The sequence below is a fragment of the Corvus cornix genome, chromosome 3 (genome assembly GCF_000738735.6).
Source record: "Corvus cornix cornix isolate S_Up_H32 chromosome 3, ASM73873v5, whole genome shotgun sequence".
In the NCBI taxonomy this organism is placed as follows: domain Eukaryota; kingdom Metazoa; phylum Chordata; class Aves; order Passeriformes; family Corvidae; genus Corvus; species Corvus cornix.
Genome location: NC_047056.1, coordinates 85,311,844 through 85,446,201, shown reverse-complemented (window position 1 = coordinate 85,446,201; position 134,358 = coordinate 85,311,844). Strand labels below are relative to the sequence as shown.

General features: G+C 39.5%; 2 protein-coding genes and 1 long non-coding RNA gene across 5 annotated transcripts; 2 read left to right on the top strand and 1 right to left on the bottom strand.

Annotated features, from left to right (window-relative positions):
• Window positions 1-13,807: 13,807 nt before the first annotated feature.
• SMAP1 (small ArfGAP 1) lies at window positions 13,808-105,789 on the top strand. Of its 3 annotated transcripts, none has more exons than XM_039567983.1 (11): window positions 13,808-14,036; window positions 40,359-40,492; window positions 41,190-41,275; window positions 44,292-44,367; window positions 56,611-56,685; window positions 61,456-61,536; window positions 83,349-83,427; window positions 92,749-92,876; window positions 101,355-101,523; window positions 102,160-102,491; window positions 104,802-105,205. In XM_039567983.1, the coding sequence occupies exons 1-11, from the start codon at window positions 13,919-13,921 to the stop codon at window positions 104,934-104,936; spliced, it is 1,413 nt and encodes a 470-aa protein (XP_039423917.1). In that variant the 5' UTR covers window positions 13,808-13,918; the 3' UTR covers window positions 104,937-105,205. The 3 variants fall into 3 exon arrangements, with proteins under 3 accessions (XP_039423917.1, XP_039423916.1, XP_039423918.1); XM_039567982.1 differs by having other exon boundaries at window positions 13,809-14,036; window positions 83,343-83,427; window positions 104,802-105,789; XM_039567984.1 differs by lacking the exon at window positions 56,611-56,685 and having other exon boundaries at window positions 13,809-14,036; window positions 83,343-83,427.
• On the bottom strand, window positions 105,786-124,862 carry B3GAT2 (beta-1,3-glucuronyltransferase 2). The gene is made up of 4 exons (XM_039567985.1): window positions 124,228-124,862; window positions 113,003-113,147; window positions 106,420-106,568; window positions 105,786-106,340 (listed from the first exon to the last, which is right to left on the bottom strand). The coding sequence occupies exons 1-4, from the start codon at window positions 124,765-124,767 to the stop codon at window positions 106,254-106,256; spliced, it is 921 nt and encodes a 306-aa protein (XP_039423919.1). The 5' UTR covers window positions 124,768-124,862; the 3' UTR covers window positions 105,786-106,253.
• On the top strand, window positions 117,128-133,503 carry LOC109144661. Its single transcript, XR_002045545.3, has 3 exons — window positions 117,128-117,323; window positions 131,710-131,925; window positions 133,083-133,503. It is a non-coding gene; the product is annotated as an uncharacterized LOC109144661 (long non-coding RNA).
• Window positions 133,504-134,358: the final 855 nt, after the last annotated feature.

Here is a 134,358-nt window from a genome sequence, read left to right as displayed (position 1 = left end):
CACAGGCTTGCTTAACAGCATCTCAGCTTTGTCCTCACAGGGCAGATGGGCTCTGCCTGCTGTTAAGCCCCTGCTGTCCTCTCAGACACCGTACAGACAGCAGTCTGGACTCCCGGCACGTCCTGCTGAGTACTAGTCATGGGGTTCTCTTCTCTGGTCAATAGATGTGTGTTTTTCCTATCCATGGAAGGAAACTGCCTCCCACGCAGAGCTGAAAATGAAAGTTGTAACTGTTTCTAGAACATTAATATCTACATACATTTGCATATCCTTATTCACATATCTATATATGTACACACACCCCCCTAACACCAGAATCATTTGCCGATTTCATCCCTGTGTGGGAGGTTGGCACTTTATGAAACCATTTCACAATGCATCAAAGCTTCATAGATAACAATTATAATAAAGTGTTTTATGTAGTAAAAGTACAGCTAATAGTGTTTCTTCTGGAGTTTATAAATATTCTATAGAATTTTGAAAACTGAAAAATTACAGGCAGATCAAGACTGGTTTAAAAGGCAAATACTAATGTCTCTTCTCCACGACTGAGAAGCTGTTTAGCAAATGCCTATTTTTGTGACTAATAAAGAGGAATCCTGGTGGAATACACCAAATTGGAAAAGAACTGATAGTGTCTGCTAGAACTATGCCCAAAATCCAGCTAGGCCAGCAGCCTTCATCTGACAAAGGTATCACCAAGTGCTTTGGTAGAAGTCCTCTCGTAGAAGACATTGTGGAACATCAGTGGGACAATTTTTTGTTTCAATCTTCTGTTATCTCTTACCATGGTCTGATAGTTTAGCTTTTAAGTCTATGTAGTTTTTCAATACAATTCTCTTTCAGACCCTGTGTTCTCAAGCAGTTCTACGTCTTCTACACAAAATAAATTGTCTACAGACAGGACTAGACAAAAGGTATAAATTAACTTTGGAAATCATTTAAGGACCATTTGATCAGCTGCTCCTTTGAAACTGTTTCTAATGGTTGTTTTAATGCTGTAATTAGTCAAGAGGACCTGTAGTGTTTCCTAAGTGGGAAAAGAGAGTCAATAAAAAGATAAAAATCATTTAAGTAATTTAGAGGGTAAATTTAATATAGTAGAGACCTAAACAACTGCACATTTCTAGTGATTTTAATGTATGTGAGACTGAATCCAGTGTGAATAAAAATACATTTTTTTTTCATTGCAAATATTCAATTGAAGCCACAAGAAGGCAGGTTGGGTATTTCTCATTTGTAATAACAAAATCATTATGCTCTTAGAGTAGTGGGAGAAGAAAATTTGAAATGCTGCCAGATGCAGTTATATTTCTCAGTGGAGAAATCTGAGTATATCAGTCTTTTGCTTAGTTCTGTTTTCAAAATTTACACTCATGAGTGAATCCTTACTTTTGCCTATTGAATTTTTTTACTTTTATTTTCACCTGAAATTGTAATATGAAAAGTATCTAATTCCTATAATCTGTATCCTGCCTTCTAATTGCATGTGCCAAAACTAAAGGATGGAGGACAGTGTCATTCTTGGTTTCTCCTCAGGTATGCACAATTTGCTGTATCCCTGGCATTAAAAAACAATTTCTGGCCAACTGTAACCCATATTTCTTACTCTTCTCATCCAGTTGAGGCTTGTGCAGCTTCTGTACCTCATGGCGTTTGCTCTTCTACTTGTATTGCTGTTTTGCAATGGTCACAGAACTGGCACAGAATGCTTCCTTTGCATCATCAGTAAACAATGGGAAGAATTTGGAAAATATATGGAGCCTAAAGCTTGGTAATCAACGTTCTCTCAGTTTGTGGTCAACAGTGCTCAGAGGCTGTGTCATATGAACTAAACCACATCAGTCCTGGCTGAAGTGTCTTTAAGAACTAGAAAAACAAGACTTAAATGAGTTTGTGTATGTGAATGAATTTACTATAGTTGGCTGATGGTGGGGAATGCCAGCTACTGCACAGAGTAAGGAATTAGAGTCTGCAGAGGACAATAGTAATTAAAAAATTCTTTGGAAATATTCTTGTGCACATACCCCTTACTCCTTGAGTAAGAATCAACTCAAATATGATATATTCGCATATGTTACCTCTCCAAAGTGTACAGGTATTAATACTTTTGGATGCTAATCTGAGATATTTTTCAAGGCAGAGAACTTTGGACACTGTATGTAGCCTGAGAAAGCACTGGAGAAAATACAAAGAGCTGACATCCCATTCTGCTCTCCAGGCTGCTGACATTCTTTGTGTGCATTCTTTTTTACATCAACATGTCCCTCAAAGATGAAATAGGTATCAGGAGAATTTTAGAGATATTGTTCACTTAAACCCTCACAGCAAGAAGAAAGGATTATTTTCGTTGCACAACAGAAGACAATGCAAGCTGAAATACTTGAAGAGAATCAATGATGAACACAAGCATCCCGGCACACCTAACATCAACAACAATTTGCACAACTAGAGACATCTAAACAAAATTTGAGATAACACTGTTCAACCAGGTGAAGGTCAGTCTGTGTGTGAAAGGAGTCTGCTTCTCAGACTCCCTACCAGTCAACATCTGCAGGCTATTTCACACAGCATAGGAGCTTATGTCAGAAAAAGGTATGTAACTGTCTTCCACTAAAGGCCACAGAGGATGAGAGAAACATGGGAGGAGACCAAGAAGCTGCATCTCTTGGTTAGACTGAGGTGGAAGCAAACACATGCTGTCCTTGGGCAAGTGACCTCTTGAAAAAAACCAGCTAACCCCCAGATTTTAACACACTAAGCCATGTGTGTCACATTCGGACTGCCTGTAGCATGTGCACACTTTGTCAGTTCTTACATGCCTTGCTCAGAGCAAGTACATCTGTGTGTGACCAGAATAAAACTCAGAAGGAGCAATGTTGTCAGTGCTTGTGCATCACTTTAGGCTCTTTTGGTCACTTTAAAGTGGTTCTTTTCTGTAATACTCCATAGCTTTTCTCAGTTTTTACCCTTCCAGGAGATTTTTTTGTCAGGGTTTCATTAATATTTGAAGGAGGAGAAATCCTATTTCTTTTCACTTCAATTTACTATCAAATTATTTTCTTTTATAATAATATTTTTTCACAGTGTCTATGCTGCAAGTACAATTTAAACAAATTGCATCTGTGGATGTTGTTTATCTTTGAAAATTTGAAGGAAGAGAGTAGGACTCCTCACAGCAATCATTCACTAATAGCAAAGCTTCAAGTGTTGCCAACCATGTAAATTTCATCTGATATATTTTTAAATGTTTTCATTCATCCACATTTGTATTAACAAAAGTTAAAAAGCTTTAAAAATATTTAAGCTCTATTTTTAGTTTACTAGAAAGGAGCTTTTCCATAGCAGAAAACATTACTCTTTTGTTTCAACCACATATAAAAAATGGCAGCTTTAGGACTAAACCAGAAGGCCTTACCTCCACCTATATAAGCCCCATAGCTAATGTAAAACATGTAAAGCACCCAGTGAATGCATTTTCAAGCCCCACTGGTACCCACCCACTGGGCACCTCTCAGCTGGAGACCAGCTCTGCAGGCTCTTCAGTCTTCACCCTGATTTTCTCAGGTGCAAGAACTTCTAAGGAGTCTTCAGCTTAAGAGATATGAAATCTAAGACACATGGGGTATTCAACCTCAGCCAGAAACAGAGTCAGAAGTGGGAAAACCTGCTTACTTTCCAATTCTGCTCCCCTGATGTATATTCTTGGGAGCTTCAATTCCAGGATGAGTCATGCCAGAAACTCTCTTGTAGCTAAGGCATCTTAAGGCTGTAAAGGGTCAACACAGTGAGGCAGCTGCTCTCAAGTGCAGGAAGCAAGCGTTTCCTTGAACCTCAAAATCCATGCCATCTTCTGAAAATAAATGCAAAGCAGATAGATATTTCAGAAAGAACAAATGAACACCAGGCAAACACCTTCACCTTAACCCAAGCTCCAGGGATGCAGGACTTGATGATAAAATGTTATTTAGCAGTACTTCACCTCTATAAATCTGGTATCACATTAAAAGTAGACCAGTACATTATGTCCATTGTATTCATGGGGAAACTAAGCCCTTGGAGGTGGAATGACTTCGTCAAAACCAGATCTGGGTCTACCTGTATTTGATTAGACCCATTTCATCCAGAAAATATGCTAGCTCTGAATACAGCCACCACACACATCACAGGAAAGTATAAGAAAACCCACTTATATGTGTTGACAAATCTGCCAGGTTACATTATTGTGAGGTGCAGAAGGGAGGCTGATGCAATTGGTGCGTTAAATCTTCAGTCAAAAAAAAAGCCATAGGAAATTATTTTTTCTTTCATATGATACAAGTAGCTTATGGAAATGCGTGCTAGGAAAAAAAAAAGATGAAAAAGCTCAGAATTGTAGTTTTAATTTACACTGTCAATGTCACGCAACTCACCCTGAAATTAGAGAGCCACCTAAAGAGCTTAGTTAATCTGTCACGTCTCCAAAGGCTGCAACTCAAAGGACAGAAGTCTTGTCTTTAACAATTGAAATGCAAAGTGAGAAAGTCACCAAGAATATAAGGAACTTGTATAATACTGACATGGATAAATTTCGGTACTGGAGTGGCACCCAGGGAAATTTGCTGCATGGTTATCTGAGGCTCAGGCAGTGAAATTCAGCTAAAACCACAGGAAGCTGTGAATTGCTTGCAGTGTTTTGACTGTCAGGACTTCAGAATCATCAGGGACACAGAAAAAACCATACTTACTGCTTATCTTGAGTGATTTCATGGAAAACAGCCTCAATCTAGAAAAGAAATTAAATGTTTATTAAAATCCAAGTGTAATCAAACTAAAAATCACCTACCATGGAAATAGCGGAGGAAGACACCAGTCCAACAATACCTTTCCATCAGATGTGATTTAAACAAAATTTTGGGTTGCATTTTTCCATTGGTTAAAAGTCATACTATCATCATCAGTCTCCTCTGAGTGAGTTGAAGAGGTTCAGCCGTCTATTTCAGCATTCCATACTTCTACGGAGTAGTGTGTCAAAAGGATGACATTTTACATGGCTGTGTGATTATCAGAATTTAAGAACTTTTGTAGTTTGGAAAGATCTAAGGTTTGTTAGAACTATAAATTTAAATTAATTGTCATCACTTATAATATGCTACCATTTTATTTTAACCTTGTTAATTCACTTATTAAGAGCCCTCTGCTAAGGCTAACCACTTTTTACGACCTAGTAAAGAGAATACCAAAAGTCTTATCTGGCATTAAAGAGCTGTCATGGATATAAATGCTCTATGCATGGATATTAAAGACAATTCCTATCAGACTATGATAGTAAGAATATGTAGAGATAATGGCTGACCTTGGGTGTGACATTTCAACTGAAGATTCACAGATGATCTCAGTCATCAGAGTTGTAAGGACAACATTGCTTATTACAAATTGTGCTTTAGAGAGCAAGTAATTATGTTCTGCCTAGCACTAGACTGTTATTAAGTGTGCAGTGTTACAACAACATTTAAACAGAGCTCTGAGTCTAAATTACTGTGACACAGAAAGTATTCATGTATTATGTGGGATACCTTATTTCAATACTCTGCATGTTCCAGGTCATTCCTGCAACTGATCTGATTAATAAAGACCCTTTGTGCATAACATCCAAGAAATGAGCAGGGTGTAGCAACGTACTAAAGCTATTGGTATGAAGCAGCAGTTGCTACCACAGGGTGCAGCTTTTTCTTGCCTTTCCTGCAAGAGGAAAGGAGCACCCCACTCTGTAGCACAGGCTCGGTTCTGCCCTTGCTGAGGAAAAGAAATAGTCAGCTCTGCTGCTCCATGCACTTACACCTGCCTTCACAGAGTCAGGTACTGATATTTTAAAAAAAAAAAAAAACAACAAAAAAAGCAGTGCTTGCTTGTTAAATGATCCTCTTTAGTAGGCTTAACATCACATGTAAGATACATTATTTATTTTTTTTAGTCTTGAATATCTCTGCTGTCTATTTTATTCATTATTTTATAGTACTCTGTTACAGGCTCCATATTTTTAGGAGATAAATCCCACCCCCAAAGATTTGCAGTGCATGCTGGAACTGTGCATGGGAGTAAAGCCTGAAAATAGACCTTCTTTCTGCGCTTCAAGGGCCCTAGAACAACCTGGCAGACAAGTGACATTAAAGAACACAAAATGAAGATTCAGAAGCAAGAAATGAGTTGTGGAAAGTAGATCTTGATCTTGCATTAAAACAAGTGTACATTTTGTAGATAATTTTTAGAAATGAGGCATAGGACTTGTCTTGGAGTCTCTAGCAGTCTTTTTTATTACTACAAAATGTCTTCAAACCTGCCCTGTGATTCTTACAAGATCAATCTTTTCCCTTTTCTCTCTGTGACTTCTGCACCCATTATCTTGCTAGACTTTTTGTTCAATAACCTTTTCCTTTGACTTCCTAAATAAAAAGATCATTTCATATTCAGTATATTAAACGCATGGCTTTCAATGTATGTCTCAGAACAGTACACTTCAAGAAAAAGAAATGTTTTCCAGATAAAACATCAGAATGAAATAAACACAGAAACAATGTGCCTTTGGGGAGTAAGAAAACACTCCAGGACTGATTATATTTGCCAGAACACTGAACATGGACTCATCAGATTGATTAAGTCTGTCATAACAACGAATCACGAAGCTATAAAAGACAAAATTCAATATTCTTTCTAAAGATAGAAGCCTATTTTTAAACTATCAAAATAATACTGCATTTAGAAAATCCCTGTTGCTTTCCTGTACAAGTATTTTGAGCAGCACTTCGGTATCAAAGATGCTGTAGTAATAAAAGCACAGGCATTGCAATGGTAATTTTTCTTTTTTACATGACCAGTGTAAGTGTGGGCCTGTGTCAGTAAAGACAAATGTGGCAGGTAAGAGGTAACCGGTGCCACATGGCAGGAAAAGGAAAAGGGAAAAAGGAAAAGAAGGGAAAAGGAAAGGGAAGGGAAGGCAAGGCAAGGCTAGGCTAGGCTAGGCTCAGGGGCAAAAGACCAGCATAGATTCTGTGTGGAGAGAAAAACTCCTCTTGAAAAGCAATGCAATTATGAGGGGCTTGCCACAAATATCTCCTATTTTGTGAAAACTTGATCTGATCTGGAAAGAATTCCAGAGTCAGCCTAAAGCCAGGAGTAAAAAGTTGAAGCAAACTAATCAGCTGGGGGGAGTCCCAGTCAGATGCCAGTCCAGAAATTTCCTGTTCTCCTGCACGTCCTGTGCAGGGCCATGCAACTCTTTGAGAGCTGCAAATTCTTGGAGTCAGAGCTCATATTCTCCTGACATCACACTTCCTGTGCAGTATAACTGCAAGTTTTGTACAAAAACCAAGGAAAACATCACATCAGCCATCACTGACTACGTGCTTCAAGAGGCAGAAACACAGGATGTTTTTTTATGCCAGATGTAGCCACTGCCCTGGGAACACATACAAATATGTTTTTCCTCAAGCAAAAGATCACAGAGGTACTGAAAGAAGAGCTTTTTTTTTTCTTTTGTACAGCAAATCACTTTTCTCATTTCTTGAGTATCCAGTAGCTGAGGAAAAACGTTTTCCTGCAGATATAAGCTCAGCTTGTGAGTGCTATGGACATTCTTTTCTTGATAAAAGACTCACTGCTCACTAAAAATATCCAGCTTTTGAAGTAGAAATTATTCTCCTTCAGCATCTCTGGACTGTAGAGACACTGGGAAGGCAGTATGATTTGCTATAACCCTACCCCCTCAGTCTCCCTCAGTGTGAGATTATCTCAAAGGAGAAAAAGTAAAACAGAAGTATTTAAAACGTTTGTCCTCAACTTTTCCACTTTTCTGAGGATGACTGTAAGACAAAAATAGGTAGAATTTGCAGGACCACTGCAGACTTCCAAACAAGTAAGATACAGTACACAATTATTAATTACTCCTTATCATAAAGGACATTGACAAGAGAAACACTGATTTATTCACACCAGTATTTAAAGAGTACTGCAAAAAAAGAGAAGGAAAAACAAAATGTTCTAGAGGAAAAAATACATCTCAAATGCTATGTATATCTAGATTCTATTTTGTCTGGAACAGTCTGAAGCTTGCAATTCATCAGTTAGTCCTTAACCCACACTCGCTGCAAGTTCATGACTTCATTGGAGGGAAAAAGGACTACATGAATCACAGTTCCTATTGTTGAAGAACTAAAATTAAGATTTGTGAAGATCAAAAACTGTCCTAGCTTTAGTGTCTCTCTAGCCATTTACCCATCAACAAAACATTTTTAAGCTTCAAAGACAATCTTTTGCACAGTAGGACATGAAACAGTAATAACAATGGAGCTCAGCTCCCCCTCTTTGTATTTTCTTTCCATATTTTTCGCTAGTATTTCAAATTTATGATTTTTCAACTGATTTTACATCTGATTATTGCTCTTCTTCTTGGCTAGATATCAATGACTGCTGATACCTAAGGCTGGTATTCGTATCCTCAAAGCCCAGCTGAGCCAAATGCGTGACTCACAAAGTTCCATCTAACAGTCTCTGTGTTCAGAAAACCCAGTCTTAAAAGAAGATTAATTGAAATGAGAAGACTCAGACCGAGACATACAAACAGCCTTAAATAACTGAAAATACACCATGAGCTTGGAAAGTGCAAAGCATTTAATTTTTAAGATCTCTTCTGTGCTTCCACTGGAACCATATGGAGCTTACATTTCCTTATATTCTACACCTACACTATCCTACATTATAATTCACATGAGATTATAGTGGTCTAATACATGCATGAGTTCAAAACATAATAGAGGATATTCGCTCTACAGTATGGTATTTTTCCTGAGCTTACACAATTATGACTGACAGCAAAGGTCATTGAAATGTATTTAGTCATCCTTCTATTTAATTTGCAGTTTCCCCCTAAGGCACTAATTTGTATTTACAATTAAAATGCAGATTTACTAATAACTCTCAAGAAAGCAAGACTGTTGGTGAAGTATCAGAATTTCTGTCTCAATTTTCAGAATTGCAGTCACATCACAGTCTTTCTATTTCAGTGTATTTCAAATGCTCAGCAGCTATAGAAATCAGACTGCCTTATGTGGAATGTTATAATGTCAGTAATTCATCTAATAACCAGGTGCTTGTCTCTGAATAAAAGGAAGAACCAAGAAACTGGAGGAAAGATTTACTGTCTCTAATATCTCATCTCTCTAGTCAAGTTGCTGTACAGAAACTAGCATTCATTGAAAATGCAGCCTCACCTATAAATCTTGGTCCTTTAATACTTTTTAACCATCTTAGGAGTGACACTATCACTGTTTGGTTCATTGGCCAGGTAGTAAGTGCTCAGACTGTAAGAACACATGACTCATGCCACTCCTGGGGCAAGCCCACAACGCTTATCAACCAGAGTTCCCATTGCAGTGCCCCTACAAGGCTGTCAAACACATAATACTCATTTTGGGGCTGATGAGATATGATCTTGTTACTCCTGTGTACGCAGTATATTCAATGATAGTTTCGAAAGTCGTGTCCCCAACAACTTTTGCATTGTATAAGGATTCTTTTCATTGCATCAGTATATTCTGTCCTTATAGCTTAGGTTTTGTAAAGCATAAATTAATGTATTATGTTCAAATATACATGTAGTTTGTATATTAACATTAAAAAGGTTTATCACAGCAGATTTAAAATTGGGCTTTGAAAACGAAATTTTCTGAATTTCCACAGCTGGGGTTTGTTATGTTTTGTTAGGATTTTTTTGTAAAAAAATACTGAATCTTTTAGCACTGTTGAATTTGTTTTCAGGGCTGTATTTTTCTTCTTAAATAAAGAATAAAAATATGTGGAAACTCTTGGTATAGTTATAGACTCTCTGATACAGATATTATTTCATGTAATCTGATGTTATTATGCCTTCCTCCTTTTTTTTTTTTTTTTTTTAGAAAATGCCAGAGCTAGAGCTGAGCAGGAATTGTCCTACGCAAAGTACATTGCTGAAAAATTCTAATTAATTAAAAACAATGCTGAGAATCCATTTCTCAGATGTCTATCTTCTCCCCTCTCTACCCTTTGTTCTCAATTAGGAGGCACAAATGATCAAGAAAGGGGTTCCCTTCCTTCTAACACAGGCCCTTCCAGATGGTAATTCAGCTCACCCCAGTCAGACACCTGTCTGAGAACATGGCAAACCACCTTCAGGAATGTCTGTTTCTCTCCACTGGCTATCAAGGGTAGACAGGGTGACAGGCTCATAGCTCAAGATTTTCTTAATTTTGGATAGAAGTTGCATCTGAAGTGTTTGCTGAAACACAGTGGTTACAGTCAACTTTTCAGGTTCCACCATTCTCTGTTCTCTGCTAGCCAAGGATCACAGGTACCACATTATCTGACGCTGTGGGCTGCCCAGACTCTGCAGCCTGACAAGCCAACTTGGAAGAGCCCAGTTTCAGAAACATTATTGAAATGTTCATTTCCCAGGAAGTTTTATATATATATATATTTGCATGTATATGGATATATATTACTTTTTTTTAAGAGCATGAAAATATCTGAAGCACCATGTTTTCTTATGAATCAGAAATTCTCAACAACGCTAGATGGAACCTCTCTTATTTCTGGACTTTGATATTTGAAGATGAGGCATTAGAGAAACACAGCTATTTTAACACCTGCTTTCAATCCAGTTAATAACTGCACCTGATACATTCTTCCCCATTAAGTCAAATTTATGTTAATACTGTCCTGATTATCAAATACTATTTAAAGCTGGTTTATGGGATGATTTCTGAATAAGGTAGGTGTCTAGATTCAGTGAATTTCAGCTATCAGATTATGAACTTCCAAACTCTCTATAGGTATCCCTGCAAAACAGTGGAATAGCCTGCAGAATGACAAGTAGTGACAATTAGGGAGAGATTTTTCTCATGCTGGGTAAATCTGTGCTTTTACAGAACACAACACAATCTTTAGTATTGAAAACCACAGAACCCCAGTGTTAAAGTTACTTTATGGAAAATTCAGTTAGCCTCGTGAAATTCACTCAGTTCTGAAGATACAGGTCTTGAAACACAAGGCATGTACTTAAACAATTCCAAAACTGGATTGCATAGGCTGTGCTCTACCAGGCTTAATGAAAGGTGAAGCAAAGGGCACTGAGCTGACAGGCTCAGCATGACAACTGTGTATCTTCTTTTGAAGGAGCAACATCTCTGGCCTCTCCTCACTACATGTCACGGCATGGTGTGGGCAGACCTGAACTCGTTCTATAAATCATACTGTATCCTGAAAGACATCTTTTCTTCCTTTTTCCCCCCCTCTGAAAAATGCTTCTGGCAATAACTTGACATCTACAGCATTCTGCTACTCTTTAGGATCTCGAAAAAGCAGCAAAGGCACAGAAGGGATACAGTTTTGTCCTCCTTCAATTCATTTGAGCTCTGAGGGAAACACCTAATGATGTATTTACAGCATGCTGTTTTCAAAGCACTATCTATTAAAATATTAATAACCTATTCTCTCATCCCATGGTGAAGCAGGTGATTTCATATTTCTACTACATTACAGAAGCAGAAGTACTTAGAAGGATAATTTTCAGAGCTGAACACGAGAAGCACATCTTCATGCTCAACAGTTAGAAGATGATATCCCACATCAATTAAGATATAACATCTAGTTTTAGGGCACTAAGGGCAAAAGCACATACTAAACAAGACAGTCTGCACTTGTGTAGGCTTTTTCAAGCACAGGAACTGGATCAATAGCCACTTTTCATGGGAAGCATCACTGTATTTGTTTTAGAATCAGAGAAACTGATGCGCATTAAATTAAACCAATTGCTTAAAGCTATTCAATATCTTGTGGCAATATGGCAGAGAGTTTCAGACTACATGTAACCTACAGGTCAAATCTGTCACATAGAAAAGCAGCTACTCTTTTCTTTTTCTTTCAAAATGGCAATGCTGCTGCTTACCTAGCATGTGAGAGGCAAGTTCATGTCCTTTTCTCTCTCTACCCAGGGCTCTTGCCTTTCTGAAAAGCATCCTGTTTCTCAGAATCCTGGGATAACAGCAAGGAGTAGAAGCTCCCTTTCTAGCTGAAGCTGGTTTTCTCTAAAAAAAAAATACCAGAAACAAATCAAACAGTAATTAAAACCATTTTGGGCTAGAAAACAGTTATGTGCTTGTAGATGAAGTATTCAGCTAGAAGAAGTCAGTCCTGTTTAATGTCATGTTTAAGCAGCCAGGACTATTGTGCTTCCATAACCGAGTCTCTAGGCAAGGGCTAATGGCAAATATCAGGATACAGTAACAGTCGTGTTACAAACCTTCTGCTGCAGCAAGTCTTTGTCTTTTGGCATTGTAAGGCAGCTGGAGCTCAGTTTTGCTGTGCCATTCTGTATTTCTGGTTTTAACCCTTAATGCCTGCTCCAAGTAGGATGCTAAGTCCTCTAGTAGAATTATGTATTTATACCATATCCTCATTTTGCAACCTCATACCCAGTAACTCATTGGCCAGGAAACTCTCCCAGTGTACTGGCAGACCTTAACTCTGTATTTCTCGAAGGGAGATCTAAACATATTTTCCAATGTTAGGTGCTAGTTTAACTACTAATTAACTTGATGTGTAGTATTTTCTTTTTTTTTTTTTTTTTTCTCTTGGAACTCTTCCACACTTAGGGGATATTTAATTCATCATTGTCTCTGAGAAAAAGAAAGATACAGAGAATGATTCAGAATTTAGTGGCTGAGAGGGAAAAGACCTGAATTTCCATCTGCCTCACATAAGTATTTTATAGGCTATATATAGGCTTCAGCTCTTTCCAGAAGGGTTGGATTAGAGGCAAAAAAAATACAGCAAGCTAGAACTGATCTGACAAAAAGGATGTTACTGGTGAACAGACTGTGTAACAGAGCAGTCAGCAGCGGCAAAGGGACCTGATACAAAATGGAGGAAGGGGACAATAGAGACATGGTATTTTGGAGGGGCAAAGTGTAGAGGTGCAGTCTTGGTCCCAGAAATCAGCCTGGGCTATGCTTTTCTGCAGGTACTTTGGATCCAACTCTGACTTCCCCAGAGCATCTCACCACCTACGCAAGAGTAAAAAATCAAAAAAGCACCGGTTTCCTCACTGTAAGATCTCTGCTGCCCATACAGCTTTATTTCAGACAGAAACACATACTCTCGGAGAAAGTTCAGGGGCAAATTTCAACTATGGCAGTGTCCATTCAATCAAAAGGCTGTAAGAGCTTTTTTTTTTCTTCCCCAGCACTGGTCTGGAGGAAGAGACAGCTGCCCCAAGGACACGGGTGTCCAATCCCACGGACGCTAGCAGATCCCTTGGCTGTGTGTTTTGGGTGGGTTGCTAAACACAGGGACACGGGTGTCCAATCCCACGGCCGCCGGAGACCCTCGGCCGTGTGTTTTGGGGTATTTGCCGCCGGCCGGAGCGGCGCGGGCTCCAGGACACCCCCGGGGCGGGGCGGGGCGGGGCGGGGCGCGCACAGGTGCGGCGGCTCGCGCCGGGCCCCGCCCTTCCCCCGGGCCCCACCTGCTGGGCGGGGTCACGCGCCGGCGGAGGGATACACCACCTGCTCTCCAGGTGACCCCTTGTCCCCGGACGCCGCTCCGCGCCCTCCTAAAGCCAGGACGGCGTTTTTTGCTCTTTGGAAAGCGCCTCCAAGGGGCGGCATGGCGGCCGGCACTAGGGACCCGGCGGACTATTTGTCACCCCAGAATAAGGGGCTGCCGTGGCCGGGGGTGGGCGTGTGCGCGCGCGCCATCCCGGTAGGGGGCGGAGAGGGAGGGAGGCGGATGTGTCCGCGTCCGCAAGTAGATCCGGTTGAGGAAGTCGGCGCTCGCGGCCGCCGGTTCCCGTGGCCGCGCCAGGGCAGGAGCGCTCCCGGCCCCGCTCCAGCCGCGCTCCAGCCCCGCCATGGCCACCCGCTCCTGCCGGGAGAAGGCGCAGAAGCAGAACGAGCAGCACCAGGCCATCCTGGCCAAGCTGCTGCGGGAGGAGGACAACAAGTACTGCGCGGACTGCGAGGCCAAGGGTACGCGGGGCGGGGGGCGCGGGGCCCGGCCCGGGCGGGGCGCTGCCCCAGCGGGTCCCGGCTCGGGGCGGCTGCGGGGGCCGCGCCACGTCCGCAGGGGCGACGGGACCGGCGGGCGGCTCCGCCCGACAGCGGGCCCGGGGGCGGCAGCGGGTCGGGGTCGGGCGCCGGGGCAGCGGCGGGGCGGGCAGGCAGACAGCCTGACCCTTCCATGTGAGCCGCTTTCCGCTCGCTCGTCCATGGGCGGGCTGCAGCCGCCTTGTCCTCCAGCGAGGAACCCCCAGCCGGGGCTTTATGCAATGACTGGCCCAGCCCTTTCCTGAAGTTTCACGGCCGCGTCCGCTTCCTGCGCTGCCAGGTATCGATCCAGAGCGGGCTGTGGCCTTTGGGAAGGGACTGGCCGATGCCGGGGTAGGTGCCAGATGAGTTGAATGTCGAGTGTTCAAAACAATTAACCCTGCCGTGCTGACTCAGTCAGGATTCCAAGCTCTGTGAATCTGGATGTCTGAGTCTGGTTGAATATGTCACAGATGTGGCTTTGGCGGTGAATGGAATTTTAAAGATTATATCACTGTCAAATCTTACAGTGCTTTAGTCTAATTTTTCTTCCTGCACAAAAGTATATATATATTTGCATTTGTATTTACCTTAGATTCTGTGGCTTTCAAATGGAGAAATGTAGCACATCCCTCTTTCATCTAAAGTAAATTTATTAAGATCTTACTCTAAATAAGGTGACTGCACAGTAAGTTATTAAGTGTAATGCTTCCTGAATAACAATTGGGAGTTGACACTATATGATTAATGCCAGAGCTGCCTTGCTCAGTCCTTCTCCACATCAAGTGGAGGTGAAGTATGAGTGAGCTTCATTTGAGCAACCAGAAATGGCGCTGTCTTTGTAAATTCTCTTCCCATCTGTGTGTGCTTTTTTTTCACTGTGTACGCAAGTCATGCAGTGCACAATCAGAAAAAAAGACTGTATTTTCCTAATATAAACTCCTAGAAGTATATAATATGGATTACACCAAATATAATGGACCTTTATGTTTTGTAAGTAACTCTGCCTAACCGTTTTCTAACACAGCTCCTCTTGCCCCCTGATGGCTGGTTACCCTGTGAAAGGCTCTTCGTAACCAGTGACTTTCTGGAAAAAGCATGTTTGTATTCTTTATTATTGGCACTTTGTATTTCTGTGCTGAATGCTGCTTGGAGTTGCTTGCTGATGGAATTCCATATGTATGTTGTTCTGTAGCATCAGCCTTAGGGCTGTGTTACTCAAGATTAGAGTCCAGAATTCCCCGATTACTGCTTGTCCTGTCTTCTGAGTTTTCTCTTTCTAACTCTCACTTAGAATGTGTGTAAGTTTCTGTAGCCCTCAGTGCTCACTATCTTTTGCCCTTTCAGTTCAGTAGTGGTGACACTTTCAGTTTCCTTTTCTTATATTTGTATTAATGGGTATTTTTATTCACTGTTCTTTTCTTTGGTGCTTTCTTTCATAAGATCAAGCTTTGGTGTGTCTTGAATTTGGATTTTTTTCTGTTCAGGTTCTGGAGGACCTACCAATCTCTTGACCAGGCTGCCTTCTGCTAGTACATATTAATTCAGTTTTCAAATTTCTAGTAGACTCTTTTACTTAGGTGCCTGCTCAAATCTGATGGCACTTCTGAAAGCTTCTTGCTTTTCGCTTTTGCTCAATTTCTCCTTTGCTGTCTCTCTGTATGCCAGAAGCATGGCTTGTTTCACCCTGTCCCAGGAAAGCTGGCATGAAAATACTGGGTGATGCAATGTGAGGCACTTGTGGTTTGGCAGTTTCTTTTTTATTTATTCTATTTCTCCCTTCAAGTTTAATTTGCATTTGCTTCATCCTGTTCTGGCAATTTTTATTTTAAATCATGTATCATGCTAGCTTTGTAGTGCTATCTGACTTTGCCTGTACTGTGTGTGTTTGGGTTTTTTTAATAGTTTGAAGGAAGAGTGTGGAATGATAAACTTTCTCTAGTTGCAGCTCTTCTAAAGGCGCTTGATTGAGACGTGGCCATATAGACACAGTTTGTGCCAATTTCTTACTTGAAGTTTAGGAAGTTTCCTTCTAGGAAGGAGAGTTGTGTGAACAATGTTGAGATGCCTCCACTATACCCTGAAGTCTGGATTTCTGTATACTTCCAGAAGACAGCTCAGGAAAAAGGAAACATTATCAGTTGTTTAGTTGAAAATGAAGCTTGTCATGAGCATTCAATGTCACTGTTGAACTCTTGCTTATTATATTAGTCTTTGTTGAAACTTATTTACCAAAAGAGGTGAGAAGGCTGCAGCCAGCTGTTTTTTCCTAATATGTTTCATGCTTAATCCCTGGTGTTTGAGTGCTCATGACTTGCTGCAGTGTGGCAAAGCTGTAGTTTTGCTAGTCCTGGAATGCAGAGCTGTCTGAGGCAGCAGCTTAACGTGGCTCTGTTAGCTAACAGAGCCTGCCAGCTGTCTGGCTTTCCCCAGCCTGTGACAGTCTCCTTCACCTCTTGCAACCAGTAACAGCATCCATTTGATATCTGGTCATGTTTGTTACTAGTCTGGATTTCCCTATGGTCAGTTCCACTGGAGAGCCTCTTCATCCTGGATTCTGCAGGAATTGTGTCAGTCTTAGTTCAGTGTGGTTTTAGTTTTCTTAATGCAATTTATTCATTTTTCTTTGAAATATTGCCCCCTTTCATTTCTCTTACTTTCCTGTCGTGTGCGAGTTTTGCTCCTTTGTCTGTCCTTCTCCTTTCTGTTGCTCAGTGGGACCCTCCAAGTTCTGGTTTTTGTTTCTTTTTCCATTCGCCTAGTTGTGGGGTAACATCTTCATGATTAACTCTGGTTGTTTTAACTGAGTTGCAGTTGTCTTGGATCTTATTCTGGCAGTACTTAAAAATATTGTTTTCAGTGTGGTCTGTCAGATAGCTGTCAGTTCAGCATGGGCATTTAACTGAAACTAAGAGGCTGACATCACTAATTCCTTTCTCTCATGCTAGATATTGTAGTATCTTTTAAACTTGGAGTACTATATTTACCCTAGGCTTCTTTTCAGATAGTCATATCCACAAGTTGTGGAAATCTTGCAGATTATACTTGTATATCTGTTTTAACTGCTATTCTATAAGGCTCTGGAAATTCTTAAGTAGCTAGATATAATTTAAAATCTTACAAATATCCTTTTGACCCTAAAAAATGTAATGTGGTCCTATTAGCATATTTACCACTCATTACTTTCTTTGCATCTACTGTAATGCTACTGTTGAACTCTTCCTTCATATCAATAAGGCTTTTCTGCTGGCTTTTACTTCTTGCATCAAAAAGGTGATACAGGATCTCACTACCATCCTATCACTCCTAAGTTACTGAGTTAGCTTTCCTTGCCCAGGTACAGGGCCACCATATGCATTGCCTGCAAAGAAGTTTGAAGCGTGCTCCTTTCCAGTACTTACTGCATGCTTGCTCTGTGTAAGAATTAAAAAAGATATTTCTTGGTCATCCTCAAAATAATCTTTCTATCATTAGCACTGGTCTTGTATCAAGAACAAATCCATTCTTTGATTCGTGGTCTGCTTCTTCAAGTGTGAGGTATGCAGATACATTGGATGCCTTTGTAAGGTGAAGAATATATCTGAGGACACATCTGCCAGAGTAGCATTAAGTAAAAATTAGGATTGCTGACCCTGGCAACAGTTTCTGGAAGTGGTTTTTATTCTGTATTTGCCTTTTGCCTGTTAAAATAGCTGCTATGAATCTGACTGTTGCTGCTAAAATGTGTTGGAAACTACCTGTTGTAGGGCCATACAGTAGTTGCCATATGTCACCTCCAAATTGTAAATCTTGCAGCTATCAGAAAGACTAGATGATACTTCTGTGGGGAAGAAGTGTGAAAATCAAAAGTTCTGGAACTGTCTTTGAAATCACTGAAACTTTTGGAAGAGTGAGGAGGTTGGGATGACATTTGACAAGGCAGTTCTTGTCTCTGCACTGTCTGTTCTTTACATCCCTATCTGAACAGCTGTCTGCATAAGGCAGTAGATGTCTTCCCAGTGTTATATTGCTGGGAAGAAGTTACACTACTGTTTAAGATATTTGTAGGAAATAGTAGGGTATGTTGACAGTAGCTGAAATCACCCTGAAGTTTTGAGAGAGAGGCAACTGAAATTGCTTTGTGATCTTTTTGTTTGTATAACTAAGTAAAGCTGGCAGGAATTGGAAGGATATAGGAGAAGCTGTATCAGGTATGTAGACGATGCTGAAAGCTATTGTAAAGCATTTGAATTTTTCTTTCTTTTCACTGTAGAGGGAGGGTAATGCATTTTATAAGTTGTTTCAATACTGATATTTGAATCCCTTAAGCAATAACACCTCTTAGAAATATGTCAAATTAAGCCAAAATAAAAAACCCCAAACTGTGAACATCGGTCAGGGACCCTTTGACTATAGGGGCCATAATTTGCTATTTCTGTTTAGTTAATACCTACTTATAACATGCTAGAAGTCTCCTAGACTTATGTTCTTACTGCTTTGCAGCAAGGCTGGTGTTGTTAGGGTGCTGATATTAAATACTGAATCAAGTACTTAGAAGTTGAAGTGTTTGATGAAGCACAAAAGGAGATTGGTTTCAAACACCATTAGGAACAGTAATCAGAGTCTTATGCTCCCCATTTACAGAGAGAGTCACGCTGGACCATGACTGATTGCCTTCAGTTTACAGGCTTGCTTGCTTAGATGGACAGTCCTTTGATTCTGCTGAATATCTTGTCCTCTTTTAAGAAGAAATGTGAATGTTCTCTGACATACCTTTTCTGTCTGTTATGCTTGTATTTGGATGCTGTCTTTAGTATGAAAGGATTGACTACTGAAGTCTGTAAATTCATCTCCCTATCAAGAAGGCAATTACCTGAGCTGTCAACTGCTTTAGAATTTTTTTAAACTGTAATCAAGTTAAAATAACATAATTGGAAACTTGCAGACCTTAGTATAGACAATTGTAGGTGTTTCAGGCCTTCAGAAAAGGTGAATACATTTCTGTATCAGAGGAAGTGTTATGATTTTTTTTGTTGGTTTTTTTTTAATGTTTACTTACTTCATCCCTGATAGTGCTTGAACCCTTTTTAAATGATCTGTTACCAAAATCCTAGTACAAAGAAGCACATTGACGCTGTTGCTTGTTCAGCCAGATTAAAATTGGTTTACTGTGGTTCTAATATTAATGAAAATACTTTTCAGTATTTATAGTTTTACTGTACAGTCATTGAATATCTGTACGTGACTGAAGACTTGGCCTTCTGTCTGAAGAGTGGCAGGTTCAGGCTCTTGGGAGTGTGGAGAGAGACTGGACAGGAAAGATTGTGGTGCCAATATTTTTGTAGCTAGAACTTAACTTTAATTTCCCTAACAACGAACCAATCCCAACCACAGTGCCTCTTAGCAGTGGGGGAGAAAAAAATCTAGTTCAAGTAGGTAGGCAAACTAGCTAGCAAAAGAAATCTGGAATATTCCAGGTATGTTTATGGCTGTTCAGACTCTTCTGTGTAGACAGCAAGTCTTGCATATGATCTCTTCTATGGCTAGGAGACCAACTTAGATATTTGTTTGTGACCATCACTTTTGTGAAGTTGCTTTTGCTTCTTGATGTCTGATCTTTTAACTGTCTTAATCTTGCATTTATACTTTAATAGGTAGTGTGCTTCTTCCTCAAGCAGATGGGTAACTCTCAGAGCTCACTGCCCGCAGCCTGTGCAAGGCATCAGGTTTTTCCTCATTGTCAGTGTAAGAAAGCTTTGTGACAGCTCGACAGCTCACACTAGGGCAAAGCACTGGCTGCTGTACCTCCTCAGGTGAATATCTTTCCTGTCTTCCTCCTAAGGTGGAGAAACCCCTGAGAGGACAGCAGGGGGAATAGAACACAGTTGGATTATGCTGGAGGTCAGTTTCATGTGTCATCTCCAGTGCAACTTCTAGCCCTGTATTGAAGTTCAAACACGAAGTACTAGCTTAGTAGTAGCTGGTTGTGCTGTATGGATGTTCTGTACCAGTTGTTGCAAATATCAGATGTTACTACAGGTCTCTTGGATCAAGAAATTGCTAGTACTTATTTATGTGTTTCTGTTGCAGGGTTCATATTGCTTCTGTGAGATCAGTTTGGTAAAGATCATGTGAATGTAACAGACTGGAATATGAATTGGCAGATACAACTGGAGGCCTCTGGCTGTCCAGTGAGGCTTTGCAGTATCCTTAAGGAATAGTGAAGGCAAAGCACTTTGATTCAGGGTTGTTCTTACTTAAGCTTAGCAAATGGAATGATATATCTTGAACTCTAATAATGGTAAGGAACTGTATCACTAGACATCCTAGTGATAATCTGGTACTTAGCTGGTAGTTTTCTGGCCTTTCTGTCAAAGATAGTGCCTCAAAGACCCTTAGGGACGAGAAACTCACTTCAGTCTCTCTTGGGGCTTGTACAATCAGGATTTTTTTTCCTGTTTCCCTGCTACTAAATAAAATTACCTCAGTGCTCTGTTTTTGTTCTATGTGCTCTTACCTGTTGCTGACATTGGTTGGGTGAGACTGAAACTTAGGAATTAGTTGCTGTTGCAACTAGCCCTGAGAACAATAATTGTCTCCCGCAAGAAAAGAGCCCTTAAGACACCTCACTTGCTGGGAGAAAAGTATGGCAGCCTTATCTTAGGACTTGTGAATGGGGTGTTGCAGTGTTTTGTGACAATAGTGGCCCCTGTAAGGAAGGGGGTTGTTTCCATCTCCTGACTCTTACAGTGCAGAAAAATATTTTCAAATAAGTCACAGGAAAAATGTTTAGCTTGTAATAGAACAGGGTTATTTGCAAAGTTGAAGGCTTTTTACCCAAGTGGGTGCAATCTCCATTCTTTAGGACTTGACTGAACTTGACTGGATGAGACCCAAAGTGGCAGGATGTAACTTTGAATTTAGCATTGCTTTGACAAGAGGCTGGACTAGGTGACCTCCAGACGTTCCTTTCAACCTAATTATTTCTGTGACTACTGATAAAAATATTTGTGGGACTTGTATTTTTTTTAAATTTTTTTATTATGTTGCAAATCTTAGATTCTCTGAGGTGTATTATACCGATTCAGAAATGCTTATGTGCTCAGTTTGCTGCCCTATGTTCAGAATTTATTGGCAGTCTAAGCTGTTTCTGTTGTGTGGACCATAAGGGTGGGACAGTTCCTGAAAAGTGAGTATTGCTATTGCTTGCCTTTTTAAAGTGCAAAACACCCCAGTTCTTTTGGTCAGGGGTACAGGTGTGTGTCTTCGAGTGGTCCTGAAGCTGTGGTTCTGCCACTCCTTAGTGACATGAAAAAGCTGCTGCTGCAGGATGCTGTTTATACCAAGTGGTCTTTGCTTTGTTCCTGAATTTCCTTTTGTGGACCAGAATGATGTTGTCTTTCCTCTTTGGTCTGAATGCTATAAAGAAAGAGCAACTGTGCTGCAGTTAAGAGATCCTTGTACATGATACAGAGGAAACAATTAGATATATCAGTGATAAGCAGACTTTTAGGCAAGTATCCTTTCCTGGAAAGGTGACTCCCTCTTTAGTGCGTGCATGCTAGAGGATTTAAGAGAGTCAATTATAAGACATTACTCAGGGAGTAGTCAGCAGTTGATTTAGCTCAGGTGTCACATTGTCTTAGACTGGCTCAGCAAGGTTCATTAGAGCATGATTCAGCTTTACTTTAGGAACTCTGCTGCTTCACAGTGTTCTCTTGTGGCCACAACTAAATTCTCCAAGACATAATGACTGCCTTGTGAATGGTTAAAGTTGTTTGGTATCTTTATTTTCATGTTGAGGTTCTGAAGAGTTAGGCTGATGAACCCATGACTAGTTAAATCTGTCTTCAGTGTACTGTCAGCGTTGTTTTCAGATATTATGGCAGAGTAAAATGAGTTAGTACTGAGCTATGATTTTTATTGGCATTGTTGAGTGGGATAGCTCACAGCTGGAGGACTGCAATGGATAAGAAAAGGTGCTTAGGAAGGGCAGGCTGGGATTGTGGTAAAGGGGAGTTGCTATTTTTTGTGAGACCAGTGGGGCTGCCTGCGGCTTTACCTGGAGATGAGTGAGCCAGTTGGGAGCTTATGGGTCAGGAGTAGTAATGAGGCTTTCCTCAGACAACTCAAGCCTAATGTTCGCAGGATTTGATGCTTATAGGGGACTTGGACCACCCTTATATTCTGGGGGGACAGCACTGCAGGGAATAAGTAATCAAGGAAGCTTCTGTCATGCATTGATGCCCATATCTCAGTACAAGTGGTTGAGGACCTGTTTCTTACAAACAAGGAATGATGGGTTGAGGATGTAAAGGTTAGTCTTGGCTGCAGTGGTCATGAGGTAGAAGAGTTCAGGATTGGAGACAGCAAAGCAAAGAGTAGAATTATAACCATGATCTTCAGGAGGGAAGATTTTGTTCTCTTCAAGGATCTTTTTTGGAAGAATCATTTGAAAGATGGTTCTGAGCAGAGAGAGCCAGGAAAGCTGGTTGACTACTTCTTTAAGCTCTAGTGTGGCATATGCGGTGAATAGGAGATGGTACAAAGGCACATTGAATGAATGTTCTAAAAAGCTCAGACATAAAAAGGAAGCATATAAGAGGTGGAAGCAGAAACATGTGGCCTAGGGAGAGTCTGGAGACATTGTTCAAGCATGCAAAGATGTGTCTAGGTCAGAAAGCCAACGTCCATATGGAGTCTTATCTGTCAAGTATATGTAAATAGCAACAGGGGAGGCATTTACAGATAATTGGCAGAAAAAAAGAATAGAGAAAATGTGGACCTGCTGCTGAATGGGGAGGGGAACTCATAAGGGATGTGGAAACAACTGAGACATTCAATGCCTTCTTCACTTTGTTCTTTACTAGTAAGACTTGCTTTCAGCGATTCTAGGCAAGAAAAGCATACTCTCAGTTAGTAGAGGAGGATCAGGTTTGAGATTGCTTATAGAAACTGGATGTACACAAGTCTGTGGGCTCTAATAGGATGCAGCCAGAAGGGAGACAGGGCTGGCCAAGGTGATTTTGTGGTGACTCTCATTGACCAAGGTAATGGTCAGTGGGGAGGTGGGTCTTGGGGGCTGAACTCAAGCAAATGTCTTTACTGTCTCTGAAAAGAGCAAGAAGGAACATCTAGGGAACCACAAGCCAGTCAGCTTTGCCTCTGTCCCTGGAAAAGTGACAGAGCAAATAATCCTGAAAACACATGAATAAAAACGATGGGCAGTAGTTGGTATGCATTAACTAAGGGGCTGTAATGTGTGACCAACCCGATAACCTTCCACGCTGAACTGAGCAAGGCGACTGGCTTGGTGGATGAGAACAATGAGTGTTTTCTTACCTTGACCTTTCATGAGGCTTTTGAAACTGTCTTGTAACTTTGATAAGCTGATGAAATGCATTCTGGATAAAGACACTGAGGTGGATTGAAAATAGCTTAGAGGCTAAAATGCCAGGCTCATGGTGGTGATCAACATGTTAAAGTTGAGCGGGAGCCCAGTCCATTTTGGTGTAGCTGAGGGGTTGTTATTGAGGCCAGCACTGTTTAACATCTTCTAATGACCTGTGTGACAGGATGCACCCCTCCCTTGGCAAGCTTGATGGGATGCAAAACTGGGAGGAGTGGTTGATAAACCAGATGGATGTGCTGCTACTCGGGAGCAGGCAAGTGAACAAGTGGAAGAAAGGAGCCACCAGGAACAAAGTTCAACAAAGGGAAATGCAAAGCTCTGTCCCTAGGGAGGGGGTGTTGGCAGTGCAGAAGAGGTGCTGTGGATCAAAAGTTGGTCATGAATCAGTAACGCACCCTTGCCACAAAGAAGGCAAACAACATCTTGGACTGAATGTCCAGAGGAGAGTGGTCAGTGTCTGGAGGGAGGAGATCCTTTCCTCAGTACTGGTGAGACTGCATCTGTAGTCCTGTGTCTGTTCTGAGCTCCACAGTACAAAGAAACAGGGACAGACTGGAGCAAGTCTAGTCAAGTGGCAGGGAGGGGAAGGTTAGTGTGCCTTACGATTGAGTAGAGGCTGAGAGCACTGAGATTGTTTAACCTGGAGGAGAGAAGGCTGCTGGGGAGTTCTTACCTCGTGACAGAGAGTAAATATGATGGAGGCAGACTTGTCTGTGATATCCAGTGATAGGACCAAAAGGCAATGAACGCAAATTAAAACACGGGAAATTCCACTGAAAGATAAGATTTTTTTTTTTTTTTTTTAACTCCAGGAAAGGCTATTTAGGATCAGGTTACCTGGAGAGGCTGTGGAGCATGCATTGTGGAAGCACCAAAAATCTGACTGGGAACAGCCAGCCCTAAGCAACCTGATGTGTTTTCTGTGCTCTGAGCACCAGGGTTTGGACGAGCTGATCTTCAGGGTCCCTTCCAGTCTCTCCTACTTCAGATCCACTTCAGTTATTTTATCACTTACAAGCTGATATGGTGTCCCACTGCAGATACCATGCAATTTTTTTCTCCCCAGTGTGCAAGTGTCAGCCTATGTAGATTCAAAGTAGATTCTTTGTTTAAAGTTGAAGTCCTTTATGAGAAAGCAATTAAACAGTAGTAAATACAGACTGTAGTAGAGCTTTGAATTTTCAAGAAACATAGAAATTTTGCTGTGGTTTGTGCATCCAGAGACAAAAAGGAGCAAATCTAGCCATTTGAAGCAACTGGGAGTTGAGAGGCTGTGGTAGAAGGGTTACTCATATCTTATGTTTGACTGAAATGTTGTTTAAGTCTAGCTGGGAGAATACCTTCACAACTTTAACTGCTCTGTAGAGCTGGTAGACAGTTGCTTAGAGCTAGTGTCCCTTGTGTCAGAAATTTCCCTGGATCTTACAGCTACTGGTTTGAGCTCCATATTATGACTAACAACTATTTCCTCTGGAAGACTGGGAAAAAAGAAACTACTACAGATTCCTGTTTGTCTTACATTCTGGCCTCTTATCTGATTAATGTTTGCTGAGAGCTTGAGCAATATTAGTTCTCTTAACATTTTTCTCTTAAATGTCTTTATAAAAATCCATTCAAACAAAACTGCTTTATTTTCTTTGTGATAACTTGGCAGATTTAAAATTGGAATGGATACCTATTTATATTAATATTTGTTTACAGTAGACTCTGATTATGTGATATATTGCTAACTCCTGCTTATCTTCCACTGTCTTGTCTTGATCACGTGTCGCTTTCCATTAGGTGGTAAACTTGTATGTCTGAGTATGTACTCTCAAGGAGCTCCTGCCCAGTGCTATGAAACAACCCAGTCAAGAGAACCCGAGTTCCTGTCTTGTTTCTGCCTTGGAGGCTTATCCAAAATACTGATGAGATTTGTCTCCCTCTGACCAGAGGAGCCAGATGCTTTTCTGTTCTGAGGTGATGATCTGAAGAGGAGGAAGAAACTTGGAGGAACAGAGAACATCCTTGTGCTGCAAGTCTGTGGTAGATGTGGATATAGAGAGTGCTGATGTTGTAGCTTATGGAGTTTGTGGCAAGTTTTTGGGGGGGAAGTTGATCTATGTGGTTTTTGTATTCTACCTATCTCAGTAGCCCTAAACTGCGAGTTGCCCCTTTCCTCTCTCCAGGAAAGGTGTTTGTTTCTGGTAGACAGTGGAGGAAGAAGAGGTAGAGACTGTAGCTCAGCACCTGTCAGAGTGGAGCTGTGGACAGCCATGTGTGATAGTTGGAGGCGATGTTGCCAAGCAACTGACTTTGCAGGTGTGGTTTGGTAAAGGAACAGTTCTTTCTCTAAAAGCTGTGCCTGGCTATGATTTTGTGTTTAAAAAATAAGAAAAAAACAAAACAAAACAACCCCAAAGATGAGTAACTTTCTCTCTTGCATGGATGAGAAAAGGAATGCAATATTCCACATCCAGCTATTGATTGCTATACAAGAATCTAATGCATTTTTACTGAAGTCTTTGAATGAAAATGAATAAAGCTTGATAGTACAGGACTTTATTGGTAGGGTTAAAGGCAGTAGTAGTCATATAAGAAATTCTGCAAAACAAGATGGAAGTGATTCATCATGTAACCTGGTATTTTTGAATGCAGCTGAACTTGCGGGTGGATTCAAATCACAGCAGAGAGTGACAATCAGGAAAGAATGATCATTTTAAATAAGCTCCTGGCAATGTGTGCTGAAGTCATTTGGATTTAAATTTGTCATTCATAACAATTTATAGAAGCAACTAGTGTATTGATAAGTAATGATGCCTTTATAATAAAGGGACTGATTATCCCATTAAGGTATGCATATGGGGTGTTTTTTCTGTTGCCTGTTATCTGTAGAATGACAAAAATAACCCTTTAAACATGACAAATGCCACACTTTATGTGCACCCTTTAGATCTTCAGAGGAAGTGTGCTTGACCACTTAAGCAGGGGTTCAACCAAAGAGACATGTCAGGAGGACAGAGTGCAGGCCTTTTGGTCTTTGTTCTCATTGCCAAGTGATACCTGGATTATCCTCAGCATTAAATGCATTGAACTGCTGTACCAGGTTTGTCTGAGAGGGCCCTAACTTTCCATGGCAGCTCTCATGCTGCTGTGCTTTGCAGCTCTGGAAGGTTGTTGATAATACACCACTGTTTCAGCTGATGCTGAGCAGTGCAAGTGCAGCCTCAAGGCTGTCTCTCCAACCTCCTGCCAAAGGCCACTGGACTGGAGGTGGGCGAAAGTTTGGGAGGGGATGTAGCCAGGACAGCTGACCCAAACAGACCTAAGGGATAGCCTATGACAAGTGGCACAGTAAAAGCTAAGAGAAGGGGAGGGGGAGGTTTTGTTGTTAAGGTGTTTGTCTTCCAGAGCAACCTCTGTGTACTGAGACCTTGCTTCCCAGGAAGTGAGTATCACCTGCTGATAGCAGAATAAATATTTTTCTTCTTACTTCTGCACATGGCCTTTGTTTTTCTTTATTAAACTGCCTTTATCTTGACCCATGAATTTTTTATCTTATTTTCCCCTCTTTGGTGGGTGCATGATGACCACACAAGGTTTATCCACCGCAACTGCTGAGGGTTTCTTGTGTGTTCTAAGTACAAAGTAACTGTCATTCTCATTAATAAAGATTGTGAAGCCTTGGTTCAATTTTCTGGGCCTTCTGCAGCATATAGCAAGCAACTTGTGAAAGAAGTGATGCTGAATACCCCTTGACACTTGTCTTGTTCACTGTGATTTCCATGGAGCTTGGGTGTTCATGGAGTCCCTGCTTAAAAAAGTTTACTCCAAAAATATGTTTATGGAACGAAAGGATTCTGTCAGGTGGTCTTAAACGAGACTTTAAAAAATACAACAGATCCAAGACCTCATGCTTGAGAGTCCTGCAAAGCTTTGAGAGCATATTTTGAGAATTGGTAACTTCTCAAGCAATCTTAATCCTACTTAGAACTCATACTCACAATTCTGTATTCTAGACTAAATGCAGCTGAGTGCTTTGGTATTGTATTCCATTTCTCTTCTGGCATCTGAAGGAAATGATATTTCAAGGAAAAATATTGTACAGCCACAACTTACTTTCTACATAGAGTACAGAAGATCACTTTGGAAAAATAACTTGCCCAGAGAAACCTCCCAACTTTCTCTCAATTTGTTTGAAACACAAATCTAGTTAAATGAACTGTGAAGAACACTACTTGAAAGTAAATTTGTTCTTTTCTTTCTCAGTCACATTTAGCTGATATAATGATGTCTGAGTATTGATGACTGTCATGCTGGAATGTTCAACTGTAGTTTGAATTTTATTTAATCTAGTATCATCTTGCAGGAGACCAACATAGTTTTAGGAAGCAAGAAGCCTTTAGAAAAATGCAAAGCACATTTAAGCCTTGAATGTGTGGCAAGATGCATTTGAATTGAAAATAAATAAGTTACTTTGTGGTTTAAAAAAGACAAAATTTTCAAATACTGGACTGAATTTTTCTTCAAAGAGATGGTGAAATATACCTTAGAGCTGTTCAAAACAACTGAACAAAGCCCTAAGCAGCATGGTCTAATTAGATCTGATTGAAACAGCAAGTTAGTTTAAGTGATGTCAGGAAGTCCATTTATGCCTATATTATTTTATAGGTTCTGAGGAAATGCAGAAGTTCTTTAACACCTGCTCTTTAAAAGATCCGTCTTACAGAGCATAGATACTTTCTGTTGTGTGTATTGGCTCAAACTCAGCTACTTGATCTGATCTGCATAACCTGAAGAGGAAATGAGACAGTGTGTAGAGGAGGAATGTAGGTGAATATCTCCGCAGTGAATGTGGATGTGCTGCCGGTGGGATGGCAGAGAGAATCAGAAGAGTAAGAGTGAAAAAACTCATGGGTTGAGATGAAGACAAGTAAAGCAAAAGCTGTGCCCACAAGCAAAGCAAAATAAGGAATTAATTCACTTCTTAGCATCAGCAGGTGGGTGTTCAGCCTTCTCCGGGAAAGCAGGGTTCCATCGCATGTAACAGTTATGTAGTTACTCACTCCAAATGTCTCTCCTTTCTCCTTCTTACTCCAACTTTTATTGCTGAGCACAGTGTTGTATGGGATGTCCCTTTGGTCAGATGGGGTCAGATGTCTCAGCTGTGTTCCTTTCTGGCCTCTTGCCCACCCTCAGCCTGCTCACTGGCAAGGTAGTCTGAAGAGCAGAAAAGGCCTTAATGTTGCACAAGCACTGCTCAGCAATAAAAACATTTGTGTGTTATTCACACTGTTTTGGTCACAGATTCAGAACACACCACCATAGGGCCTTCTATGAAAAAAATAAACTCCATCCCCACACAAACCAATATAGCAGAGAGGATTGGTACAAAAAAACCAATCTGGCTGGTCATTATAGATGATTTCAGTGTATTTCTACTGTCTAGAGCCTGAAATTTGGCATTTTACGTTGCCCACTCATGGCTTGAAAAGGTGCACTTTTTGCTCCGTATAAACTGGCTGGCCGGCCAGACCTGGAGAGTGGTGAATGGAGTCACATCCAGCTGGTCACTAGTGGGTTTCCCAAGGGCTCAGTATTTGGTCCCGTCCTGTTTAATATCTTTATCAATGATCTGGATGAGGGGATTGAGTGCACCCTCAGTCAGTTTACAGATGATACAAAGTTGGCTGGGACTGTTGATTTGCTGGAAGGGGGCAGGAAGGCTCCCCACAGGTTCTGTCGATGGGCTGAAGTCAGTTGTATGAGGTTGAACAAGGCCGAGTGCCAGGTCCTGCACTGCACAGGAAAGAGTGCCTGGAAAGCTACCCGATGGAAAAGGACTTGGGGGTGCTGGTTGACAGCAGCTGAACGTGAGCCAGCATGTGCCCAGGTGGCCAAGAAGGCCAATGGCACCTGGCCTGTATCAGCAATAGTGTGGCCAGCAGGACCAGGGCAGTGATTGTCTGTCTGTGCTTGGCACTGGTGGGGCTGCACCTTGAGTTCTGTGTCCAATTCTGGGCCCCTCACTGCAAGAAGGAGTTGGACTGAGTCCAGAGAAGGGCAATGGAGCTGGGGAAGGGTCTGGAACACAAGTCCTGTGAGGAGGAGCTGAGGAAACTGGGGGTGTTTAGCTTGGAGAGGAGGAGGCTCAGGGGAGCCCTAATCACTCTCTGCAACTCCCTGGAAGGAGGTAGCCAGGTGCAGGTTGGCCTTTTCTCCCAGGCAGCCAGTGACAGGACAGGAGGAAATGGCCTCAAATTGTGCCAAGGAAGGTACACATTAGTTATTGGGGAAAATTTCTTCACTGAAAAGCTGGTCAGGCATTGGAACAGGCTGCCCAGTTCCAGTACCTGAAGTGGTGAATCGTCATCTCTGGAAGTATTAAGCAAGAGGTAGGTGTGGTACTTGGCCATGTTTGGTTAATGGTGGAACTTTCAGATTTAAGATGTCTTTTCCAACCTTAATGACTCTGATTCTATGACTTGGATAAAGAAGCTTGGATCTCTGGTTTCTCTGCATCTTGGAGAGGTTATGGGGGTGCATTTACCTTCTTTGTAATGTATGAGAAAGCACATCTCTGCAGTCACTGAGGACTGCACAGAGGTTGTACAGTTTGTGGAGTGTTTATTTAAGGATCTCTTCAGTTATGTTTGAGGAAAAATTGTAAAGGGAAGCTGATTAATGCAATTGCTAGATAATGTCTCTGGTAGGAAAGGGTTCATTCTTGTTTATGGCAAACAGGCTACGTTATAAGCCTGTCTTGCATACAAATGTTATCTCTGAGGTTTTTGTCATAGTTAAAGGAAGAACTTCAATAACTGACTGAAGGAGTTTTTTGCAGCAGGTGCTTATATAATCTTTATCCCTTGACTGGGTATGCAGAAGGGTTGCTGCATCCTGACAGAGTAGCACAGATTTATACCTTTCTTTTTCTTGTCAGTGATGGTTTTACTTACTGCTTAGCTATCAGCTTATGAAAACATTTTGTAAGAGCTTGCTGTTTCCCATTTTCCTTTTATTTCTGCATATAAAAGGAGTATAAATTGTAAACTTAATACAGTAAGTGTTTTAGCATTTCCTTGCTGGCAAGGGAAAAATTGCTGTCAAGACCTGCTCCAGAAGCTTCCTAGTAATACTGTAATATGCTACATAACTTTGTCTTTTTTAGAAAGTACCAAATGCTGCTAACAGGAAATTACAGCTTCCACACCTTATTCTTGCAGCCTGAACTCTGACACAAGCAGTCTTTCTCTTCATGAGTGAACAGGCAGGATAAAATTGGAGCACTACCCCTTAGCCAAATTGAAATTTTATTTCTGAAGCCATTAGGTTATTGAATGTGCCAGGATTGGCACCTTTGTCATCTGTGATACTTGGGGCACTGACTTTACTTTCCAAAGGGTGCTGTAGCAGGGTAGTATCCCACAGGGCTGGTAGGAGTGCTGTGGCTGTGTCCTTTGTACTCTGCGTGTGTACATCCACATACAGTCACAGACACGCGCTCAGCCTATGCAGGCGTGGTTGCCAGCCAGGGGTTGGGAGCTGCTCTCTTGACAGTTCAGAAGTTGCTTATGATCCTGCTTACCTGGGTGGTGTGAGGATGGGTGAAATCTGAGGTGTGAAGTACTTTCAAGTTAGGAATGCAAACTTTGGGAGATGGTTTTAAAGGAGGCTTCAATGCAAAACACTGAGTTAAACCGATATTTTCATTAAAAAAAAGTGTTTTAATGAGGTGGGTGTTCTTTTAAAATCCTGTCATCTCATTTCTAAGATAAATAGGAGGTCTTTGTGATGTTTTGGGGAAAAAATCCCAAAAAACCATCCTAATCTCCTTTTTCTCTTAATTTACATGAGGAGTGCTCAACTATGTATTTATGTATATAACTTTATGGTGAACTCTAAATATTGTATTTTATTTCACAACTTAGCTTTTATGTTCTATAATCACCTAATATTTGATAAAATGACTTTATTTTGGTAAAGCAAGCTTATCTTCTCACAATCTTATTCAGTCAAAAAGATTTTTAGTAGCTGACTATTTGTAAATAAGGCAAAAAAAATTAATTCTTTCACTTTGTCACCTTGCAAGACTGCTTGTGCCAAATGGCTGTTAGACAAGAAAAAGACCTGTTCATCTCAAGAATAAACTGACATTACCTGTGTATCTCCAATAGCTAATGTAACCAGCCTGTCCTCTGATTTACAAACTGCACTTTCATATTCCACACTTAATTTTCTGTATAGAGCTTTCGCTGTTTGAAATTACTTGGATGCATTCCAGAATTAAAGTAGTTATGAAGCCAGCCACTTGATTTTGTGGCTTAAACACAGAAATGAAGGAACATTCATGTCACTGTACTTCTTTTCTAGTTGAGGCTTCATGCAATCCTTGGAATTTCTTTGAAATGCTTTTAGCAATTTTTGATGCTACAGAAGCAATTGAGTAAGTGAGCTGAAGGAATAATTGAAACAATTTGATACATGTTTCTCTCTGACTTACAGAGGTGGGACAGGGTTGTGCAGGGGAAATTTCATTCATGATACTTCTACAGAGCCTGTTTGGAGTTAGGAATAGGTCTGCACTTAATGGATTTTTTGATGGCTTTCATGAAAAACGGTTATCCAAACCAAAAGACAAACTTGGAGGAATCCTGTCCATGAAACTCTCTACCACCTACCAGATAGTGGCTAAAAATAGCTAAGCAATGCTTCTAAGGCTTGTCTTCCCACTATTCCTGCAGTAGGCCTTGAACCATATGACTCTCAGGTACTATTAAGCTGGGCTCTGGAACAGTGTACTTGTCTGCCTTCAGTGCAACTTAATGCTGTTGAGTTTGATTTATTTAAAAATATGAAAACAGCCTGTTACAAGCAGTTCTTGTTTGAACTCCTGTCCCACTTTCCTGAATGTGGTAAATTTTAAGTTCTCAAGTTCTGGTCTTGACTCTCTGAACACAAGCTTGCTAAGCCAGCTGTAAGAGTTTGCTGACAACTACCATGTAAGCCTTTGTTGCCTTTGTTTGGATAAAATAGTATTTTGCTGCATACTTTGACACCTTAAAAGCACATAAAGACTGAGCTTGCATGGTTTTCCCAGTGATGGGTATGGAGGTAAAGCAAGGAAGCCTTTTCTACTGTAAAGGAAGAGAAATTATGCTTGTGGTGGGGACTAGATGTGACATGAGAACATGCTTCAGGCTATTTGTTCTGTTTAATCAGAAACTAATTCAGTGGATTGAGTGACAAGTAAATAATCCTTTATCAGTAGTCTCAAAAGACTTAAGGTTCAAGGGCCTTGAAGAACATTTAATAGAAAAAAGATTCTTGTACTGTGGTTCTTGCATGATTTCCTTTGCTTCAAGATCTTTATGCGAGATCTTTCATTCTTTCAAAGATTTGCTTAATTCACGAAGTCTGTTTCAGTGGACATTAACATTGCAATTGAGCTTTTTTGTGTTGGGGGTGGGTGAGTGGTGTTTCCTTGTAGGATTTGTTTCACTCCCGCCACCCCATCCACCCCAGGAGTCTGTGAAGCAAAAATGAGGATGGTAGATCTACCTTTTGTGGGAAAAACTAAGCAGCCTCCAATGAAACTAGTAAGTGAGGGTCTTTGAACCAGCAGGATTAGACTGAAAATGCATGATAGTAAATTTTTTTTTGGAGTATTTCGGTATTATTTTGACTTAATTGCTGTCTCTAGTGTGTTACGTCTTGAGGAGAGAAACTTGGAGGAATCTCTGTAAGTTCTGCCTTGTTCTTTTGTTCTTCCCTGAGTAGCCCCTGGAGAAGGCACTGTTTTGTGTTAACTCAGATCTTCTTATATTAAATTGAATTACATAAAATACAGCTGCTGCTTACTTGTTTTCTTTCGTTTCTCTCTATCTGCTATGTAAGGGTGCTTGTCTCCTGTTCACAATCTTTATTTTTATCTCAGCCTGGAGAAGTTACAGATGTTTTTGAAAGATATTCTTTCCTAACTTGGTTGAAGTCTTGCACAGCAGAACACTTGAGCAGTATGAATTTGGTGTGGATAGTAATGGAAAGGGAGAGAGCACTGCATGGGTATGCTTGGATTGATGCAATGAGGCTTTCTTTGACCAAAAGTGATAGCTTTTGTGAACTGGCTATCAACCACTCAGGATGGGTCAGGTGTGTAGATTTTCTTGCAGTTAATTCTCTGTTCCACAAGATGGAGCCAGTTCTTTGGCAAATCAAGTCTGTCAAACAGCAGGAGAATTTGGGGAAACAAATGAGAATTAAAGTAACTTCACTGCGCTTTATAGGTAAAGGACAGGCAGGATGCTGTTGAGAGAAAAAAAGCATTGTAGTCTGTCAGAAGTCTTTAAAGATGTTGGCCCAAGATAAGTTTGCTACAGACTATATTAGAGGTGCAAAGTTATGTGTAAGGTTATGTGTAATACTTGGCTTCCTTCCTTGTAGAATTTCTAACTGGTAACTGCAAGAATGTAAAGTGAAAACTAACTTTGTGTTTATGTGCCTCTATCATACAAACCTTATTTAAAGCTAGTCTTGACAAGCTTTTTTCATTTAAAACTTTGTCTCAAAACTTATTAGTTTCTTGGCAAACTGGGTTTATGCATGTATTGTAAAGGATTCAGAATTGTTCGCTGAGATGTAAAACGGTTGTCCTTCTCTTTGACAGCACATGTAAAATTGAAAGGCTGCATGCTTGCTCCTTTTACCCCAATTCAGACCTCTGTTTGCTCTCTGTACATTAAGATGTTTCGTGAGAGGGGTCAGCACCTGTAGTGAGCAAAAGGAGTGTTTCGTTGTTAACTGCAGTTACAGTAAGCTGAACAGATGGTGGTGGACTGATGGAGGGAAGGAAACTCAATTGTTGTAATAAGGGAACCAACAATCATCTTTCAAGTTCATAGTCAAATTTGCAGTGATCTTATACTTGCTCTTTTGTGGATGTCACCCAGTTATGTCATATTCGAAGACTTTCATTTTCTTTTGCCTCTTTTTAGTTTGTTCTGGTCTCCACTCCACTGCCTTTTTTTTTTTTTTTTTTTGGTAACGTGTTTGTGTGACAGGTTCTCCTACTCCTGCCCAGTCTTGTCTGTTATTTCTTGCTAATTCCTTACTGCAGGTGGAAGCTGAGTAGAGGATGGAGCATTGACTGAGATGTTTAAAACAGCTGAAATATTTTTTTAACTAATCAAATGGAGAGCTAAAGCAATGTTTCACACTGTATTGACTGCTTGGGTTCATATACAGCTAGTATATGAGGGTTTCACATTTTTTGTAATGCTGATAAAAGTACTTTTTCCGTCAGCATTTTAAATGAACCATATTGTTTAAACCTTGTTTTGTATCTCATGCAGTGCTGTGTGTGTGCTGATGCAAAATAAAACTTGAGCAGTTGGAGTAAAACTTAAATCTTGGACATACAAACACTAATGTACTTTGTGTTTTGTTTCCTTTGAAAATGCATGATACCAGCTTCAGCATTACAATTCCCATCATTATTCTTGCCCAAAGATGCATGTCAGCTTTACACACAAAAAGATGGTTGTATCATATAGAAGTACATTAGAAGGGTTTATCAGCAATGTGTGAATTTTTATTATGGCTTCTTCAGTCAGCTTCTTTCTAAAACAGTGGAGTAGAACACATGGTCCTTACTGAATGAGTTAATGGGGACAGAGAAGAAAGTGTTATTTGGGAGTATGTGCACAAACATTAAGCATGTGCAAGGTATGAGTTCAGTTTAAATCATATGAAGGAGAAATCTGTAATCAAAAATTGTATCCTGAAAAAAGGAAAGTGTGAGGGAAAAGTGGGAAAGATTTTGAAATATGTTGAGAGAAAAGCTTTCACCTCACCAGAGAATATGTAAAAATGATGCCTTTTACGCAAAATTCACACTTTGATGTGCATTTTAGAATGAAAGAATGGCATGTGAAATTGAACAACTTTTTCAGCAATTTAAAAATTGGCTTGAAATCAACTTATCTGAAGACTTTTATCTAAAATTATGTAAATTGCTTTCAAGCTCTTTATTGCTTAGGTTTTAAACAGCTGAAGTTGAGTTTTGAAATGTTCACAGTTTTTTAGTAGCTGTAGATATTTCTGTGAATAGGGAGAATGGTGGTTCTATATAGTAACTGTAGTGGCATGGAAGTCTACTGTAACTGGAAATAAACTCTCTAGTTTTTTTCTTTAATTCGTGAGTTATCTAAAAACTCTGAAAACTTAAAGATACAACAGGCTATGTTGTTCCTTGGTGGCTACATATTTCTTTCCTTTTTTGGAGCCCAGATGGTCTCTAATAAAGGACTCCTTAAATACCATAAATATGTCACAGTTAGTGCTGTTTCTATGCACCTGATTGGATTCTAATATATATTTGGGATGTCCCTGAGTGTTCCCTCCTGGCTTGTTGCCTACTCCCTGCCTGCTGGGTGGGGATAGAAGAGAAATCCTTGACTCTGTGCAAGCCCTGTCCAGCTGTAGCCAAAGTATTTCTGTTACCAGCACTGTTTTGGTCACAAATCTAAAGCACATCTCCATAGGGGCTGCAATGCAGCAAGTTAATTCCATCCCAGCCAGGCCCAGTATACTGGGAAATATTGCTTGGTGTTGTCCATTTAACATGTAATAGCCAAGACTGAAAATTAATTATATGAAGCTATATGATGGCCCAAAGAACTACCTTTCTGTTTAGCTCTTACAAGAAACTTGCACTTGTGCTGTGTTGAAATTTCAAGTCAAAATTAATCACTTCTTTTTATGAAGGCAACTGAATTACAGTTATCAGTAAGACTAAATACACACAACAAACCTTGTGGGCCTAAAAAAATAACCTAGTTATTTTAAGGATTCCTTAAATTGTGTATGACCTAATGCATTCAAAATCTTGTCATGATTTCTCTGGCAGATAGCACACACCTTCACAGCCACCTGCTAAGAACTGAAATGGGAATTTAAGTCTAATCAGTAGACTGTGTATAGAAATATGGAAAAAAAAGTTTAGAGTGAAGAAAAAAAAAGTTCGATTCTCATCTTGGAAGCAGCAATCTGTCTTACTGTTGCTGAAGTTTTTTCCTTTGTTCAGCCAGGCACTGTTCCAGGGACTTCATGGTATTCTAGTATATAGTCTAGTATGAATATTGGTCATTTTCAGTCCTATGGCTTTTTTCCTAAAATTAACTTTAGTAAAGGATGGAAGAGACTGAAAATACTTTTAAGCAGTTATCTATATCTTAAATGACTGAAGAAGTAACTTCACGTGTATTTTTATATTGGAGTGTTGCAGCAAGCTGCTGAACTGCACATTGGCGCTTCTAGTAAAAATTCAAATGGCTTCCAGGAGAACAAAATTACAGTTCTATTAAAACTTATGTCAAATGTGTCAAGTATTTTGTGTTCTTATTGACTGACTGAAGTTGCAGTGTATAGTGCAGTTCTTGGTAGGTAAGATAGCATTACTACTGACATGTAAAGGTGTTTTAAATAGTGTAAAATAACAGCCATCAAGATTCTTGATGTCCAGTCTTCATTTCTGAAGCCAAATATCCATATTCTTAATTGGCTAGCAAAATACATACAGCAGTTAAACCAGGTTACTCTTGTAAATTTTTCTAAAGAAAGTCAAATGTGTCTTTAAGGACCCAACAAAAAGAAACCTGTGAATATTTCTATTAGTGCAAAATTTTTCCTGTGTGCAGAAATAAGGATCCCGACTTCATACAGAATTGACAAAACTGTACATTGTTTATTGAATCTCTCCAAATTACTGTTTAGCAGTTTTCACGCAAGGTTTGCAGCCTAGGCTTTAGTTGACTGTTTGGTTAAGTCAAGCATAGTTGGTTTGATGCCCACACAGAAAATATTTTCTGACTTCTCTTGCCTAGTGCTTAACTGTGGTTATGATTGATTTGTATTAATGAAAACATTTTTCATTTGAAGTGTTTAATATTGCATATTGTCATTACTCGGAATTAAATTCAGAGGTTACACATGAACATTTTTGTCTGGCCTCAGGTTTGCCTGTTATTCCACTGTTTAATTTGTTACTTTATTGCTTAAATATATTTGATTTCCCTAATTTATTTCATAAATAAGTACAAATTAATGAAATATGAGCTTTTGGGAAAATACAAATGCTCTTTTCCAGGAGAAAACCAGCTACAACAAGTTGTCTTTCTTTTTGTTAACAAAGTTTCAAGTGTAATATTTTAACTACAAAGTTAATAATCTCTCTCTTAATTTATTTAGACTTCAGTCGTGTCAAGTCCTCCTTCCAGACTTGTCTCATTAATGTAGAATTTGCCTGTCTGGGATCTCATAGCTGAGGCAGTACCTGAAGTACAGGAACCCCATGTGATGTGTAGTTTTACAAACTCATTTGTGGTAAAAATTCATAGCAGTTGTGTAAACACCCTATAGGGATTCAAAACTTGGACAGCATATAGATAGTATAGTTAAACACCTTCCTTCCCTGTAGTAACCCGATGAAAACAGGCTCCAGGTTTTAGAAAGCACATGGGTTATACTTTGGGGGAAAAACTGGAGAAGCTGTTGGGTACACAAGACTTTATCTTACATGTTTCTAAACTGTCATGACTAGATTAATCTACTGCATAAACTGAGGTACTTGATCTACAATGGAGTGGCTAAGAAGGTTTTTTATTAAGTTTCTTCTGGTGTACTATTTTAGCTGAAACTTGATTAATAGGTTGAGGCAAATGACCTGCAAAACTCTATCCTGGAGCACTAAAACTAAAAGTAGTATAAATTTTAAGTGAGGCCTTCCTGTAATACAAATGTACCAAGTGTAAGAGTGAGTATTTTGTGTCTGTAGTGTTTTATAGGGGGAAATAAAAAGGCAGATCAATAGGTAGCTAGTTGTTGAAGTATTTAAGGCACATTACAAACAGTCTGACCGTTCTTATCTGACAAGTAGTAGTTGTAACGTAGAATTGCCATGTGGGAAAAGGTGTGTTAGTTTTTGTGAGTAACTCCTAGATCTCTTGACCCTTGAAATCTAACTTTATGATAGTAGCAGTTGTTTTGAAAACTGCCAGTCATTTTAATGATTGTGGTCTTAAAGGTCAAGCAGTGGACATCAAGTGCTCTGACTTTTTGAGATATTGAGTAAGATAAATTAAAAGCAAGGTTAAATAAAGATAAACTAAACCCCAAAATATTCCCAGCATTTCCACTCGTAAGAATAATGCTTCTTTGCAACAAATGTGGGATCCGTGAATGTGTCTTGGGATTTTCAAATACCAGTTCTAAAGAATGGAGTCTAACTGAAAGGATTTCTCCTGCTTCCTTCTTGTGGCTATTGCTTGAACAGTGCTTGAACACAATCAGAGCTTTTCTTTTTTCTCTTCTGTTCCCAAGAGTTGAGCGGGTGAGTGGTGGCAGGTGAGAAACTGGGAGGAGCACAGCTGAGACATCTGCTGATGCTAATTGTCCATTCCATGCCATGTGGTAAAGTGCTCGAGCAAGAAATGCTTAAGGAAAGGAAGAGGATGAAAGAGCAGTCTTGGTTATGGCGGTGTCCAAAACAAGTGGTGTGGGTGCTGAAGTGCAGCTTTCTAGGAAGTGGCTGGACAGCTGCCTGGCCATAGGAAGTAATGAAGAAATCCTTTCTTTTCTTTTTTTCCTCCCTTTGTATCCAATTTTTGCTTCACTTAATAAAACTGTTATCTCAGTCTGCAAGTCTTCTCCCTTTCCTACTCTTTTCTCCCTGTCTGGTAGGAGAGGAGAGTGAGTGAGCAGCTCTGTGGGTTTTTGCCTGGGGTCAAACCAACACAGTCCTAAGCTAAAGATCAGGAGAAGGAGGCATCTTTTGTTGATCCCAGGAAGGTGTTCATACAATATATTGATATTGAAATGCAAACAACTACGGTTGCAGGAGTGGTCTAGGTGCACGTCTGTCATACAAAAGCAGAAAACAACTGCTCGAAATGTTTTCCAACTCTTCAATATGCCTTCTTGCTTTTCATGGTAGTTATTTAATCTTTGAACTCCTTAGAGTTCAGAACTAGGTGGACTTCAAAGTAGTGCCTTTAACAGTGGTGATGTACAGGGCTGGAATAAAATGATACGTGTTTAATTAGAGAATGAATAGTAGCTTCAAGTGAAAATGCCTAATTGTCACCGTGATAATTCAGGCCAGCATACTTTAACTGTCTTAACATGCCAGCACAGTTGAGAAACAATGGTAAAGTTAAAAAATCAGCCCGATTCTGTTAGAAAATCCATTTGGCTGTGAATGGCAACTCATACTGTAGTTTAGAAATCAAGGATACTGAACATAATGAGTTCTCCACCATCTTAGATGGATATTTTTATCAGTTGGTTTTGCAAATCTCTGTATAGTCATTTCCTAAGAGCTTGCATGCTACTGTTGTAAAGTCTGTGCTGTATGAGGTATTAAAAGATTTGTTGCATTAATACAAAATTGCCCTGCAATTAATTTCAAGTTAAGTACAAATGCATGTCTTAAGAAGCTTTTAAAAGGAGAAAAAGGAGCAACTTCTACTGATTTCTGTTGATGCTTCATCTGAGGCATAGCCATAAGGATTTTTCAAGATGCAAGCAAAATTCTTGTTGCTAGTAAGCCAGCTTTCTAAGATTTGTTTGTTGTGTTGTTTTGGAGGTGGGGAGGTGGACCCAACATAAGACTTTCTAGATAAATCTGGCTAGTTAATGTTTTGTGACATTATTTAGAAGTCTGTGAGTAAAATTGTTAACAGTGGAGATTGTTAAAAGTGACACATATTCTAGAGAAGCAGAGGTGAGCCTTTATTCAAGCCTGTTCATTCATGTTGTCGTATAAAATTATGCCAGAGAAAATCTTCACAGTATATGGAATTTTGAAAATAATTGGTTTATTTCCCCATTCCTTTTAGGACCAAGATGGGCTTCTTGGAACACTGGTGTTTTTATCTGCATCAGATGTGCTGGAATACATCGAAATCTTGGGGTTCATATATCAAGGGTCAAGTCTGTCAACTTGGATCAATGGACACCAGAGCAAATACAGGTAAATTATCTTCAAATATGTTTCCAGTTTGGAAGGGATGTCAGGAGTACTTCTGAAAGGATTTGCATTTATCATGATGCCCAGTTTAAATGTTTTACAATCCTGTTAGCTTTTGCATGTATCATACGTCTACTGTAGTGAGCCTAAATTCATAAAATTCACATCAGAAATTGGTTTAGCTCTCATTTCTCTATCATTTTAGAGGTATTCTATCTTGCCCCAGGGACTCTGAAAGCTACTTCTTGGTTGTATTTGTAGAAAAAGTGTAAGCCTTTTTAGTAAGGGACAGGACAGTAGCACTTGCATCTGTGTGATGCCTGGTTGTGTTCTTTCGGTGTTATCAAGCACTGACTCTGCCAGGTATGCTCCAGTCTGAAGCCTCTTCCTGCCTTTAGACAAATTTTCTTACTCTTTGTCTTCATGGTCTGAAGAGCCATCCTGAGAGATCAAAGCTTGTCTTTCCCTGGATGGGTTAGTTTACACTGCAAACAGCACCAGTGTTGGTCACTTTTGTCCATCAAGTCTGGGCAGGCAGCCCCCCTGTGCCATGGTCATATGTCCCAAGACGTATGGCAACAGGGAGGTCTCCAAGTTAAAACTTGTAATGTCACTTAAGCACTCCATTTGCATTCTGACTGTTTCTGAGTTTACAGTATCGACAGACATGAACTAATGGTTTTCTACCACTTTTCCTTAGTGCATGCAGGAAATGGGAAATACTAAAGCAAGACTCCTCTATGAAGCTAATCTGCCAGAGAACTTCCGAAGACCTCAAACAGATCAGTATCCTTTTTGTTTTGGCTTTCACATTGAAATGACTTTTAATGCAATGGAGATGTTATGACTGTTTCAAGGCACTGCTACATTTGTCAGCTCATATTATTTATTTCATTGATATTGTTGTATAAGAAATGACAGTGGAAGTTGAGAACAGTTCAGAAAAGGTTTAAATTACTTCAGTCATAGCAAATCTACTTCTTAATGAGATTTGGCAAGCACCATTTATTTTTGCTTTCAGAGGAGGTGACTTCATAAGTTCCCTGTATGTAGGAAGTTAGAGTGATACTGGAGAGCTCTTGAATATTCTGTCTTTATCTTGAGTAACTGCCAGCTGAAGTTAGAAGTATTTGATTAGGAAATAATGAGCTGAATGGTAAAGTAAAATAAGCCATTGCATCTTACTGCAGTGAAGCATGGATTTCTTTCTCTAGGTGACTAGCATGGAAATACATAAATAAACCCAGCCTCTCTGATGGCCACCAGTTGTGTTTGTGTGTGATTATCACTATGTACCTGGACAGGAAGGGTTGGAAGGAAAACTGTCTACTGGCAATAAATAACTTTTCTCAAGAAATACCTTTACTGAATCACTAGGATAATATATAACAGCATTAATTTAGAGTTGGGTTTTTTTCTTGATTTAGTGAACTTACTCCGTAAGTAGGATTTGCTTCACCTGATCTTATTGGGACTCTTTAATTATAATGAGATCCTAAACACCTACTCTTAAGTAAGCTGTGTCTTTCCCCAGCTGCAGGAGCTGATAAACAGACTTAGACGTAACTTGATCTGAATTTGCTATTTACAAAGGTGATTTTGGTTCTTCTGTTTATTAGATACTACACTCGATATGTAATGCCAGAAGATTTTGTTTCTGGAAGGGTTAGACTCCTCATTATAAAATGCACTTGAGCAGAACTGATACGTTTTTTTCATATTCTAGTAGCTTTTGAATTAAACATACATCCTCATAAGAAAAAAGTAACTGGAACCAGATAGCACTGTAGTATTCCAGCTGTAATATTCTAGAACTTTATTTTAGCCATATGACCGAAATATTTTGACTAAAACTTAAAATAGCTCTTGAAGATGTGTATTTTGTTTTTACTGCAGCTAACTTAAATTCACTGGTGCTACTGCAGGAGAAGCAATAATGCTTTAAGCTTTTCTTGTCTAATTTTTAGACTTTCAAAATAATTCTTTTGTTCACACTGTATGCCTTGAGTTAATTACATACCCATTTGAATAGTTGTTAGCTTCTAACTGGTGGACTTAGTCAACTGAATATATTTAATTGCCTGTGTTTTCTTTATTAAAGCTGCACTACCATGAGAGGTGATACCAACATTTTCTGATTTATTTCTCAATTTTCCCATAACTTTGGCAGCTACTTACCTACTTGGCATTCATGACAAGCTGTTGTGTTATGGATGTTTTTTGCCTTTTTTCTTTGCCCATTATGTCACTATAAAATCAGCTTAGTATGTTATCAGTGTTCTGGTTGTGAGTATTCTTACATTCTGAATATTCTTTTGGATGAACTATGAAAATATTTTTCATGTGATCAATTTTGTATATGTTCATCTGTATTAGTGTTTAACTTCCTGTAGCACTATTAATATATTATTAATTATACTTGTAGTTTTAAGGTAGTAAAGTGGAGAAATGTGTAGGTGGGATCTGCCCAAAATCTCCTGCTAAAGATCCCTCGTCGTTTCTGCTCCTTAATCATAAGAGTGACCTTTCTAAGAGCTTTATTCAATCTCTTGGCAGAGATGCTGTAGTGTAGAAGCTGACTTTAAGGACTACTGTGATTTTTTTTTTTGTATGGCAGGTCTAGTTTCCTGTTGAAAAATGTTTTTTCCAACAACAGAGTGAATAATTTTTTTGCAGTATTAGTATTAAGGTAGTTGTACCTTCAAAGTGCTCAGGATGCCCTTTACAATTTATATATATTTGGAAAGAAGTAGAAAGCAGTGTTTTGATTTTTGTAATTTTTATGAAACTGTCTTCAGGTGATGCATACAATTTGAAACTCTGATTTTTGATAATATAATTTGACGCACAGAATGAAGGGACTGAGTGCTCTGAGTTCTGTGTTAATCTTAGGACATAGTATGTGGAGCTAAGGTATCTTTCCATCAGTTGAGGAAAAATTACTTTGGAAGTTTGAGGCAATGAGTCTGAGCTTCCACAGTTGCAGTATCAGTTTTTGAATGGATAATCACATTGCCGGACAAAGTAGCTAAAATCTTTTCTTCACATCCTAGAGAGTGAGCTTTACTAAAATTAAAGTATTCACACTGCTTTGGATGAGCTGCTTTATGAAGCTGAGAGAATAATTGAGGAAAACTGCTAGCTTTCCTTTTTGCATTTGGGCTACTGAGTTGTCAGTTCTGGTTTTCTACATCATTATGCTTGCTGCTATTTCCATCTTTGCTTCAGTATCTTTTTGTCACTAGTTGTTTTAGCTTTTTTCCCCTTCCACAAGGATGTTTGTTTTAACAGGAGACTCATGAAGGACTTAGTGATCTTGGAGAAGTGTTTATGATCAGCATTTGATAAATGGTGGAATTCGTGCAAATCAGAGAACAGATACATACATTTCACCTTTTTTCTGAACAGAAAGTTTTTTTTTTTCCCCAAGTTAAGACAGTAAGCTATAATTATTTACCATATATGAGTACCATTGTTCAAGTATTTTCAGTACCACAGCCATGTAGCTTATAAATGCCAGGTGAAAACGTCCTAACTGTGGAACACTGAGTTACTTATACTCTATCTTTCTCATATTGTTTTCGTAAGAGATTAAACCGATTAATTTCGTGTAGTACAAAGAACCTTATTTTGGGCACTGCAGCAGCAGTTGTTCTGTGTAGAGTGGTTTGTTCTGCTGTTTTAAAAATACAAAAAGAGATGAATCAGGTGCAGTTTTTTAATTTGAATAACCAATGAGCTTTTTTAGGTTGATGTTACTATTTATCTGAATGCATATTTTCCTTAAACTAGCTACTTCCAGAGCTGTGGAATTTTTCATCAGGGATAAGTATGAAAAGAAGAAGTATTATGATAAAAATGCAGTTAATGCCTTCAATGTAAGTAAACACTTAAACCAAGAATTCTGTCACTTTTTTTTTTTTTTTGAAAATGTAATATGTAAGAGAAATGTAGCAAACATTATGTATGTTAAAATGTCTTTTACAGTTGAAAACTTTTTGACTCAGAGCTAAGCACTTCCTTCCCTATGTCTTGAAGACTATTCCTAGGTTCTATAAGTTCTACCTACATTGTCTATTACGTTTATATTAGCAAAGCATTATGATCCAACAGGTAGCTTGTTTATGACTCTTTGTATTGTGTTTTTCACTCATGGATAGTTCTTTAACAGTGTAGTTTGAGTCTTTTTTATTTATCTTTTTACATGTTACAGGGATAAGATAGGATTGCTGTTTCTGGTGACATGGTCTTCTCTCATTCTCTGTAAGCCTTGATGAGAAATCCTAGGGTGTTTCGAGGCCTTCTTCTGCTGAATTCCAGACTGTTCTTTGCAGTGAGGTGCACTGTAGTAGCAAACACAGGCAGTACAATGAGCCTGCTGTTAAATCCTGTAGCTGTGTGTGCACTGCAGTAAGTTGGCGAGTGCTTCTCTTGGCAAAGGAATTTTGAGAATTCAAACCTTTACTGAAGTTCAGAGTCTTGTTAGGTTTTGTTTGTTTTCTGATACACCTGCTTCTGGAACATATCATCTAGTTTATACATTTTTCTTTATATAGTTGTATTTATGCTTAAACATACACAGCTCTGTACCTACCTTATTTAAGTATGGCCCAACCGTAGCTTACTACTCTGCCTTAATAGGCCATGAACTTTGACAGGTTGGTGTGAAGCATGAGAGTTTTTGCTGTGTTTCCCATTTGAGAAGATGGATCTTTGAATGATGGTTTCATTTTAGAAGGGTAAAATAAAGCAAACCTGGAAAGTACAGAAGGGTGTTTCATTAAGTACTGTTGAAATGGGGGGAAATTGCTTCGCTTAAGATGTAAAATACGATTGTGGTTTGAATTACGAATTGGTTACCCTTCCTTACTTTTATTCCAAAATAGAAAGTAGCAAGAAGAGTTTAAAATTACATTTCTTTAAAAAGTTCTAAAGACACTCAAGATTTATCTAAACAGAGAACCTTGGTGTCTAATGTAGCAGTTCACTCATGCTGTAATATGTTTGAAGGAGTAATCGGATTCTGTTTTAGCATATTGCAGAGTAATACGGATCACTTACCTGCTATAGCAGCAAGGTTAGAGTCCAGATCAGCTGAAGAGATGCACATCACTGCTGAGTACTTTCTTCCTACTTGGGCTTTTCTTTCATTGACTAGTGTGTGTAGCATAATCTTTCTGGGAACAAAATTCTATCATACATTATTTTAGCGATAGATGAATCATACACTTTCGCAGTCACCCGTGTTTCTTCAAGACCACAAGGCATCAGACTTGAGGTAGCCACAGTTATAGCAGATCCTAGAAGTACATGATAGTAAATGAGCTGGACGTGTGTAGCACCTACAGTCATTGGTGCTTGTGCTGGGTTATCGTCCCGGGCTCCGGCCCTGGCCCAGGTCACATGCACCTGTAGTGCTGTGACTGGTGTTCGTTCACTGATTGTCTTTCTACTGGGCCTGGGCCTGACAAGGAAAAAGAAGAAAAGGTGAAGCTGAGCTTCCACTCTGCTTGTCTGGTACTCTGCTTTTATGCCTCTGGGTACTGTTGTCAGGGAAGAGGGGAGGTTACCCTATGCTTCTGGCACATGGGGGTCTGTGAGAAGTTTGAGGAGAACGGAGTGAGAAAGGGGTGTGTGTTTCCATGCCCTTGTGCAGGGGGTGGTGACGGTTTTTAAAGGTTTTGTTTTGCATTCCTAATGACATCTGAGACACCCTCTCTCTAACCTCCTAGAAAGTGGACAAAATTCCCTGGGAACTGAGGGGCAGCTGTGGAGAAAGGGGAACTTTCCTGCTTGTAGCCTTCAGCCTCCACCAAATGTTTTGGTAGCAGTCAAGGCACTCACTAGTACAATACTTCGATGAATAATAGTGAATGAAATCAGTTCTTGTGAACTGTTCCCATGGGGTGTCAGTGCTATACCATGGGAAGCTCTTCTGGAAAATTTCTTAACCATACTTGCTTTTACAAGAGCACCTTGTATCCTATTTTTAGTCAAAATTAACATTGTTGGGGGAACAAATGAGCTTTTTAGCACATCTTTTCTTATCACCTTTGAAATGGAAATGCCTTCTGCTTGGATTAAGGCTAATTTAAGTTAGAGAACCACACATATATTGTCTTTTGGTGAAATGAATCCCTTCTAGGTATAAGCAGGTGATACAGAAGTGCAGAAACAGGGTTGCAATGCCTAAGGGTCAATTTCCTTAATGTGGTAATTTCACTGAGGTGGCATGTAAAACTTCAAGGGGCTTTTCCAGATTTCATCCACTGTTGCAAGTCGCTTGTAGTAAAAGCTTCCTGTAGCATAAAAGTTTTAAAACATGCTGTACAATATTTCTCTTAGTGTAATTTTGGCAGGTTCATAAGCTTTTCAAGTTTGTCTAGCAAGACATCTCTGTGAATGTATTCTGTGTGTTGAAGCCAGGAGTATATGTCAAGGTTCAGTTTTTGACTGTCAGGATTCATTTGTTACAATGAGTTACAAATGTCTTTTGTTACAAATTTTTTATTTTATTATTCTTAATTATAGAAGATCTTTTGTTTTCTGACAAGACTGTTGTATTACTAAGTTTCGTTTTTAGAGTTGCACACTATAATAACAAAATTAGCTAGTGCAGAGGCTGGTAGTGCCATCAAACATGCTGACTAAAAATATGCAAATAGAATTTTTTTTTTTTTCATGGTTCACTGAAAAGTGATGCAGGATAAAGCTGTGGGCAAAAAAAGCATTTGTGGTTTTATTGGCTAGTTACATTTTAAATAGAATAATGTATTTAAGTAAAAATCAAATATACATTAGTATAATCTAATGCTGACAGAAAGCAACTTGATTTTTAAAAGTATTTAAAATCTATTAAGAAGCATATTATCTCAGAGTTTTCTGATTTGTCACTTTTGGAAAAATGTGAGATGCAAGTTCTGTGCCACTGTTCAGGACTAAATGTGTGGTACAATTTACTCAGCTGTTTTAAGTGGGTTATCAGTAAATAGTTACTCTCATTTTCTTGATTAGACCCAGTGCAGGCTTGTGGCTTATTTACAGAAAGACCTGAGAGGCTGATACCCTGGAAGAATGTATATGTGTTTGTCCTGTGAATAACACATGTGAAGTGGTATTGTTTATTAGAAAGAACTGGTTTTGCTCTTTGAATAATCAACTTAGGAGCAGCAGCAGCTGTTAGCAAATAAATGTATTTTAAGTATCTTCAGCATAGTACTGTTGTCCTGCAATTAATTTTCTGCCAAACCCCTTTCTTGATTTTTAGGCATACATAAACTATGAATGATGTAAAGTATAGCATAGAATCTAATAAATCAAACTTCACATAGCAGTGAAACAATTAGGGCATCTTTATAAATAGTGCATCTAAGAAATAGCAACAAGAACAGCTTCCTGTGCAATATGCTGTGCTGTTTGACATCATTTATCCTTGAAAGCTTGTAAAGTGCAAGTGGGAGCTTGCATTGCTTCTATGGTTAACTACAGACAGTTGCTGTAGGTCAAGCAGCAAGACGTGGTTTTGGATGTTAAAACTGTCCTTTGGGTAGTACGGACATGAAACTGGGAATATCATTCCACTTCAAAATTGTACTTGATCATCACTTTGACTCCTAGGCAAATTCTTTTATATTCATCATAGAGTTTTTTTGTACACAACGCTAGAACTAAAGGGTAAAGCATGCAGAACAGTTTCTTCTATAACCATCTTAGTCCTGAAGACTGTTAAACCTTTTGTTTGCTGTGGACTCTCATTAAACTCTTTATGCTCCTTTAGTTTATTGTTTCCTGGAACGCTCTTAAAAAAGCACAGCTTATAATTATACAAACACCTTTTCCCAAGAATCTGAACTTGTATGCTTAAATAAATGACTTGATGGACGTTTTCAGAATGGTTGAAGAAAATCTAAGTGAGGCAAATATGAGCCATGGAGAAATGCTCTGGAGTGTGGGCTTTCATGAAAGGAATGTCTGAACAGAGTATCATTTTGACTGACAATCTCTGTATTGAGTCCCAAATACTTACCAGAGCTATGCAACTGGTTATGTGGGGGAACAGTTGTTAATGAGACTCATGATCTTAGATGCATGGCCAAGAGAAATGGCAAATCCTGCTTGTTTTAGGTTTTGTGGAGTTAGTAAGAATCTTCCAAAATTACTGGCCTAGAGGACTTCAGCTTTGAAGTAGATGATTGCAGTTTATCAATAAATAAAGAGGAAATGTGTACTTTTAGAACCAAGGTTCCAGAAAATCTGTCTAGAATATGCTGTTCTAGAATTTGAAGTCAGAACTGCTGGGGTGACTCCTTGAGACCCAGGACTGCACTCAAGAAGTTGTTTCTGGTTCACAACCCTAATAGTTGTATTTGACCATATCTACGTGGTGCTAAGTTAAGTGTACTAAAGTTGCACAGGAAATCAAGTTTGAAGCAGTCATACTTTCCAAATCTTTTTTTTAAAAAACTTAGCACCTCCTCTTTCATGTAAAATAAAACCTGTAAAAAGACAATCTTTCTTCAACTATTGTTTATTTTTTTATCTAATACAATGACCCTTATGCCATACAAGTAATGAGGAAAAGTGATGAGGTTACTGTGTTGAGTGAGGATGAAGGTTAGCTATGTAGGTATCATCATAAACAATCTCTGCAGCTTTTAATAAAAATAAGTATATAGGAGAATTGCCTTGTTCAGGGTGGATGGTGATTCAGCTGAAGTAAATTTCAAATGCTTTTCAGTCTCAAAAACTATGAAATGGTACAATTTATTCTACTACATGAAGTGGGAATATATTATCACATCCTGACAATGTTTAGAGAATAGGAGACAAAGTTTCTGTATTTAAGAAAGGGTGTGAATTAGGTATGTAGCAGACGTTTCAAGTAACTCTTAAGCTCACTGAAGAAAAAGAATAATGGGTCTACGTTTTTCATGTTTTCCTAAGACATTGTGTATAATTTAAGAAGTATGAACTTAGGCAGCTAGCTAAAATGTGATGTGCCTTTAGAGATTGTGATGGCACAATTTTCAGAAAGTTACCTTAAAGGAGATTAAATCTATAATATATTTACTGCACTAAAGTATGTTAGGTAGGCATCTTAAGATGTACAAATTGAGGTATGACAGGGCACATGAACATTTCAGTTTATAGTAGCCAGCATTCAGAAGCATTCCACCATTGTTGTGGAGAGAGGTTACCAGTTACCCCTCCCAAAAGTGCAATAAGCCTACTGGGGTTTTTTGCGGTCTGTGAAAAACTTTGGAATCAAGTGATAGGAAGTGTTTTTAAAATATGCTAGTCAAGATAGGCATCAATAGGAAGCACAATGGAAGCTAGTCAAGGCAGGCAGCAATAGGAATTATTTTCAAGATAGTTTTGTTAGAATGAGTTATTAGAATGAATTATAGATTTGCAGAATAGCTAGGGTTGGAAGCGACCCTTGGACATCATGCAGTTCTCCCTGCTCCAAGTAGGGCCATCTAGAACAGGTTGTTGAGTCTCATGTACAATTGAGTTTTGAGTATCTCCATGGCTGGAGACTCCATGACCTCTCTGAGCAACCTGTTCCAGTATTCAACTACCTCCACATTAAAAAAAGAAATAAATTTATTCTCATGTTTCGGTGGAGTTTCCTGTGTTTCAATTTGTGTTCAGTACCTCTTGGTCCTGTTTCTGAATGTCACAGGCAACAGTCTATCTGCCTTAGTCTTTGTTCCGGCTCATTCCCTACACCTGGTTTTCATTCCTCCAGACTAAGCAGTCTGAACTCACTAAGCCTTTCCTTGTCTGAAAGGTGTTCCAGTCCTTTAATCATCTTAGTGTGTCTTTGCTGGACTTGTTTCAGTGTGCCCTTGTCTCTCTTGTACTTGTGACCCCAGATTTGACCATGATGCAAGCTCATGTCCAGCTTGTCCACCAGAACCTCCAGGTCCTTTTCTGCAAATCTGCTTGATACCGAGCCCATATTGGTGCACAGAGTTATTCCTCCCCGGGTGCAAGACTTGGCCCTTTCCTTTGAACGTCAGGTGGTTCCTGATGGCCCATCCTGTCAGTGGTGCTCTGAATGGCAGTACCATGCATGAGCCGCTCCTCCTCGGTTTGTACCCTTTGCAAACCTGTACTCTGTCCCACTGCATGGGTCATTACTGAAGAAGTTAAATAGTGTTTGCCCCAGTGTCAGTACCTGGGTGTACCACTAGTGACTGTCCTTCAGCAACAGTTTGCCGAGTCATGGAATAATGAAGGAGTTGGAGAGGCTGGACTGGATTTTCAGTAAGCCAGCTGCATTCCCAGCAGCTCCCACATGCAGGGTCTTATTTTCCCCACTTCCATAAGTACTTTGAGGAGTACTTCACACAGCTGGACCATATAACTACAAGTTGCTATGTCCAAGTAAACAAAACTTTGCCAAAGATGCAATCTCTTGCCAGTTTAAAGTGGATCATGAAAATGTAAATGATCTTGCATGCAGCAGAACAAGCCACTTAGGGGAAAAGAAGGTAGTGTTCTGAAGTGCTGGGAAATTCTCTCTAAAGACAATTTTCCCTGGAGCAAATGCAGAAAATATTAGGCTGGACAGGAGAAATGGAGGGCAATTCAGTAAGATTAAAAGCATCTGTTTCGTTTATCCAGTGTCAACATTTAACTAAGCCATGGTGACTCTGTAATATCTCACATAGGTGGTTATTAAAAGGAGACAATAAATAATCTAAAAATAGCGGGCAACAATAGGTCGTTAGAGTTGAAAAAAAAAGATTTTGTTCTCAAGTCTATGAAATGTATCTATTTCTCAGAACAGTGTATAATTGCATCTCTGATGTAAATGTTACAAATGTCTATAGCTCTGCACATGTTCAGAACTACATCTTGTTGCTATGACCCAGCAACATCTATCTGGCTTGTGCATAAGCTTCGCCTATTTCTGTAATTAGGATGGTAACTCTGAAGAGATGGAGGAGTGCTGAGTGTGTTCGCAGTACTGATAGAAGAGCACTACTGTCTGCTTTCATAGCCACCTACTGCTCTGTTTTGTGAAACATGGGACTCTGAACCTTTCTTACGGTGTCCAGTGTTACAGCATTGAGTAGGGGAGTGTTGTGGTTTCACCCTAGTCAGCAGCCAAGGGCTACACAGCTGCTTGCTTGCTCTGCCACCAGCAGGATTGGGAAGAGAATTGAGCAGGGTAAAAGCCAGAAAATTTATGGGTTGAGATGAAGACAGTTTAATAGGGAAAACAAAAGCCATGCACACAAGCAAAGAAAAGTAAGGAATTAATTCACTGCTTCCCACAGGCAGGCAGGTGTTCAGCCATCTCCAAGGCCCCATCATGTGTAATGGTGATTTGGGAAGACAAATGGCATCACTCCAAATGTCCCCCTTCCTCCCCCCACTTTATACATGGAGCATGATGTCACATGGTCTGGAATATCCCTTTGGTCAGTTGGGGTTACCTGTCCAGGCTGTGTCTTCTCCCAACCTCCCATGTAGCCCCAACTTCCTTGCCAGCGTGGCTGTACGAAGAGCAGAAAAGCCCTGCTCAGCAATAATAAAAGCATCTCTATAATTAATCAACCCTGCATTCAGCAAATCCAAAACACAGCCCTGTACTAGCCACTGTGAAGAAAATTAATTCTACTCCAACCAAAACCACCATCACAGGGAGACATTTTAGTAATTTAAAAAATGCCTTGTGAGTTAGCCTAAAGAACTCCCAAATATTCATAGGTAGGTGTTATTAATAGTACATTAGTATTCTTATACTCTTTTCAGTATTTCAAGAATAGGCCTCTTTAAAAAATGTCAAGCAATTGATAGTGTGTTTATATCCATCTACTAGCAGTCTGTAATTGCTACTGCTTTAGGATAAATTACTGATTTTAGTGTTGTCAACATTCGAAATATATAGTAATAAAATCAAACGTCTGCTGAAATAAGAAAAACATATGTAGCAGCTGAACTTAAAACCTATCAAATGAAAGCAGAATAGTCCTCTTCATTTAGGTTATTTCCCTGCATATTGTATGTGTGTAAACTGGCCACTCGAGGGCACTTTTGTATTTGGTTCAGCTGAGAACTTCCTGAGTGGTTTGATAATGCGCTCATTTTTTAATGTCTTGAATCTTCTGCATGATGCACCCTGCATTTCATATTTAAATGGAAGCTTAGTGTAGGTTTATAAAGCTTCAACTTGAATCCTTTTTAATAAAAGGCTGAATAATGACATGCATCAACTCAGGATTTTGGAAAAACTGCAAATAAAAGCAGGTGAAAACTTTATTTAGTACCTACACCTTAATGACCGATAGTGTTTGTTGACTGTTATGTACCATCAGAAACATGTTAGTACAAACTAAACTAAAGTAAAATCATTCTGAGATTTTGTGTGTTATGTTTTTTGATAACTTCATTTAGTTCTTGTTTAAAGCTTACTTTTTTTACTTGGAATAGTAGTGCGGTCAACAGACTACATCAAGACATTGGGCCAACTACTGTTTGTATTGTTGCTTTTACACAAACTGTTAACTTAGCATGTATTGGGGTAGATCATACGAAAGTGTTTAGGGAGGAAAATGGGGACAGGTAGCACATTTACATGTAAAAGGGGCAGGGAACTGGACTAATACTGTAAGTCTGCAGATTCTTTCTTTTCTGATCTTACATTTTTTTGTGCACCAAAGGGTTTCTCACAGAGCACAGGTGAAACTGAAGTCTTACAATACTATTGCATGTGTATGTAATTTCTTGCTCAGCACTAAAGGTACCAGATGCTTTAAAGACAGTATTGAATTTCATTATGCAAAATGATTCTTTTTGCTGTATCATTTTCTAAAAAGGAGTCACAAAATACAAACAATGGAAAGAGATTCAAGAATTGCTAAAAATTAAATGACAGCAAGTCTTCTAGTCTGAAACACGATCAAAATTTTGTGGAAAAATGAGAAATGTGAAAACTTAAGAAACAGGTCCTTGCCGCCATTCTTTGTTTTAGGCAATTCTGAATTAATTTCTTATTTAGAAGATGTAACTACTCCTAAGTTAAAAATTAAAATTATGTATTCATATGTTAGTTATCATTCTGCAATACATTCGTAATGCATACAATCACGCAACTTAATTCGTTTTCTAGCAGTATGTATGATTGGTTACAGAGGTTGTGTTGGTACTTCAAGGTGCCAATTATCAAAGATGTCTTTAGTTAGCAGCATTCCAGAGCATAGTGCAAATGTGTTATCAGAGTAGATCAGCGTGTGCTTTTTCACTTGGATTCTGGAATAGGGTTGGAAATGGCTTTTTGAATTTTGATGGAGAAATTTAGGTGGCTGTCAACCAGCATTGCCAGATCCTTTTCCCTGAGCAATTTTCCAGTCACTTTTCCCCAAGAGACCCAAGTGCAAGACCTGGAACTTCACCATGTTGAACCTTGTACCGTTGGCATCGGGCCATTTATGCAGCCTGTCCACATACCTCTGTGGAGCCTTCCTGTCCTCCAGCAGATCAACACTGCTGCCCAGCTTGGTTACATCTGTAAACTGAATGAGGGTGCACTCCATCCCCTCATCCAGTTCCTGGATAAAGAAAGACATTAAACAGGACTAGACCCAACACTGAGCCCTGCGGAACCCCACTAGTGACTGGCCACTCTTTGGTTGTGTGACTCCATTCACCAGTGCCCTCTGGGCCTGGCAACCCAGCCAGTCTGTAGCCATCAAACAGTGCACCTGGCTAAGCCAAGAGCAGCAAGTTCCTCCAGGAGAATGCTCTGGAAAATGACATCAAAGTCTTCACAAAATTTTAGCTAGACAACACTTACATGTTTGGCTTTGTCTAGCCACTCAGTTTGATTCGATTTTTTCATTCAGCTTTCCATATCTGGTGCAGCCTGGTAGATAACAAATTCAGCATGATGCAGTGGTGATAAAGCTGTTCAGCAGCTCAACCTTGTACTGTTGCTTTCATTACATAAACTTAATCTGTTCTTTATACATTGTAATGTGTTTTCTCTTAAAGATTAGATTCAGTCATACATCTTTTGTTCTCTTGCTTAGTTGAATATTTGCATATGTGAAGTGTTGCTTTCAAGTGCTCTTTTTTGCCTGAAGTGGTTGTAGTGCTGCTGGTTGTCTTTAAACCTTATGCTTGGGCATTTCTCAGCTTGTACATCCTGTTCCATATCCCAGGCTAGACAGCAACTGCTTTTCACTCTGTCTCCTGCTTATAGCTTGCATAACACCTCTTCATTGGTTCTGTGATTCCATTACTTGATTGGCAAAACTATAATAGTTGCTTTCAGGCCTTCACAGGATAGGATTGCCTTCTCCTAGGTTAGATAATAATTTTAATTTATGAAGAGGATTTGAGATTGAGAACTATTATGAGAGGATGGAAATTGACAAACACCTGTAATGCTGATTTTCCCCCTAGCCCCCCAAATAAAATTCTGCTTACCTAGTTCTGTGTGGTAAGTAGCTGTTACCTGCTGTTCACCTGTGAGAACTATCAAGCTTAAATTCTCCCAAAATCTGAAGTATACAAAAGAATGAAAAAAACTCCAAGCCCAAACCAAAAATCCCACTGTATCTTTAGCAAATTAAAAGTATACCTAAAATGATTCATTATGAGAATTTTACACATTTTATCTAATTGAAAATGCAGTAAGGAGCATGATGTTATAGTTCATAGTTCAATATATTGTGTAGTTACCTAATCATTTTTCCAACATTATTTGGTTACAGTGTGGTGCAGCTGGAGTAAACAGGGTCCCAATGTTCCTATAGCAACGAAATGCTACTGTTTGAGAAACTGCATCATTGCAGCAGGTGTATCCATAATTCTGATAATAACTCAAGGATTTTAAAACTGTAAATTTAGAAATGAGAATTCTGTTTCATATTTCTGGAGGTAAAATTTAGTTTTTAAATTTTTCCTACAGCTCTCCACCACCTTCCAGCAAAAGTGTAGTTTCTGACTTTGTAAAAATACTAAATATATGAATTCTATGAATATTCCAGCTGTATAAGTTAAGAGACTGGTAGGATTTTCTGTGAGAAATATAGGGTATTTAGACACAAGATATGATTGGGTTTTTTATTAGCTTTCAGTTTCCATTTAGGGCAAGCTACTTTTTTTTAAATTAAGTAAAACATGTCATTTAAATTGCTTATTTTGGTCCAACATAATGACCTACTCTGTTATAGCTTCATTTATTTCTGAATTTTCCTTCTAGATAATAGAAGTGATACAAAACAGTGTAGAAGTGTCGGCTTTATAGCTCTGAAGATCTTCTACATATTTTGAAAATGTGTTTCAGTTGCATTTTTATAATAAGGGGAATAGAAAGATAATGTTTCCATTAAAGTGATCAGCTATGCATAAAAAAATTGGATAGGAAGATGTATGAAAATGCCTTTGGAGAAATCCTGGTTTTTTGAGCAAACTGTATCTGTTGCATATATAATGCACACCTTTTGGATAATTCTGGAAGTCTAGTGCTGTTAATAGCAATTTTACATATCAGTTTGTAGAAAAGAAGTGTCACTTGTCTGGGAGATCCTTCAACCTGCTGCTAAGATGTGGCTTTATATTAACCCTAAGCTCTTTATGTACTTGGAGTGCTCTTAGAGAAGAGTTAATGAGAACTTTAATTAATGTATAACTTTCAGAGTTATTTTGCATTCCTGTTAATAAAAATATTCTGTTACACTGAACAAGAACAAAGGCACTCTCTTCTCTCCCCCTCCTCTGGGACAGTCTGCCTTCATGCTTCAGGACATTAATATTTCAGTAGTTACACTGGATAAAAATTGAACAATGGTTGAAACCTAATTATTTTTCTTAGGCCTTTGATATGATCTTTCCAGGTTCATTTTCTTATATTCTGTTCTAGTGAATCTCATTATAAGTCACACTCTCCTACCTGAAACATTTCCTTTAAATATTGTACTCAGAAAAAATCCCCAAACTTTTTCTCCTCTTTATGTTTCTTCTATGTTGTGTAACCACTACCACCAAGATTATTGAAAAAGAAAGGAATGAAAATCATGTCTCTTAGTGGCCTCTGCTGCCTCCCTTCCCAGCTGTTCTTGCTTATTTTCTTTCTCATTTCTTTCCTCTGTTTTGTACAGATATCATCTGATGCTGCTCAGCCTTTGGCATCTTCTCCTTCTCTGCAAGCTGCTGCTGAGAAGAGCAAAGCAGAGGTATATTGGTTTGGGGTGTAACTCTTATCAGGTTACTGCTTTGCACAAATGTTTCCATCTCTATAGAGTAATTTCACTGAGGTAACCTGAGAGTTTGAATTGCTGTTAATACTTCACACACTTGAAATACGTCTCTCCTTTTTTCTTGGACTAGCTAAATGAAAAAAGCCAATACAGCAGGGCAATGTACGTGTGTGGTTGTTACCTCTTGATGTTTATATGTCAAAATTCTGGTTCTCCTAGGGTTTAGTGTCAACAAAACTGTGGAAAACCCACTTAATCCCTAGCTAATGGGCATGAGTGATACTGTTCTGTCTCAACAGGAATAATTTTTGATATCTTTTTTTGAATTACTTGCTTGTTCCGGATTCTAAATTATCAGTATTGTTCCAGGCATTTAGTTCATCCTCCTTGGAGATAAATATAGAATTAATTTGACTCATACTGGTTTTAATATTTCTTCTAGCTGGGATATGTGTGTGTGCTAACATTACATTTACTGTTTAGATGGGTCTTTGAAAAACGTAACACACAAGCAAGTAGTAGATGAGGCATAATTTATATCAACTTTCAGTAAATGTCACCATTTGCAACAATAATGCATTTTTTAGAATGTGAATGCCCAGTGTTAGGCTCTTTTGGATACTTCGCTCTGAATTGAGACTATGCAGTATATGAAATAATTTATGGTCTGAACATAAATCAAGCTTTTCCCTTCTAAATGCAGAAAATTTGGACAGAAGTTATAAATTATTTTAGTTCAACTATATTTAAACATTAATTAAAATTTAAATGACAGTGTTGTAGACGAAGACCACAAGCCTTGTTGAATTTGACATGTTTTAAGTTGTACCAGGAGTAGCAGCAGCCACTAACAATGAAACTTGCCTTTACTTTCTTATCCACCTCTATTGGTGTATTCACATTTGAAAGTTTTTCTCTGTAACTAGTATGCCATGTAAGAAATGAAACTTGGAAAAAAATTAATAATCTTTCCTTAGAATTTAAGACTAATATAAAGTCAAATTTTATTATCTTCGTAGTGGTTTTTGACTGCTTTTGCAAGTAATGAAACACTTGAGCTGAAGTTCTGGCATGAATGCAACATTTGAGAAATGTTTTTATTTAGTCTGAATTCATTTTTATCTAATGGAGCTGAGGCAGAAAGCTTGAATATTGAAATTAGGAAGTGTGAAGGTGAAGGGCTTTTCAAGTCCACAATGAAATTTAAATGAATGAAAATAAAGTTGCTGGGAATCAAGACTGTTTTGTAGATTCTATGAGGTGTAGAGGCAGGAACACTGGAGAACAGTTTATTTTAGGTCTTCATATATTCACTATTAAGCTTTCAGAGATTTGTTGAGGGCAACAAGAAGCATTTATATTTGGTCACCTTTACGGAGTCTTTGCCATATGAAACTTTCTGCAAACCCTCCTTGTTCTTGAAGTCTTGAGAAATAAATGTTTCAGATACTTTTTACTCCAGAAGTGAGTTAAACATATTGTTTAAAAAATGTTGAAGTCAAACTGGAAATCAGGACATACTGAAAAAATGCAAAAACTACCTCTGCTTTCACTTAAACATATTCAAGGAAATTTAAGATACTGTGATTGAAAAGTAAGAGTACTTACATGACGCTTCCAACAACCTTTCCCAGGAGGAGAAGAATCAAATCATAGAATTGTAGAATCATAGAATGGTTTGAGTTGGAAAGGACCTTAACGATCATGTAGTTCTAACCCCCTACTATGGACATGGACACCTTTCACTATGTGAAAAACGAGGTTCACTCTCCTGTTAGAATTTAAAGAGTTTAATATAAAGACAATAAGAGACACATAAAATAAAGCAAAGGGATAACAGCTGGGTGCCTTGGCGCTCTGCCAAGAGCACACCTGATGCTCGAGGTGAATCCTTTTTATACCATTTTTACTGTCTGTTCTCTATTCATATTAAAACTTTTCCAGGAACTGTTCTGCATGGCCACTCCTTGGGTCCGCCTTTTTAGAGCATGCGTAGTCTTCTGCCTTGCGGTTTTATTTCTTTTGGTTCTTGGGGTTGGGCCCGCTAGGTAAGAGTCGATGGTAGAGTGGATCTCTTAATTCTCCAGACAGTCAGGGCTGATTGCAGCTTTGGGCCTCTTTGCCCCCCGGGCAGAGCGGTGATAGCGGCTCCGGACTCTCCTGGCCGCCCGTTCTCCAGGCGGAGCAGCCTTTGGGCCCTTTTGTTCTCTGGACAAAGTGTTGATTAGCAGCTTCTCGGGCCTCATCCTCTGCTCGCTTGGAGGTTATCTTACTTCCTCACACTTGCTAACATTCTTGCTAAAACGAGAGAAAACTACATCCACACAGCAAAAAGCATTTCTAACATTATATAATATCTACGTTAATACTTCGCGAGAAGCCAATACTATAATATATGTTTATAACAACTAGATCAGGTTGCTCAAACGCCCATCCAACTTGGCCTTGAACACTTCCAGGGATGGGGAATCCACAGCTTCCCTGGGCAACCTGTTCCAGTGCCTCACCACCCTCACAGTTAAGAATTTCTTCCTACTATCTAATCTAAGCCTGCCCGCTTTCAGTTTAAAGCCATTCCCCCTTCTCCTGTCGCTATCCTGACAGAGTCCTTACCTGTTGTGCGTGATGCCCCCTTTAGGTACTGGAAGACTTCTATAAAGTGGCCCTGGAGTCTTTGTTCTTCTCTAGACTCAGACAACCCCAAGTCTCTCATCCTGTCTTCAGAGAGAGGTGCTCCAGCCCCCTGTCATTTTTGTGGCCCTTCTCTGGCTGCAGCCGGTCCATGTCCTTCTGATGCTGGGGGCCCCAACCGCAGAGGGAAGGGTCTGTGAGAGCTGAGTAGAGAATAATTTCCCTTGACCTGCTGGTAACGCTTCTTTTGATGCAGTTGTCTAAGTTTCCATGGGAGAAGAGATTATGTTTATTTAAATTATTCAGCTTGAGAAGGTTGGAGTGGGACGTGGGAACAGAGAATGAAAGAAAAGTTTTTGCTCTGACAGTATAATTTGTGTGTATGTTAGAATGCAGGTTGGTACTAGGGTCAGTGAAACAGTAATGGAAGAAAGGCATGGCTATGCATTGGTAGTCCTAGTTCAGTAAGGCTGCAAGTCTCAGGTTATAATGTGACCTCAAAATAAAATACTGCTCTATACTTGTCCCAGTCATACAAACATTTCTTGAACACCTTGTGCTACCACAGGTGAGATACAGTATTGGCAGGGCCTCTAGTTTAGACTACTGTGTTCACTTCTGTGTTCCTAATGTTCAGTAAAATATAAATTGGTCTCTGTTTCTTTTTGTCAAAACAGATGTTCCAAATTCCTCTATTGGGGTTTCATGACTGTGGTCATTGCTTTCTGTTGCTTGTAAGCAGGTGCTTGGTGTGATAGTCTCGATTTTTCCAGGAACTGAGTGTTCAGGTTAATGCCTGATGAAATAATTCACATGGTTTAGTCAGGACTTGAGTAGCCCCAATACATCTGGTAAATATGGTGAAGGGCTTGAAAATGGATTATTGGAAGTTTTGAAAAATGTGTTACTTCGATCCCCCTGTGCCCAGTCACCTCCAAAAAACCCCCAAACAAACAAAAAAAATACCCACCAGCAAAAAAACCCCTTCACCTGAGTGTTAGAACTATATTAAGTAAATGCCATGTTATAAAAATGTTAAAATTATATATACTGGATGTTGAAAAAAGAAAAGAAAAAACCACAAACATTCCTTACTGACACAAGCTGTAACCTAGAAACTGTTTTATTTTTAATACTGGAGCTTCACGGACAGTTATCTAACCTCTGAACCCTTCTCGTAATATTGGGAAACTTGTAAACAGTAGTGTTTTCTGAAACAAGGCCATTTTGAAGCTTTGAACAAAGGGGTACAAGTCTAATGGCTGAAAGAACATTTAGGAGCTACTGTCTCATTCTCTTTATTACAGATGGTAAACCCTTATTTCATCCATTTAGCGTTCAGGTACACTCACTAGTACTACACTGTAGTTGTACAAGGTAAATGCAGGCAGACTAACCCTTTGTCAAAGCAATTGCTAGCCTAGAAAGTCTGTATCTTCTTCACATTATTCCTTAAGGAATATTTTATGCTTTGCTTGAGTCAGACAGATCAGTAATTTTGGCACATTCATTCATTAAAAACTGAAGTGAGGAAATTTCTGTAGTGTCATTATGATACATTCAAAGTAAAGGGATCTTTATATTTTCACTTTCTGGAACAACATAATGTCTCAATGCTCAGCTGGCCTGTCATATGGCCAAAGGCAACTTTTTTACATTCAGGAGTATTTTTTAAGACTACTAGATTAGCTTTTAAAAATCAGTACCTTTCTGCAGAAAGCTGCATGCAGTTTACCTTAGTGTAGTTCTTTGGTCAAAGCAGCTGACATCTGCCCTCCAAGACAGAAGCTATCAGAGTTAACAGAGATACTTGAAGATGTTTTTTTTCTCTTCTGCTCTGCTTAGCTTAAGAGAAGCAATGCTGATTTATTTTCCTTCTGCTTATTAAGCAGATGAGCAGGTGAAAAAGTGAATTTCTTGAATTGAATCTAAAAGTCACAATATTTTTAGTATTAGTATTTGAGCAAAATGAGTCACTTCTGGAAGCAGAGCAGATAGAAGCATCAACTGATTTAAAAGGGAGTAGCTCAAAATCTCTGTTTATATTCTATATGACTGTAGACATTCAATATGTTTGTAAATTGGGTACTAGCAAAATGCTTTTTCTTTTTGCAGAAGGAAAAAGAAAAAAAGAAAGACGAGAAAAAGAGAGAGAGAGAATCAGAAAAACCGTCAAAACAGTTAACAGCTGAAAAGGTAAGAAGAGTTTCTTTTTTTCCAGTTATTTAAAAATGGCACATAGTATTAGATACGTTCAGAGATTGGGGAAAAAATTAATGTGTGTGTGTGTATCTATATACACACACAGAAGTATGAATGTGTATGTGTATATGAGTTGTAATCTGGTCAATCCACGTGAATCCTACTTGTGCTGTTGCTTGCATACAAAAGTTGGTTGGCCATACAATGAGGAAGGAATGTGTTTAGGGGAAGAGGGAAGTGGGTTAAGCTTAGTTAAAGTTTAGGCTCAGACCAAAAACCTAATTAAGGATTTTAAGTTTGCAGAAATGTCTTGAGTTGGGACCCGCAAGGATCCAAAGGGACCCGCAAGGATCATCAAGCCTAGCTCTAAGTGAATGGCCTGTACGGGGATTGAACCATGCTCTGACCAGCTGAGCTAACCTCAGGGTCATGGACCATTGCTATTCTTGCCCAGAAAATTGTCAGTGTTATTGAGTCTTGTATTATCATCTAATACTGTCTTTCATAAATGAATCCATTTTAAACATAAATGTATAATCTATAGAGTTTAATTAGTAACTCTAAGTAACTTGAAAATTTGCAACTAAGATCATGTCACAAAACATGACAAGCAAACCACGTAAGGTGCTTTTTTATACAGTTATGTTAAAGCATAATGGGCAGCCTTAGCAATGTGGGTACAATTAAAATTTCATGTGCACTTCTGTAGAGAGTTAATATTAAACAAAAATGAAATGGGTAATTCTAGTATTAAATATAATAATTTCTTTTAATACAGATGTCATCTCTCAGATCTTGTGAATCCATTAGTATGTTCAGGTCTGCAGTGTAGTCTGCAGAATGCATTGGAGTCTCCATCTGTCAGTTTATTCCCCAATAGTGCTGTGTTACAATTACGAAAAATGTTGTGTGTTCACAGACTGTGATTGTAGATTTATTTCTAATTCAGTTTTCAAATAGATGTTTTTTCATTTTACATAATAAAACAAGATACAAATATATATATATATATATATATGCACATTTGGAGGGGGAAAGAAGCCCCTCCTCGATGCAAATATAATTTTTCTTAAATTAGAAAGCAAGTTCGGAATGAGTTAGTGCAGAAGCAAATTTTATTATGACAATTTGTGAAGCTTGACTGAGCTATTGTTACTGATACTGCACGAGGTTAAAGTAAATTTATGGATGACAATAAAAACATTTGAATTGTTGATTACTGAAGCTTTACAGGGGTGTCCAGCCAAGTTAAATGTTTTATTTTGGTACTTATAATAACATACTTTAGTTATAAAGGTTAAAAACATTGCTGTGGTTTGGAAACCTTAACTTTCTAGAGCCCAAAGATCTACTTTTGGTCTGGGAGAGAGAGGATTTCCCTTTGTAAGGATGCATGAGCCTCGTTATGTGGCTGGGAATACTTGGTTAAGTGAGGGGAAGTGCCACCAGAGCATAGTTACAGCTGGGGGATAATCCTACTATTTGAAATAAAAAACAGTTCTAATGCCACTGATTAGATTTACATTTGAAAAGTCATTAGATTACCAGTTAATGATTAGGCAAATAAAAAGAAGTATTTCGATTTTAAATGCTTGTACTACAAAATGTGGAATTTGGTAAATATATCTGTATTAGATAATAGTGCTATTGAAACAGCTGCAAAGTGTTTGAAGTACTGCAGCATATTTTATTTCGTTATTAATATGTCAGCATTGACTGCTCAAATGGAACTCATCTGTGTGTCATCTTTTTAATTTAAGACATTCTTCAAGCTTGGGCTTTTAAAGGATCATTCATTCAAAATAAGCTGGTTTTAGACTGTAAACTTTACATATTTTAAAATTGTAGCTGTGTTCTTCAATCCAAACGAACGAAGCCTGTATCAAATATTTGTTTCTGTGGGAAAGTGTTGGTGACATAGAAAACCAAATGGTTTTATTTTCATATATGGTATAATACATTGCTGCTTTTGTGATGTGGTTCTGCTTTAGGGAGCTGATAAACTTTAGTGTTTCATTAATAATGATACCCTTCACATCCAGGTGGAGACTGTCTATAGGATCTTTTAAATATTGCATCCTGAATCAACAGGGGAGTGCAGGCATCTTGTCTGTAGTATCTATCCTGTTTTCAGCAACCACACCAAGCAGTAGATCGTTATTTTTCCCAGTTCCTGGAGGAGGAAGCAATATGAGAAGTCTGCACACTTCATATGTAAAGTCACTGGTTGCCTTTACTACAGACGTGGGTTATCTCCAGTCTAGTTATTCCAGGCTTGGAAAGTTAATGAATTAAAAATATGTGAACAAGGAGTTGGCAGTTCTGCCACAATTTTGAGACTTCTTTTAGGTTAAGGTAATTCAAGCAGTGTTTTAGCCATCCTATGGAAGAATCAATAAAGATGGAAAAGAATAGAGGTCTTAAACTTGTAAAAAGATGAATCTAGAGAAAACTTCAGATCTATTCTCAAGTGTCGTGTACTCCTACAAGTCTTCAGTTCCTAGTGACTTCAATTTTATCTTTTGTTGAGATTAACTTTCTTAGCTCTTAAAACAAGAGTAAGCATCCTAAAAGTTTAAAATGTTCACATTCAATTCTTATATTATCTCTGCTTCATAGAGCTGACTAATTTGCTCCTACATCCATTTGAGAGCCTTTCTCTTGTACTAACTAGATGTTGTCACTAACTGATTCTTAGTCTTTAGCAAGCTAAATGTCTAGCATGATTTCTGTTGCTTTTTCAAATATTACTGAAAGCTTGTAGCATTGATTTAGTAAACTTATTATCCCAATATTTCATTAATGTATCAGGTTATTATGGCATAAAAGATACTTTGTTGATTATCATGCTTTGATAAACAAAGAACATCATATTTTAACTTATTGAATAGTAGTGAGTTTTCTTACTGAAATTGCTTTTCAGTAAGGAATCATCATGTGCTTGAAGTGGGTTTCAGGGGAAATATTTTTTTGTGAGCATTCACACTGGAGAGTTCAGATGTCCTGTAGAATTTCCTAAAGATCAGAGAGATCTACTGCAGAATAGTGAGTAGCAAGGATACTTGTTTTACTCTAATTTTCTGGGCTGTTCACTTTCTCTTATGAAATTACTGGGTAATTTGTAATATAACAAGATCTTACAGTGTGAGCAGATAGACTGATTGAGTCTAGTCCAGTGATTAGCATTTTATTGGAAGCAGCCAACAATGAGATATTTCACATCAGATCTTCAGAACTCTTAATAAAATAAGTGACATTGCCAAGCTACTTGCAACTGTAATGTCTTTTTCAGTCTAATAGAAGAAAGTTAAGAAACTTGCATAAGTTACCCAGGGTCTTTCCTCCCTCTCTCCCTATGCTATTTCCACAATTGCAGATCTCAAGTTTCCTTAGTGCTTCTACCTAAAACAACCTTATCCTTACAGTACTTTGGAGAAACAGGGAAAATACTGCAAGAAAACTGCTGTAACAATTATTATGTAGTTTTTCGTGGTATGCAAACTGGGGCCAGGTTATGTGAAGCTGGCATGTTCACTCAAAGCCCAGCTTGTTTGCAAGCAACAGAAGTGCAAATTTTAGCAATACAAAAAATGTGTTGAATTGCAGGAATAAATAATCGAAGTGAGCTAATTGTGTGCTTCTTAATGTTTTCTATGGGCCAAGAGCAGGATAATAGCATAAGGCAGACTGTCATGTAATGAAAGCAAATTTTACATGTTCTGTACAGAAAATTAAGATTAAGAGATTTTTAAATTAACTAAAAAAGTAAATCTCATGTTGTAAGAGCGCATTCTGTTAGTGGGGAGGGGAAGAAAGTCTAGTTTGACCACCAATCTTACATGTTTCATTGGTAGTTACACAGGAAAGTGTTCAATTTGTAGGCAGGAAAAAACAGCTAGGCTTTTGCTAGCCATTTTTAAACTTCATCATCCTGCCTGCCCTTTCATCAGCTGCTGAGGAGCTTTCCCTTCTTATTAATTACTCTTTTGAACAGCTGAAGGTAGTGAAATTTCCCAAATCAGCTATGATTTTCTTTTTTTTTTCCCTTTTTTTTTCTTTTTTTTCTTTTTTTTTTTCTTTTTTTTTCTTTTTTTTTTCTTCTTTCTTTTCTGCTTAAGCTGACTGAACAAGTTCTCTGTTCAGGAACAGAGTAAACCACTGAACTGCTTTTTTATTTCTGGCATGTTTACTGAGTAGAATTTTTGTTCATCCTTGAGTAATTGAATGTGTTCAATTTAGAATTATTTGGTGATTTTAAAAACAATATGTAGCATAAGTATTCTACTTGTGCATGAGAGAGCTCTCAAAGCCTCAGAGTAGTTTTCTGAAATAAAATGTAGATAGTTTAAGTAAAGTTTCTTCTTAGAGCACAGAGGAGCACTTTAGGTGAGCTCCATGCTACTTCTTCATGCAGCAGGTTGGAGGAGGCTTTGTGTGCACTCCATCCACCTCTACCTGTTTTCCACTGAAAGGAAGCACAGAAAAGTAGGAGATAAGGTACATTTAGGTCATTCTGGCTGAGGGATCAGGGGCATGGCTGGGACATGGCCAGTGTGTGAACTGGGGAGACTGTGTGCCCCAAAGATAAACAAGAGCTGCACAGTGAACTGAGGAATACTGTTCACAAGCAATCAAAGAGTATAGGGAATAATACTTCATTTAGTAAAGGCATTTGCTTTGCACTATTTAGAACAGAGAAGTGGACTGAGCTGTATGAATAACTTCTTGAATTTCAGAGCAACTAGGACTGTTTAGCTTTTTTCAAGACATACCTGTTTATGTACTTCTGCAGTACAAATTCAAACAAAAAAGGCATCGCTAGGTATGATGCTGTGAGGCCCTGGAGTGGTCCCAGAGCAAAGAAGAAGAAAATTCATATGGCTAAATGTTCAGATTTTTGTAGGGTTCAACTTCTTATGTAGTCTAATTTTCAAATTAAGAAAATGTGGTATGCAATGGTGCTAACAAGCCAGAATTAAGCCAGAAGTTGTTTGGAAAACTGTCCATGGAAAACTTGGTAAATATTTCTAATATCCAAAATTAGAAAGTTCAGCTAAGTCCATGACACTGAATGCTTTGGAAGAGTTTGGGTTCAGCGCTGTGTAGCTTTCTCCACTGTTTAGTTTAGAGGTTTCACATGAGTTGAGTACTGCAATGAAAATACTGTGATGTTTTCACTGTAAAATACTGCGTGTTGAGGAGCATAGTTACTGTGAAACCACATCTAAGTTACTGAAGTAAACCCTTTTAAGACAAGATTGTGTTCTACTGGGACAGTAAAGTTAAATGGTTAGGATGTAAAGAATGAACTATTTTTTTTTTCACTAAGTACTTGTGCATTTGCAAACTAATATTGACATTCAAAGTTAACAATTTTTTCATTCTGCTGAACATATCAGGATGATGAATGGTTCTGAAGGAGTGCAGCAGCTACACTTGATTAACTGAAGTTCAATATGACACCGTGAGTTAGTTAGTTTTATTATATTGCCTTTTGAATTTGAAACTGGTTCTTGTTTTTGTATAAAGTTATTTCAAGTGGCAGGAATGGGTCAGTTGGAGGTTATTTTTCAATAGTGGTATATCAAATGCTGTTTTTCTTCCCCAAAATGAAGACTAAATTGGCAGATTAAACTTGGCAGTAACAGTGAGCTGCTGCCTCTCAGTCAGCTGGTACCAGCCAGCACCAGATGGCCTATATTACAGAGGTACAGACATCAGTTTATTTGCATTTAAAATGCACTGGAGAACCCCTCAAATAAAAGTGGGGACAAGTCATACTAGCAGCTTTTCCCCTTCATATAGAAAAAACAGTGTGTCAAATATTCATTTAACCAAATAGAAAGAACTTAACGTAGCTTGTTAGGATGGTGTGTTTGTTTTCCCCCAAAGACAGCTAAAACTCTCACAAAAATCAACCTGCCTGGACAATTGAGGTAAGAGGAACTATCTGTCCTCCTTATTTCTCGGGGATGGAATTTACTTACTCGAACTATTACAAGTTATCATCCTAATAATTTTGTACAAGGAGAAATGAGTTGGAGCAGATAGTGCTCTAGTGTTCTACACTTCTTTAAAACTGAGTGGCAATATAATAATGCATGAATGAAAGCCTGCAGAGTAGTTGGTGTCCACCTAAACACCAGTTTGGTGAAAGTGATATTATTAAGTGTTTACTTCTAACTTGTAGGAATAAGTGGATTTACAGATATTGACCTGAATGATGATTTAAATGCAGAATCCTGTTATAAATATTCTAAATGTTTTCTTTGTTTTGATACTGTATTGTTGATAAATTTGCTAAATCACTTGAACAGTTGTTAATAACATTTCTCTAGAGGTCTAGGCATTATTTGCCTTTCTGAGTGATTTATTTTTAAAATATTTTTCCTTTTGATTTTTAGATAAAATGCCATATTACTTTAAATTGTGATTAAAAAGCAAACATGTATATCATGGGAACAGAAAAATAGAAACCTGTTTTGCACTCTGGTTGAATACATAGTCTTATTTATAGTCTTAGTTCTTGTTTTCACAAGTTCAGACTAAGCAGATAAGAATTAAAGCTCCAGCTTTAGGAGTACGTGGTAAGACATAGGGCAACCTGTTTCCCTGCCTCCTACCCCCACAAAGGGTGAAGGGTTTTAAGGCTTCTTGTTCTCTCAGTCTGCATTCTGTGGACTATGGACCTCTCCCAGCCTGGTTTTACATTTCTAATCATACCTTCTCAGTCTTACGGAAGAGATCAGATTATTTTGGGTTCTTTGGTTGTTTTTAATGCTAATCTGGAGGAAAGCAAATCAAATTAGATGCTTCTCGAAACTGTGCTATTCATTCCTTTTGCAGGTAACAAAGGACTTCTTCTGTTTGAGGATTGCCATGAAAAATAGTCTTACTTAATGAAATTAATCTGTCATGGCTCTTATTACGTATTTGAAGTTGTAGACAAAGAAATTAAGAAATAGATATTGCAGGTAGAAGCAATGAAAGAAACCCCTTTTTTGTCAGAAAAAAAAGAAAAGCTTTTATCTTTTTAATGTTGGAAAAGGAGTCAGCGTTCAGGAAGGGTATCACTTTTTTTCTTCAGCCCAGTGTGTTCACTGTATCAGCTTGATCCTGTCAGCTCTGGTCTGCAGCAGAACAGCATTTTAATGCAATTTAAAAAAATTTTATACAAGTAGTATCTAAAACAATGAGAACAAGCTTGAGTAGGGCCTGCTTTGGTTAAATTTGTCTTTGTTTAACTTGCCGAACTTTTTTAGCAGGAAGCTGTTTTAAGTTTCCTTAGTTTTAATTGATCCTCCATTACACTTTTGCTCCATACAGGTTCAAAACATAATACTGCCTTGGGTTTCAGTTGATAATACTTATTAACAGATGGCATTTTCAGCTTATGATAAGCTTCATCTTTTTTCCTGGTGACTTTGAGACAATTAAGACATTACATATGCTTATTTGTATATTGAACAAAATAAAGTCAACACATTTAAACAAGCATGAACTAAATCAACCTTACTCATGGGTGATTGCTGTCTTTAGAAAAAAGACATTCTGAGACATTTGAAACCACAGGACCATGCATGATAAAAACTGCAAATATACGATCTCATCTAAAAAGTTTTATAAAAATTATAGTACTAGTTAGGAGATTCTGTATGACCAATCAAATATGCAGGAACAAAATGCACTATGCTTTTACCTAAGTGGTACTGATACATGGAACTGAATGTAAAGAAGGATAAGGATTGGATAAGATGAAGCTGATAAGAGGAAAAAGACTTTAATTTAAATAATGTCATGCAAAATAATAATCTTATCTTGTTTTGAGTAATAGGCTTACTTTGTTCCTAAAATAATGCAAGTACTGGAGCATGGGCAAAGCAATCAAGTGTCTTTGTGTGTTCTGTTTCATTTTACCATGCTTAAGGTAGAACGTGCTTAATCTCACCCCAGTGTGTGACCATCAAGATAGGGCAATGGGGTAGTGGGAAATTCTGTCAGATATGCAAATCTCACTGAAGAGTAAAGATACTGACTTTTTTCATAAAAAATTATTTTAGCTATCACTGGCAATATTAAATCTCCAACATTAAAGCTTTAAATGGTTTATAATAATAATATAATGTGCTATAAAATGTTTCAGCAGTCTTCCGGTGTCATGCAACAACTTTGAGTGTCTTCCAGTTTAAATTCATAGTCGATGTAGGTATTGACTGTGTGCCTTTTTGCTAAAAGGAGTATTTCTTTGGACTGTTGAATTTATTGCATTTCAATAGTTGCTATTGGCACTAGAACAGTTGCATGGAACACTTTATGGCTCTGGCATTCATACTGTTGCATAATTATGTCTTCACAAAATTAACTCAAAGGTAGTTGGAAAATAGCACTGTAGGTGTGGTAGAGGTAGAAGCAAGAGAAGACAGAAGCAGGATCTTCCAACACAATTTGAAGGAAATGGACAAGTTTCTCACTCTAGATAATTTTGTCAGATGATAATTACAATGCAAAATTAAGTTACCAGTTGCCTAGTTGTTCAAATAACTGGCAACTCTTTACTGCTAAATTCCTTACACATATCAGACAGAAGTGTTAACCCACCTGCAATGAATTGCCTCTTGGCTCTGTTGAAAAAAAATAATTGCAACTGGATGAGCTTGTGTTTCTTTTTCTTTTATAAAATTGGTACCTGGAGTTAGAAGAAAGTGGGGCAGTTCTGAGGTTGGTCCCCAGCCATGCCACTGTACTGTTGCAAAATAAATCTGTCCTGCCTCTCTGCTCAGTAAGTGGTGTCTCTCAATTTGAGAATATTGTACTTCATGTCAGAGTAAGGTCCTGCAGGCTTGTCTGCTAGGCAGAAAGTGTATTTTGCACGGTGTAGTAACAAGGGTAGCTTCTGCTCAAGAGAACATACAGATTTTTGTCTTACCTGTTTAACCCTCAGTTTACACTGTATCTTTTTCCTTGGTTTAAACGTGGATTATTTTAGTGGTGTAAATGAAACAGGTTGGGCTGCATCTTAGCATAAATGTTGAAATGGATGACTGAACAAAAAAATCAGAGGCCTTGTAATATCACTCTGAAGGGCCAGTTTTAAAACTTTGGCGCCTTGGAAGCTGTGAAGATAAAAGGCTTTAGCAATCCTTACATTTTGTAAGGATGATTTAATATTCAATTTCAGAATACACAGAAATTTCATATAGGTTCACATTATTGTAACTGGAGGATTAGAAGCAGAAAGAAGCTTGACTCATTTCCAGTTGAGATGGAGGCTGCAGTGCTTATTGATAGTTGATGTTAAAGATTATGATGATATGGAGGATGAAGACAAAGAAAATGGAGCTTGCCCAGGTAAAGAGAAATCCATTTTGGTATTGTATATGATAGGTTAAAATTAGCTTTTTAAGTAATTGTTTCAAAGTGATTAACTTTGAAATGAGAACAAAATTGAGGAAAAAATACCCTGACTGGCAGAAGAAACTAATGTAGCTAATGATGCATAAGTATTTATTAAACATTTCTCCCTCTCACTAAGTTCTGCATTTGTGAAACAGAATTATGTATATGTACGTGAGGATGATAAAGTACTCATCAGCTCTCTCCTAACTTCTCTAGTAGTTAAAGAAAGCAACAAGCTGATACAGAAGTAAGAAAAATTAACCTATGGGGCTATTTCAGTCTGATTAGCTGTCACTGAGAGGATTGAATTTCTGTGGAGCTAATTGAGAAGCTTTTTCAAATTCATCTCTAGAGAAATAGTATACTTAGACTTCATAAAGTGTTTGTAGTATACTGCTTATGATAATTATACAAACTATGCCAGCACAGAGTATGAGTCCAACACTCTTGAGTAAAATGTCCTAACTCAGAGGTTGTTTATATGAAACGCTATTCAGTGTGATGCTGTAAGACTGACTAAAACATAGACTGTAAGAATCAAATGAACAACAACAGGGAGGCGAAGTGGTGTAATCTGATCAGTAAAAAGAGAGCCAGTGATCTGCTTCTAGTACATCAAAGGAAAGTCGTGAGGTGGGTCAAGGAAAAAGATTCTCTCCCAGGAATAAAAGACAAGTATGGGGTGATTGCATAATAGGGTATAGGACTTGTTGGGGGATGCAGAGAGAAAAGAATCTGGGGATGGAACAGAGAATATTATATGCAGCTTATTATGGGATGTTTAGGTGACAGAGACCAAATCAGGGGAATAGAGAAGTCAAGGTGGATTGGGGTGTAACAAACATGAGGAAGCAGAGGGGAAGTGGATAAAAAGGGGCAGTCACATACATGCTGGTTGTTGGGCAGGTTGCTTGGCAGTAGGATTGTCTCAGCCTTCACTTGGTCTTTGCAGGCTATTCTGTATTCTTGCCAAATGCTATTTGCGACTATTGACTGAGTATAGTCTCTTCTGTGCCTGTGTGTGAACTCTTGCAAACTTCAAGACAAGTGGGGTAAGAGGCTGGTGCTGGCCACTGGAAAAATGCTGCAAGGAATCTGAGGGTCAGCACCTGCAGAGACCAACATCTAGAAGCCAACTATTTGCAAAGGCAGCATGTCTAACACCAGCTGCTGGAGAATAACATACTGTGATCACACTCAGGTAGCACATTTCATGCTGGACTAACCAGTGAGTAAGATACAAGCACCTGGAAAGATCTAAGGTATGAGCTGATTGCTGGCTAAGGGTGTAGGGTCTTGATATTGAATGAAGTTTCACGTAAAAAGCAAAAAAAAAGCACTTTTGTTATAGTTAAGGAAAAGACTGAGAAGCATACCTTCATGAATAGGGATGAAAAGCATTTCTTTGGTTTTTTACTGTGAGCTCAGTCAGTTGCCATGCCTGAAAGAGCTCATTCTTGTCTGGAAATATATGAAGAAGGAATTACAAATAAATGCCCTTTAGTTCTGATTGGGTACACTGATGTTGTATTATGTATTGCTTGAAAGGTTTTTGAAAGGGAAGTTATAAAAGAAAATAGTTTAATGTGGAACTGGAACTAATATAGCTGCATTATTGTAATCTTGCCGAGGCTAATGAGCACAATAGAAATAGAGTAGAAATATGTAAGCTGAGTTCATATAACCATAATACATGATTCAAAAACTGAAGGTGTATTTAAAATAGCTTACAAAAATACAAACCATGTTTATTGCATTTCACAGCTTGCAAACTGAGATGCATTAAAACACTTTGACCCTAACCCGATTTATAGATCTCATAATGGGACACTGGGTTAACTTTAAGATGGATCTGTCTAGATTTTCTGCTTCATAGTGCTTTCTTCTATAAGATGCAGACCCCAGGTTTTATTGGATTAAAAGCAGAATTCTTCCATTTTATCTAAATCAAGTTCTATGACAAGGTAATACAAAATAGGAAAAGGATTGATAAACAGCTTTTTCTCTGCCTTTTGTGTCCTTGTAAACAGGTCCTTGCTTCTGGGCTCAAATGCAGTAATTTCAAAGATTTACAGCTGCAGCAAACTCTGCTCAAGTCTTTGCCCCCAGAATCTCTGGAAAACTTGAATACTTCTGCACTCAGACTATGAGCCTTCCCTGTTCCGCAGTCTTGCTATCCCTCAGCTTCAAGTTGCTACGTCTTTTTGTGACCATTACCTAGCAATCATCTTGCAATCTCTTTATGCTTTTTTCAAGTATCAAACTTAGGAAAAAGAGCTTTTCCTCTTTTTTTCAGACCCTATTCTGAACTTTCCCACTTTAAGAACCTAATATATTTGAATCTGAATGCATAGAACTAGTATTTCAAATGTGGTTGTTATTATGTAGATTTAATGCATGAATATAAGAATAAGGATTTATCTCTGATACTTTGCTGTAGTCTCAGCAGTAAGTATAAAAAGAAAGCCAACTTCATTTTAGGAAATTATCCTTACGTGGTTCATACGTCATTTTGAGCAAGGTAAAAGGGCCTCTGAGATTGTCTGATGCATTAGAAAGGAGCTAAACCAATTCAGCAAAGTACAAGACATGAAAGGTTTTAAGCCTTCTTGGAATACACTGACTAAAGTAAATGAGATCTGAGCTAACATTTTAAATTCAGTTAAAATACAATGTTAGTACTGCTTGGTCAATAAGTAAGAACAAAGGAAAAGTCTTAATCCATTTTCACAGAAATGATTAGTGTATTAGCCTAGACCCAGATAAAATCATATTAATGGAATAAGATTATGGTGCAGGGTCTGTTAGTTCTGCCATGAAGTTTTTAATTCAAATGACTAAAGATATAATGCATTTTACATAATCTTGCTTAAGTATCTTGCTCTAACTGTGAAAATCTAATGCAATTCATATACCCAGATTTTTAAAGTGAAGATGTAGATCAAGGACCACTTTAAAAAGTTTTCCTTTGGGTATGTGTTTTGACTGAAGGACCTTCATGTGTACAGAATCATATTTAGCAACAACAACAAAAGGCAATTTGGTTTTGTTTGTTTGCTTAGTGTGAATGCCTTAAATAGGCTTACCTAGGTGGGCGTAAGTAGTTGAGTGTCTGTGAGTGATTCACTGAAATAATCACAATAGACTCTTAAATAATAAATTTATGTTTTCCCCTTGGCTTGGCTCTTTGTTTGGTTTAAGGTAATTCTAGTTTGATAAATAAGAATGGTGGCTTTTTTGTTGTTGTCGACATGCTTTTTCTCTTGATTAGAAATGCATCAGAGTTTGATTGCAGAGTCACTGTAGTCTATACAACTTAATAATGATACCATCATATTTTAACTTGTGTTTCAGTGTAGTACATTGGTTTTCTGGCTTTTTATGCTAGTTAGGCAAAATAGGAGTTAATCATTTGATAAAAGTATCCTCAGTTCTGAAGAGTTAGTCTGATTTCTAAGTTTCTTCATCTTTAGTTGCAAGTCTGAAGAAAAAATGCTGCTGTTTTATAGGAGGGTAAATAGAGTAACACATTTCATCTTTAACGCCATTTAAATTAAATATTATGGAAAGATTAGTTTTTACTTATTTGCAGGTCAGGTATGAAAGCCATAAAAATATTCTTTAAAAATTCTAGGATGTGCCTATGTAAGGAATGCTGTAAATGGATATGGACTAAACTTTGTATAGTGTAAGTGTCAGGAAAAATCATATCTGCGAACCTATTGCAAATTTATAGTAAATGACTAACATTATTTTCTCATATGGCAATCCTCAAATGTTTATGCTCTCTTGCAAGTTTTATTGCAAGCAGGTAATGAAGAGGGAAAGAATGCAATTGCTTTATCCACAAGGCATACAATTCCTATGTATTAAGAGCAAAGGAAGGCTTTTGTTCAGTAACCGTAGAGCTGTATATGAGCTCTAGTGAGTGAACTGAAAATTGCTTTTAAGTTAGAAGTGCTATTCTCAAAATTATCTCAAAGATGTATCTTCAGCTTTCATAAGGCTCCTTGTAGTCAAGGTAGGAAATAATGAGTTAGAAATGCATTGGTAATCAGATGTGTTTTAAACAGACTGAGTTCTAGATTCATATGAATTTTTCATTAAAGTGGAAAATTGAGGAAAAAAATATGAAGGAAAATGGGAGCAGATATGTGGACTGGACAGCTGATGAATCAGATTTTTGACAGTGACTGATATCTTGCTTGAGAGTAGGAGAGATTTTTAAATTAGTAACTTATGACTGCTCTGACTGTAGTGTTTTTCTACTTCAGAGCTGTTAATCATGTGGCTTATGTCCTGCACTGTGTATGCTACCCCTTTAAATGCTCTCACACAGTGTAAATGAGAATAAGGTCAATGATAATCCTAAATGCTGGTGCTGAGATCTGCTAAATTATTTACATTATCATCTTGTAATAGTGAATTTGTCAAAATTCTGCTTGTTTTTAAAGTATTTGGTGTGGTTTACATTTCTACTGGGTATCACATCTTTTAGAACTGTTAAACCCTTAAAATCTGTGCATATGACAATAACTCACATAAGGTTACAGAAGCAGAAAATGGAAACCTGAATCTCCCATTTTTAAAGAAAAACAACCACAGTATTTTGACTGTGTGCTGGCACTTTTGAACCAGGCCTTACCAAAAAAGTTTGTTTCACAACTCAGTTCCAGTACAAAACACCCTCAGCTGCCTGTCAGAGGAGAGTATTCTGGAGAACAGGGATGTGCAGAAGGAATAAATTTAGATTGACCATAGGCCCTGGAATGTATGACTGTATTAAAACAATGTTCTGAAAGGATACCAGTGTCCTTACTCATTTAACAAACTTGGATTATTTTCCTATTTTACTACAGTAGTAATCAAAAAAAGGCAATGGGTTTGACCGCAGAGCAATGTATTTGATGCTAGATCTTAATAATCTTACTGTTTTATCATTCAAAGTGTAACACTTACCAGAAGACTTCATGTATGTTGTCTGTTCTGTCAACCAAGCAAGCTGGTGTAAAGCTTTCCACTTCCCTCATCTTTCCCTGCCCATCTTGTGCACCTCAAAGCCAGATGTGTTTGGGCACAGTGCTGAAAGCTGGGAAAGGACAAGCTTGTTTTGCAGAAAGGGAGCATCAGAGACAGCAGCTATAGACCTCATAGCATCCTGTTAAGTATGTGAATTTAATAGGTGTGTGACAGTCAGTCATGGTGGTACTGACCCTCCTTTTTGTCTTGCCCATATATAACCATATCCCCTATAGGCAGCATCCTGTGTGCTGTACTATAACCTTTGTACAGAGGAAGGAGGAGGATTGACTAGGCAATGCTTTCATTTCTTTTTTCTTTTTTCCTGAGGCAGTATGAATCACTCATTTAATGGTTATCTCCAAAAATAGCTGGCTGAAGAAAATTTGATGAAACACCCTGCTGACACACTGGACTTCCTACAGTATATGACTTATGCTTCAGGTGTTGCTAAATGTTCTTCACAATCCCGTCTCCTGCAGACTTGCAGTCCAGGCTTCTGTGAGAAAGCATTGCTGCCCTTTCCAGGGACTTGGAGTTTACCTTTGGATGAATCAACTGCAAAACTATGATACTCAAATTAAGATCTTCAAGGCTTGTGTATGCTGAGCTCCAATGGGAAAACTGAATTTGGGAATTCACTGTAGTTTGCAGGATGAGGTTTGTGCATAGGTTGATTCACTTGACTCATGTGCTCCTTGCATCTGTTTGACAAAGTCTGTAGAATGCCAGAGAAAGGGTAGAGAAGGAGATTGTGAAGAAAATGTACCAACAAGGAAGTATTGCTGACTCTTAAGTGTATATGTATGTCTGTGTGTGTGTGTGTGTAGTCCTTGAATGTGCTTAACGAGGTGCTTGGAGGTTGGCTTGCTGAAATTAGCAAAACAAGAAATATGATTGTGCAAAGCTAGCAAAACTAAAATGACACTACTCAGCAGTAGTGATTTTCAGCAGTAGCTGAAACACAGGTGTGTTATGACAGTGTTGTAGCCACAAATCCAAAGTACAGCCTTGTATTGACTGCTGTGAAGAATGTGAGCTCCATCCCAGCCAGATCCATACAGGCAATTCGTTTGCAAAATATACAATATAAAGTACCTATCAGTTCCCCTGTCCTCATCAAAGAAACATCTTTATTCACTAACAATTTGCTTTAGAGTAACATATAAAAGAGAGAAACAAGTCTGTAAAATCAACTCTAGAACTTAAGGTGTGAATAGAGCAGTTAACACTGTTACTTGCTGATTTATTTGATTTCATTTAACTCAAGAAAAGTATTTCACATAAATTATATTGAACTAGAATGGTGTAACTAGTGGTATATTGAGGGCAATACATTGTGAGAGCTCAATAAAGGCTAATATTGATTTCTATAAAATGGAGCTTTCTTTTTTAATTTGAGACGTAGTCGAAAGCTTTTTTTTTTGTTTTGCTGGCCTAACCTGGTGTTCTTACCCATTTTTAAAAAGAAAACCTCAGATAACTTACATTGTTGCACAAAATTAGTAAAGAAAGAATAGAGGAGGGTGGTACAGTAATGCAGCATTAAATGCAGGTTGCTGAGTTAAAAGATACTCTTTCATGATGGAATGGAAAACTTTCTCATTCAGTGTACATTGGGAAGTTTTTGACAATGGTGTTCTTTTCATCTTTAAGGATGTAGTCAGAATTGTAGCAGAATAAACCTCAAAACTTCGGTACAAATTTTCGTAGCTTTTCCATCAAAACCTGATAGACTGAAAGTTACCTTAAAGTCTTAGAGCTGATATTGTGGATAAATGAAGAAGTTTGATAAGTGATTAACCCTACCATTTTCTAGAATGGAAATGAGCAAGATGAATTAAATCGTAGACAGCATCTCTATGAACAGCAAGAAGACTGGCTGGTGCAGCTTCCACTAATGAAAGCATCATCTCAGTGTGAGATTAAAGTGGGCTTGTGCACTTGGTTGCTTTAAAATCAAGTAAGTTAGAGGTGGCCTGGTCTTCTCCACTGTTACCTGCTTTTGGATTTTGTTTGTGATGGTTTCATAGTACAAAATATTACAGTTGACCAAAGTGCAGTGTGGAGGTATGTGGAGATTACCAGCATATAAATTTCTATCCAGTAATTTCAAGCTAGTTGATTTACAGTGACAGTGTGTGGGAAATTAAGTGAAAGTCCAAATACTCATTTCTGCATTTCCATTTTAATTAAATAAGAAAGAGATCCTACTTCTTATGTGCAGATACAATTTCCCAGTTGTTCATTTTGGTAGAGGTAAGGTTATGAGTTCATAAATATTTTTTAATATTTGCTCTTTATATACTGAAAGATGATTAATCTTTTTATGTAAGGACTACTTACAGATGTGGTATTAGTACCATACTGTCAAATTATTGTTTTGTAGATGTACAGCAGACAGGATTAAGACATAGCTTTATTTGGGTATAAAATCAGGAGTCAGTCATCACTGGATACTAAGAATTAAACAAGAGCAGGAGCATGAAGAGGGAATTGTTTCCATGATGGCACCTTTATCCAGTTATCGACCCCATCAAAAAACCGTATTGAAGTAAAGGAAGACACTCAGTGATCCTCCACCCTTGTCTGCCAAGCCAGTCATGAATGACACTGTTAAAAGTTGTTGGTTTGGTCAAGCATGGCTTCCTCTTGATGAAGCCATGCTGATTCCTCCCACTAACATTCTTATCCTTCATGTGCCTGGAAGTGGTTTCCAGGTTAATTGTTCCATCGCCTTCCTAGGTATTGAGGTGAAACCGAGCAACCCATTGTTCCCTGGGTCTTGCTTCTTGCCCCTGAAGATAGGAGTGACAGAAGAGTATACTTGAGAGGAAAGTTAAAAGGACAGCACTGGAAAATAAAACAATAAAAGATTATTGTATCCCAGTTACCTGTCATCTACAGGATTGCAAAAATTTATAGTGCCCATACTGGATCTGAGTAATGAGTGTATCCCTGCTTCTTTACTGAAAAGATGTGCTTTATAGGTGAAAATATTCGTGAGAGGTTGCGAGGTTAATTCTTTATTTGCCTCCTTAATTTGGCAAAAGTATCTAATACCTGCTGAACACGGGGTTATTTAAATTACTTATTGTGGCTCTTTTCAAAACAAGGACTCAAGGTTTTTTTAAGTAAAAAATTCCAAGTCATGCTAGAAAATAAGCTGATCGTGTGGAGGATGCAAAAGAATCAACTCCCTGGAAGCTTGTTCTGGCTTCAGTTTCTTTCAGTGATATTTGCAAACAAATTGTTTTCAATAATCTCAAAATAATTTAAGGCAGTGGACATTGCTTGCTTTCAGTAGGTCTCCAACATGAGAGCAACCCTGAAGGGTAATGTAGTGGCCATTAGTGACAACTGTGAAAAATGGCCATGTAAGGCCTGCGTATCAAAGATGTCTTGATGCTCTGCTGTTTGCAAGGACACTATTTCAGAAGAATGTACTAGCAGCATAAAAATGATTTTGAATGAGAAGCTGTTAATACACAACCTGAAGTAAATATATCTAGGGATTGTTATAACCATGTACTTTGTTCACTAAACCCACATATATTACTAACACAATCTTGAATGTCATTAAAAAAATAGTAGCCCAAATAACCTTGAAGGTTCTGCTTTAAAGTAAGTGCACAAAATTGTGTACCTGTTCCCTTCTACTTGCCTTTTTCATATCAGATTCTTAATGCTATTTTTAGTTTACTTAATGCTGCTTAGTCTCCAATTTTTAATGCAGTGTTACTCCAAAGGGCATAACAAGGAATAGATTATCTAGTACTGGTGTCAATACCTAAAAATAATTGCTGTGGGAGTCAAGGAGACTGGTAATAGAAACTGAGATGAATCTTAGTGCAGCAAGACTCCCAAGCATTTGTTATGCAGCCTTGCATCTCTACGAAGTGTGGTATTTTTTAGATAAAACACAACACTAAATTAAACAGTAAGTTCAAGAAATGTCACTGCCTTGTTATGCAGGTTTTTTTCCTGTTGCACACTTCTGTGCTCACTGAGTGCAGTACTTAACATCTTGAAAGGCCACTCTCTACATAAAGCTTAGTCATGTACAAGTCCTACTGGGGCAAAACTGCTAAAAAGAAATTAAACATCACATTTCTCTATAATTTGAAATAAAATTTTCTAGTGACTCCAGTGTGACTTCCTTTTTGTTCTTGCCCAAAAGTTTCAATACCTTGTTTATGCCAGAATTATATGGGCTGGAAGAGACCTCTTGAGGTCTCTTCCAGACCCAGAAATATGGCATGATCTCTGCTACAGAACACTGAAGTAAGGCCTTGCTTTTTATTATACCTACTTCAGGTGGACCACAGTGCAGAATCCATGGGACTGAACAGAGAACAAGAATGTTTCAAGAAGCAGCATGGCAGTGAGGGTCATTTAGGTGTTCTTAAAAATAATTGTGTGCGTGCAAGTTTCTTGTTCTAACTCATCCCACTGGTGCCAACCTTACCTAGTTTATGCCTAAGTGTGGGTGACTTTAGAGAAGTCTGTCATGGCAGACCTTAAGCACCAAACAAATGTCTTCTGAATTTGCACAAAAGCCCTCCTATGTGCCACGAAACGTTTTAAACAGAAATAAAGGCATACCAAATTCTAGAATTGATTGAAATCTCAGACAGGAGGATAGGAAATTCCAGGAAATGGTGCTAGTTATGGTGAGAGAATGGGGGGAACAAAATAATATTGCAGGTAAAATTAAAGAGGAAGATTTTTTTCTTCTAAATAGCTGATATTGCTTTGTATGTCTGCTGTTGTACAGATGAATTATTGGTAAATGTTAGGTGACTAATGCATTTTTTCATTTTTCAGACTGAAGGTTAGAATGTTGGTGAAAACTGTGTAGCTGTAAAGATGTTGAATAGTGCTTTAAGGAGAAAATCTCCACCAAGGAAACAAATGCAGTATTAATGGTTGGAAATATTTGCTGTACTAACAAGCTTGAAAATAATTTTTCAGCTTATCTTAAAGTAATTAACTATGAAGCAGCCTTAAAATCTAGTAGCTTACATGCTGAGAAGGGGAGCAAAATGGGACAGAAACTGCTGATCCAGAATAACAGTAACGATGTTGGAAAAGGATATCTTAAGGGATCAAATTTTTATAGAAATTTGTATTTTTATACCTTGTGTCTTCTTTGCCTTTCTTATTTAGAGAGTGATGAAACAGGAATATGCATTTAATATATATTGAAAATGTTCATTTCACAAAGCAGGGGACCTATGTAGATTATTCCTCCCACATTTTAAAATTTTTAGTTTAGTTAATAAGATGAATTTGCCACAGTAATAAGTGCCAAATTTTAAAAAGTGCTATTTGAATTGTTTCTCTGTAGTTCTTATTAATGCATGAAGAAGTGTTTGGTTTCTGTGAAAAGTTTGCATTCAAAACTAGCCTGTCAAGCTTTAAATTATTTCAAACTTGTGGTTTTAGGTAGTTATCAGAAATCTAGTACAGTGTAATGAAAATCTGCACATTTAATATAATTCTAAGAGTTTTTCTTTTCAGTTGAAAGAAATCTTTCTATATTCAGAATTTTTAAGCTGTTTAAGCAAAAGGGGGGAAAGCCAGTTTCATGAAATAAAGGAGCATGTCAGAAATGCTTCTTTTTACAGCTTCTGTGACCCATAGTGTTTCTTACAGAAGTGGAGAAGACTCAAATGTGCAAGGTTTTATGGCACATTCTGTTCTGAAGTACTCACTGTTAATTCTGATTAGTGCTTATAGTAATAATTTTGTTGGTTTATGGCATATTTACTGAGATATGGTCAGTTATAGAAAACTTCATTTTGAATTGTCACTTTTTAAAAAACCTTGATATGCTGTCATGGTTTACTTTCAAAAGCAGTACTTTTTCTGAGTGTTTGGAATGAGTGTGCTATGCTCCAGATCATAAATGCAATGATGAAACTTATAATACAGTAGAGAATCAGGGAATTCATGGACTGTTTTTTCATCAGGCTATTTCCCAAACAGCTGGATCTTGAGCAAGATATGTAACATCAACCTAAGGACTTTTGGAAAGAGGGAGCAAGTATTTCTCTGAGAGACTAGCAAGGGTCAGATTACCTGTGAGGATATCTGTTTGTGGTAGCTGCAGAAATGGAGTTTGGTTCATTGGAGCTCTTTGCTGAAGGTTTACAGTCGGGACTTGCTCATGCAAGAGGAGTGTCTGTAGTGTAACAGGCTTCTGTTTGCTTGGGCTGCTTTTAATACTCTTGAGTTTCTTCACTGCTCTTTCCAAACACCAAGCTCATTGCTCTTTATCCCCCTTTTGCGGGAGAGGAAGAAAGTGTAGGATTACCTTGAACAGGAGATCTTTATACAATTGTGTTAAACTTTAAAGTTCTCCTAATGCTAAATACTAAGATTTAATGACTTCAGCAACCTCAGGAGCCTCAATGACCCTGTCAAAGCCACGTTATGTATGTGATAAAGGTGTGAGTGAAGCAGGTTCTGTTGGTGTCAGCCCGTTGTCCAGCCTGACAGTATCCTGCCACTGTTATTGGGTAACCTCTTCTAGTTGAAGGCTGTACTCATTGATCAACCAGTTCGCTTCGGGGTTTTGTGATAAATACGGAGCAAAGGCACATTAAGTGCGTATGAAGAAATGCATTTGTCATGTCACTACTATAAACCAGTTGGTGTTCATTTTAGAAATCGATGTTTTGATGGATTCAGGAGATCAGCCTGATATTGGCGTGAGAAGAGCTATAAACAGATTTATGAAGTAATTTTCATAATCAAATCTCACATCAATACCATCATACATTTTGACGTCTCTAGGCGAGAAAAGACATGGAGTTCTCTTTGCAGAAGGAGAAGAATGCTGTTGTTAGCCTTCAGGTTTATAAAGAAAAAGATCATGAACTCAGGTTGTGTGCATCAGTGCTCAACATCTGTAAATTCTGCATGTTCTTTGCAGAAAGGCGAATTAATGTCATTAGTACACTTCTAATTTTTAAAGTTAAGCTTTTAAAAACATCATTTTTTTCTCTTTAATATTGCAGAACTGTGTCGTTTGGTTGCCAAAATGAGTTGATAAATTATAGACAGCTTTTTGCCTTTTGCTCAATACACAGCGTTCCGTTTAAGACTTCAGCTTATTTTTAAGCTATCCTTGAACTTAGATTTATTGAAAAATTTACTACATACCAGTGGAAGTACAACGATAATTTTTTACAGTCATGTGCCGTGTCCCTTTTGACCACAACTGCCGCGTACTTCATTACAAATCAAATTCATTATGATAAACGAATATGGAAAAGGGCTTTTACTTCTGATACTGAAGCACTGTCTTCAATGAGAATTTTTTAAGCACTAAATCTTTTCAGACATGTTATTTGTGTTTATTTTTTATCCCTTACAAGCCACAGAAGAAAGAGGATCAGCAATCAGAAGCTAAAGCAAGTCCAAAAAAGTCATCAGAACCCACTATTGACCTTTTAGGACTTGGTAAGCAGTACATAATTACTTGGTTTTAAATCAAACATAGATATATAATTTTATATTTTAATAGATATATTTTTATTTTCTCTGTGCTTACTGATAGATGAATTTGAATATGATAGATAGATAAGATTGTATGCATGAATTTGAAACTATAAAGGAAAATGCCATGGACATGTGGGTATATCTGTACTTATGTTTTGCTAGGGAGAGTAATGAGCTCCTGTGGGAAGGGGAAGTTATCAAAGTGATCTTCAAAGGCCTCATGGATTGTAGTATTTCATCGTTTATGGTACAAGTCTACTTTTTAATGAAAATGCTGAGGTGATCTGAATTATGTATCTGTAAAATACATTATATCATACAATTCCTATATTAGTTAAAAGAATGGTAAACTGCCAGACTGTAGCTGACTAATACCTTGTAAAAATATATTGGGCTTTTCAGTGTTCTGTACTGACTGCAACCATCACTCATTTTTATCTAATATACCTTTTTGTTTTCTGACTGGCAGGTAACTATGGACTGTCCTGTAAACAAACTAGTTTCTAGTAAAGTAATTTAGTTTACACTGTCTGCCTATACTGTTGTGTATAGGCCATATTCATAAAATATGTCTTTCATTTATCTAGTGTTGCTCTAAATGTGTTTTTTCCATTTGATAGAATCTTAAAATGGAAATGGAAGAATAAAATATTACTGTAACTATTTTTCTTTCCTTTTGATATTCAGTGTTAGGAAAATTTTCCACAAGTTGTGAGTGGATATTAAGAGTATTCACTTTGTATCAATGTAATGGTTATTCTTAATTTTCTACATAATTTCTACATATTGGAGGAGGCTAATAAGTCTTTTAAATGTAATTCTAAAAACTTCACTTTGTAGAAAAATGTTTTGGGTTTTTTAAAATTTTTTGTTTCTAGGCATGATTAATGTGACAAAACAGTAAATGTCTTCTCTGTTTTAAAATTTATGCTCTCATCCAAAATATGTGTTATTTTCCCTCTGATGTAGAGTTAACTGTAAAGTACCATTTTTGCATGGGTTATGTGTATGTTGTCCATATCTCATTCCAAGTAATCTGCTACTATAAGCATGCAAATCTTAATTAACACTGTAGAAAGAATGTTGAATGAGCCTATTTTAAAAAAAAGTAATTCAGACTTGATGGAAAGCTGATTTTCCTTAAGCAGACCAACGTAATTAAAAACTAAAATTTAATCAATATGTGGTTTTGAGATTGCTGGGCTTCCGTATTCTTTTGGTCATGATTTGAAAAGTATCTTGGTAACACTGTTTTATGATACAATAACGAACTTGGATTACATTGGCTAACTTGAGATGTGGTGTGCAATGAAAATAGTATTATAATTGGTGTTCAACAGCTCTGCTTCTTCAGTGAGACATAAAAAGGGCAAAGTTTATAATATGTATGTTAAAACCCCGTAATTTTAGAGGCGGGAACACTTTAAGATCTTTTAAGTAACAAACTGAAAAGCGATGTAATAAGCCAGTAGCACTTGGACTCCACTGAGCTGCAAATGAGATATGTGTTAATGAGAGCAGACCTGCATATTTCATTTGGAGAGTTGTCTTTTAATTAACACCAGCAATAGAAGACTTCAGATAGTATTAAAAGAGAGATCACACCAACCCAATATATCACAGAACCATAGAATAGTCCAGGTTGGAAAGGGCCTCAAATGACCGTCTGGCCCGAGGATTCCATGGGAAGGGGAGCGTAGAGATTATCTAGCATCCTGTCTGGGCACAGCCTGCAAACCTCCAGTGATGGGGACTCCATCACATCTGTGGAGCTGTTCAAGTAACTGATCTCACAGTAAAAAATGTCTTTCTTACGTTGACAAACTTGTACCTGTTGCCCCCTGTCTGCCCTGTGTGGCTCCATGTGTTGTGAAGAGAGAGGCTCTGTCCTCTTTGTAGCTGCCCTTTAAGTACTGGCATACTGGGATGAAAGTGTTCCTGAGCCTTCCCTTCTCCAGGGAGTAAAGACCAACCTCCTTAAATCTTTCCTCATAGAGCAGGTCTTCCAGCCCTTTGGCCATCTTCATGCCTCTCCTTTGGACCCTCTCCATTCTGTGTCTGTCTTGAACTGGGGGACCAGAAATGGACACAGACTCCAGGTGAAGCCTGAGAAGCACCAAGTTGATGGGATGATCACATCTTTGCCTCAGCAAGTAACACCACTGTGGATACAGCCCAGAATCCCACTCACCTTTTTTGCTGCAGCAATGCACTGCTGATGAAAATGATTGATATGTCATATCAAATAATATTAAAATGGATATGATTGCTTAGCTTGTTCTTCTTACTGTGTGGACATGTTTCTAATGAGGATTCATTCTCTTAGGACTTCATATCTTCGAATGAAGAATAGTACTAGCTTTATTAGGGCAGCTCAAAATCACTTGTGATAGCAGGTTAAGTAATTTTAATGGATCAGAATTCATGCTAGAATAATTTTGGCTTTCAGAACAGCCTAGTTTCTTTGCAAAGTATTTTCTTGAGTAACCCCCAGTGCTAGCTTTGGGTATGGTATTAATCTCTGGGTCACTGTTCTTCTTGTCTCAGTCGGTTTTGTAGTAGCGACCTCATCAGAAGGTAAACTTCCTTAGATAGGACTTACCCAATGTAAATTGGAGCTAGGCAATTTTCTAAAGATAAACTCTCTTTCACTTTTCTTTACAAATTGCAAAATTTTCAAGATGATGTGCCTTGGCAAATTGTACCTTTAAATCTGGTAATAGGAGAAGAGGCATAATATCCTCTGTGACCATACTATCACATTTGTGTTTGTTCTGAGCCCTTCTAAACAGATGCATGTGGTTCCCTTGATTTCCTGATCAAGGGGTTGTTACTGAGATGCTGTTTAGACACTCACTTTTTGATGATGCAACAACATTCATGGGTTTTGGCTTTTTGATTCAGAATAGATTTTGGTTCAGAACTCCATGCACAGAAAGGTGGGGAAATGGACAGGTACAAGCAAAATATTGTTATGATCTCTACAAGCAGTAGTGCTAGTGTTCTTGCTGTGGAGCCCCACATTCCTTCCCTCTACTCCCAGGCAGTGGGAAATAATAGCCTTTATCTGTAGGCCAAGCCTGAAGCTGCTTTTTTAGTCATCTCTACAATTATTTGGATCTTACCCATGCTGGAAGAATGTCCTGTTGAAAATCTGGAGACCTAAAATTGACACTAAAATCAATAATACAGGATTTTATAAAATGAATTTTTAATAGGGTAGTTATAGGAAACATTCTTTAGTTTGAAAGTCACAGTGTGTAAACCACAGTTCTTCAGCACTTAAGTGATTGGCGGTGATGTATTTTCATCTCTCTGGTGTTAACCTTGTGCTCTGTCCTCCTTTTTGGTTTTTTTTTTCTTACAAGGTAGATGTCTCCACTTATGCCAGGTTGATGTAAATGATTTCTTAATATTTTGTAAAAAATGGTGTAAAAGCTATGTACCAATATGGAATATTGGAATGTTACATAGGCAGCTTGGGATCATTGTGTTAGCCAAGGTAGGCCACTTAGAAATTACTTCAACATGTAGAGAAATAAAGGAGGAAAAAATAGTATTTCTAAATGATATTACCTTACAGAGCTACCAGAAAGAGGAAAAGTGCATTTTACATATTCTGCATAATTTGCCATGTTTAGAGGTGCCCTTCATAAAATAAACAATTGCGTATTCTGGATTAACCACTGTAGTTACAATGTATGACTAAAGAAAAGAGATCTATTATGTTGTTATTTACAGAATTTGATGTGTGGGGCATTCATCTGGCATGGTTGGAGGTAAAGTATGATATGCTAAAAGCTGTTTATCTGCTTCTGCATGGGCAATATTCTCTGAAAGAATTCAGTGAAGTTTTGAGAGGTTAATTGTGATATGAAGTGTAGCTGAATGTTGCATAACTGAGAAGTGTACTTTTGTCGGTACTGTTGGGTAAGTACCAAAGCAGCATGATTGGTCCTAAGTTGGAAAGTTGCATTTAAGAAGTAGTAAAGATACATTCAGAAGTACAGAAATATCACATATGCAAATACAGATCATAGACTCCTAGAATCATGGAATAGTTTGGGTTGGAAGGGATCTTTAAAGGTCATCTAGTCCAACCCCCTTGCCCTAAGTAGGGACATCTTCAACTAGATCGGTTTGCTCAAAGCCCCATCCAACCTGGCCTTGAATGTTTGCAAGGGGCAGCTATCACCTCTCCAGGCAACCTTTCACAACTCTCATTGTGAAAAATTTCTTTCTTATATTTAGTCTGAATCTATTCTGTTTTAGTTTAGAACCATTACCCCTTGTTGTATCACTACAGGTCCTAATAAAACAGTCTGTCCCGATCTTTCCTACAGGTCTTTAGGTACTGGGAAGGCCACAATAAGGTCTCCCTGGAGCCTTCCCTTCTCCAGGCTGAACAACCCCAACTATCTCAGCCTTTCCTTATAGGAGAAATCCCTCTGATCAGCTTCCTGGCCATTCTCTGGATCTGCTCCAACATGTCCATGTCTTTCCCGTGCTGGGGACTCCTGAGCTGAATGCAGTACTCCAGGTGGGGTCTCACCAGAGTGGAGTAGAGGAGTAGAATCCCTTCCATCGAGCTGCTTGCCACGCTGCTTTGGATGCAGCCCAGAATAAAGTTCAGTTTCTGGGCTGCAAGTGTGCATTGCTCGCTCATGTCCAGATATTCATCCTCCAGGATCCATAGGTCCTTCTCTGCGGGGTTGTTCTCAATCCATTTGTCCTCCAGCCTGTATTGATAGCAGGGATTGCTCTGACCCAGTGCAGGACCTTTCACTTGGCCTTGTTGAACCTTGTGAGGCTTGCATGGCCCCAGTTCTTCAGCTTGTAAATACATTAACATTTATATTATTGCTGCAATGTTCAGATTATGCTTAGGTAAGCAATATATCTACCCAAAATGAAAACATTTACAACCACTTGAGGCATACAGCATTACTAGCTTTCTGGCTTTCCACATTTTATTTTCAGAAGTATTATATAGAAATTGCCTCCCTATGAATGCTTTTTCACTTCTGCAAAGCTTTTAGCAGTAAATAAAATTTTACTAATACATTAAATAATTCTGCAATAATTTTGGCTAGACAGACCCTGTTTGCATCTTTACCCCGGATTTTTGTTGCAACTATTGACCTATTTCTCTCAGTTCTGCCTTTCTAGTAATTTGGTGTAAAAAATAATCAAATGCATTATTTATATGCATATGCAATTCTCTCTATTGCAAGTCTTGGTATGGCTGTCATAAGTGATTCTTTTTATAAAAATACATGGCTGCTTAGTAACAAAGTTCTTGTGAATAGTTTGGTCCATAAAAATGAGTTTCAGAAAGGCAAAGTTTAAGATCAGATCTGCTGTTTCCTCTCCTGCTGTCTGTTCAAAGCCCTTCTGCTGGTCATTCTCACTGTCGGTGCAGATAAATATACCAAGGAGTGATGATGTATATGAAAGCTATGATTTCTGTGAATAACAGAAGACAGCACTGAATTGGAAATTGGCATGTCAGGGGTTAATAAAATATATACAGAAAAAGAACTGTAAAGGTAAACTTCACTATATTATTAAACCCTTCACTATATTATTCAATACATCCTGGTAAATAGTTTTTGGTTTTCTATCAAACTGAAACATGACTTCCTAATCTGAAATCAGAAGCATCATCTGCTGTTACAGGGGGCAGACAGCAGTCAGATATTATCTGTAATATTGTCATAAATTGCAAGAAAAGATGTTTTGGAACCACACCTAGGAGGAAGGGTGAAGAACAGTGTCTGTTGACTCTTCACGTTCCCTTCTCTGACTGAGCATGGAAGCCCTGCCTTGCATCTGCTCTCATTGTGGTGGCTTCTGCTACATCCAACATTTCATTCCTAGCTATGGATGGATTCTCCAGAAAAGTGATGGAAGTACTGTTTATCAAAAGCTAGTTGCTTCAAAGTAATCCTGTCATGGTTGAAGCTATAAATGTCTCAAAATATTCAGACAGGCCCAAGTAACTTATTCTGATTTTTACCTGTTCCCTGGAAAGGCTACAGCTGTGTTGCCTTCTGTCATATACGCACCACCTCTTCTAAACAGGTTTTAATAGTAGGTGTCGCAAGTTGAATGAATAGTGGTATACTTAGAATGAATTAGAACTCTGCTGAAGTATCTTTCTTATATTACAGAATTATTTTAAAATAAGGAGGGAAAGGAGGACATAGATCCTAATCCATGACCTTGTGTGTTGAAGTTGAAAATGTCCATAATCTCTATATAAAAACTGTGAATTACTATGTTGAAAAACAGGTCTATGCATGCCTGCATGCAAATATATTTAAATGGGGACACTAATATTGCTACAAGTAATAAACTGGAGTGAAAACACTGTTAGGTTTTTTCTATATTCTGAAACTTAGTTCTTTCAGTAGGGAGGGGGGAAGGTTTTTGGAGTCTCTTTCTAATAGATGTAAATATTCCAACTATTACATTTTGAGGAATCAGTAAAACAGGATCATCTATTAATACTATTCATACAGGCTTAAAACAGTGTTGTAAACAGTAATTCAGAATGTCTGGTTTCTGCACCAGTGGAGACAGGGAGGTTTTTATTCAGTTAGAGATGAAAGGCATATGCATTACCAAATAACATTCTTACAGAACCAATCTAGCAAAAATCTGGGGTTTTGTAATATTAGTTTATAAGCAGCATATTAAATACTTGAAAAATACTATATTTTTGCAAATGTGTTCTGTCATGAATGTTCTAAATATGTGAAATGTTTGTTTTAAATGATTGCATTTAAATTTTCAGTCTTTTGTGTTAAACACCTTTATATTCAGGGAAACTAAACTACTTTGGAATATGACGAGAGAGATATTTTTTTAATACATGTGCCTGACTGAGAAAATGAGAACATTAAATTATTAATTCCTGATGGTACTTTTGCTTGAAAATTATGCACAGTTCACTCCTAAATTTATCTGAAGCAGTGAGCCTTTGGGGAGATGTTTTTGGAACTGCCAGTCTGCAGAATGACCTCAAAAAAAAGCTTGTGCTTAAATGGCCAGTATATTTATCTACACACATCTCAAAGCACTAATGTGGATGGAATGGAGCAGCAGATCATATGTATGGTCATTTTGCTGTCCACTGGCTTCTATTCATCAGAAATAAGGGAAGGAGGAGACCTTTGCATTAAGGTGTAAGTAACTTTGTCATAATCATGGCTGAGTTTGTAACTTTGCTTTTCAGAATCATTGTAACAGCAGTCCCCCAGCAAAGTCAAATTACAAAAGAGTAGTACAACTGACTGAGGTTGCTACTTTACATTCCTCAGGCCACTCACTTTTTACTCAGGATAGAAGATCTAGTAGCGTCAACTCATTCCCATGGCCTCTTCGCCTTCATGGAAGGCAGACAGAAATGAAAAGGCATCTGTCATGGTTTGACCCCAGCTGGCAACTAAGCCCGATACAGCCACTTGCTCGCTCCCCCCATGGAATGGGGAAGAGAATCAGGAGGGTAGAAGTGAGAAAACTCATGGGTTGAGATAAAAATAGTTTAACAGGTAAAGCAAAAGTTGTGCATGTAAGCAAAGCAAAACCAGGAATTCATTCACCAGTTCCCATGGGCAGGCAGGTGTTCAGCCATCCCCAGCAAATCAGGGCTCCATCATGGGTAACAGTGACTTGGGAAGACAAATGCCATCGCTCTAAAAGTCCTCCTCCTCCTCCTTCTTCCCACTGCTTTATATACTGAGCATGGCACCAGGTGTAGGGTATGGAATACCCTTTGAGTATCCCTTTGGGATCACCTGTCCTGGCTGTGTCCCTTCTAACTCTTTGTGCACCCCCAGCCTCCTCGCTGGTGGGGTGGGGTAGGGAGCAGAAAAGGCCTTGACACTGTGCAAGCACTGCCTGGCAATAATGAAAACATCCCTGTGCTATCAACTCTGTTTCCAGCACAAATCCAAAAGAGAGCCCCAAACTGGCTACTGAGAGGAAAATTAACTCTACCCCAGCCAAAACCAGCACAGCATCTCTGGGTGATGTTCTTCTGAATGGATTGTTTCAGAATGCAGTCTTATGATGTTAGTAGCAGTTTTTCCAGTGTACTGTAATCTAGGGTTTTTGGAATACTGAGCCTCCTGTGATGTATAAACAGCTGTGCTAGTCATGGCAGTGTTTCTTTTGCAGAGAAGGTTTTGACTTAATTCAGCTAGTTTGTTCTACCAGAGAAATCTGACTTCTGAGATCAGATAATTTTAGATGTAACTTCTCCTGTTGCCTATAAAAGCATTTTTAAGCTTGTTGTTGGGACTATATACTCATTATAAAGTTCAGCAGAATCTAGAGTCACCTTTGTATTTGTCAAGCTCTATGTAATGGCAGCCCATTTGTGATGTGCTTAGGTATAAATTTATTAGCCAATTTTTACCACTTGTTCTTGAGCAGCTTAAAATCAAAAGAGAAATGGTTGCTCTGTTCCTTAAAAACACTTTTGTGATATTTTTGTCCCTGTATCTTTTGAAGTACTTTCTTGCTATTTCTCTTTAAACCGTAATTCTCCAGTCCTTCTTTTGTCCTGCATGCATCCACTTTCACCTACATCAGTAAATGTGTTCATGTGTTAAAGTGGCTTACAGACACCAAGGCTGTGGAAGTTAATTCTGCTCAGAGCAAGAGCTGTAGGTTCTTACGGATAATTAGCTCAGTGTGCCTGGCAGGTGTGTTCATATGGAGCTATAGAATGAAGTCTGTGCAAAGTACTTTTGAAAAAGGGGGAAGAATGGACTTTTTCCCTAATGCAAAATTTATTTATGTACTCTTGAGTAAATTATCATATCAAGAATAACTTCATGGATTCTAAATTGCAAATTTTAATTCAAGAGCACAGATGAGTGTATTTTGTCTGATACATGGCTACCAAATTTGGACCTTCTCAGTAAGATATCTATTTAATTCCTACTAAAAATGTTGGTGTGCAAAGACTCCTGAAAAATGAGTAGTGTGTACTGCTAAGTTGTGTGCTTGTCCTTAGGGAAGTTTGAAGTATTTTGGTTTGTTGTTGTTTGGTTTTTGTTTGTTTTTTTCCTGAAGGACATTAATGTGCCATCTTCTTTGGGAAAGAGGTCTTTAAAAAATCTGAAAAATATCGCACTCTGAAAAATATCTGAGAAATTGAGTACATCTTTGATCAGGGGAGGGTGGGAGGGAGCACACAGCTTTAATTATTCTCATGATGTTAAGATATTAATAATTTTCACTTTAAAAGTGATTCTGTTGCTTTTTTAGATGGTCCAGCTGAAGCATCTGTTACAAATGGAGGCACTGCTTCTGTCACAGCACTGAATGATGACCTGGATATCTTTGGCCCAATGATCTCTAATCCTTTACCAGCAGCTGCAGTACCTCCTGCTCAGGTAAAATTTAATAAGTGTATTTAGCTATATGTATGTGTAAATATGTGCATGCACATGTGTGTTTTCCTTCAGGGAATTGTTCATCCACATGGAAGGAATGCACACTTCTCAACACATCTTAAGCATCTCATGGCTGGAGATGCTTAAGCTGTAACACCGGTATTTTTCTCACCTCTTCAAGCTTCTGCACTGTTTGGACATAGAAGTGTAGATGGTGTGGTCTTTCCTTCTGGTTATCCAGCTAAATTGGATTCTGTCTTACCCTGGTGATGGTAGTAATGTTTTCTTTTCATTTATATTCTTTTGTCTTGTTCTTTTTTTAATAGGTATTGCTGAATATAACTTTATGTTCTCAGGCTATTGAGCATCAAGTCATCATTTTTAAGACCTCTTATTGCTTTGTGATGCTGATATTTAGGAAAGGCTGCAGCAGATGCTTCTCTCTTAGACCTGCTAAAAACCTGGGGTCTGAGGTTTCATACTCAAAATCAAAAATGGATAGCAAGAAAAATTAATATTGCTACCTGGGCTGATCTGTCTTTTGTCTCATCTTGGAAGTTGTATGTCTTGCTTTCCTCAGGAGAGAGTAGCATAAACCCTGCACCTGGCCTGCTCCTTCTTGATAGCCATGATAGTTTGGAAGCAAACCCATCACCATGCCTGTTGTAGGCTGGTAAGGCAGCTTTGGGACACGCAAAGAAGCTGCTTGAAGCTGCAGCTGTCCTAAAGTAGCTGTCAGACTCAAAGAGCAGGGTGTTTGTGATGGACATGTGCAGGCTTCCTTAACCCAGACTGGCTTCTGAGAGGGAGGTTTTGGAAGAGTGGTGGGCTGACTTCTTCATCTGGGGCGTCTTGTAATGGTCATTTAGAAGCTTTTTTTTGTGTAGGGCTTTCTGTCCAACTCTGCTGAACCAGAAATAATTGTGTGTATTCTTGAATTTATTATTTGGGACATGTGATATGTACTTGCTTCTCGTCATCCATTAGTTTTCATAGTGTGTACAATAGAAGGGATAATGATGAAAGGAAGTTCTGAGTGCCTCACAGCATATAGTCTTACTCAGCAGATTTTTCTCTCCCTTTACTCTCCTTTCCCCTGCTTGCTGCTGAGGGCTGACTTTGTGCAAAGTGCTAGATAGGGTTTCAGAGACTGAAACCATGTTTCATTTTAAACATAATGCTACAGATAGAGCAAACTTCCCACCACGCCTTAAGCTACTCATAAACAGTGCGAGAAATAAGATGTATATTTACACTTAGATGTGGATGTGTTAGCTAAAATTGCAAAGGAAAGTGTTGGTGTAGATTTTCTTGTCTCTTGGGGAAGTCTGGTCAAAGTACCAGGAACAGCAGTATTTGAGTGCTTGTTGTCTGCTATTCTAATCCCTTATGTCAAAATTGATCCCTGTAGAGCTAGATGTGAAAAGCAGTAACCCATTTCTAGCTTCCCTGAGTTTTTTATTTATTCCATTTGGGTGTAGATTGAGTAAATTTAAATCTAGAATAGTGAAGTTTTGACTTTGCCCCAAAATAAACGTGCCAGTGGTAGTATTGCACAGAATGGGTAGCACTGAATTCTGTTTTTTCCCCTTTCTAGCCTTTCTGATGCTGGAAATGATGACTTCTGTATGTAGTTACTGTGTGCCCAGGAGAAAAGAGCAGCCTGAGAAAGAAGAGAAAAGCCTTCTTTTGTTTGTATTCCATGAACATGTGATGTGACCTGCTGGTTAAGGAATGATTTAGCTGTAGAATGCAGGAAATCCAAAAGAAGGCTAAATATTTAAGAGTGAAAAAAAGCAAAGTGAAGGCTGATGCCCTAGATGATGATGACTAGTAATGGGTTAAATAATGGAGTGACTGCTAAAGCATACTGAATTGTATGTGTGTATATAATATTTTAAATGCATTTCTATGATAAAGATTTGGTCACTGGACCTTCTGTGAGAGGAATATTTTGACATGTTGTTAATCTTTATGCTGGTTTCTAGACTAAGTATGGTACTTACTACATTGATTAAAAAGTGGTAGAAAGGATGATGCTATTCTCAACATCTGGTAAGTATCACCTTGTTTATATACTAGAAAGCATGAGTATATTCACTTGCTTCCAGATTTTTAGCGACAGTTTTCTTTCTTCTGAGTGCCATAATCAGGAGGAACAAAGAACTCTCAGCAAGCATTTTTTTATCAAGCACATGATCCTTGTGGTGTATTGCAAGATTAATTCTTGGTTATCTTCCATTTTTAATCAGTAATCCCAAAGAAAATTTAATCAGATAATCTCTACAAATAAGAGACAGGAACATGTGTAGGTAGCAGAAGACAGGTTTCTTATGGTGCTTACATGGGTTGCTTGGTAAAGTGGGGCAAAGAGAGTATCATTCTGTTTTGCTTCAGCATTATCAAGACCTTGTACGCATTCTGTTTCAGAGTGCTGGTGTCTAGTCTGGGAACTGAGGCTGGGCGGGAGCTGAGGATGCCTCTCATTTGCCAGTGCTATGAGCATTTTGTAAGATCTTTCACCTTGCAACATGGATAAAAGTTGTATGTGATTCAGAGAAGAGTTAGGAGAATACAGGAGGCTGGAAAGGGTGCCTTATTATGAGAGGGTTGAAGGACTTGGTCTGTTTAAGTAGGAGGTGTGATTATAATGTGAAATTATTTTGTATGAGGCTGCAATTGGTTAAGTGGGCATGAACTCAGATCAGCAGTTGAATAACCCTAACATTCAGTTCCTGTGCTTGAAATTGGAAAATTTAAAGCAGAAACCCATGGCCAGATCTTGACTTGAATTTGTTTAAATATCTATTAACAGAATGCATTGAAATTTTAAAAAATGAAATAGAAGAAGGAGATCAAGTGTGGAATAGTGTGGCTTGCTTTCTCACTGAGATATTTACCATTATGTACTATTGTAGGTGTGTCTGAGGTGTCACAGTGGGATTTGAGAGCTTTTCTTCTGAAAAAGAAGGGAACTTAATGATGCTCTTCCAACTGATCTGTATGACCCTTGAGTTATCACAGGATTGCTCTTCTTCTCCAGTTTAACCTGAAAGGCAGCATTTAATGCTAAATGCACTCTGTTTTATGGCTCTGTGTAGCACAGAAATGTCTGTTTGAATGTTTTATTATGAGACTGAAACAACACTATGTCTGAAAAACTTAGGATTTATGTCCATTGTCATAGCCAAGACATGTTTTTCAAGTGAAAACAAAAGCATTTGTTTCTCCTTTTTCAAATGTGACTTGAGCATTGATGATCATGTGCACTTGGACTCTGCTTTCAGATATGTGTCTTTATCACAGTTTTCAAAGACGTTTAAAATGTTTCTTCATTAGCTGGAAGCTAATGCAAACCGTTGAATTTGTAAAGGGGACTGATAAAGAACAATATGTGACAAGAGAATTTTTTTTATAGAATTTTGTCCATTAGCAAACTCAGGGGAGTTTAAGAAGACTTACCTTAAGCAGGTCCTACAGTAGAACTAGATAAAAGGCATAGTCTATAAATTATGCATTATTCATGAACAGAGAAAGGAAAGAACATTTCATATATTTGATGATGTTTTTTCGTGTAAAGAGGGCATAGCTAAATTATAGGTATTAGAATAGGTTTTGTTGCTTAACATTGTATAGGAACTGAGCCAAGGTCTAGCATTTTCACTTATACTTAAAACAATTGCCTAAATTGTTTTAGCCAGATTTTAATTTCAAATTTTGTATGGTATGTCTTCCAGCAAAAGTGTGTTCTTCATTCTTCACTGAAATTTGTAGGGAGGAAGAGAAGGAGAGAACTGTGAGGTATTAAGTTTGGAAGTATTAACTAAGTGAAATATTTAATATAAGTCTTTCTCCAAGCAGGATACTAAAATCCAGTTAATTTAAATTTTTTTGGATTTTGTGTGTGTGTGTGTCTGTGTGGGTCTGATTAGAATTGTACTATACTGGGATCTGCGAATCAGTTCAGTGTCTACAGAAGTGTATTTTCATAGAGATGATGTATGTTTTTCATATTTCATATCTGACAAACTTGTGGCATATTTTAGATAAATAGATATTCATAAATACTCATTTTTCCTTGAGGTCAGGTGTGTGTACCTAGCATGGTTGCCATAGATGGGCAGACAAGCTTCAACTTATTAATGAATTTTGGTGATGTTAATGTGTCAAAGTCCTCAGATTTTATGTAAAAATGGTTTGTTTCAGAAGTTTGCTTTATCATGAGTTATATTTAAGCAGGGTCTTACTGGAGAGTTACTTACTGGAGTCCTATTCCAGTATGATCAGTTGAAATGTTTGTAGTTTCTGCTTATGTTTATTTTACCCCTGTCTGTATTTTCAGGTATCTGAAAGCAAAAGTTTCATTCCTTCAAATGGAGTTAGAGCAATTCCAAACACGACTACAGGGTGGGCAGTAAGTGGGTTGAGAACAGCCCTGCAGAGAAAGACTTGAGGATGCTGGTGGATGAAAATCTGAATATGACCTGGCAGTGTGCACTTTCAGCCTGGTAACCCAACAGTATCTTGGGCTGCATCAGAAGTGTGACCAGCAGGTCAAGGGAGATGATTCCCCCCTCTGCTCCACTCTCATGAGACCCCCACCTGCAGTGCTGCATCCAGCTCTGGGGCTCCCAACATAGGAAGGACATGGACCTGGTGGAGCAGGTCCAGAGGGAGGCCACAAAGATGATCAGAGGGATGGAGCACTGATCCTGCGAAGAGGCCAAGACAGCTGGAGTTGTTCAGCTTGGAGAAGGGAGAAGGCTCTGGAGACACCTTAAAGTGACCTTTCAGTATTTGAAGGTGGACTACAGGAAAGATAGGGAGGGACTCTTTTTCAGGGAGTCTAGTGACAGACCAAGGGAAAATGTTCTTTACTGTTAGGGTGGTGAGACTCTGATAACAGGTTGCCCAGAGAAGTTGTGGATGCCCCCATCCTTGGCAGTGTTCAAGACCAGATTGGACACGACTCTGAGCAACCTGATCTGGTGAAAGGTGACCTGCCCATATCAGGGAGTTGGAACTTGATGATTTTTAAGGTCTCTTCCAACCCAAACCATTTATGAATCTATGATTATGCTTTCTTTAATGCTTTAAATGCCTTATGTGGAGCACAGTGGAAGAGCAGGCATCATACTCCAGAATCAGAAGGAGTCTGCTGAACAGAGTCTAGAGGGACAGAAATGTATTTTGAGTTCTAGAGAAGGGAAATCTGAAGAAGGAGTTAGAAATGGTACTGCAGGGAAGATAAATGTTTTCAAGCCTAGACAAGGATAATGGCAAAGGAAACACTGTATTGCTTGTGAGTACTAGACATGCAGCAAAAAATAAAGTTGAATTTTTAATCTTATTGTAAGGTTAATTATGTTCTTGGATATGATCTGAGAAAGTGAGAGAAATCTTAATCTGACTTTTTCAGATATTGCTGATAATTCCTAAAAGCAAGAAAACATGAGATTTCTTAAGTGTTTTTCTTTGTGAACTGAATATGGTTGAGTGCTCATTTCCTCATCAGTTATTACCAGGAAATAACAGTTGATTATTTTTAATGGAACTGGGTAGATGTCTAAAAACAAAATATGCAAAATCAAACCCAGGAAGAGTTGAAATAAACATCGAGTCCATTGACAGTGCAAAGATAAAAAGGGTAAGAATTGTATACAGATTTTAAGACCTTAATAATGTACTTAGTACTTTGCTTACATAAGAATAATTATGTGTTAGGCTGTATTTTCTCTATGCAGGTAGCCCCTCCAGTCAGCAGGGAGAAATTAAAAATGTTATGTGGGGCCATAATTTATCACCATACAAACGGAAAACATTTGTAAGGATGGCTTTTCTACGGGCCATTCCTGCTTTCCTAGATACCAGCCAGAGCCACAAACATGCAGGTAGTAGAAAAAGTGCACATGTGCCTTTTTCTCTCCTGCAGTCCTTCTCTCAACTCCATGTGTCCCACTGCCCACTTCCCTTTTTCATTCCCTCTGTTGCCACCTCTCTTTCAATTTGTAGGAAAACTTCTGTTACACTAATATCATGAAACTGCTTAGCAGTATGATCTTTAAGCACCTGATGTGCATTTAGTTTTGGCATAATTACTGTCTGAGGGAACTGTGTGTAGGAAAATGATTATATGAATGCCAGGTGTGTTTTTACAGAGATCTTGGGCAGCATGACAATGTTAGATACTCAAAAGTCATGTCAGTGTTGGTCATTTTTTAACTTGGATGCCACCTGCTGTTTTCTTGTCATGTATTTTGCATTACCTTCCATTTATTCAGCTGATGAACACTTCAGGGAGCATTTGTCCGGTGCTTTGGTTCCTTTAAGGATCTTCCAAAACCAAACCGAATGAAGAGACATTAAATGAACATTTAATCTTAGGTTGTAAACATAATGTGATCAGTCTTCCATGTTTCCAGCTCTCCCTTCTAGAGAAATGCAAGCCCCTTCCTTGCTGCCATGCAGACAGCAGAGGGGAAGCCCCTCTGTTCACTCACTTGCAGTGCTCCCGTGTCCTCCTTCCTGCAGCCTGCTGAGCACGGCTGTCACACAGGGGCTGTCCTAGGCAGGCGCCACGGGAGATCCATGTCAGCAGGGAACAGTTCAGTAATAGGCCTTCCTGGGTGTATGCACAGGAAAACAAGCACTGCTGTTCAGGATGGGCTTTGACCTGAATGTCTTGTTAAATCTGACTCTGGTATTTTTAAAGACTGGTTATGTCACACTGATAAAGAATTGTCTCAAATAGAGGGGGCTTCCTACTGCCCACTTAAATAAAAATTGATTTGCTTTGCAATCAGAAATTATTGTGAGAAGGAAGAGGAAGAAGCTTTTTTAGTATGTACAGAAAGAAATTGATAATTTAACTGTACACTGGCCAGAGAGGTTTCACAAGTCTTTTTCTGTTTGCTTTCCGTCTGTAGTGCTGTCAGCCCACTCTTGGTTGCCCACTAAGTCCTACTGACTTTGGCCCAAATTGGCTGTGGTATAAATGCAGGTTTTTCAGTTGCCAGAAAGTTCACATTTTTTGGTTTTTTCTCTTCCCTTTCTACAGCATTTTTGGAGATTTTTCACCATCAACTGTGAACCTGCACTCCTTTCTCTTGCTGGTTTCTGGCAAATACAGCTGGTGACAGAATTGTTCTGTGGGGTTTTTTTTCCCTAGTCTCTGGTACTGCCTTATGCTAGAGGTTTTAGCACTTCAGAAGTCACACACTTTTCTGAAGCTGCATATTGAACATTTGTATTGTGGTGTTTGTACAAATCTGGTGTGACCATAGTAGAATTTTTAGGGCTTAGTCAGCAGCGCACCAGCAAAAGCAGCAGATTGGAGATAGTTGCTTTAAGGAAGATTAAAAGGGTGTTCCATGTCTGTGTATTTTGTGGTTTCCTCTTGTCTGTCTGATAAACCTGGGTATGGGATCTCAATAATTAACAGACAGACCTGGGTACATGTTGCATTCATTGACAGTGGTATGGACAGAAGATTTTCCTTCAGTGTGGGAAAGAGTTGAAACTCACACAAGCTGTGGGGTGCAGTAGGTATATGCTAAGCAGTTGGGGATCATTTAGCTGGACTAAAATAAAGCCATAGTTTAAGGATGATTTGCAGTCCTGGCTCTTTTTCAATGTGCATAAGGTTGATTTGCATTAAAAGATCCCACTGGTAACAGGATGAGTTGTGTATCCTAAGGAATGTAACAAGAACCCATGTATTGCCTGGTTCCCTAAGAAAGCCCCCATATGGAACTGTATGGGTGAGAGCAGTAACATAACAGCATTGAGAGACACCTGGATGTAATTTGTTTACAAAACATTCTATTGCAAGAGCAGTACAAAGCCTGACAGCCTGCCTGTATTTTAGTTTTTCAGTTGTAGACTGCAGTAAGTTTTACATAATTATGCTTTCTCAATTAGTGAAACATGCTTAAAGAACTCTAAGCCAATTATAAACAATGTATTTTAGAAATTTTATTACTTGAAGTAGATAACCAAAATTTTACTTTTGTGTTTTCTCCAGATACATTTCAAAGCACTTAGTCTTTTGTTTTAGCTCTTCTCTAATCTATTCTGCCTATGAGAGGATTAATGAGATGTGAATTTTAATCTCCTTATTGATTTCCTAATTATTTTTCATAATCTAACTCCAGCTCTTGATTTATGCTTCTCACTGATGAAAAATGTAGAAGCAACAGGAATGAATAATCTGTATGTGTACGCCCTGAAGCTGGTTGAGGATTTAGTTTTCTTTGTTTTGTAACCTTCATCTGGTCTGATGGTCTTTCCATATTGCATGTACTGCTTTTTTCTGTCTTTAGTCATACCACATATTTTTAAATTCTCATTCACTTAAATCTAGTTTCTGTAAATTAATGAGGTTTTATTTGGTTGAGGAGCAAGGCTGTACAGTAAATATTTAACATAACGTCTTTTGCTGGTTTCTTTCAGTAGTCTGTCTTGTCTTTTATTTCCCAGAGCACTTCCACTAAACCAGCAGCTGCCACCTTGTCTGGAGCAGCCGGGGATCTTGATCTGTTTACTGAGCAAACAACAAAATCCGAAGAGTCAGCGAAGAAGCAACTCTCCAAAGACTCCATTTTATCACTGTATGGCACAGGAACAATGCAGCAGCAAAATGCTCCGGGTAAATAACATTGTGAAGGTTTCTGTGCAGTCCTATTTTAATCTTTACCTAGAAAAGTTATCTCTGAGAAGTATAAAGCTAAGGTAGGATACCTGCTTACTATATTCAAATGAAGATTTTTATTTTCAGCTTTTATAAAACTGAGAAAAATTACCGAAATGTAATATGGAAGCTAAAGAAAAACACGTATGTGATTTTAATTTATTTATAGCTGTTCAAGTTACCAAGTGTACAATTTACTGAAAGATTTGTGAAGTCTGCTTCTGCCATGTAATTCATCACTGAGGGTCTGAGTCTCCACTGTGCAGCCAGCAGGCTGCCAGGATCCCTGCAGAACTGTCAGAGCTTTGGTTTAGCTGTGTTTGTGTGAAAACAAAGACCTCCAATACAGCAATTGAAAGATTCTGGTTCACCACAGGGATGCCAAACTCTTCTTGGCAGTTAATCTCGTGGTGAGTCCCTTTCCTTTGAGAGTTTTAAAGCAATTTTTTGCTTTTACCAGAAGCTAAATTGGCAGCACTAACATACAACTGGACAAAGTTATCCTTAAAATTATTTTGATGCACTTCTGACTTATGGGATGGGGGAGGAAAACCTCAAGACACTTCTGCTGAAATCTTCCCTTCTCTGGTACAGGCATGTTCATGGGGTCGTCTTCTATGCCATTTACCACACAACCATCAACTCACTTTCAAGGCTTTCCAGCCATGGGAGTTCCTGTGCCAGCAGCAACTGGGATGATGGGAAACCTGATGGGACAATCAGTGCCAGTCATGGGACAAAGCACAGGCGTGATGGTACCAGTGGGAATGCCCAATGGATTTACTGGTACTGCACCAACTGGTGTGATGGGACTTCCTCAGACTGTCGTCGGACCTCAAGGTGGAATGGTGGGACAGATGGTCACACCACCACAAAATAAGTATGGATTGCAACAAAACCAACAAGCTCAATGGAACCTCTCTCAGGTAAAGACTGGCCTTTCCCAGACAAGAGTGCTTTAGGAAGGATGATGCTTTTCAGATACAAAGTGTGTGGCTGTAGGAGGAAGGTGCAGGGTAGCCAAGTTACAGGCTACTGGATTATGAACTGCTCAGAGGCATATATTAACAAATCAGTGGATGGTTCAATGAAAGGTAACTACTACAAAAGCAGAGAATAATTTTGCCAAGGTAAACCAAACTCAGTTCTCTGCTTCCATAGCTCTTCTCATGTTGTCAGAGCCAGCCAGGTAAAAAGCTTAGCTTCGCTAGAGGTACAAAGTTCTGAAATGTAAACACAGCCTTATAATTAAAAGCAGAATTTAACTGCTTGAGGATAGCCATTAACAATGAATATGTTCATTTACAGACTTCAGGATAAATTTGGTGGAATGTGAAGTGCTTCGTGCTCTTCACATTTTCCTGTAGATAATTTGCTTAGGTGTATCTGTTATTTATCTATAGCATTTCCATCTTATTTTTTAAACATGTTTAAAAGGTTCTCTAGAAGTGTTAATGTACATGTAGTACTGTATTTGTACATTTTCCAAGGAAACACCTTGAAATCAGGTATTTGAGAGTTTCTTGGGGCAGGGCGAGGCGGAGGGAACAGACCTAAATTATTCCCTTGGAATTCAGCATGGATGATAGCAACTATTTTTTCATACTATTGTTTGAGTTATGATAACAATATAATAATTCCATGCTGCTTACTTAGTAATGCAGGAAGAGAATCTTAGTGACTGACTTAAATTGAGTGATATGAATTTTTACTGTTCTGCTCAGTCTTATGGTGTGAACATTTATGAAGGTAAACAGCATTTCCTACATGGATAAAACAGCCCCTGTTTGAAAATACAGGCTGTCATTCTGCTTTGAAAAGTAATTCTTAAGGGTGAGAATTTCAAAATGTCAGATCAAAAAAATCTGTGGATATACTGGTGGCAGTCTTTTCCTAGGTAGCTAGCTTTAAAAAGACCCGTATCAGATTTGAAATTGAAATCTTTCCTCTTATCAAATACATGTTAAAAGTTGGCTTCTAGAACAAGCTCTTCACGTGTTCCTGTACCCCTTGCACATCAGATGTTGGCAGTATGATGACATTCCACAGTCTGTAGGAGATCTCTGATCTAAACTCTGACTCCAGTTGAAAGGGGGAGAGCTTGCTTTACTTAGCAAACTAACATGTTTTGTATAGTCTGCTGTGTAAGAATTCTACTCCAGAAGAGATGAACCACTGGGTAAAGCACGTTTTCATCAGTTTAGTTTAGATTTTCATGTTTAGTGGTGAGTTGTTTTTTGCAGATATGCAGTTCTGTGTGAAAGCACACAGAACTTAATTTTACCCTGAAATACTAATTTGCAATTTGCTTTAACTTTTCACCAGTGTTTCAGTTTCATTTTGCAACTTGGTATTGTTCGCTCATGTTTAAATTAACTCTGACTTTTACCTAGTGCTGCCTTTAAGTTGAATCTAATGTTACTTATATAACATCCCTCTTCATTGGCTCTGATTATTAATTGCTCCAAATGCTCTTTTGGTCTCAAACCCATTTGGACATTGAGCACTGAAAATTACAGTGACTAGGTATTCATAAAGAGTACGAATAGTTTTGCACCATCCCTGAAGTGAATGTGCTGAATTTTTAATTCTTTCCCATCTTTAACTAGATATTAAATTCATGTAAGTTTAATTTCAGTGGATTGTTCTACTCATTTTTTAAGGAATTCCAGTATCTTGAGTAGATTCTTTAGCAAAGATGGTTAGATTTAGATAATACTCAAGTTTATAACTCCATCTCATTCTTTGTTGATTGTCACCTAAATGGACAATTTCTATAAAAACTGGTGTAGTCCAGATTATGGTCTCCAAAGAAATGCTGCTGGAAAAAAATTTGGAGCTGCAAGTGCAGACAAGACTATATTACTGGCTTTGGTGTTTCTTTATCACAGTTGCCACAATTTTGTTTGTTAGCTTTGAAACTGTGAAAGCAAACTTTTACCAACCAGCCACATTGGCCACCTCCTTCACATGCCATCAGTTCTCATGTGACACATACACCAAGTGCTGCAGACCATCAGCTGATGTATGTTGGTGATTGATGGGCTCCAGAAAAGCTGGTAGTGTGAGAAAAAGCTTAGAAACTTAGATGGAGTCAATATTTTTATTTAATGAGAAATATTTTTAGGGAAACGTAACTGGGTGGCTGGTTGGAGGCAGGACTGCTTTTGGCTAGCAGCGTGCTGTGTTTCAGTGCCAGTGCTAACCAGGCTGGTGTGTGTGTGTGTGCTTTGCAGATGAATCAGCAAATGGCTGGAATGAACCTCAGCAGTTCCAGCAACGTGATGGGCTTTGGCCAGCCCCCCAACACAGCCGCAGGATGGACTGGAAGCTCCTCTGGCCAGACTCTCAGCACACAACTGTGGAAATGAAAGTTGCAATAGAAATCTTTCCCAGAACAGCCACCTAACATTCCTTGTTCAAATACATTTACTTTCACTGTTCCTTCCATGTACATATATATTCTTTTTCTTTTTCCCCAGCTGTTCAGATTAAGAATATAACTGACTGACCATGTTGTGGTCTATATTGATTTAAATTTGATGTAGTGAAAAGCAGATCAAGAATATATTTATACATCATTGGAAGCATTTTCACACAATGCATATGATTTCATAAACCATATTAAGAAGCTGCTTAACCACGTACTGATTTTTTTTTTTCCCTCAAAATTCTAGATCAAATGTTTGCATATAAGGGATGTAGCTATCATGTTAGTAATACTCAAAAATATGAACCCCAACCCCCAAAATTACCCAGTAATCCTGTAGAAGGTACTGTATGAACAAATGTTTAATCATATATAAATAGAATGTAAATGTATTACTGAGCAATGTTTTCTAGTGTATCAAACAAATTTTGTTTCATCATACATTTCACTGTGATGTTATTATGGTGTGCATAACAGGGAATGTGGTTATTGAAAGAAAGATAAACCTGGATGTTACTGTAGTTCTACAAATCAATAGTTTATTCTTTTAAAGATGAGCATTTGATGCATTTGAGTTTCCTGTGGTAAAGTCTCCGACCTGGCTCAGGGGGCAGGCGCACAGTGTTAAAGCTGATAACTGACAGCACAATATGCATTCAAGGTAACTCAGTGTGAACAGATCTATTTTGTCTTGCAGAGAGATCCAGGTTTATGACAGTGATTGTGTTTACATTTTATGGTGCCTCGTAATGATAAAATGTTATTTCCCTATATTAAAAGGATAAATCCGTAAATGATTGTGGGTTTTTATTTCATTATTTTACGACCTATTTGACCGCTACTTTTAATGAAGTAAAACATGTTCAGTTTGGAAGATCCATTTATACAGATATTTAGACCAACAGTTCGTGAGTTAAAATCAGTTTATAATTACACCATTAAGCTGGATAAATACAAAAAGTATATACATAAATAATGATTTTGAAAATACTCCATCGCAGCCATGTTTCTCTATGTGGAAACAGTGTTAAAACAAAGGTAAGTGTCAGTTTATTAAGCTGAGAGTTCAGAAGTGCATGCAGACAAGTTAGAACAAAGCACACCCACTTGATTTTCTTATTAGAGTCTCTGAAAGCTTCCTTTTGTTTCCACAGAAGTCTGTCAGGTCTCAGGCAGAAGCAGATGATTTTAGCTGTCTGAACTGGAACACATGCTGGCGCCTCTTGTTCTACTCTTGCCATGGGACTGTTTCCCCATGTCATACCTCAATATTGACTGTGTCCAGGTGGTACTTTGGCTCGTTAGCTAGATTCACTTTCTCTGTTCGGGTGTGCCATACAAGAACCTAGAAGATAACATTTGTGTCAGGAAAGGCATCTACAGAGATGACACAAATGCTTTTCAGAAAGTGTGGCAATCGCTACCTTTGTGCAGTTGTTTGCTTTTGGCTCCAGTTCCTCCACTGTTGTTATCTGTTTCAGAAAATCAGATTCTTGCATTCCTGGTTGAGAACCACGACGCTTGAATACGGCTTTGGGATGTGACAGGATCACTTGAAGACTCACAGCAAATCCTTGGAGAAAGTGAGACAGGGAAAAAGATTGAGAAAAACCTTTAGGCCTTACATTTTTGTGTAGTTGTACTATACCTAGAAATCTCCCATGTTCTTTTTAAAAATGTGGAAATTTTGTTATGCGGATAGACAGTATTTGGTAGGTTTGTACATTCTACATTGTATTGTCTTGTTTTGCCATGAAGATACAATCAGATTTTTTTAATTGCACCATATTTTCAACATGTTTAATCTATTTCCTGTCATGTAGGTAATATATGCTTTCTTGCCTGAAAAGTCAGGTATTGCTAAGATCTTGGACTATTCTTGCTTTCTGCTTTTAATTAAGAAATAAAACTGAATTATAAGCAAAATGTATAGAATTTATACTGTACAAACCATTCTACACTTCAAGGTGAGAGTTGGAAAAAAAGGTTAAAATATGTTAAAACTGTGATATTTAGATAATTTTAGCCTGTAGAGTTTTAACGTCCTCATTGTGGAAAAATAAGTCACACTAATGCTCTGCCTTGGGAATGACTTCTGGCACTGGTGGTCTGCCAGGCAGTCTTAGCTGGTCTGAGCTTGCCACAGCACAGCTCAAAGGACTTGTTCAGTGCAAAGACACCTCTCTGCAATTCTTTTCTCTACCAACATGCATCAGGTTCCTCGAAGGGAGACTGCAAACTGAGAAATCACTGGTTTGAACAAACTCACCCTCTCTGAAGAAGCTCCCATGAATCTCCAATTTGCCATTATTTATAGAACTCTCCCATTTTCCTTCAGCAATGCTCAGTCATATGTATGCTTTTTTAACTATGACTCAAAAACTCCACTGATAGACTTGTAAAAAAAAATTACATTTGTAACTAACATTGTCTGATTGCCAAGCCCACCAAAGAAATCCTTTCTTAATCAGTTCAGAGTAGTTCTAGCTGCCCTTTTATGACACAAGTTGCAACAGTTTTGACATCAGTTCTGGAAAACTCCAAAACCAGTTAATTCTAAAGCCAGTATTAAAATTTTATCAGTTTTAAACTAAGCATAACTTTCTCTAACAATGTAATTCTGACCCCTTTTTTTAGTAGAAATGTCTTGCTACTATATTTTCCTTGAAAGTATCTGACTTTTACAGGAGCCTTTTGAAGAGGAAAATATAAGGAAGTAATTACTACATCACATGTAAAGAAAGGCACACTGAAACCACTTTGCTTGTAGGAAAGCAAAGGAAGACACCAGAAAGTTTGTTTTGTTTTCAGTAAGGATTTGGACCCTGATGAAGACTATGGGTTGGATGTAAACTGAGGTCCCAATTCACTGATGGACACAGAAAACATTTATACATTATATCTTTTATGTAGCTTTATACATCCTATCCTGCCTGAGGTGGAGAGTAGGTGTCTGGATAGACAGGGCTTACCCACCCTGCAGAGCACTCTTGCTTCTTACTGCTTGTAGCCGGGCCACGATGGAGCACAAGGTGGGCTCTATCTTAGTGATCTTGGTAGTCAAGTGTCGTCATTTGGGCAGATCTGAGGGTGAGAATTTAAACTCCCTCAGCTAGAGACAGTATGTACACCCAGTTGCTGCACCTTGGAAGGGGACCAGAGACTTAGTACTGATGAACAAAATGGTCTGCTTCAGTTTAGTGGTTTTGGTTAGGTTTTATTGGGGGTTTTTCCTCAGAGAAAACAAACTGTAAATTTTGGATGCAACTGGGCTTTTATAATTTTGGGCATGAAAAAAAATTCTTTTGCATGGGAAGGCATTTTTGGAACCCTGATCAGCTGTGTGAGCTGCTCTTTCTTTTTAAATATATTTAAGGTTCAAGCTGCACATGCATAAAGAAGAAAATCAAGTAAACATCAAAATTAGTGTCCTAGATTTGAGTGCACAGAAAGAATCCCATTCTAAGCAGAAGAGACACAAATTTTCTGCTGCTTATCTTTGCAGTGTCAGTGTGGCTCCCTGGACCCATAGCCTATACTTAGCCATACATTAATTCCTCATAAATTCTCTTGTTGCAAGACTTGCTCTCCTGTTGAGAAAATTGCATTGGGTTCTGAGGATGGGTTTTTCTTACACACAGATGTTCAAGTGGGCCGTGGCCCCTGCACGTGACACGTGCCCTTGCTACCATGCTATTGCAAATTGTCATTTGAGGGTGCTGTCAAAACTCAGGCATCAAGTAGACGTTAAACTGAGTGTTGCAGGTGATAAGGACATGGATTACTGTGCACGGACTGGCCTGAGATTTGTTTCCTTGGTCAGGGTCCATGCAGTCTTTGTTTGTTAAAAGAATCCAATAAAGCAGCAACTTAAAGAGATAAAAGAATTCAAGGAGACTTATCTCCCGGCTCTCTAGTTCTTCAGTTCTGCTTTATAACTGCTTTAATTTCACATGTATGACATTTTGTTAGATGGACTTGAAAGAAAACCACTTTCTAATGACAACTTTCAGTTGACATTATCAGGTGTGTCATTTCAGTGTCAGAAAGAGGAGACGGCTCAGGTTTTGACCAGACTGGCACTAATTATTTCTCTCACTAGATAATGATCCTGTGCCAATTGATGGAAAGACACTGTTGTTTTGAATTCTATCACTAAACAGGGATCAATCTGGGATTACTGTCTCCAGTGTAGCATAACTGAACAGTGCTTATATGCATACAGTTACTTAATCATTATTCTTACAAGGTCATATTGGGCTTAACTTCATGTGAAATGCCACAAGACTATTTCATAGCTGGAGTGTGAACAGGTGTTTCGGGGGTTTTTTGCTGTTTAATGCAATGTTGTAAATTAAATCTAATTGGCTGAAGAGCCACCTAGATAGGAATTAATTTGTTGGAGGACAAGATACCTGGGAGACATAGCAGATATTACATCTGTTCTTCTTTCAACATAAGCTGTTTCTGTTAATTCACACCTTGTGTTAGATCAATGGCTTCTGTTAAAAGGCAGAAGTTCCGGTTAAACTTGAGCCAGAGTTTGAAGATTTTGTTGCTGTGGTAAATGCCACATGTTTGTGGATGTTCTAGATAGGATAGTAGCTGAAGGCAAGCTGGAAACTTGAGTGTTTATCATTTCTGGAGTGTATAAATGCTAATGTTCAGTACTGATGTTGAAACAGATGTGCTGGTTTTCACAAAGATCAAGGTCCCACCTTTGGCTTGGGCTCTGCAGCTTTCAAGTTCTCTCTGTGGTGCACTTTCTGGGTTGCAATAAGCCTAACCAGGAGTTCAGAACAAAGGCATCTGCTGACATATGATTCAGCATAAAAGAGGCACTTGATAATAAACTCAATGTTTAAAATAGTATTTACCCTTGGATGGGAGGGGCAGTTGGTGTTTCGTTTTGGTTTAGGAGGGGTTTTGAACGTGCTGGCTGCTATAGCCACTCAAAAATTTTTTGTTTGTGACTTCCAGAAGTGGCTCTTTTAGATTCAGTCAAAATATGCTATGTTTTGCAGTGCCATGAATAGACTGGCTTTTTTGCTCAGGGAGCCCTAAGAAAGATGAGATGTACTGAAGATCTCATGATTATGGCAAAATTTTGAAAAATGGTAATAAAAAAATGTGGTTGCTCAGGCTGTAGCAGAGGTGCTTAGGGCACAGTTGATGAGCTCTGGATCCCAAGTCTAAAATCTGCTGGCCCAGTGATTTACAGTCACATACTAATCTCTATGACTGAAGTAGCTCCTGGAATGCTAATGGAAAGCAAGCATCTGCCTTCTTGAACAACCTTCACATTAGGAGAATCGCAATCTAACTTCTTTTCTTGAGTGATCCAAAATTCTGGCACTGGGAGCAACCCAGGAGTAAAACAACAACACCTAATATAGAAGAGTTGAAATCAGATCCCTACTAAGTAACACAGTACTTACCTCAGAATCAGTGTCACCCTTTTCCATTCCACTTTCTCTCCCACTTCTCTTCCCCGAGAGTAAGCAAGTCTCTGTCAAACTCTAAAACCCACCTCCAGTTAAAACTGAAGCAGAACTTAGGAAATGCCTGAACTAATTCATATGGTGTGTTGGTTGCCAGGCAAGAAGCAACACAGGAAACCACTACTTTGCTTTCTGAGTCCAGTTTAGCATTGGAGAATAGCAGTGTCAGCCACTAATTTCCCAGAATAAATCACCAATGTTTAATGAACTGACCTAATGTGATTGCCATGTGCAAGTGTGTTTCAAAGAATCTGGGGAGGTTGGCCAGCTAGGGTGTTGGAGCTGAGCCTGGTGAAATCAGCAGGACCTGTCTCCACTTGCAGTAATTTGAATTTGGCCTTGTATTTTGCAGTGTAGAATAAGAAGTTTATGTGCTTAGAGTCAAAGTTGTGCTTCCTCTGACAGCCACAAGTTAAACCAGTGATCCCAAACCTTTTAAGACGTCAGTTCGTACCCAGCCTCATGATCAAATTCTTGTGAAAATCACCATGAAAGATCATTCAATAAACCAAAGGGAGCCTCCTTACCAGGGTGCTGGGACATGAGCATTAACTGTAGACAGCTGATATGTCTCCATATCAGTATTACCACATGCACCTATACTTTTTCATGGCAATATTTGTAAGAGATCCTTGGTTTTCCTTATGTGCAGCATCCAGTATAACCTAAGTCACTTGTATATTTGGTACAGCAGATGGAAAAATGCCAGCGATGGGCTACAGCATGGACAGGTTTGGTAGCAAGTCATCTGAGTCCCTGGAGGCGTGTTGGGAAGCTGAGAGAGAAGGGCAAGGGTAGGAATCTGCGTGTCAACACACATCCTGTAGCCTGCACCTGCTCAGACACCTAAGGAGTTCTGGATTTGCAGTTGTGTTCTGTTTGTGCCCTTCCACTGTATTCCTGAGGGGAATGAAGATGCAAATTTCACATCATTTTTTTCACAGTCTACATGGCATCCATTTCTCTCCTTGCTGAAATTAAAAATTAAATTTAATTTTTTCAGTGTTTTTTAAAGACTAATAAAAGTTCTCTCACAAAGTAGTAACTCCTTGTGGATCTGCAATAACTTCCTGTACTCTAAATGTTTTGGGGGTTTTTTGTCTCTGTGACCCTCCCTTACATGACTTTGGTCAAAGCACAAACAGGTAATGCTCCTAATGGAGCTGCTTTTCCCTCATGCCAGTGATTCAGCCAGCATCTGCAAGGTAAACAACTTAAGAACTTTCCATGTATCTCTTCATGTCTGAGTTAGTGTCCCTTGGCTGATGTTGTGTAATGGCTTTCTGCCTGCTGCTAATGAATTATGAGCCACGCTCTCACCTTTATAATGCCATCAGTAATCCCTTCTAGAGCACAGTATCAATATGTATCTGTAAATCCACAGGCAGGGGCTGTTAAGCTGCACAGCTGCAGTCCTCAGCACGCTGCATGGTGTTGGACATTGAATACCTACTTCACCCCTGAGCGCCTTTATCTGAGCACCCAAACACTTATTTTTATGCCAGGTGATACTATTGACTTGAAATGCCTCTACAGTACAGAAAAATTCACCTGTTAACTTTTCTGTCTTTGAGGTGTTAACAACTATTAGTCCTCCTTTATTTACTCTTTTTAACCAATTGGACTGTAAATACTGTACATATTTTTATCAAACGTTTCAATTAATGTAACAGTATTCTGTTAAGATGAGAAAGAACTGTACACTGTCCTTTTCCCTCTCCCAAAACATAAGGGTATCAGAACATAAAAAAGGTGGCTATTTCTATCCCATTCTTGCCCTTGTATTCCTACTTTTCCCCTTCCCTCTTGACTACAGAAGATGTCTAACTGCAAATACCGTATCATTTTCTGGGAGACCATTTGCTGTCAGAAATTGGACCTGTGCACAGTGGTGATTCATGTGGCAGTTGTGAATATATACAAAAGATTGTTTAAGCATGGACTGTCAGCAAGACAGAGCTGTGTGGTGTGCAAACTTCACTGCAGACGATTGATTAGATCCATTCTGAAGCTTTTCTGCCTTCATCTACCAGGCAACAGCTGTCAGTGATTTTTCCCCTAAGCCCAGTGTTTCAAACTGTATCCATCTACAGTTATCACTGTCATTCCAAATAACCAATGCAAAATGAATCATTTCATGATAAAGTAGCATTTTACAACATGAAGTCTAAGAAGGTCTGCATTTATACTGCCTGGTCGAGATTGATGACAAAATGCCAGGCAGGGACTCCTTGCAAGAAATTGCTTGGATGTATTAATTTACAATTAACTTGTTTCAGGCAAACAATTCATACAACATAAAAGCCAAGTTGCCACATAAAAACAAAAACAAATTAAAGTAAGTGCAGATACCACCAAGCAGCAAATTAATTAGACAAGATGTACAAGCCTAAACTTTCAGGATAGTTACTGTCAAAGGGCTGCGCACTCTGCCGGCACTTCAGAAGTGTAAGAAGCTGCTTAAATGGACAAATGGAAACATTCATGTATTGTAAATGACCCTCACCTGCCATGTCGATAGCAAAGGGCCTGTCAGCTCTCCAGCCCGTGTACCAGCCGACGACTTTGCCGTTCTCCACGACCGGGCGCTCGTAGCGCCGGCCTCCCACCAGCCCCACGGGCCACACGGACACCTTGCGCGTCGTCCGCATCTGCAAGAGGCAGGCACAGCGTCACTGGCGGCGCGCACGTGCTCCCTGCAGGCTTCCTGGGAGCGCTGGTAGAAGCCCACGTTCATCATCACTAGGAATTCAAAAGCAATTCTAGCTTACAGATTGCAGCCCAACAGCAGTGAGTATTTGAAAGCTGCATGTGCCCACTCATTTTCTGTGAAATCTCCAGCTCCTTAGTCCATAGGCATCTCAATTCTACTTTAAATATCCCATTCATAATATCTTCTATGCCAAAATTTTTTTAAAGCTGTGAAAACAGGTTTTCTCTTGTTTGTTTGGATTTTTGAAGGCGTAATATATCTTTTTTATCTGCAAGACTACAGGAGTCTGGCAGTGGGCTTATTTCTATAGATTGCTGAGATACTGTAGAAACCCAGTGAGAGAAAATATTATAATAATGATTAATACACACTTCACTAGGACAAGTAAAATTAGTTTGGGACTTGTTAAAAATGCATTGAATAGAGGATATCATGATACACAACTCTTTCCTACCTGCAGCAGACCTGAGATGCAGCTCTGATCTATTAAGGATTCATGAAAAAAGATTGCTAGGGCTAAGTTTTAACTTCTATATTTTCCCTTTAAAAGCTCTGCTAAATTTCTGAGAAGGACAAAAAGCAGGCCAGGTAGGATGCTTACTATCACCAGCTGCAGTTTTTCCCAGTGGTGTAAATTAACTAAATGTAAAACTGGAAGTGTCATCCTTATCTAACGTAGAGGAAGCTATAGGTATGAAGAAATGACTGTAGCAAGAAGTGTGCATGACTGGGAGTCACTTCAAGAAAGGCACTGAGGTGCTGGAACATGTCCAAAGAAGGGCAACGAAGCTGGGGTAGGGTCTGGAAAGTGAATCCTGTAAGCTGAGCAGCTGAGGGAGTTTGGGGTGTTTAGCCTGGAGGAAAGGAGGCTTTGGGGGGGGATCTTTCCACTCTACAACTGCCTGATAGGAGGTTGGAGCCAGGTGGGGGTTGGCTTCTTCTCCCAGGTAACATTAGGAAACAGCCTCAGGCTGTGCCAGAAAAGGTTCAGGTTGGCATCAGGAAAAAATTCTTCACTGAAAGGGAAGGCATTGGAATGGGTTGCCCAGAGAAGTGATGGAGTAACCATCCCTGGAAGTGTTCAGTAAACTGGATGTGGCGCTTAGTGCTATGGTTTAATTGATGTGGTGTTCAGGCAAAGGCTGGACTGGATCTTGGAGGTCTTTTCTAGCCCTAAAGATTATGAGTCTGATTCAGTGACTGCAGATAACTGGTTCAGTGGTCCATTTTCTTCAGTAAACAGGATGACACAAACCTTGACACACTGCTCCCCGTGGGAAAATCAGATGGTCTGGTGTGAGAACTTGAGCAGGCAAGTGCACAGACACAACAACTTGCACAGTTTAACCACATTGGTTCAAAAGCCACTGTTCTAACTATTGTGCTTTAAATATGGTTCTATTTAAACAAGTACTAAACTATTTCAATGTAACGTGGGCTTAATTTGATCTATTCTAAAAACAGTCTAGTCTTTTGTTGTAATTGAAACTTATTCCTTAGGGAAAAGTTATCCCTTTTTCCTTCCAAGCACTCCTCTCAGCAAAAATAAACACAGTTTTACATATTTGTAACTGCAGTCCCCTATCGATGGATGCCGAAGTAAAAGACAACCTTGGTTAAATATTAAACACTTCCCTCTCTCTCTGCCAAGGTGAAAGATTTATCATGCATATCATCAAGACTTGCAGGAGCTGCACCAAAAAAAACAAAGACATCACATCAGCGTGGTTCACATTTCTAAGCTAGAAACATTAGCAGATTCTTAGAGCTTTCACATAAGGAAGGTATAAAATACATATTTAAAAATCCACAAAAATGTAGGCACACACAGAAGAGAGACATGCACCTTCTTTCCCTCCAATTATTTGTGTATCTTCAAATTTATCAAAAATTCCTCTCTTCCACCTTAATAACTGTTGTAGCAAGCAGAACATCTCAGTAGCAGCAGCCTGTAGTGCTTAAGAGCAGGGTATGTATTCAGTTGGCAATATAGGGAATTCTTGTGATAAGGATTCTGTCCAAGCCATTGCCTGGTTAATTGCCAGTGAAAGACTGCCATGAATCCTTCTAAGGTTATTGATAAACATATTTACCTGCAACTGTTCTCCCTGCTTAACTTTCCAATCTCTGCCACTCCTCCATAGGAAATGCAGAGTTAGCAATTCGCTATTTGGATATGGACAACGGCCAAATCTCCTCATGAAGACCTTTTAGCTCTGGTTTTAATGACACATCTCTTTTGCTTATTTTGCTAACAGCATATTTATATTAACATCCAAACATACCAGACATGGACACAGGGAATCATCCTGCTGGGCATGTCTACACAGGTAAGTTCCCAGTAAGTTTTCAAGAGCATCATTAAGCCACATAAACCCAACTGTGCTACACCAGTAAATACCACAGGATAAACAGACATGGTGCCATTAATACCTCCTGGAGGGTGTGGATACCTGAACAAATTATCAGTGTTCAGAATTGCAGCACTTAGGCCACCCTGTGCCAACTGCCTGTACCTAAACTCAAAATGCCACAAGACAAGGGCAGGCACACTCTGACTGCAAAAAGTGGCCAGAGCACAGTGCACCCATGCCCTGCCTGTGTGCACAGTAAAAGTTTGGGCAGCAGTGTCACAAAATGAGCCAGGTTACACAAGGCTTCTGAACTGGGTCGATAGGGGTCTCAGCACCTATGCTGGCAGAACCAGACGGATTTACATTAATACTCTGTGATACACAGTGTGTTGGAAAATCTTGTCAATGAAAAGTATCTCACTGACCTCATAAAACCAGCATGAAATGACCCAAAAAGTTTTAAATTCATAATCTTGGGTCAATCTCAGTGTCTGTGAGGTACATCAGTAAAGCCACCACACATCAGAAGCAAGTAACCCTTTACAGAGCTCTTACTTTTGTTCTTGGGTTACTTTATTCTCACAGGTTACATTTTTGAAGAACAAAATAAGAATACAGCAATTCCTTTAAGTAAAAGCTGAAAGAGCACATCTAGACCAGTATTTATGCTAATTCTGAAATACCTCACAGCCTCAGGATATGCTAGGCAGATGAAAGTAGGAGTATTTCTTTTAATCTTCTGAGAATAGCATTACTGCAGTTAACATACTGATATGTGAAGGCTGTATTTATGTATGATGGGGAAAAAGCTATTATTTGGATTAAAAGGCCAGCTTGCACCTGGAATTTTATGCTGCTAATCATTGGGACACAAAAAAGTGATTCAAAAATGTGTTAATTCTGAATAGCTATAGTGCCGTGGAGTTAAACAACTGCCAAAAATCCTAGGACTTACAAACAGCTTCCTAAATGACTCTTCTATCTGTCATTGTAATGACAGAGGTAGCACACGCTGTGCCAACACTCAGCATTTTAAGTCCTGGTAGCTTACATGGATGGGATTCAACTTACTTACACTTCACTCTCTGCAAGTTAAGCATCTGGTCTGTCCTAGTTAGAATTCTGTAGTTAATGAGCAGAGATAGGACCCCACTAGCAGGACTCATCCTGCCTGGCTTGGACTGCTCTCTTGAGGTAGAAATGCTTTTGTCCTCTATTTATGAAATGGGGTCTTGGCATAGGAGGAGAGTGCTGTACTGGGTGGGGGAGGATGGTAGAACAAACGTGAATGAAGTAGGAGGGGGAGGAGAATTGGGAAGGAGTGGGCAAGTAAATGACAGGAGAGACGAGTAACAACTGACCGAAAAAATGCCATGAGGTGATGGACATATAACAATAAATACAGTAACAACAGAGTAACTGCTGAAGAATAGCAAGTGAAAATGCAGGAAATGGAGCTGAGCTATTAAAGACCGTGATAAAAGCATTGCTAAATTTAGCATCTCATTAGTCAATCAAGAAAAGCTGCTTAATGGGATGTGCTGGACTGATGGATAGGGAAGATACCAAGACAGTAACAAAATATAAAAGCCCAAGGGGAATGAAGGCAAATGACAGAGAAAAGGAAACACGGCTGTACTTCCTACAGGGAAAAGGCTTCCAGTCTGGAACAGCCATCCTAGTGTTTTTGCAGCATGATGTCGATGTGTTTCTATTCGGGATCCAAAGCCCTCTGCAAGGGCGAACCTGCGCCACACCTGGTAAGCATTTTTCTCCCCATCATTTCAACCCCTGCGTGATTTGTGGTCAGTCTTGGTCAGGCTACAGGTTCACATCCAGGCTCACCGTCCTACCCCACACCCCTGCCCATCCCAGTGATGCTCCAGCAGATTTCTATGCAAAATTACGATTTATTATTACCAAAGACAGGATCTAGAGCTCCTTCACTACAACGCTTCCTCAGGACAAAATTTTATGGGTTAATGCATAAGCACAGCCAGGGTCCCTATCAGTTCTCTGCATTATTCGCAGGCCATTTAAAGCCAAATTCTGCTTCAACAAAACTTACATGAGCACTACAACTCAGCCAGACAGCTCAGCAGTGATGTTGTGCCTGTTTACTGAGGCTTTGGACAGAGCTCCTGTCCCTGCTTACCATCACTTCAAAGAAGGTACTGAGGCATGGAAAACCTGTGCCTGTGGCTTTTGTGGTTCAGCAACTGTGAGGCTCAGGGGTTAGGAACTTCAAAAGGCAAATTTGTTGTTGGCAGACTTGAGTGTAAAGGGTATTCTCTATGGGAACACTTGTAGAAGGGGTCTACAAATCAAAAAAATTGTAATTCATTGATCTAGCCTCTTCTGCAGCCCTCCCAGGTGATCTACTTCACCATCCTCCCTACTGGAAATCTTTCTTTCCAAGCATCTGCTTTAAACCTCCTCTGCTGATTTGTACACAATCTACATTGCAGAGGGAGGATAGATTAATTCCCCCTTTTCTCCAGCAGCATTTGATATATAAGGTACAATGATTACTGTTTCTAAATTATATCAGCATCCTTGGGCACAAATGTCAATATTGCTTCCCTACAGAAGAAAACTGTACCAAATTTAACTAAAGCAGTTACAAGCTACTTTCTGGGGATTGGGACAACTTCCAAAACATTTGCTACTCATTTTACTTCTGGGCCCTTCTGTTTACTGGTTGTCTCATTCTACTCCCTATCATTCTACCGGGTTGTGGTCACCGTGTCTCTGAAGAGCTGCTGACCCCGTGTAATTAATTCCACAGTAACAGTATCCGTTTCACAGGTAAAATCACTGCTGTCAGTGCAGAAACAGGGCATACTTGGTACTTTGTAACCAAGCGTCTCTCCACTAAACCTGTTTCTAATAGACCCCCCCCCCCTTTTTTTGTCTCTGTTTCCTCTCATTTTTAAGGTATTTCGTTCTCTGCCAGTCTTTTCTAATCCAGCCTCTTTAGCATAGGTATTACATGTCGATGTGGAAGAAAAATGTCAGTGTGCATTTAAAATCTGTCATGTACTCCTAAATCATTTATATACTAGAAAGGTATTTAATGCACTGCTAACTCGTATTTGGATCACTTTTTATTCTGAAGAAAATAACTAATGACTGCCAGCTAATACTTAATTCTGTCTAGACTACTGAACGTTATTTTTCAGACCATTGCAAAAAATCTGATTTTTCCAACCAGCTCCAAGAGATACAACAAAAGATTTTCATGTTTTCAAAGATTAAAGAGATTCACTTATACTACTTTTAAATCTTTTGCATAAATATATCCATTTAAAAATACACAGAAGTTAGCTTAATACAGTGTATAAAAATTAGGACAGTTATGTAAGTGTTATTGAAATGACACTAACCCTTCCCTATTCAAAGCTGGAATAAATAGTAAATATTCACCTCTTCTATAATTTCTGAGTTCCCCTCAAAATATTTCACAAAGATGATCACAGGAAAACTGAAGCCTGTGTGACATGCAATGCCGCAAGTATTTCTGTTCTATTTTTAATAGCAAGGAATTCTTTTTTTTAGGCTACTGAAATGGCTGTTAAAAGCCATTAGAATATCTGCCATCTTCATAGACACCTTTTGATAGGAAAGGGCAGGGACACAAGGAAATTCCTTCAGTCTGAATCTGTGGCTCTTTGAATCTTGAGCTACCTGTAAAGACTACCTCAACTTAAAGAGAGCAGGATGAGCTCTGTGTCCTCATACCTCCTTTCCAGCTTCAACTCCACCATCATATTCAGGGCACTCTTGTGCAGGCAAAAGCTACAGCAAATTGAATTCTGGTCCACAACTCAGTGGGCAATAGGACTAACTGCTAAGCTACTGAAGTTTGGGTTGGGTTTTTTTACCCCTTAGAAATGAGAATTAGGGCCGTGATCTACTCTGAATTCCATGCTGCAATTGCATTCAGATCACACCTTAGAGTGTGGATTTCTCTAAGGACACCCAGTCCGCAAATCCTCTCCTTGCACTCAGACAAGACAGTGGAATTTGCCACACTTGTATGCTCTAGGCACCCAGCAAACATTGCCATGAAATTCTGGGCACCAATGACCAGAAGCCTAGGGGTGCCAGGGAGGGAGAACATGGTTTTAGGTTCAAGCATTTTAATTTCAAACATATCTAAGTTTTGGTGTCTGAACAAAATACAAGCAAAGGTGGCAGAAATAACCTAGACAGGAATCTCAAAAACTCAAAAACATTTTTGAATGCAGCAAGCTCACTTTCAGACAGATACTGAAGACCTTTACTCCTCTTCTTGTACTCCTTAAGCTGTTCACCCCTCACCTTCACAGGTTTCAGGGCAGTCTGCACAATCAACAACAGAGCGTTGTTCCTCCAGTTTGCACACATATCCAAATGTGGACCGAGGAAGGGATGGCCTTTGGCCAACTATTCAAAATATGGAAAGAGCAGAGAAAATGCTTGAGACATAGAAATGCCTGAATTATATGAAGAGTTAAGGGAAGCGGAACTTAGCTGTCTATCTTCAGTTTCCAGTGCTTAGGTTAATCCTGTTTTTAAAATCTCTACTTGAAAGTGGAATGCCAGATTTATCTAAGGTTTTCTTCTCTGGAAGTTTAAAAATGTGAAATTGGCAGTTGCTAGGCATCAGTCACAATATTACAATAACTTGCATTCAGGAGTAAGATGAAGCACAAATGCACCAGAAACTGTGAGAGAATCACTCCAAAATGAACAGCCTGTGGTAAAAATAGAAGCTATGGTGAGTCATGTAGAAACATTTGTAAAGCATCTTAAATATAATAGTTTGGATTTCAGGCCTCTCAGTGGCTTTTTTATGAATGCAGGCTGACTTATAACAGATATTTTCAGAAAGCAGACTTCTTTTTGAAGGACACCTCCAGATGAACAGATCACACCTGGGCAGAAAATACATAAATTATTTCTGAGGTCTGGATCCCAAAATAATGAATGACAAAATACAATATTCCAGAACCACAGGCATTAAAGTAAAAGCATGATTTTTCACCTGACCACCACTACACTCTCAAGCAGAAAGAGTTGGGAATAATTTAAAAGCCACGCCTCTACTCCTGGAAATATCTGTTCATCATTGCTGCAGCCCAGTTTAGTACTCTAAAGAATTTAACAATCCCTGAACATATTGGTTCTTTCCCTGCAGCCTTTCCATGGAAGGTGACCATTTCCTAACAAAATGCTAAACTGAGCCAAGACTGTAGCAGCAGAAACACAAAGCAGGCTCTCCACCGTATTCTAGAAAGGACAACTAAACCGGCTTAGACCCTGCCCAGTTTGAATCTGAGAACATAGTTTCACCAGTTAAAAACTGACCTATCCACCCACATGCCATTGTAGATCTTAGGAAAAAAGATAATTATAAAGAACACCCAAGGGTTCCAGATTTACTACAGAAGGTGACATTTTCCAGACTACTGTAAGCTGGGGGTTTTTTTCCTGATTTCCATGAAACACACTCTTCCTAGGTCTACTGGGCCCAGCTCACTCCACATCAAATATAAAGCACTCATTCCTACAAGCACCAGGCAGAAGTACTTCGGACAGAGATTAGAATTTCTTCATCAAAAGCTCTCAGAAGTATCCCATGGCATTCCATGTCAAAGCATGCTCCTTTTTGATCATGGCCTCATGGTTTATACACTACAACTCACAGTAAAGCCTTTGCTGATCTTGCTTTGTTAAAAGGCTCCATCTTCTGTAAGGACACTAGGGAGACCCACAGCAAAAGTGCTGCCTCAAACACAATCCTTCACCGATGTGCAGTTCCCTTGCTTGCCTTCTGCTCCGCAGTCCTGCTTGCTTGACCTCTGAGCAAAACACTTCCCTAACACAAATGTTTCTTTCATGCTGGCTCTGCAGTCCTAACTACGCTTGCTTCCCATCTCCCCAGGCCCTCACTGCTGCTACTGAAACCAGCTTTGGCTCAGAAGCAAGCCATTACAAAGGGGACAGACCTGCTATTTCACTAACCAGCAAATGTACACACCTGCTTGCACACAGTGCTGCTGGCACTGTGGGGCCTACCCGCCCCCGTGCCCATGTCAGTGACATGCTGGAAGTCACACAACCAGCACGGGATGGTGGTAGGATGAGAATTCCGAGCTCCTGTCTCATCCTCCAACATTTAAGCTACTCCCTCCTAATGAGCAGCTGCAGTTTATCAGACTTCCTTCGGGATTAAGCAACTGCAGGTCTGAAGAATTGTTCCTGGCGGACAACAAACTGAAAACACTCCCTCTCAGGTATAGTTACCACCATTTTCATAACAGGGATTACTACCAAATTCATCTGCAAACAACACGTTCTGAAGCTGTTCTCTTCATGCTTGGAGAAGACAAGTATAATTTACACTCATAAATCAATCAATTCCTGAAGGAGAGATCAGGATTTATCACAGAGCTGTCAAGCCAGAATCCATGAATACATAGATTTTCCTTTATCGAGTCAAAAAGCAACCAGCCCTCTAGCAGTGCCTCGACTGAAAAGTCAGGCTCCTGGCTCCCTCTAAATGTAACTTCCCACATGTAAAGGCACATCCCGTTGGCAAAGCCTGCCAATGGACTTCATTAACTTTGCCAGGTTGGCAAGGCATTCCCCATGATAGCACCAGTGGCATCCCAGAGACCCTGCCAAAAGCTCGTTAGTGACCCCAAAAAAGAGTCACAGGAACTTGCAGCGGCAACTGAAGCAAAAACTCCTTCTCTGCTCCTGTAACTGAGCTTTCCAAGCACCCCATTTCTCAGGGAAAACTCATTCATGTATGTGTCTGCCTGCAAACACCAGGCTCCGAACAAACAGCTCTTTCCCAGCAGCTGAACACAGGGGAAAGGGAACTCTTAGGGCTGCAGAGACTCATGCTAGAGGTTGCAATTCTTGTTAGCAAGAGAAAACACAGGTTGCCTCTTGTGCTTGCAGTTTTCAAGGTTAACCCTTTGGACAGCTTTATCCCTTTGCTTTCCTGATTTCCTAGCTAATTAGAGAGGTAATTTGTACCTTTCTGTTTCATAATTCACAGCACTTAGTAGAATAACGATAGAAATTAAAAGAATAAATGTGACTGGACTCCTTTTCAGTAGCTGTGGAGCCCTCAAGAGAAACACCTGCCAACTCTATTCCTTTAGCTTCTCCCTAATGTTGGTACTCAACAACAAAAAGGCAAAAGAAATACAAACAAATGAACAGTAGGTATTTATCTCCAAATATCTTTTGCCCCATATTACTCATTGTGCCAAAGTCTATTTTCTGTTTCAATTAACAGAATCCCTAAGATTCAGTCAAATTAGCCTTATTTCTACAAATACACATGTGAGCATTCCCATAACATCAAAGAGGGGTACGTGGAATTGCTCCACATCATAATGCACTGAGCACAGCTATCAGAATTTTTAAAAATCAATTGCAACAAAGGTTTAGCCTCTAGGCAAAGGTCCTTAAATTAGCAGCTTCGATGCTGAATGCCAAGTGGGCAAAAGAAGTAGGGCATCCCTGCTGAATGGGGACCCTCCACCTGCCCACACACTGGAAATGAAAAGGGATGCATTATGAACCTAAACACAAACGAACCCAAGCATTTCTAAACCAGCTTTCTCTAGGGAATTGCATGTGCTCACATTTCTGTGTACCACGTTCACTTTAACTCACTGACTGTAAAGCACGCGAGGAAGAGCTCTGCTCGGCAGCCAGATGGGTGCACACCTCGAACTACAGTTCTGTCCAGCAGCAGAACACACAGACCGCAGCATGTCTGAAGTCCTGTGCTGCCAACTTACTTTTCTGTTTCCCTCCCTCATTTCCCTGCCAAGGTTACTCTCCTGGCTGTCACAGAAGACGTACATGATCTTTCTTCTACTGTTTTATGTCCACTTATTAAACACCCTCCTTCCTGCCAGGGGAACCCAGAAAGAAAGCTGGATACCCTCTGCCCCGAGCACTTGCCAATTCCCACCAAAATGAAACAAAGCCCTTCACCAAAGGGAGGCAATAAAGACGAAAACAGGTCCCTTCACAAAAGAGACTTGAAAGGGTGTTCAAGCCGTTACACAAGTGATTTGCTGCTTTTAAGAGCGAAAGGCTTCAAAAAAGGCAACTCCACGTGAAGAAGACGGCTCTGGATTAACTCATTAGTGCCAAGGAAAAAACTGTGAAGGATGGCGACTCCTGATGCGAGTTTGCCCTACAGGGAGAGGGATGCAGCATAAAAAAAAAAAAAAAAAACCAACTATCAAAGAGCACTTTTCAACCCAGTTTTAACAAAAACACAGGATCCCTTATATAAACCTTAAACTTGCCTCGCTCCGCAGGAAAGTGAGAAAACAGCAGTAAAAAGTTGCGGGAGTATGGCGAAGAGGGACAAGAAACTTAAAATCAGGAGAGCGGTGGTCACACAGAGGCAGCCCCGGGGAGCCCGGGGACGGGCGCTGCAAGGTCTCCGGGCGGGGAGCGGGCTTGACTTACCCGTGCCCGGACTTTTTAGGTAAGGGGCACCGAGCGCGCCGCAAAGCGGGGATGGGACACAGCCCCGCGCGGGAGCCTGAGCAGGGGAAAAGGCAGAGCCTGAGGGGAGCGGCGAGAAGCGGCGGGGAGCGGTGTAGCGTGGCGGCCGCGCACCCCCCATCCCGCACGCACCTCCTGGAACAGCTCCAGGCTGTAGGTGTTGTCGTCGTCGGCGAAGAAGAGCACCCCGGGCTGCGGGGGCGGCAGGTGCTGGTGCCGCTGCCGCAGCCAGGCCAGGCCGGCGTTGCGCTGCTCGGTGGCGCGGGGCAGCCCCGGGCGCTTGTAGCGGCGCGGCGTGGGGACGTGGAGGTGCGTGCAGGGCAGCCCGGCGCCCGCCACGAAGCGGGTCACCAGCTCGCTGCGCGCCGCCGCGTCCTCCACCAGGATCCAGTGGAGCCGCGACACCTGCCGGAAGGTGTTGGCCAGGCGGGTGAGCTCGGCCTTCTGCACCGGGCGGCTGTAGGTGGGCGTGATGGCATAGATGGTGGGCAGCCCCGCCTCGGGCCGCCGCCGCGGGGCGGGCGGCCGCGCCCCGCCGCTACCGCCCTCGGCCCCGCCGCGGGGGGACAGCGCGGGCAGCGGCGCCCGGCTGCTGTCGATGTCCAGCACGATGATGACGATGAGCACCCAGGGCAGCAGCAGAAGGAAGCGGCTGAAGAGCAGGGACTTCATGCTGCCCCCGGCGCCCTCCCGCCGCGCCGCCGCTCAGCGCCGCCCCATAGACGGGAGCGGCGGGGCTGCCCCACCGCGCTGCTCCGCGGGGCGCCCGGGCGGCGGCGGCGGCCGGGGCGGGCGCCGGGCGCTCCCTCCCTCCCGCGGGCGCGGGGCCGCCGGCGGGTTGGGTCGGGGAGCCCCGCGGTGCCTGCGGTAGCCCGGCGGGGCAGCTCTCGCAGCGCCTCTATTCCGCGAGCGGCCGCCCTTCCTCCTCCTCTTCCTCCTCCCGCTTCACCCTCGGCATCGCCGGACCGGGGCTCGGCGGGGGGCTCTGGGGAGACGCTCCTTCTCCTCCGCTTCCCCGGGCGGCTCTGGCGGTGCGCGGGGGCGGGGAGGGGAGGGCGGGCGGGAAGGCGGGAGGGAGGGTCCCCGCGGGCGGGGGCCGGGGGGGCTCCCGCCCCGCCCCGCCCCGCTCCGGCTGCCGGCCCCGGGCGCCGCGGGGAGAGGGCGGCGGCGGCTCCGGGAGCCCCGCACTCGGCGCCCTCGGGCGCGGCGCCGGGGTCCGGCCGGCAGGGAGGGGGACTCGGATGGGGACGGGGTTCTCCTTCTCTCCGTGGCCGGCGACAACTTCGTCCGGCGGCCGGGACGCCTTGCCCGGGACAACGCCGGCCGTCCGACGGGCCGGGCAGGGCTGGGGTAGGCGGAGGGGTCCGTGCCCCAGTACTTACCCCTCGGAGCAGCGGAGAGCCGGTCGCCTCGTTTCTGCTTCGGTTTGATTTTTTTTTTTAAAGGAGGGAATATTTTCGACCCCGGCCGAAGTGAGAGGTTGTAAATAAGGCGGCGGTTCTCCGCGGCTCCCCTCGGTGCCCGTCAGTCGGTGTCGGTCCCCGCCCCGCACCTCCCGCGCCGCCCTGCGAGCCCGCACTCCCTGGACCGCGTCTCCCCGTTGTTTGGGCGTGCATCTTCCCCGGAGATCGTATGGACTTGAGAGGTCCTTCTTACAAAGCATACGTCTATCACAATTTCGTAATAATCCACTTGTCTTTATTTTGATAAAAAGGCATTCATCAGATGCTGCAACACACACGAAATGCACATCTAAAACCTCTTACAAACCGTTTCCTCCCAGGGAAGTTTCTGATGCATTTTTCAGCACTCCCTGGTGTCTTAACTAAACACTTCCGCACAGCTCGAATTATGCTTTTAAAACTTCATGCTGCACAAGAACACAGAAGCGCAGCAGCAGTGTTTGCAAATTACTGAATTCTCCACGGCTCTCTGATTAAAATGTAGAGATCGAATGACGTTCTTACTGGCTTCCGAGCTATTTGAGATAAGAAATAGAATGATTCGTCACTGATACTTTGACTTTTTGGTAGGAATAGCATGGCTTGCAGAAATCAGGGATGCATGCACACCAGCCTCCTGGGTTTACACTACTGCTTTCGTTCCTGTTTTATAATCATCCTTCACATTTGCATGAGTATAACAAATGTAGATAATGTGGACACTATGTCTATCTATCATTCATATCTATCCCCAATCAATTTGTTATTCGAAAGGACACACACAGATAGGACATCGAAGGGATGTAATGTAAGCTGAAATTCATGAGAAAGTGAGGGTGACACCTGGCCAGGCACTGAACGTCTAAATGAAGAAACATCTGTGTAGCAGAGAGCTAATTAGAGCTAGCATGTTTAGTGGAGGAGTGGAAGGGTTGTTATGTGATTAATGAAATAATATGGAGGAATGGAGTGAGCATAAACAGTTCGATATATTCAAATCAAGAACATCTCAGACACAAAATTACAGTTGCTAGTTTTATGCTGATGCAGTTTATCTAGAGGACAATCACCTAAACTGTGTCTCTCCAGTGACTGAGCACACCATTGTTTTCTCATTTCCAGTACAATTCTATTTACAGAGATAATTCATTCAAATAATGCAAACATGTGTACCAAAGCAACATACCAAGAAGACATTGCTTGTTCTCATTTGAAAGTCAGCAATCATTTGGAAAAGTTAATTCTAAGCTTGCCACTCCTAGATATGCTATGATACCATGTCAGGATTCTTAAAAACTTATTGGGGCAGAACCTAGAAACTGAGGGTTACAAATGGATGTGTTTAATTGGCATTCTTTATATCCAAATATATTAAAATATTTTAAAAGTACTGTTTTTCCCTTTATATTACCTTTCATCCAAAAATACTACCTTTAGTTAACTTGTATGTTGTATTCAGAGCCTGTAGAGGATACTTGATAGTTGATGGCTATAAGACCTTAGTAAAGGCAGCAATAAGAATAGCTGAACATAATTGCAGCAGTTTAGGAAGGAGCCCAAACAGTAAGCACCAGGGAGGTATCCCGATGAACTCTGTGGGGATCTTCCACCTCTTTAATTGTGTTCCTGAAAGCTGGTAACTGTGTGTTTCTCTACGCTTGGTAACAAATATTTACTGCCTTTACTCCTATCACGGTTGATGTAGCAACAATATGAGACACATGGTGATTTGATAACAAATTGCAACAACTACATTTTCCCCTCAGAACCATTGTAATGTTTTCAGGTGCCACAGAACAGGCTCGGAGGTCATGAGCCAGATACATCAGGTGTGATGTCAAATAATGCAGCAGCATTTTCTGTTAGCTTCATGTGTAGCTTATTTTAGATGGAATGGTAAAAGATAATGAAGGCACTACATACAAACCAACTGCTATTTATTAAATTGTTGCTTCTTGATAAGCAAAGCAGAATGTTCTTCCTCTGGAAATTGGAAGAACCCAGTCAAATAACCACTCCATTTGTGGGGACAAACTGTCTACAGAGATAGTCTTTTCAGCTGAACACCTTAGCACTGGTTATTATAAAACTTGTCACATTTGATTTGAGGCCTCAGGTGCAACTCTGAAACAAAGGACTAGTTTCTAACTTGTGATGGATGGTACCAATCACTGTGTGACTCAGGCTGTTCCTATGGTTTCACACATAGTATGCAGCACAGTGCATATTCTGGGTAGTATCAGAGTGTGTGGGCAGGCATTCCTCTTTAGGATCTGGTCCAGAATTGTTCGTTTGCAGTAGTTTATGGCTTGGCTCATCTATTATGGTGTTGTGATTGCTGCCCCCATTCTCCAAAGATTTTTTTCAGAGATGTGTCAGGAGTTGGCATCCAATTTTTCATTTGTTTTCAAAAAAAGCTACCTCTACTTCAGTTTCTTGTGCTTCTTACCAGCGGAGGATGCCTGACTCTGGCAGGAGAATGCTTGACACAGTCCTAGAAAGCAGCCTGTGTGTGCAAGTGTGGATATGCACACACATACAAAGAAATCCCATCCCTAAGAACATTCTCTACAGGCCCACAGAGGCTTGTTTCAAACAGGAGCACACAGCAGATGCTGTCTGGATGCAGTCACAAAGGGTTGTGTAATGCTAGCCAGCAACTGTGTGCCCTGGCTCCTTTCTTCTTCATTGCTTTCAGTCTTTCCAGTATGTGTAGAAAAGGATAGATGTGGCAGCAGAGTCGCCTTAGCTGTGCAATAGATGTACTGTTCCCCAGTCTTAAAACAATTCAGCTCTTCTTGCTTTTCTCCCCCTCCTGACTCGGGGTCACCCACCCATCAGGCAGCTCTCTCTGGACACTTCTGCTGCAACCCAGCACTCCCATCCAGCCTCTCAGCTGGACATGCCTAGGAGGGGACAAGCTGGCCAAGCCTTTTGCTTGCTCCATTTAAATTTCCCCAGTTTCTGAACATCAGGATTCACTAAAGCTAGGTACATTAAAAACTGTGTTGTTTTGGGGGTTTTTTTTCCAATTATTGGAAAGTTGGTATGAGTTATAAGATAGCATTTGAAATAAAGCTATTAAAATTTATTGTTTCATAGATTCTGCAGCTGATAGAACTATTACAGTCCCGTGGGAAGCAGAGGCAAAATCAGTTGGAGAAACATAAAAATGTGCAATTATTTTCAACTAGTGGATAAAACACTGCAGAGAAATAGTTTCTATTTCACATTGCTGTAATTGAATAGATTTAACCCAAGGATGGTTAATTTCTTTGGGCTGTTTCATGTTTTTCTTTCAAAAGCAGTGACTGGTGGTGACTGGAGGTGGGTAATTATCTCTGGCATGCAAAGGGGGCTCATCAACTTGGTTTCTGTGATGGGTAAATCCAGATGCCAGGTGACTCAAATCACAGCAGGCAAAAGCATAGCCTGCCTGTCTGAATGAAATATAGGCAGTGTAGTTTCTAGTGTTTGCAGTTACACCTTTTGGCATCGCTCAGTCAATCAAAATGTGTAATTAGCCAAAAAAAGCGCATTGAGGCTGCATCCCATGGGAGTGTCAGAGAACATCCACTGTGTACTGCACACTCAGGGGCACAAGCCTGATCTCAGTGGACTCACTGTGTTTCCAGGGATTCAAATGAGAACAGATTTATTATACGTTAGTTAAGGCTCAAAAGACCAATGTGTAAGCCAGGTATCCTACAGAGAAAGTGATGTTCTGCCATCTGACAGGCACAGGTCACCACCCTAAGTGTCTGCACAGAGGTATCTTGCCATCAGCAAGGGGTAAAAAAATGAATCCCCAGCACAGGATATGTCAAAAGCATAATTTCTTCTGTCCATTTCTGCTCCTTTAGACTTATTTCAGCCTCATTAGACCTCCTAACAGTTTTTCTAAGAAAGCACATTTTCCTATACTATCCAGATATGGAAGCCCCTGAGAAGTTTAATCATCCAACTCAGAAGACGAAGCCCCAAGCCCTCACAGAGGACACTGTGTGTCAGAAAACACAGGCAGTGGAGACTGGGCTGGACTTGCTCATATAACATATACAGTGTCCCTGCTGCTCCAGAAACAGGAAACCAGCTGGCCAAGATGAAAATGAGGAGTGAGATTGAATGTTTATCTATGCAAGTAGGCCATTTTGAAATAATTTTCTCTGCTCTTTGTTCCTTTTCCTAATAAGCCAACTTGTTTATCACTATAGTAACCAGTGACAGATTCCTGGAAAAAAAGAGCTGCAAATGCCCATTTGGACCTCTGTGGTCATGGGTGGTTGGTATGAGCAAGGTGTCACACCTGCCTCCGAGAGCTCTGAAATGCCATGTAGGGAAAGAGCAGGGTGAGGCAGGCATGACATGGTGTGACACAGTGTGAGGTGGATGTGCAGAGTGAACAGGGCTAAGCACAGCTTGATGGAAGCCATCACAAAACTAAATATTTTTGTTTTAGATGAAAATAAACCTGTTATACACAAGGCGAAGTAAGTTTGAAGTGCAGAGCTGAGTCCAGAACGGAAAAGATTTAATTATCCTTCTGTGACGTGGCTTTGGTGATGAGGACTGGAAGAGGCAGGAAATGGATGTACAAGCAACCTGCTCAGAGGAGGTCCTGCAGGCACAGGTATGGATAGAAATCAATGCTCTCACCAAACATCTGCTGACAGCAAACACATCTGAAACCTGTGCCAGTGACCTTCTTGTTGGCACTGAGCCACATTCCAGGTGACATCTTAGCACAGGGGGTCCGATGCTGGTCAGCACCGGGGTGCCGCGACCTTCCTAGAGAGAGCGTCCTGCAAAGAGCAGCTCTTCCAGGGGCAGTGGCAGGCCTCCCTGGGCAGCAGGGGATTTCAACAAGTGTAGAAACTTCTCAGCTACAACTGATTCCAGCTCTTGTGAATCAGCTCTTTGTGAAATCACCCAAGGTGAACTTGGGGACAGAGCGACAGGAGCCTCGTATGGCAATTCCACAGAGGCAGCTTTTATAGTCCAGCAGCCCCCATGAAGGGAAGGCCAGGGACAAAATCTCCCTGCTCAGGGGCAGAAACAGGGGCTTTTTATGAGAAAAGCAAGGGGTGGGGTAGAAACCAACTAGCCAACTGGGTACAGGCTGTCACCATATAGAAACAAGGCATGCTGGGGGTGGTTCATTTTGTCACCATGACCCAGAGGAAGGTTGCTTATCTCTGGGGAAAGCCTTTTTGCCCTCAGGCCTCTCTCCTCCAAGGGAGTGCAGAGGGCTCTTGTGCCAAGGGCTCACAGCCCTCCACAACATCTCACAACTACAGCATTTGTTCAAGTGGCAAAGGTTCATGGGGCTGAGCAAAACATGATGTCCAGAGACAACCCTCAGGGGCAATATAGTTACACAAAAATTAAAGTGTTTATTTGCTTTTCAACCTAGACAAATTCATGCAGAACCCATCCCCTCAATGTCCCTCCCTGTTCTCCCCACCAGCTTACAAGAATATTAGCAGAAATGCAAACTCTTAATCTTCTTTTAAATTTGCCTTTTTGGATAATATTAAAGAGGACCATTCTCATGCTGTTTGCCAGCCCTCCCCTGTGTTCACATAACTTGTATCAGAAGCCCCTGATCTCTCCTTGTGCACGGGTACCTACTCAGTTTGCTTATATTTTGAGTAGGCCCTGGGTATAAAGAGATGAAAGTTAAAAGCTGTATGGTTGAAAAAGGCTACTTGACCCTTGGTCTTCATATGAAGAGAGTTGAATGTTTTATTCCATCTTTTGTTTGTCATGTAATGTTACATTAATGAGGTAATGTTGTTGTAGCACCAGTGTCCTAGCAAAAGTCAAGTGAGCTTGTAAGGAGATGTATCTTTTAGTAGACTACATGATACAGTAAAAAAGAACCCAAGCAGACGAGTGTTGAGGCATACAAATTTTTCTTTGGGTCTCAAAGAGCAACTTACTGAAATGCCCTCAAAAGAGGAACAGTTTCAGGTTACTCTATGGAGCTCTTAATGAAGAACATGTTTTCTTTCACCATTATGTGATTTTTTTCTGAGGACCTCAAGTTGATGATTTGTATCTTGGTTTGGTTTGGCTTGGTTTAGCTTGGTTTTTGTCCTTGAGAAGTCAAAGATTCTGCTCCAGATTCTCTTGAAATCATAAAGGAACCTCACGCATCTTTATGTTTCAGACCTACTTGAGGCTTTATTGACAGAATGAATAGTTTTGGCAGAACCAAGCATGGACTTAAATCAGCGCTGCTAGATGCAAGCAAACTTCTCAGCAAGCATGATCCTGCCTACCTGAACACTAAATCAGCGCTGCATGAGTCTGTTATCTTCTATCTCACTGTTCAAAACCGGATCTGGGCTGACAGCAGACACTGAGACAGCTTGCAATCACCATGGTAAGTGGGTATTATATGACAAGGCTCTCAAGCTCTCTTTCAAGGCAGCCAGGTGACACCTCATATTGTGAACCCGCAGATAGGAAAGTTTCTTGTCTTGGCGAGATTTGATAACATAATATTTAATTCTGGGTTGGCCCTTACCATGCAGAAAAAACTGGCTGACACTGCTCTGTTTTTTATAGAGATGTATTTTGAAAATGAATATTGAGGATGTACCTTTGAGGTGATAAGTGGTTTATGGCAACTCTGAGTGATTTATGGCACTGTAGTGTTTGAGCAGTTGGAAACTGTCACATCTTTTCAAAGACCTAGAGCATACACCCGCCTCCCCACACCTCCATGAAGTTTGGGGAGCTAGATGGCAAAACTCAGATATCTCTTTACCATATACTCTTATATGTGTTTTGTAAGTAATTGTATCAGATCCTGGGAGACATTAGGCAGCAACATGCAAAAGGCACATACGAAGGTGTGATCTCTGTCCAATAACCCTACAGTCCCAAAACAGCTGAGGATTTACCATGGCTAGGGAAAAGCAGGCACCTTTCAAATCATCTCCATCAAGCTCACATTTTTCTCCTCTAGACAGGCTTGCCTGTACAGATACAATACCTAAAAGAAAGAGGAGTTTGCTGCCTCCTGGTGCAGACTGTGAATGGTGATGCTTCTAAGGTAGTGAAGATGCCATCCTTGTCATGGATAAGACAGGCTGTGAAAAAAGAGTCACACTATATCAACACCAAGCAGAAACTTATGGGCTGGGAGTGTTACTTGAAACTCTGCCTCTTTTTTCCTCTCAAATACCCTAGATGAAAAAGAAGGGACAGCTGGTCTTGGTCAGCACCCAGTTGGCCTGCATGCCTTGTCAATATGTCTGTGGATTACTGCTGCCTTTCCATCTGTTCATGGCATCTTCTCCCACACCGAAATTCTCATTGAACCCTAGCAGTGGCCACAATACCATAAATACAAAAGTTACGCAGTACCCTTGCACTGAGCTCGCACACTCAGCTCGAGATCAGCTGGGCGTAGCGGCACTGAGGAATGGGCTCTGTGTTGGTGGTATTTGTAGCACTGCCACCAAGCCACAGAGATAATATATTGCTCCTTCCCTGTTCATTCACCTTCCCAGTATTTCTTCTCTGTCCCAGCAGGATGTCCCTGGAGCCTTCCTGCTTGTCAAGCACAGCACACTGCTCTGCACTTGAAAGCATATGGCCAACAAAACAAAGAGCTTGCAGCTGGAATTTGAATGTGGCACAAACTGAATTGCTTTAAAAATCAAGGTATGTGCTAGGAAGAAACAAACTGTAAAGATGCCAGACACAAAAGGAAATGTAGACCAACCACTGGTCTCAAGCCAGGAGCAATCATCTTAACTTCCCATGATGAAAATCCATCCATCTCCTGATGCAGTACCTAACTGCATGGTAAGAAAGTTCTCTTGATATTTAACATAAGCCTTACTGCTACTGTATGTTCATAGGTTACTCTCTCCTTGTAAATGGAAAATAGCTGACCACTTTCATGTTCATAGCAACATTTTAGATAACTAGCACAAATATCTCCCCTTCATATCTGCTTTTCTACAAAAACCTTTTTTTTTTGTTAGAAATTATTTTTTTTAATTCATAGTAAATGAAGGTCTTTTCACTGCCTCTGTGTATTTCTTAAAACATGGACTCCAATACAAGAAATATTGCTCTGATCAAGATCTTATCAGTGCCATGTGAAGGACATTGTTTGGCATCCATGCCTTCCATATGATACTCGGAAGAGTTAGATTCTTTTTGTTATCTGTTATAGGCCCATTTCTATGGTACTCTTTCATAGCCAGGTGTTCTGTACATAATCCTATTCCTTTCTAAGGTGATCATATGGTTGTGTTTCTCAGGATTGTTCTTGCTCATGCACTTTTTCCTTAGACTTTTGCCCTTTCCTCATAAAGTCACAAAATGTTCAGTGATTTCTGGGATTTTGCCATAGGAAAAGCAGTTTGAGGAATTTCAGTTCATCCAAGTATTCCTTAAAAGATTCTTTTCCTATTCCTAGCCTATTCTTTTGTTACTAATTTTAAAGATTGTTAACTGATAGGCCAATAGATCATAGTTAATATCTTTAGGAAAGATTAATTCAGTCCTCCTTAGGCATGATTTTTGACAATCTATCCTTAATATTTGTGTTAATTTAATGGAATTATAAAAGTTTTCCAAATTTCTCTTTTCAGTACCTGAAAACTATGGAAAACAAGTCACCACCTTTCTCCTCCTCACTATGTTCTGATTTTGAAAACTTGTTGTAAGATCACTGTCACTCTGAAATATGATCAACAAATTCCCCATGGGATCATCACAGAAGGTGTGGTGGAACATTTTTCATGAAAAGCTGGGATAAAATACAGCAGCAGAGACACTTTCTGTAGGCTGCTGG

Coding starts and splice junctions, on each gene's coding strand:
- B3GAT2 (XM_039567985.1), bottom strand. CDS start 124,767: ATGAAGTCCCTGCTCTTCAGCCGCTTCCTTCTGCTGCTGCCCTGGGTG. Junction 113,148..124,227: donor GCCTGGAGCTGTTCCAGGAG/GTGCGTGCGGGA, acceptor TGCCTCTTGCAG/ATGCGGACGACGCGCAAGGT. Junction 106,341..106,419: donor AAGCAAACAACTGCACAAAG/GTAGCGATTGCC, acceptor GTTATCTTCTAG/GTTCTTGTATGGCACACCCG.
- SMAP1 (XM_039567982.1), top strand. CDS start 13,919: ATGGCCACCCGCTCCTGCCGGGAGAAGGCGCAGAAGCAGAACGAGCAG. Junction 44,368..56,610: donor ATGCAGTTAATGCCTTCAAT/GTAAGTAAACAC, acceptor TGTTTTGTACAG/ATATCATCTGATGCTGCTCA. Junction 101,524..102,159: donor GCAGCAGCAAAATGCTCCGG/GTAAATAACATT, acceptor TCTCTGGTACAG/GCATGTTCATGGGGTCGTCT.